General features: G+C 42.6%; 2 protein-coding genes and 1 long non-coding RNA gene across 17 annotated transcripts; 2 read left to right on the top strand and 1 right to left on the bottom strand.

The window, feature by feature from the left end:
- Positions 1-5,467: 5,467 nt before the first annotated feature.
- Positions 5,468-13,320, top strand: LOC132592682 (uncharacterized). The gene is made up of 7 exons (XM_088660394.1): positions 5,468-5,746; positions 6,040-6,066; positions 7,538-7,618; positions 8,732-8,758; positions 9,563-9,592; positions 11,226-11,377; positions 13,092-13,320. The coding sequence occupies exons 1-6, from the start codon at positions 5,663-5,665 to the stop codon at positions 11,367-11,369; spliced, it is 393 nt and encodes a 130-aa protein (XP_088516520.1). The 5' UTR covers positions 5,468-5,662; the 3' UTR covers positions 11,370-11,377; positions 13,092-13,320.
- Positions 13,321-20,803: 7,483 nt separating this feature from the next.
- PDE5A (phosphodiesterase 5A) lies at positions 20,804-99,079 on the bottom strand. 14 transcript variants are annotated; one of them, XM_035111539.3, is made up of 21 exons: positions 98,330-99,079; positions 77,833-78,421; positions 74,976-75,065; positions 56,950-57,021; positions 53,837-53,926; positions 51,869-52,006; positions 50,928-50,995; positions 45,809-45,917; positions 43,885-43,969; positions 40,885-41,060; positions 37,975-38,034; positions 34,016-34,162; positions 32,629-32,754; positions 32,147-32,241; positions 29,497-29,584; positions 27,808-27,908; positions 27,408-27,485; positions 25,985-26,048; positions 24,805-24,879; positions 23,748-23,831; positions 20,804-22,962 (listed from the first exon to the last, which is right to left on the bottom strand). In XM_035111539.3, exons 1-21 carry the CDS (start codon positions 98,446-98,448, stop codon positions 22,825-22,827), a joined length of 2,592 nt encoding a protein of 863 aa, XP_034967430.1. In that variant the 5' UTR covers positions 98,449-99,079; the 3' UTR covers positions 20,804-22,824. The 14 variants fall into 14 exon arrangements, with proteins under 14 accessions (XP_034967430.1, XP_060134550.1, XP_088516516.1 ...); XM_060278567.2 differs by having other exon boundaries at positions 37,984-38,034; XM_088660390.1 differs by lacking the exon at positions 98,330-99,079 and adding an exon at positions 97,967-98,023 and having other exon boundaries at positions 37,984-38,034.
- Positions 98,768-121,993, top strand: LOC148687367 (uncharacterized). 2 transcript variants are annotated; one of them, XR_015947776.1, is made up of 5 exons: positions 98,768-98,904; positions 104,387-104,645; positions 117,971-118,157; positions 119,905-119,987; positions 121,868-121,993. It is a non-coding gene; the product is annotated as an uncharacterized LOC148687367 (long non-coding RNA). The 2 variants fall into 2 exon arrangements; XR_015947777.1 differs by lacking the exons at positions 117,971-118,157; positions 119,905-119,987; positions 121,868-121,993 and adding an exon at positions 106,370-106,623.
- Positions 121,994-126,804: the final 4,811 nt, after the last annotated feature.

Raw genomic sequence — 126,804 nt, 5'->3', positions numbered from 1 at the left:
TCAGATCATGGGTGAGGGAGGTCTTACAATGAGCTGACCTGTCATTCAGCAACAGCAGCCACAGACTTGAGGGTTGGCTGATAGGACAGCCACAATTCCCCAGGCTGGAGGAGGGGCTGGCACATGGCACAGTCACCAACTGCTTGTGCTGTGTGTCCCTTATCTGTTCTAAGCCCCCCCCCAATACCGCCTGCCACCTACCAAGAACCACTATCATTGGCCTCCCTGCCTTCCCCTCCCCTCTCTTCCCAGGCACATCCTATGCCCCTTTAATTAAAAAGAAAAACATCAAAAATTGAAAATCCACAGACTAAAACAGAACATTTTAAATAGTTGGTGCAGTAAAACCCATAACAGAGACCTTAACAGGAGCCTCTAGGCAAGGATAATGAAAATTACTGTACACGTTTTACAGCACTTTTTATTTTTTATTATTTACTCAGAGTTCAGTGGGACATAATCACAAGGAATTAGGCATCGAATTGCACAATTAGGACAACATTTATTATTGGAAGTTCTATCAGTCCATGTATGAAGAATCATTGGGTTACAATTCTTTCTGTAATGCCACTTTATATGTGGAAGAAAACAATCACTTGGTTTTTTAGCGATCTACTTGCCAGCTCCCTCACTGTAGTGAATAATAACGCCTCTCTTTTCCTGGTAGTTATAACTCTAACACCCTCTTCTGGTCCACAGTATAAAATGTATTTGTCCAGAGAGAGTAGTTTACACAGTTCATTTCATCTAGTGCAAAGATTGCATATGGGCAGCATTACTGGAGAGTTAAACCCTGTAGCCTTATGAAGAAAGCTGTGGACATTTACTTATCTATATGTTTTTATTTACAATACTGTTGTGCCACATTTCAGCCATGATGATTCTCAAAGTGTTTCACAGTAACAATGAAGACGCGATTTAAAAACAATAACAATTTAACAATTTTAAACTATAATTATCAATTACAATAAATAAATACACCAGAGGAAAAAGAATAGCATAAACAGAACTGGTGGAACAAAATAAATAGGTCTTTACTCCCCTGCAAATAGAAAAGCAAAATCAGATGACTGATGCTACCGGTATGATAAGCATTCAGGTTAGTCAACTGTAATGTGTTAATCCTGAGATAAGGTTTGATGAATCTGTCATTTTTGGTTCAACATGGACTGAGCGTGCTCAATGGCCATGGAATGGTGACTGAGGGACTTTCCAGATGTCCATTTTATAGGGCATTTGTGAACATTTGTGCTCACGACATAAACCTTTAAATGTTATGGACCGGTAATATTGCTCTGACTGCAATCAGTGCATGTCTCATAGTTTCCTGCTAAAATCCCATAACTTTTTATATCACAGATGTTCAGGTCTGCTTCTTTCTGACGTAGCCATTTCCACATACTTATAGTCGATGCCGGATCCCAGCTTCCTGTGGAGCTTTTGTGGAAATGAGAAATGGTTTGAAACAGCAGTTGCAGCCTGAGCATAAAACTGTAATTAATTTAAAAACAAAAGTATGGTGGCATAGGGCAAGAATTTATGTTTGAAAAAGGGGACTTGGAACGAAGAAGAGGAGCACTCCCAACTGCCACATTTTGTTGGAGAGCTCATTAATATACAGTGGTACCTCGGGTTACAAACACTTCAGGTTACAAACGCTTCCGGTTACAAACTACGCTAACCCAGAAATAGTACCTCAGGTTAAGAACTTTGCTTCAGGATAAGAACAGAAATCGTGCTCTGGCAGCGCAGCGGCAGCAGGAGGCCCCATTAGCTAAAGTGGTGCTTCAGGTTAAGAACAGTTTCAGGTTAAGAACGGACCTTGGGAACAAATTAAGTTCTTAACCAGAGGTACCACTGTAATTTAAATTTCAATATTAGGGGCTGAAAGAGTGCAGTATTCAATTAATTTCAAAAGCTGGCAATATAGAATCCAGAAGAATACTTTATACATGCTGTTTCCCTTTTAAGTTATTATTAAGCTTAAAAGCAAAACACCGATCAAAAGATCTACTGAATCTAAGAAATGTATGGAATTGTTGGCATTCTGATGAGGTTGAAACAGGTATGTTAAAGGAAGAAGACATGGATACAAGAAGATTTCCAAGAAGAGGAAATTGTTGTTGTTGTTTAGTCGTTTAGTCGTGTCCGACTCTTCGTGACCCCATGGACCATAGCACGCCAGGCACTCCTGTCTTGCACTGCCTCCCGCAATTTGGTCAAACTCATGTTCGTAGCTTCGAGAACACTGTCCAACCATCTTGTCCTCTGTCGTCCCCTTCTCCTAGTGCCCTCAATCTTTCCCAACATCAGGGTCTTTTCCAAGGATTCTTCTCTTCTCATGAGGTGGCCAAAGTATTGGAGCCTCAGCTTCACGATCTGTCCTTCCAGGGAGCACTCAGGGCTGATTTCCTTAAGAATGGATAGGTTTGATCTTCTTGCAGTCCATGGGACTCTCAAGAGTCTCCTCCAGCACCATAATTCAAAAGCATCAATTCTTCGGCGATCAGCCTTCTTTATGGTCCAGCTCTCACTTCCATACATCACTACTGGGAAAACCATAGCTTTAACTATACGGACCTTTGTCGGCAAGGTGATGTCTCTGCTTTTTAAGATGTTGTCTAGGTTTGTCATTGCTTTTCTCCCAAGAAGCAGGCGTCTTTTAATTTCGTGACTGCTGTCACCATCTGCAGTGATCAAGGAGCCCAAGAAAGTAAAATCTCTCACTGCCTCCATTTCTTCCCCTTCTATTTGCCAGGAGGTGATGGGACCAGTGGCCATGATCTTGGTTTTTTTGATGTTGAGCTTCAGACCATATTTTGCGCTCTCCTCTTTCACCCTCATTAAAAGGTTCTTTAATTCCTCCTCGCTTTCTGCCATCAAGGTTGTGTCATCTGCATATCTGAGGTTGTTGATATTTCTTCCGGCAATCTTAATTCCGGCTTGGGATTCATCTAGTCCAGCCTTTCGCATGATGAATTCTGCATATAAGTTAAATAAGCAGGGAGACAATATACAACCTTGTCGTACTCCTTTCCCAATTTTGAACCACTCAGTTGTTCCATATCCAGTTCTAACTGTAGCTTCTTGTCCCACATAGAGATTTCTCAGGAGACAGATGAGGTGATCAGGCACTCCCATTTCTTTAAGAACTTGCCATAGTTTGCTGTGGTCGACACAGTCAAAGGCTTTTGCATAGTCAATGAAGCAGAAGTAGACGTTTTTCTGGAACTCTCTAGCTAGAGGAAATTGATATATGTATAAAATCCATCAGATTAAATTGTACTATTTCTAGATAGGATATCTCCTGTTTTCTTCACTCCTTTTGTTCTTTTCTGATGGTTCTTTTGGTTTTATTCTTATATATTATATTTATTCTTATCACATATGAAAGGTGTGCCCAAGTGACTTACAGCATAAAATACATGGGAACCAGACACAATATCTAAAAATGCTAATTTTGGGATAGAATGCTTTCATGTTTATATATTAACCCCCAAAAATACTAAAATGACATTTTTATCCATAAATATTGCAGGACCTAACAACTCATTAAAAAGGTCAAGATTTTTAAAAGAATGCATGGAAAAATAAACCGGATGCAATCTTTAAATCTATACTGGGGGCCAGGGGGGGTGGGTTGGAGGCATCTCCAACTTTGGAATGATTCCTTCCTTCCCAGCAGCCTCTCACACACCACCCCAAAATATTAAAGAGGTGCCCCATAGCCCTCAATGTAGTTGCTTGGGGAGTAAGGGGATGGGAAACTCTCCTTCCACCAACTTCCTTGTTAACTTATCTCAGAATCCAAGCTGATGTCTAACTGGGTAATAAATTTAGGTCTTGAATACACATTTATGACAGCATTCAGAACATTCTTTCTCATGTCATAAACTCCTGTCCTATTCACGAGGCTCTTAAAAAATTACCTTATAAAATCTAGCAAAGCTCTTTTTCCACTGTTTGCTTGTCTTTCTGACCATAGAGAATACCTACTCGGCAAACCGGTGCTGTGTGCATCTACTCAAAAGTAAATCCCATTGATTTCAATTGAACTTTTTCCCAAGTGAGTGTGCCTAGGATGACACCCAAAATACTTCCGTTATTAACTGCCAAGCGTATTTGCCCAAGATCTTATGAATACTAGTGTTGCTGCCATACGTCCAGAATTTCCCATTCTGGTATGTACAATTCAATTTAATATCAACCCTGTCAAGTAAATTCACACAAGTCCTTCTAAAACATCATTATTCTCTTTTTGTTCCCTACCACTCCATATATGTTGGTAAGGATGAAATGAAAAGAAATTAGAGTTTATAAGAAGTTGTTGTGGCCTTACCAATCACCCCGCCAACAGCTGTTAACTAGATAGGGTAACAAAATATTTTACTGTAGTAGACTAAAAGATCTGTTTGTTTTTAAAATTGCTGCTCCAAACAACCTGCCATCTCTCAACCAGCTTTTGCCAACCTGGTATCCTCCAGACTACAACTCCCATCAGCCATGGGAGTTTTAATCCAGAACATCTGGAGGATACCAGGTTGGAGAAGGCTAAACTGTCCTTTTTTAATGGGGGTAATAGATTACATTTCAAAGCTTCCTCAAAAAACAATGGCAAATAAATAAGTCTCATTTAATATTCTAACAACTTATTAGCATTCTTGGTGAATTATTATTGCCATCAGGAAACGCAGATGGTAGAATCTGCATTATGGAGGATTGGGAATCAAATACACACCTCTCAAATGGCTCTGATCAATGAGGACAACTCTTAGCATTGCTGCTTGAGACCTGGGTAATGTACCGTAGTGACTATCCTTGCCCATGTGGCTCCAGGTTTCCCTCCCTTGTGAAATGCTCTCGTTACACTTACTCAGATTTTAAAGAAGCGTTATTAGCTGCAGCATTCTGCATTAGCTGTGTGAAAACTTTGGTTTCAGAAGAATGCCCCGGTTCCTGTAGGAAGGCTGTGACCCACATGTGAGGCGATGAAGCAGCCCTGATGGGGGATATGCCATGGCTCTTTCTGAGGAGAAGACATGTGTTGTATGTGGAACAGTTGGTGGACGGGGTCCATGAAGTCAATATGGCATTCCTGTCATTAACACATGCTTATTTGTATCTATCTTCAATCCATGGTGCCATGGGTAATATGGGACGTGCCTAGGAGTTGCCAGGGGCCTTGTCGAAGTTCATGGAAGAACTTCAGTGCTCATGGAAGATCTTTCATTCAAGTCCCCAACTGCCACTCTTGATCAGCCATTTTAATACACTTGAGGCCCATCTCAGGACTTCTTGCCTCTTATGCAACTGAGCTCAGAGACCTTTGACAGACTTTTAGACAGCCATGTATGCAAGAGTCCTTTTCCTAAATGGTATTGCTTAAGGCATCGTGAATGCCAGGAGAGATAAGGAGAAGAATGAATGACGGAGATCTTTGAAAGCCACGAGGAACTGAGGTGCGCGGGGGGGGGGGGGCAAGACAGTCATATAGGACAGGGAAAGGGGTGGGCTATCATAAGAGAAGAATCCAGTGGGCTGCCTTTCCAGCCTGTGTGGCTCTGTATAGGATATAAAGACCAATAGAAATCAGAAGTGGGTAACCCTGCAGTGCAGTCTCGATAACACAAAACCTGCTGTGAAGAGGCTAGATCTGGACGCAATGAGGCTGCCATTGCTGGCTGGTGTGCTTATCATCTGTTTTCTGGCACCGGGGGTGTCCAAGGCAGTTCCATTAACGAAAAAGGTTAGGCTGATGGGTGACTTACAGGATTATTGGTATGGGTTGTTCCGGAACCTCCAGCCCTGTTTCAAAGGGTTATCTAGGACAGTTCTAGGTGCCTATGAATGATCTAGGTGTGTTCTGGCATAGTTTGTCCACAAATGCGAGACATTTTCCTGAACTGATTTCTGTTAGACACAATAGCCTGTGGTTTTCAATGAACTTTTCATGTTCTTCTTGTACTTAAAATTACACTGTGGAAGCAAAATAATCACTTTTTTCTTTTTCTTTCTTTTCTTTTTTAAAAAAACATCTAGGAAGACCAAGAAAAAAGAACAAAAAGTGTAAGTAGTTACCAGGATACAATTATGCTAGCCTCTTAATCAAAGTATACATTTACATGCATTATAGGGCTGCAGGCGTGTCCATCTTGTTAAGGATGAATAGGCTGAACTGTATTCTGCCATTATGATGAGAAATCTGGGGGGTAGTAAGATCCATTTTCAGTAGCTTACATTTATAGTTATTATTTGTTTCAGTTTTGGTAGTAGTGCATCAAGACATATTTTTAAAACGTAATCATTTCTGCTGTAATATATGGAAGGCCCTGCCTTTATTTTGCTTCAGCCTTTTGAAAAATAAACAGCAGTTATAAAGTGGGGGCTGGCCCCATGAAATTGTTACTATAAAGTTTAAAATATGGCAAGAACAGCAACTTCTGAAATCTTAGATCACAGTCAGCGCACCAGGAAAAATGAACTCTGAATACAGGGATTGTATTCAACTTTTACTCAGAGTAGACCCATTGGAATTAATGAACACAGCCAAGTTAGGCCCATTCATTTCTGAGTTTAATTTAGCTGAGTGCCACCTTAGAAGTTAGAATAAATGACAACTGGTGTTTCCAGGGAGCAAATAGGTGTCAATTCATTTCTGCAATGTGATACTCACCATTGCTGACCACAATTGCCGTGGGATATAAGTAATAATAATGATAATAATAATAATAATAATAATAATCATTTATTATTTATTATTTATACCCCGCCCATCTGGCTGGGTTTCCCCAGCCACTCTGGGTGGCTTCCAACAGAAAAATAAAATAAATTAATCTATTAAACATTAAAAGCCTCCCTAAATAATAATAATAATAATAATAATAATAATTTGTGGGTCGGTCTCTTTCCCCTCACCCCACCCCAAAAGCATTCAGGTTTAATTTTCATCCTGACTCAAATTTATTTCATCCAGGTGACACCAGAGTAATCAGCTCACCCACAGGCCATCTTGGAATTAGGGCAGCCTTGTGGCCTACTTTACAGAGGGCCATTCCCTGTTTGAAGGGCTACCAGAAGACAGTCATCACTTTGTCCAGCTGAAGCCTGGTTTAAAGTTAAAGAACCCTAATAAGGGACAGGAGTGGTCTTTAAGTTGCCATCAACAGCTGGGTCCTGGAAACCTCACATTTCTATTTAAATTGCAGCAAGTATTACTAAATTCGGATTTACACATATAAATGAGGATGTGCAAGTTTTATGAAAATCTGTGTCCCCCTTTGTCCTCTTTTTTGGCTGGTGCATTTGCTGGTGCATTTCCTCTTTTTTAACAATGTGTGGCTGTTCTACTTGGAACAAAGCCATGCCAGCTTGGACAACTGCAAAGAGAATACTCTTGGCATAAAAGAACACCTCCCTCCCTGGGAAGCTGTAGCAAGTTGTGCCATGATGCTAAATTTCTAGTAAATGGGGATAAATGGGAAATCTGAAACATTTGTTACATTATTCTGAATAATTTCAATTACGGTTTTAACTATAGATTGTAGAAGTGAATAAAGAATGTCAAATTCCAGGATTTCAGCCAGTACAAGGGTCCATTTGCTTGAGACTTCTACTTATGGTGAGTTACGTGTTGGGGAATGTGATGTATGTACAGTGGTACCTCGACTTACGAACAACTCAACAACTGAATTTTTCGACTTACGAATGGGGCAAATGGCCGCATGCTTATGAATTTCTCGACATCCGAACGGAAACCATGGCGGTTTTAGATAGGGTTTTTTCAACTTATGAGTTTTTAGAGGGGGTTGCTTCAAATTTTTCAGTTTCCAATGCATTCCTATAGGAAATCGCGTTTCCAATGCCGCTTTTCGACTTACGAATTTTTCGACCTACGAAGGTGCCTTCGGAACGGATTAAATTCGTAAGCCGAGGCAACACTGTATAGATGATGATGATGATGATGATGATGATGCTTACAATTGTTGGTAGCTCCGATTAAAAGGAAATCTAGTAGCAGGCCTGTAAAAGGTTCAATGCTTAAGACCGAGAGAGGGGGAAAATTTCCCAAACTAATAAAAGAACCAAAACACATTTATAAATTTTGCAACAATGTTCTTCAAACAAAAAAAATGCGAACTTTAAGGCAAAGTGTATCAAAAAAGAGTATTCTTTTAAAAAACAACAACCAATGCATTATATTAGGAAAAATTGATTGCAAAAATATTGCACTAAAATATGTCTATTAGAAAAGGTGCACTCAAATGCTGACAGATTTTCATTAGGATTCTTTAAAAAAAAAAATCACATACTGTTACAGAAATGTGATGAAATGATTTGATTAGAAAAACTGATTTGATTAGAAAAAACAAGAAACAGACTTGCTGACTGATTTGGCCATCCCTACCTAAGATCCTAGAAATAAGCTACTATTCGGAATTGGCGGCACTGACACTGAGCTACAGAGCAATGGTAATAAGGCAGCTTAATATGGCTACCCAGCATCAACATACACTTATTATAAACAGTTCCTAGGGATTGTAAACATCATCCTGGGGTGTGTGTGTGTGTGTGTGCAGAGAAGGAGCAGAACAGAGTGAAAGAAATGTAAGAGCTGCTGTTACACAAAGAATCACACATCAAATAATCCAGTTTGGAAGTTCCTTTTTGTGTCATGAAATGTAGGCCAGCCAAAGAAACATATATGCATTGACCCCTGTCCCTCTTCTTCCAGGCAGGTATAAATGTCAATATTGGAGTGGTAAGTCTCATTAGCCCTCCCCCGCTTTCAATTATTTATCCCATGTCATTGTCTTTCAGTACAAAACTGATTTTCTTTAACGAAATATTGGATTTTGCAGGATCCTGGAGGGATCTAAATCAGTGTTTTTCAACCACTGTTCCTGGAGATGTTGCCTGGTGTGCCGTGGGAAAAATTGAAAAAATACTTTATATATAGTCAATAGAGGCACAGAGTTAAATTTTAAAACATTTTCTAATGGTGGTGTGCCTCGTTTATTTTTTTTCATGAAACAAGTGTGCCTTTGCCCAAAAAAGGTTGAAAAACACTGATCTAAATGACAAACCCAGCTCCTTTGAGATCTCTGGCATCCTCCTAGATTTTATTTTAATGTGATTTTCCTCTCCTTATACCACTTCCATAAAATTGGGTGGGTGGGAATGCTGTTTTGGCTCCACCTAGACAGGGCAAGGTATCTTAAAATGGCTCAGAGTTCAGTGCTGTAAAGTATCTTCCTGCTAGGCACTTTGGGTTAGATTCACTCTTGTCAAGGACTCCCACTTGCACAACAAGGCTTTTCTCCTCTGCCCCACACATCCCCTAAAATTGGCTTTGGGGGGTTGGGATATCTCCCAAAACAGTGTGAGGAGCAGACAGAGGAAAGGGGCATTATTCCATTTGGCAAGTTGAAAGAAATGCTTGCAGATACAGAATGATTGGAAGAGCATGGCATTGAATTCCACCCTTGACCTGCTGTGCTGCACTGCTCTCTGTTTTTCTTTGAAATGCTGTTGTTTAGAAGTAACCCTTTCCTTTGCTTTACAGGTAACTGGACAAGATGATAAAGACAAAAATGTGAGTTTCTTTCTAAAGATAGTAAGGTACCCAATCACATCTCATGAGAAACCCGAAGTCTAGATTCAATGTGAGTGGGCATGAGAAAGGGGAGAGTTGGTCATGAATTCCGGTGACCACAGCAAATACATTCTTTCCGCACTCCAAGAGTCATTCTGATCCTTGCCCTTATTCACTTCAGTCATATTGTCCAGGGAGCAACAATACTCTTACATGTCTGGCCATCATTTTCCTACATTTTGCCTTTATATTCTCCCATACAATCATGAGGAGCAAATTAGCTTTCCCAATATTCCTAATAAATAAAAGAAAGCTAACAGGGCAATTCTATTTAGCATAGAATATAGGGTTGCCCAAAAGTAAAAATTCAGACACAAAAGTTGTTGAGCTTTGAGCTTTTATATACCGATATAGAGATAGATAGATGATAGATAGATAGATGATAGATAGATAGATGATAGATAGATAGACAGATGATAGATAGATGATAGATAGATATAGATATAGATGCATCGTTTTACCCAAAGTGGTTGTGCAAAATCTCAAAACTGAGTTTTTGAGCTATTGTTAAGGAAATTTGGCAAAATCTAGACTTCCGACATGGCTTGCCATATGTTTGCATTTCCCCAGACATTTCAGCGATTTCTACTCGGATGCAGTTTCCAACTGCCATTTCCCTGCTATGTCCAGGAAATTCCGACCATATGGCAATCCTATCATAGAACCATAGAGTTAGTTGGAAGGGACCCTGCCATGCAGGAATCTCATCTAAAGCACCCATGACATATGACCACCCAACCTCTGCTTAAAAATCTCAAAGGAAGGAGAGTCCATTGCCTTCCAGCTCTGTCAGAAAGTTATTCCTGATGTTGCATGGAGATCTCTTTTCTTGTAACTTGAATCCATTGGTTTGGGTCTTACTCTGGAGCAGAAGAAAAGAAGCTTGTTCCATTAAGACAGAGTTGTTCTGCCTGGCCTTTGGCCTGGAATCAACTTGATCCCCTTTTTCCTTTTTCTTTTTTCTGATGAGGCTGCATTTTAATTTTAATGTTGTATTTAATCATGATTTTAAGCTGCATTTTAATTAATTGTTTTATATTCAGTGTTAGCTGTCCTGAGCCCAGTCTTGGCTGGGGAGGGCGGGGTATAAATAAAAATTTATTATTATTATTATTAATAAGCTGGCTGGGTGTAGTGGGCATGGAGTCTTCCTTAATATCCAAAGCATTCAGGGTAACCTGTGAGATAGTGCAGGCTTTACCCTCAATGTTTTGGGGGTTAAGGAAGACCCTTCACCCACCTTGTCATGCTCAAAAAGTAAATGCAAGCCCCCTTGCTGGACCCTGCAATATTTATTTTTCTGTTGAGAAAATTCTGCACCCACCGTGTTCTTTGCTGGCGCAAATAGTTCCCTCCAATGCTTTTTTTTTTTAAAAAAAAAGTATGTGACTATTTAGCACAGAGGTTATAAAAGGTCATGGAATCCCTGTGCTTAAACTGTCTTTTGGACGTATACCTCTCAAAGCAATAAACTAGAATAACATGTTGCTGAACTTGAGGGACGGCGTCAGAATGATGTGAAGATCTTGAAAGCGGTGCGTGGGTGTGTATAAATTTAACACTGCATTTTCAGAAAATATTGAACAAAGACCAAAGTCAGCAGAGCAAAGAGCAGAAGAGAGATGAGAAAAAGAAGAAGAAAGGTCAGAAGAAGAAGAAAAAGGAGGAGGAGGAGGAGGAGGAGGAGGAGGAGAATAATGCAGACGATGAAGAATAGAGGAAATGGTGAGCTGGACTGAGATCTATTTCTTTGTAGTCAGATTATTTTCATTTTGGACCCATGGATTGTTGGAAATGGCTGAAGAAAGGTTCTTCACACCTAAACTAGATGAACTGCCCATTGGGGTACTAATTAATTGATTGGAGCCCATTTAATGATCCAGTGCAGGTAGCGTTTACACTTTGCTGAGTGAACCAAGAACCTGACTACAGTTGTACCTTGTTTTGCGACCGGGATCCATTCCAGAGCCCTGACTGCTAGCTGAAAAGGATGCAGGGCAAAGTGCCACATCCAGGTTTGCCGCAGATATTTGCCGGAATGGACACTAGACGAGGCAGACGTTCGCGGAGGTATTACTGTAATTGTAACAGGCAAATCAAGCCTGGCCTCTGTACAATCAGGGCTTTTTTTCAGCCGGAACTTGCTGGAACCTCTCAGGTGGGCACCATTGCTATTATAAGAGAACAAAGGAAACATTCTTGGTGAGTTCCAGCACCTTTGTTTTAAACAGAAAAATCGTGCTGTACAGTGGTACCTTGTGTTACGTACCGTTCCCCTTACGAATCCTTTGGGTTATGGGCTCCGCTAACCCCGAAGTAGATGCTTCCTTGTTGCGACCTTTGCCCCGGGATGTGAGCGGAAATTGCACTACGGTGGCGTGGCAGCAGCGGGAGGTGCCATTAGCGAAAGTGCGCCTCATGTTACGAGCAATTTCCTGTTGCAAACGGACCTCCGGAATGGATTAAGTTCGCAACCAGAGGTACCACTGTATACAATAACATGCTTGATAATGTATACATACAGGTAGGTCCTGCATCAAAATGACATAATATGGAGTGCTCGCATTCATGGATCCAGCCAGCATGCTGTGCATTCTTCCAGGGTATTCTATTCCATTCCTTCTTTTTCAGCCCTGGCGCTTGCTTTTCCAATCCTCCCTCCAACAGCCAGCCAGCATTTCATATTTGGTCCTCACTGAACTGCTCTGCAGGAGCCTCTCCCTCCAAAAGCTTTTGCTATACATTAAGCCCACAGCTCACATGGGGGAATTGCACCTAAAGCCAAAATCATGTACATCGGTTTAAGAACAGTCCGGTTTAAGAACCATTTGGTTTACAAACTCCACAAAACCAGAAATAGTGTCTTGGTTTGCGAACTTTACCTCGGTCTAAGAACGGAATCTGAACAGTGGAAGGGCACCGGGAGCAGCAGGAGGCCTGATTAAGGAAAGTGCGCCTCGGTTTAAGAACGGTTCTGGCTTAAGAACGGACTTCCGGAATGGATTAATTTCATAAACTGAGGGACCACTATATAATCAAAAAGTCAAAACACACTGGGATCAATGGCAGGTGAGATTGCCCAAGTCATTTTTCCCACAACCCTGACTGCTTTCCATTTTAGGTTGTTGTTTTTTTGCCACATTCATAAAGTTGTGTGCTTTAGACATGCTTTAAAGATATAGTGCATTCACAGCCTTAGCAAACTTAGCTCTCTGTTGGTAATCATGATAATACCTCATGATGGTAGCATCTCTCCCCAAGTAGATGCTTTTAAAAGAGCAAATCACATTCACCATGCTATGTTTCTTGAGATTCTTTGGATACAAGCCATAAAAATAGCATAAAACGGGTACAAATTTATAGTCTAGACATGCCTGATATTTACCGCTCACTGAACATTGTTGTCTTCATAAATATATACTTTTTCATAATTATCTAGATTGATTTGCAAGAAGACGGCTTCAGAATAACCACTGATCAATCTTTGGGAGTCTACATTTGATCATTAAAAAGAAAACAACGCATGACACTGTCTTTTGGCACAAGGCATTAAATGCATATTTGGACTGTTCTATGAAGTGATTTAGCTCGTGGAGGATATGCCCTTCTCACTTGAATCAGAACGTGTTGCTAAAGAAGCCTTATAATAAAATCCTTTTTTCTCATCAGCTTTCGTAGGAATTGAATACATTTTTGTTACTGCAGGATGTAGGATATTTTTAAACAAATCTTAAAGCCATCCAGTTATCATGAAATGGAGCTTTTAACCACTGTATAGGCAATTAGGAATCAGAGAAAATGCAAGGTGCTTCAATTTCAAGAGAAAGATGTGCAAGTTTGGTTATGTGCATGGAACTTCATGGAAAACGCAACTTACTGTAAGTTGCTCCGAAAGAAGATATTGAAGCACTCCAAATCATTTGCCCATGTGTATGTCTGTGTGTGCACAGAAAATAGATCTGGCTGAAAGGCAACACAGGGGACATATGCACAATTCAATTATTATTGTATTGTGACTATCACGAAGGGAGCCTGCCCTTTTTCAATTTGCCACTACATTACTGTGTGTTGTAGAGAGGACAACTCACAGCCTGTCCTAGGCAGTGGTGGCTGGTGCCCACAAGACCTGGTAGAGCAGCTAGGAGGTTGTTAGGGTGTGGTCAATGGGGTCACAGGGTCTAACTGTTCTGGTAAGACTCCTGGCCTTCTAAGAAAGTAGGAAATAAGAAAGTAGGAAATGGGGCATCACAATAGGTCAGGGGGGGACCCCCTGTTATTTGGGCACTGCTGTTCATTGCAGTGGGACATGGGTGGTGCTGTGGTCTAAACCACAGAGCCTAGGGCTTGCCGATCAGAAGGTCGGTGGTTCGAATGCTTGCAATGGGGTGAGCTCCCATTGCTCGGTCCCAGCTCCTGCAACCTAGCAGTTCGAAAGCACGTCAAAGTGCAAGTAGATAAATACTAGGTACCACTACAGCAGGAAGGTAAATGGCGTTTCCGTACACTGCTCTGGTTCGCCAGGAGCGGCTTAGTCATGCTGGCCACACGACCCGGAAACTGTCTGCGGACAAATGCCGGCTCCCTTGGCCTATAGAGCGAGATGAGCACGCAACCCCAGAGTCGTCCGCAACTGGACCTAACGGTCAGGTCAGGGGTCCCTTTACCTTTACCTATTCATTGCAGTGGGGACAAAGAAAGGAAAATAGTACAAAAACAAAGGGCAGAAGGGGAAGTGCATTGGGGAAACCTGGGATTGGTCGAGAGTGGTTTTATTCATTTCTTCTGCGGTGTTAAGATTAGATTCGTTTTCAGGGTTGCCAAAGGTGAATGCTCATGGGAGTGCCTCTTTGTAAGTTTGGCAATAGGAAGGTTATCTTGGCTTTAACCAACATCATCTTCTATTTACTGCCACGTTCATGAATTCTGTTCTTTCTTATATCTTAATTTATTTATTACAGTATCTGCAAGTGGGACCTACAATGAAGTGTTACATAATTGGGAGGTGGTAACAAGAAAGGGCACTGGAAGCAAATGGAAACCCTAGGAAAAAGGTTTTGTGGAAGTTCCAGTTAGACATCTGATGGTGCAAAGCAGGGCTGGCAAAGGGGGTGGCCTGAAGAAGAATCTCATGGGTCAGGTAGAGAGATTCCCCATCCTTAGATCAGGGATATTTAGGCCTATCACCCCTATTTTCCATAGGTCAGTGACATAACCATTTTCAGCCAATCAGCTCTGTGCATAGCTGCTTCAAACATGCAAAAACCCTTTCTTTCCCTGAGCTTGATTTGAGTTGTGGGGTGGAGGGACCAGAGCTCTGAGCAAAGCTATACCCTTAGATTCTGCTGCAACTCAACAAATTTTAAAGTGGAGCATTTTTCTCTGCCTCGTTAAGTCACTTACTTTTGTTTTATATATGTGTTCGATTTTTGATTTGTTTTGGTGAGGATGGAATTTGAATTTGCTTGTCTAGATTTCTACTCATAAACTTGTAATGTAAGAGGCAATTGCAAACCTTGCGGATGTCATCTGGGAATGAGCTTTGTACCTGTAGAGATGCAGCTTTAGTGCCCCCTTGTGGACCCCAACTGCTAAGAAACATCCTGCAGGCATTTCTCACTTAACAAGAGACTGTTGTGAAACAAAGTACAGTACTGTACCAAGATTCAGCAATCATCAGTGTAACCTTCAATATGGTCAAATACCTGCCATTTAAAACTTGGTACTCCAGTTTCCAAAAAAATGAAGAAACTCTCTCCTTGCCAGGAACTTGAAATACCCTCTGTACTAGTTGTCTGAACTTCTACTTTACATGCTCAAAGATAAACCAGATGATAAGTAGGACACATTCTATCTAGGTCAACTGTATGCCATTAGATTAGATGAAAGATGTCCAATAAGTGGAAGCTGCTTTCCGAGTGTTTACAATGATCCAAGTGAAACAGTTCTCTTCTTGCATTTATTGTAGAAAGCATGGGAAATGGTACAATAAAAAGCAAAAAGTTACTGGAGTAGCAGTTGGAGAGTAAGTTACTTAAATGTGTATTTTCTCTCCCAGGCCGTATAGTACATTTTTTTAGGGGGTGGGGGAGAGATAGGTCTCTTAACTGGTTTAAATAAAGAGTGTTCGTGACTCTAAGATAACAGAACCAAGGACTCAGGACCCCCTCCAGAGTTAAATATGACTTTAAAAGAAAACACCAAATACATAATCCATGACTTTGCCTAGTACAAAAATACTGTGCTCAGAAACTATATATATTTGTTCAAATGTTTCAAAAAGGCAGAATATTATCAACACACCGAGTGACAACGTGTTAGGAATTTCTACAGAGTTAAAATATAAAAGTAATATATTTCAAAACTATGTACAGTGTTTTCACTACATTCTTAAGAAACACTTACAGGTCTGTGTCCTGTGTATCTACAGAGAAGTTAAAATTCTAACTTTTTTTACAATTCCACTGGAAGAGTGGAAGGGCAGACTGACTTTATCAAAACTGTTGGGTGAATTTTACTGCAGTCAACAATTTGGTCCAGCGTTTGTAATGGGAATCGTAAGACCTTATGTACAAGCAAGAAATGCAACAAACCTTATACCATCAAATAAAATAGCTTATTGTATTCAGTTAATTGGATCCAGCTATTCAGCTGAATTGCTTTCTAACAGTTATTTTCAAGCCATGGCACTCATACAAGTCATCTGCAATAGACCTCTTTTAAGGAAAGTTTTCGCATCAACTTTCTGATGGCCATATTGTGTAGCAAACAGTGTGCATCACGTCCAGTATCAAAATAATTCTGATGACATCTTTCAATGTTTAAAGCCTCAACGTGCAGCTCTAACCTAAAGCATAGACTTTGGAAATGACAACAAAGTCATGACTTTGATTTTAAGGCCCTTTCTACAAATGCATTAGATGACTGCAAGATCAAATAATTACTTGCATGTAGCGATGGGTGAACCTGTCAGTTTTGGTTTCCCTCACTTTTCCAAGCTTAAATTCAGTTCACTTGATTTTTGCAGCAGTTTGCTATTATTCTTTTTTTAAGCCTACAGTATACCTGAAGATTTAGACATTTTTTTCATGCACATTTCTCCTAATATATACCTTTTGTACATATTATTCCAAGCAATTTTATCTGATATAATGCATTATTGCAGATTATTCTCGGCAATATATGCATTTTAAAGCACAGCTTTCCTTAAAAACAGAATTTTAATGCAATTATTTTTTGGTCTTGAGAAGTTTCAGAAAATTTGGAGAAGTGTAAATGTGGTTTGGTAAGTGCAAATTACATCAATCAGAATGCAAACTGGATGAATTTCTCCCCATCCTCATTTGCATCTGTAAAAGAACCATCACAAATCAAACACCACATATTCTTCTTCTTCACAAAAAAATCACTGCAAATTTCAGTTGTACGTTATTAAGTGTTTTCAACTCCTGAGAAATCAAAAAGGTTTATGTGCATAGGGACTATGCACTGAAGCACAATGACTTTCCCTTGAGTGCCCATCATTTTGAGGAGTACTACTCTTTGGCAGTAAACACCCATAATAAAATGGTTACGTCACAATGAAACGCTAGTGCCTGCCTGGAACATACCCAGAACATTGGGTATTGTCTTTGGGATCATCCATACCCACAGTTTCATATACATATCTACACCTCACAAATCTAGATGTGCAATCACTTCCTCCCTGTCAACAAAAACTTATAGAATGCAAATTTTGCCTTTGAGTTCAGTTCTTAAAAAAACCAATGCATTTCTTATGTATGAACATATTACATTTCCAAGTAATTTCTGCTTTCTTTGCAAGTCATTTTAAAAAATAAGCCTACAGTACATAGAGTGACAAGATTCTATAGAATTTTGAGACCAACATCTAATTAAATTACTTTAGTCTTTCTTCACCATTTGTCCTGGGGACAAATTATCCCTGAATCAATGGCAGCTTTTCAGAACCAGAAATAGATTTAAGATCCATTCATAACAACATATACATGTGCTCTAATGCTATGCACAGGAGCAAATACTATGGGCATGCTTCAATGAGTCTCTAAAGTCAATATCTCCATTCTGCTAAAAAAAAAAAAAGTATCTCCATTCTGCATCATCTGTAGTTACACATAAACTGTTTTCCATAACTGTGAGGAACACTCACAGAATAACTTAATTGGGAATTGTTGAGCACAGGATTAGGGACATCAAAGCCCTCATACCACTCTTCAGAACAATATTTAAAACAGTGGTGTAGTACCTAATCCATGTTAGTGATAATTAGCATTACTGAGATTGTTAACTAGATGAAAAGCAATGCTTATATTAGCTCTGTGGGAATTTATGTCCATGAAGAGCTGTTGTAGGTTAGGAAAATATCCACTTACTGTTCTTTAACCACTCTGATTATATAAACTAAGTGCCAACATGTGTCCAGGATTACCCAGTTAAGAATACAACCCAATACACACTTACTTAAATGGCCTTGGCCCTGTATATCTGATGGAATGTCTCCACCCCCATTGTGTAGCCTGGACACAGAGGGCCTTCTGGTGGTTCCCTCACTGTCAGAACTGAGGTTACAGGGAACCAGGGCTTTCTCGGTATTGGCACCCGCCCTAGCCCTCCTATCAGATGTCAAGGAGATAAATAACTATACAATTTTTAGGAGACATCTGAAGGCAGCCCTGTAAAGGGTAGTTTTTAATGTCTGAAGTTTTACTATGTTTTTTATCAGCTAGAAGTCACTCAGAGTGGCTGGGGCCACCCAGACAGATGGGCAGGGTACAAATAATAAAAGTATTGTTATTACCTGAGGATAAGTCCTATTGAATTCAATGAGACTAACTTCTGAGTAGGTATGTATACGATTGCAGTGCAAATTATTTTGATAATAATTTAGTACCGTCGTACCTTGGTTTTTAAACGCCTTGGGAGTCAAACGTTTTGGCTCCCAAATGATCAAAAACCAGAAGTGATTGTTCTGGTTTTTAATGTTCTTTGGAACCTGAACATCTGACGAGACTTCTGTGGCTTCTGATTGGCTGCAGGAGATTCCTGCAGCCAATCGGAAGCTGTGCCTTGGTTTCTGAAAGTTTTGGAAGTCGAACGGACTTCCAGAACAGATTTTGTTCAACTTCCGAGGTATCACTGTATAGGGAATTCTCCATGCAAGTCAATGAGAGAGAGAGAGAGAGAGAGAGAGAGAGAGAGAGAGAGAGAGAGAGAGAGAGAAAGAGAGAGAGAGAGAGAGACCCATTTTAGAGGACTGTATTTGACATGGTAGTTCAGAAGGGACATGTGTAACATATGGAATAAAGAGTAACTAAACTTGAATATAAAAGCATTCACACATGTCTCTTCTGAACTACTATGTCAAATAAAGCCATCAGGCAATATTAAAATGTTCCACTCTGGGGAAATGTGCACTGCCATTCAGCCGTCCTCTCTCTGCACTGATCTGCCAGCAGCATGGGGCGACCTACTTAACTTCAAAGTGCTCCTGGGCACTGATGGCTGATGAGATTATATTGATCATCAATAGTACAAACAGGCTGCTATTAAAAAGGTCAAGCATGTGGTTTCTTATTATTTTTATCGCCTGTGCATGTGTGAGCGTGCATATCATTTTTTCAGTGGTTATCGAGACAAAGCAGAAAACAAGTCTTTTGCTGAACCAACTCATAGCTATAAAATGTTGCATCCACTTAATGCTGCAACACACTCGCCGACTTCAGCCAACTTGCTAATTTGCAGAAAGGCACGTCTTGACCACCCACACTTAAACTAACATTTCAGGTTTGGTGGTTTTTATTGCACATGGCTGCATACACATAGCCCAACTGAAATTAACTCTACCCTGCGCAAAAGTGAATTCGGTTCAGATCCCTGCCAGCAATAAACCTACAATTTGCTGCTAGATATTCAGTCATCCAGCTCTATCAATCTTTCCCCCCCTCCCATGTGAGACATGAGCCTCAGTAAGAAAATATTCAGGTGAACTACTAAAAGTCCACATGCATGGAAATTAGGCCTTGTATGTTGATGGATGCTGTATGCATCATTATGGGATATTGTATTGGTGGGCCTATCGTGATATATTATTGTTTGCCTGGTTACATTCATATGACTGTTGGTTTATATACCAAATTACTACAAATTATTGTATAGTAATGCTTTTAAACACAATATTCCACATAGGTTTCTTTCCGCCAGCTTACCAACGCATATACAATTCTATGATGCTACAGCCATTGGTGAGATCTCTGCCATATATGTTGCTCCTGTTTTTCTTATCATCTTCACACTGAGTTGCCAAGTGTGTTTTGCTTGACCTGAGTAATCAGGCACTTTCGACAGAAGTGGTGGAAGGAGACAGAAATTTCCATCATATCCTGGGCTCATTACAATCAGTGCTGTTTCCATTCCACTTCAGTTTGCCTTCCACTAAGTTATTCATCATGCTCTTTGCCAGGGCCAAAACCTACATGATTAATTATGTAATTAATTTCAACACATTGCAATGGTATATAAATGTCAAAAACAACACAGACAATAATATAATTATTAATGTGACATTTGCAGACTAAGAAAACAAAGACAGGGAATACCACTTATTTGCTTGTGTGATTTCTGCTCCTGGACTTGGGATGACCAGGCAAAGCGAATTTTTCATTGTCTAATCAACAATGCAGCCCATTTTGGAACAATGTATCGTGCTTGCGTCTGTCCTGTACTTATAGTGCTCTGGAAAAGCAGATTGATCTCCATGATGATGTGTAGAGGATCTAGTCACAAGCTATAAAGGTAAAGACTGATCCTCTGGGGTAATGTTGAACAAGGATGTTGAGTCTGCTTTTCTGGGACTTCAGATCCTAAGGTTATACTGTCCTAAATGGCAACTGTTTTGGTGGATTATTTGAACCTGCCTTACGCACAATCCAAATGTACAGAAACAGCATGAGACAAAGCAGAAAATGGAGTGTTTGAGGCTGAATGTTTGAATGCACTCCCATAAAAAAATATTTAAAACCCTGCACACGGAAAATCTAGCATGTCAAGGAGAACATTTTCGGCCTACTCTTCCTCCTGATGTGCCAGTTGTCTATATGCAGGGAACTGGTTTTTTTATATATGGCCGGCCACATAATATATCCCATGGAAAAGTGGCACAATTACAGAAGGACTGGAAAACATGATTCTTCTGAACATGGAGCAGGCCTTTAGATCTTGGATATGGAAAATATATGAAGTCGGCCAGATAATACTTTTAATGAACAAACATTACAGCTTCAGTATGTGGCACATTATTGTACCTGTGTGAGCATATATACATGCTCCATGTCCCACCCAACATTACCATTAATACCACACAACTGAAGAGCATCTCCCAGATTATATATATAAAAAAGAAGTGGCAAAAATCTAACAATGGATAAACCTGTTTCCACTGCCAAATTTCTTGACCTGACTGCATTTGAAAGCTGCAACTGTGAGGCCAACAGTCCCTTTCACGGGACAGATGGAAGTGGTTTTGGGCCTGCGTTTTCAGATTGCAGTCAGGTTAGTGACTCTCCCAGTTATTCCGAAAACAGAGATAAAAGCAGCTCCTAATCATTTGGGATGTTGAGGAATGTTCTGGATCCTTTGGCAGAAAGCCTTGTTCCTACTTTGAGAGCTACAGTGGCAGTTGTACCCTCCCTGACAATCCCAAAAGTGCAACTTTTCAGATAACTGCACAAAAATCAATGCAACATATTTGATAGGTGTGCTTGCTTGCTGCTTGTTTGTCCTAAAAAAGTATTACACATGTGAAAATCATCTTTACAAACATCTGGGCACAACCAAAGTTGTATCCACAAATAAACACTACCAGACAAAAATCTCATTTTTGACATGGTAACATTATTGGTTGCAGGCAGTGAGGTGGTATTTTAAGATTTGTTTTGTCTACATCCTTTCTTGAACTAATACTCGTTGACTTCTTTAAAGTTATCTTTGTAAGCTCCCTGAAGTATTCTCAGCTGTTTCCATTTCTGCTTTCTGCTTCAATACTCTGCGGTTATGCTTGTTCCAAGTCAAATGGTCTTATGAAAAACCAAAAGCATTCTTCTTTCCAAAATTCACTCATAAAAACCTCTTTGCAATTATGAGCAGTTGTTTTAAAGTAGCCTTGGCTATTTCTCAGCTCTGATCTCTTTAATTTGATTCAGTTTTACAATATGCAGAGCAATTCTCAAGTTCTGGACCAGGCCTAGTTTTCTGCACTCACTCACGTCGCTGCCAGCTTCAGGTTGTTCCCCATTCCACGATTTCAGTAGGCAGGATGGCATTGAAGCTTGTTTGCTGTGGGATGATCCCATCTCATTGAAGGTAGCCCCACTGTCTACACAGTCTCTCTTCCGCCTGTCTCCATTCCCCATTTCTCTTGCCTTTGATGTCTTCTTCAGATAACTGCACTTTTGAGCTATGATGCTCTAAGAAATGTCAGGCAGTTCCATCTATAGATCTTTACCAGCAGCCTGGGACTGCTGGGTAATTAACAGCTCAAGTTCATTCAAGGTGAAGCGCTCTCATGGCAGGAAAAAGGCACAGGAGCAATATATTCTCTCAAGATACTGTGCTTCAGCCCTGACCTTCTTTGGAAAAAGGAGATACTGGATTCAGCAGCTCCCATAGTGAACACTGACCACTAAGCTCCTTCATGTTTCTCAGGCTCCCAAAAGCAACACTGGTTATTTACACTTACAGAAACAGACAACACAAAAGGATGAAAAAGGTGCTAAATATGGTAATCGTTTTAAAGTACTGGCCATTGACTGAAACTAAACAACTATGTACAACTGAAAACAGCAGTCCTAGAAACTCTCCTCTTCTGTACCGTCTTATAAAGCTGAGCAGAGCAAACTGGACCTGCTAAGTGCAGACCTCGTTCTCCCTCAAATAAACAAAATATTGGAAATATACAACTATGATACATCATACACAAAAACGTTCATGTTACGCTCCCGAATGCTGTGCAAAAATATATGTCTCCTTGTTCTTTAAAATACAGCAGTGGCAAATTATACACCTATTTCGTACAGTGTCTAGCAAAACATTTAAGTATCTCCAAATCCCTATATATAAATAGCTTCTTTGTAAACCAGCATTCCCAACGAAGTGCTATCTCAGTTCCGTTTGGGCTGATTGCTTTCTCCATTGATCAGGTTTGTTTCTTGCTGTTCGGCTAATGTCTGCCATTTCTGCCGGTTCTTTCTGCAGCCCTCCAGCAAAGGATAGCAGGCTTCTGAGACGTGTGTCATCGCCTGCAAATGGAAAAGCAAATCAGAAACCTAAGAAAGGGGAAGGGGGACTTCTCTTCCTTAGAGTTTAGCAGTTTCACAGAAAATACTGGGAACTGAACACACAGAAAACATCCAAGAAGCAGCTTCCCAGCATGCTCCTGACCGAGGGGTGCAGTCTGCAAATGGCAGTGGATCTGAGGAAAGGCAGATCCCCACCCCTTTCCGCATGCCACAAGGCTGCCTCAAACTGTCTGCAAGAAGCTAGCCAGGCTTATCCCATGGCCTGCATTAGTGTTACATCATTCCTACACAGGAACTGCACCTTTCAAGGATATACCCACAGATTTGGGAACCTGTGTCACTCCTGGGTTGTTGGACTACAGCTCCCATCGGCCAGCATAGCCAATGGTCAGGCATGATGGGAGTTGTACTCCAATTTCACCTGGAGGACCAAATATTCATCATCCCTGAAATAGAAGAACTTAAGGTTCTTCGGTCAAATTCCAGATACCCATCCACTTCAGGCAAAATCATACGAACAGACCCATTAGCAATAAATAGAGAGAAATCCCACTACACTATTTCAGAGATCTTGCTTTTTTATTTTATTGCGTAAGGGTCCTTGCTCGGCAGTATTTCCTTTGTAGGAAAGCCAAAGAAGTCCCATTAAAGGATGTGAAACTTGATTGTGCAACCCCACTTTTTGCATATAATACTTTGAAGAGAAAGAGCAGTTTTGAAGGCAACATTGGCAGATGACACAGATGCAAACACTCTCATTGTACAGGCCGCTCCATATATGGTACCTCATAGAGCTGCAAGCAGATGGCATCAATGAATCCAACTTGCATGCTGGGGATTTTGTTTTTCTTTTCACGGTTCATTAAATCCTGAAAAATCAAACAAAATTCACTTTAAAGCAAGACCACTTGCCAAAATGTGGCTCAGTTCAGTGATGTTTTGTAACTTGTACACTGCATATATATATATATATATATATATATATATATGCATGTGATATAAAAATTCAACAAACAAACACCTCAGGGCAGGCAAATAAGCCATCAATATAGTCAGTGCTGGCCTCAAAGAGGTTGTCCTGGGTTCAAATCCCATCTCAGTCCAAGTTTCCCTAAGTAGCCTTAGGAAAGTTACTTTCTCTCAGCTTCAGTTCTTCTATCTGCATAGCTGCCAAGTTTTCCCTTTTCTCGCGAGGAAGCCTATTCAGCATAAGGGAAAATCCCTTAAAAAAAGGGATAACTTGGCAGCTATGTATCTGTAAAATGGGAATTGCAACAATCTACCTTCTAAGTTTCTTGTGAGGATACAACAGTTCAGAATAACACTGAAAGTGGGACCTCTGAGCTTGAAATGACCACTTCCAGGTCACATGAACAGACCTCTAGACAGAGAGAAAGCTGTTGCAACTGTAAATATGTAGATGGAAATGGCTGAGAAATACTTTGCTTCTCCATTAATGCAACTACCTGTACTATTATCAGAAAATGCCTACTTCTTTGTGAAAAACATTATCTACTCAGCTATAATTGGTAGACAATACAGGGGTTGTATCCCAAAAAGTCATCCTATTAGTGCAAGGAATTTCCCCCTATGGCAACTCCCCATGTGTTCCCCAAAAGATTTACTGAGGGTTCCTCCAATTTGCATGTTGGTGGGTGGGTTGCACAGGCCGAAGTCTTGTACTAATGATATTAGTTCATTGGATACAGGCCTAAGTGAATAGGATTTTCAGGTGCTAGATGAGGTGTGAATTTTGATTCTTCGTGTGTAAAAACAGCATCTAAAATGAATTTTCAATAAACAACAACAACCATATTGTTTAAAGATGGTTCTTCTACTTACTGTTGGTTCTATATTGAGTTCTTTTCTCTCCTTATCACCTTGGTCAAAGAATTCTGTAGCTACAAGTTCAGCTATCTGCAAGTTAATAGACAAAGATCTCAGTCACTTTGCAGTGTGTGTTTCAGCAATATTTTATAATACTAATATATAAGCAGATGCAATAAATATGCAATTATTCTGTCAGAAATGGCCAAGACAGTGTCCAGAAATCAAAAATACATTTATATCCAAAGAAGTTCAAGTAACAATTTATGCAATAACTAAGGGTGCAATCAAAACCCTCACCACTTGCTAACAGTGGAAGGGGAGGCAAGAATAATTTAACCCGATCTCTACAACAGCTCCACACTAGAAGAGTGATTGGCAGCTCACCCCATGTCACCACCTGAAACGAAATGGGAATGTGCTGCCTCCTGTCTACCCCACCACTTCCACCACGGCCGGGACACGCCCTTCTCACTGAAACTCAGAGATTCTGGCTGCGGAGGCAGCAGTGGGGTGGGCAAGGTCTTGCTTCTTGAACTTCCATCACCTGAGGTAACTGCTTTCCCCTGCCTAATGAGTGAGCCAACTCTGATGCCATCACACACTGGCAGTAAGCCTAGCTTGGGATCAAGTCCCCTTTCCAATGTCCCTCACAGGCAAGGGGTATTGCCAGTGGGGTACTGTCAGAGGGCCTCCAGCAAATAAGGGGGATGTTGACACTCTGTTGGTGGCAGCTGGCAAGAGGCAGTTCAGTTCAGTGGGAGGGGGTTCAGATTGCTCTGCCACTCATAAACAAACAAATAAAATCAATGAAATATTTAGAACTTCTCATTTGGTTTATGCAGATTTCAATACCCTCCCCCCAAAAAGGATGCTAGTTTCCCAAGGATTCTTTTGCAATCTCTTTCGCAATGTCTGCTTGTACGTTATCACTCCTTTGCCAGGTTTCCCATAGTAATCCTTCTTTTGAAGCTTTCAATCGCTGGCAATCAATATTTGTGCAAGAAACAAGAGGCTGCCGATCTTTCTTGGTATAACAAATTTCATATTTCAAATTGGCACTTCCATAGTTTTGTTTTAAGTTGATACAAGAGGCAATGCGTTAAAACGGGAGGAAGTTTGGTGGGAACAAATGCTCAAGGAAACTGTGGGCTGCCTTTTTGTAGATTTGGACAGGCCTTTGGCAGTTACTCACCCGTTGCTGAACAGGCCATGGCTTTGTTATTGCTGACAAATCACACGCAGTCATCAGCATCGCCCTGTAGAAACCATGAAGCCAAGATTTTATGCATTATAAAAAGCACTGCATCTTGGCAGCAGAATAAAAATGGGCATGGTATGCAAAATCATGTAAAATAAACCCTAAAACAAAGCCCAATTGGTCTGCATAAATGGCAAAGGAACCATAACATTGTTGCAAGTAATTAGAATCAACCAGTAACAAATAGGACTTTGAATTATTATTATTTTAAAAATGCAGTATGGAGTGTTCCTGTTCAGTGTTCCACCCAGCCAGCCAGCTAGCCTTTTATGAGATACTCAATTTCATTCCTCCTTCTTGCCGACAGACACTTAGCATTCTGTGGCCACTGAACTTGCTGTGAATCACCACTGCCCTATTCTGGTTTGGGGGGGGAGGTTAGATTTTTCTACTTCTCCAAACCTTGAGGTTCCCGCAAACATGCTGGTGTCTCCCTCTTGGGGTTTAAAGATTTTTTATACATACCATTCATAATTCAACACCTGAGGTCACTACTAATATATATGATTACAGTATATAGTTCCCCCTCTGATGTAATTCTAGACTAGGATTGCCAACACAAAATCCAATCTTTGTTATGGCTTTATCACTAGAACAGGATATTCCAAACACTTTCCAGTACAAAAAATAACCCCAGTGCTGCTGACAATGGGCTGTTTTAAATCCCTGTCTCACTGAGAATGCAATGGCCTTAAGGAGTCATGGAGTATCAATGTTTTGAAACTAAATCTATTCATTTCACACAACTTCTGCATGCGGCCAGGTGCAGACTAGGCAATTTTTTATTCAGCATGGCCATAAATGGTGGCTCTGCTCTTCAATTCACTTGAGTATTAACAAGCAGAAAAACAAGTTGAAAAGTTTACAGAACTCACTGTACACTGATGAGGTGAGCTGAGCAAGTGGCAAAGATGTCACATAATTTGGTAACATGCAGAATTGTTTCCTCCTTTTACATGCAGTTCCATCAAGACAGGGTTACATGGCACTGGTGATGACTCCATTATTGCAGGCAGAGCTACTACAACTTTAGCCTGACCTTTCTCATGCAGAATAAATAACCTTAGGAGTACTGACTTTAACAGTTCAGTGCTTCAGGACAATGCCTGTATTGCAAAGGAACAATATGGTATTCTGTCAAGGCTGTTTTACCCTGTTTAGAAATTGCATGGAAGGTTTACATAAGCATTAGAAACCAGTTGCTCACCACCATTCATCAAGAAAGTTCTTTCTGTTCTCTTGCAGCCCAACCCAAGCATTCAATGAAGCTAAAGTTCTGTGATAGCTGGCCTAGGCTAACACAACAAAATCATACAGAAGCTGGATACTATATTTGCACAAAGATGGCCTCACTTACAAAAATAGCTCCTTTTGATAAGGGTCTTCCAGATTAAACTGTTTCTTTCTCAGAAGGTCAAAAAACTCTCCTCTTCTCCTGAAAGCATTATAAGATAATAATTGGTTTATAAACAACCTTAAAAGAAAGGCATTCTACGCTTTTACATTAAAAAGGATAATCTAAAGCAGGCACCCCCAAACTTGGCCCTCCAGATGTTTTGGGACTACAACCCCCATCATCCCTAGCTAACAGGACCAGTGGTCAGGGATGATGGGAGTTGTAGTCCCAAAACATCTGGAGGGCTGAGTTTGGGGATGCCTGATCTAAAGGAAAGAATGAGAGAAAGAAAATGTTCCACAGGTGAATTATGACTTTTCCAAGAACAGCAGCTGTTTGCAATAACGCTAAAGCAACTTACTTAATGTACAGTGCAAGATCTGTGGCCAGAATAGCTTGTTTGATCATTTTCAAGGTAGCCTTGTATTCCTCAACAGAAAGGCCGCTGAGAATCTGGTTGCCCTTCACACACACAAAAAGAAACAACAACAAACCAGTGCTTGTGATTACACATAGAACATTTCACTAATTTGTCAGTCTCCACAATTTTGTTGTCCAGATTTTAAGAACTGGCAAACTTCCTCCCCCCACCCCAGTTGCTCCACTCTGAAACACATAGAGCTGCATTAAAAAGTCTTGCACCAATGAGAACTGGGCCCCGTTCTCTTTTGTTCTGTAGATTTGACAAACTGCTATATTTTCTTGCGAGCAAGGTAGCACATGGAAAGGCAACCCCCCTCCAAAACTCCACCTCACCAGGCTTTTAATTAATTAATTGCTTTTCTGAGATTTATATCCCACTTTCCTTCCCATCATGGAACCCAAAGTAGCATACATGTGGCTTCCAGAAGATGTCCCATACAGGCAGCTGAGCAGAGCCAGACCACCTCAGTTGCAGCATCTAAAGGCCTCATGTGCCTTCAAACCTACCCTGGGAAAGTGACATGGGAAGGAGATCCCCATTAGACTCTAAGAAGGAAACATGGTTTCTTCTTTGAGAAATCTGTCTATTTTCTTGGCCTTGCAAAAAACTTGTTTCTTATCTACAAGAAACAATACACACCTAAAATGAAAAAGAACAGGCAATCTGATCCCTTGGTAGCCTGCAAAGTGTTGCTAGATACTACAGTGGTACCTCAGGTTAAGAACTTAATTCATTCTGGAGGTCCGTTCTGAACCTGAAACTGTTCTTAACCTGAGGTAGCACTTTAGCTAATGGGGCCTCCTGCTGCTGCTGTGCCGCCGCTGCACGATTTCTCATCCTGAAGCAAAGTTCTTAACCCAAGGTACTATTTCTGGGTTAGCGGAGTCTGTAACCTGAAGCGTCTGTAACCTGAGGTACCACTGTAGTTGGCATTCAGTGGCCCATTGGGCAGGGTAGTAGCAGGAGAAGGAATAATAATAATAATAATAATAATAATAATAATAATAATAATATGAAATAAATGAACGGTGTGTAATGCAGACTACGGGATGAGGCAGTAAGCAGTGCTCTTTTGTTTCAGATTTAGGATATAGACACCTAAGAAAATATACATAAAATACCTTGAAGAGGAGGATTTACACTGCCAGTTAAAATATGTTTGCTTAGTTGTTCGGTTGATGCACAGGCTAAGTTTAAACTTTAAGAGTTTTTTGGTTTTGCAATACTTTTTGAAGACCATTGGAGGAAGTAACATCCCATGGGTATGGACCATTGGAGGAAGCAATATCTGATGGGCATCCCTCCTGGAATTACTCTGTGCATCTTCCAACAGAACTTGATGCTAAGTATAACAGCAGTGATTGCTCCGCAGAAATATTAACTAGATTAATAATGCTTTGGTGCCAACGCAATAGGTACTGAAACTGAAATGAGCAACGGCGCTTATATAAGCTTATCAAGAAAAGCTGGGTGGCACTTAGAAGGGCTGCCTTTTCGTTCTTGTCCCAAAAAGGAATAAAAAAAAACTTAAGAATGCATAATGCTAGGAACCCATCCAAAACTAAAAATAAAAGTGAATTGGGCAAGGTTTCCCTCCAGCGCACACATGACAAGAAAATCATTTACCGGGGTATTCAGGATCATCAGGCACTGATCAAAATGGTGATGTTCCATGATTGAGTGGCAATACAGCTGGGCAAGGGGGTGTTCACTTCTGAAAAGGGAGAACAGAGGGCACACATCATATTTAACTGGCACATGCGACAGTGACTGGGCAAAGATAGTATTTTTCTATGAAGGTGGATAGGGTTTTGGAAAGGTCTATGGGAGAGAGATATTTATTCCCCACCCCCCATGACTGGTCTGCAGTGGTCAACCAGGTTTGTAGCTTTTTGAAAGAATACAAAAACCTACTCACTCATCAGGTCCACAAATTTTGTCTGTCCTTGGTAGCCAATCAGAAATTTGAGATTGCCAGGACCCTGTCCCTCTGCCAGGAGTCTTGGGTCCAACAGGCAAATATACAGAATTCATTGCTCCAAAATGTGGTGGCGGCAGCCACTGAAATTTTATTGTTTTAAGTATTCGGACAACCCACAGAGGACCTACTTACCAAAAATGGATTAGCTACGATAACACATGGAGGTTCCCTTGTTATCTAAGAGGCTGTTCCCTTACATGCTATGGCCCAGACATGGCTATGTGTCAACCACACCCTTACTGGGAGCTTCTTAGGGGCACCTGCCTGACCCTTCCTGTAAAAAGAATGTTTGATTCGATGGACCTGATCCAATAAGCACAATTCTTCATATGTTTCCGGGGGAAGGTGGTAAGGGATGCTTAATGGGTGCAATCCAGCAGGGGCTTCCGGGGAGAAGCAGGTAAGGCAGTCTTCACTGATTCTCTCTTCCCACTAACTTTAATCAGGTGTGCATGATTAGAATGAGCATGCTTAGGACTTCCCTTCAGACCATCTTTTTCAATGCAGCAAGGCCTGAACCTAGGAGGCGACCTTATGTGGAGTCAGGCCACTGGTCCATCTAGCTCAGCCTTGGCTGGCAGTGGTTTCAGGCAGTGGTCTTTCCTATGGCTTCCTGGAGATGCCGGGGATTGAACCTGGAACCTGGTCCATGCAGATCAGATACTCTGCCAAAGCCAGTCATCCCCCTCGATTGGAGTTGCTATGCACAGGTATACCAAAGGTGGGTATTGCATTTGTGCTCCTGCTTCCTTCTCGTTTCTAGCCTACATGCATTCAAGTGGGTTTCCACAGCCCTTAAAAATCTTCTCCAGGGGATTGGGGTGGGGGGAACTGTGTGGGAAGTGGCACTGGGGCCTGTAGGGTAAAGGTAGCATTAGCAAAAAATCATTCTCCCCACCCGCCAGCATGAATCTCCACTGCATTAGAGTCTGTGCCTTTGGGAAGGTTTGTAGTTCAGTGGTAAAGCCTCTGCTTTGCATGCAGAGGGTCCCAGCTTCAGTCCCCCTGCATCTCGAGGTAGGGCTGGAAAAACAACACCCTATTTGAAACCCTGGAGAGCTTCCTTCTACAAATCAGTGAGGACAATACTGAGTGAGATGGACCAATGAGTGGGCTTGGTATAAGGCAGTTTCCCATGCTCCTATTTCTGCAAATGGATCTTGTGGGTGGGTGGGGGGAGTGCATTTCATATAGCTTTTGCTTAACATGATTTACAGCTTTCTGGTTATTTTATTATTATAAGAAAAGCACGACTCACTTCCAAGAAAATAATCTCAACTCAAGTGTCCCGAGCCTCCCTGCTTCCAACTACACACAAAGAACAACATTAATCCCCATTTTAATCTATCCTCCACTAGCCTGAGGGATTAAAAAAAAAATCCCTAGAACCATTTTTAGTCTGAAAAGGGAATGTTATGGAAACGTAATGCTCTCTTGTTTTGTGGTGTTCATGGACATCAGGATTCATTGTCAGCAACATTTTCCCAGGACGTTTTTTGGAATGGGGATGATGCATTTCCCACCCCCAAGAAAAAAATCGTTCTTAAACAAATAAAGCAAAAAATAGCCAACTGGCTCAGGCCACTGCAAATCTGCAGGTTGCTGGATGTTTGTGAAAAAAGAAGAGAAGTAGGAAAGAGAGAACAGAACAAAGAGCTGAATTTCACCTACATTCTAGGGACTATTTTGAATGGAATTTTTTTGAAAGGATTCAATGTTTCTCTCTTCTGACTGTTCCATCAGTGCAAGCATGTCTGCTTGCCAGACAGACCAGTCCCCCGTCTCCTATCCTGCACAATGTTTTGAGGGTTCTCCTGACCTACCAGAGTGGACTTGGGGGAGATGTGTGGCGGAAAGAGTGAAGACCCCACCATTGCACTAGCAGGAGCCTTTGCAACTCCGCTAGCGGGCCAGGTTAATTAAATATGGGACATTATTCCTACCACCATATAACACCTTTTGAGAGAAAGCTCCAAATGCAGCAGTCATGTACAAAAACTATGGGGAAACCACTGCGCTGCCTTGTTAACCACATTCCAGCTGGAAAAACACTGGAACCTAGAAGTAGTGACCAATTTTTCATTCTTCCTCCTCCCTCCTCCTTGCTTTTCCTTTAGTGTCATGTCTTTAAGATTGTAAGATTGCATGCGAGGGCAAGGACTGTACTATCAATGTCATTTGTAAGCTGCTCTGGGAGACTTTTTTTCTTTGCTGAAGAACATGATAAAAAAATGCTTCAAATAAACAACCCCTTAAAAACCCAATCTCCTCTCTTTTAAATCCCCCTTTACTCACCTCTGTATGTAAGAGTTGTTCACACCTCTGTGGTCCAGGTCATGGCTCAGTGCTGCGATCAGCAAAGAAAGCACCTCAACGTCTGTAAGCTTGCTCTGAATGCAACATGAAATGCAGGAGAATATATTTCTACGTTTGCTTAAAAAATAAACCGGATTTGACAATGCATTATACGTGTATCTTGATTTCCCACACCTTCTGGAAACTCTCTGGTGATAATAATTAAAAGGAAACAATACAATTATACCCACCCACCCCCCACACAACATTTCCTTTACCCGAGAAGAGCCTTGCTGGAAGCAGAACCTGAAAGTGGAATCTCTGAATGCATATGGGCCCCAAGATTGACACACAAATTTTGGTAGAAAGGAATAGGATTTGTGAGCATAATATATACTTGTTGCAATATAGGTGTGTGTGTGTGTGTGTGTGTGTGTGTGTGTGTGTGTGTGTGTATTCCATGCAAATAAATCCAAGCATACCTGGATTTTCCCTGACTTCAAAGCAGCAAACATGCACTGGGCAGTGTTGAAAGCATGCCTCCAATTATGATACGCAACGTTTTTCCGGTAATTTTTCCTCACGCTCAAAATCCATCTGCAAAGGACCTTAACAAAAACCACACACACACACACACACAATCCAGTTAAAAGTACAATATATTCCACTGTTTTCACTGACAAGAGCACAAAATTTCATTTATCAGCACTCCAGCACATTTCCCATCTGGCTTCCTCACAGGCTTGATAGAACTGAATTGGAAACAGATATATTTTAACCCAAAAGAACAAGAGAAGCGGGAGGTGGGGGTGGGGAGTTATACCATTTTTGTTGTCTTGGGAACATATTTCGTCACTTGAACTCTGGGGCTTTCTGAAGGGAGTTGCAAAGTAAAATCAAAAGTCTTTCAAAACATACATTGTTACCCAAAGATGAAAATGGTGGTGAAGACAGGCAAGACTGGGCTAGCCAGATGCTGAAAGTCTCTGATTCCTTATATGGTTCTAATTACCATGAGAGCCATTCTTAAGCGGCAGCAAACAGCGATCTATTTTCAACCCTTGTGGAAGACATTTTACATGGTTGATAACTTGAAGAATGTATTGAAGACACTCTATTGCAGCTTGCTGAAGGCCTCTCGAGATACATGGTTAGGTTCCATCTGTTTTTAAATTTGTTTTAAGAGTTATATTGTGCTTAGAGGCTTTCAATAGTTTTTATATATGTTTTCATTTTATTTTTAATTGTATTCATCATCACATATATGTTTGCTGCCCTGGGCTCCTTTGGGTGGAAGGACAAGCTATTACAAAACCAAACAAATAATAAACACTTTGTCCAAGACTGAATGCAGTTAAAATTCCTAGAGTTTTGGAACAGGTTGTAAAACCATGTTTCACAGGTATAACATGTACTTCTCAGTCTCTGCATTTATCTGTGTAATCTTCGGAAAGATAAACACATTTTGCATTTGGTCAAAGTGTCATCACCCATCAACAGAAAGGTATCCGTCAACAGAAAGGGATAGGAATTCATCAGCAGAAAGGAATCTGTAGCACACAGGTACAAGCAGTTGTATGCAGCTATTCTGGTGAACTTAAAGTATGATTAAGAGCAAATATTCCTACTCAACTGCTGTCACCAAATGTGGGGATGTTTTACCGTATTACGAAGAAGACCAATCTACTGAAAACTGGACCAATGCCGCCTTAGTCATGATGATATTTGCTTTTCCAACAGATGCTTTAAAACTTATTATTCAATTTATATACCCAATCTTTTGTGTGCATGTTTACGTTGAAGAATGTTATGATGTAGAAAATGTGTGATGCATAAATGGTCATGCTCCATACACCACAAGGTTCTCACCTCGTGTTTCATTTGGAAATTCTGCACAAGGTTAAGATCAGTGAACATCCGAATTGTACACAGGGAGGTTTCCATATCTGACAGCTCAAAGTCACTGAAGTAGAAGTCGGTGAGCTTGAGAGATTGCGCAGATGGTACAACAGCAGCCTTAAATGAAACAGAAGGAAAAAATTGAGAGGACAATAAAGTAACATGGAATTAAAGCTTCTTTCAATATGATAGTAGTAGTAGTAATAAATAAAGCACAATATGAGGCTGTAATCCTCCAATTGCAATAAAATGAAGGTTGTCGTCCATTGCACAAGACACTGATGACACCCCCAACACCAGTTTGCAAAATGTTGCACCACCTTCCAATTATCAGTAGTTCTATTCCGTACATTAATAAGCCATTTCCCTCTGGCGCAACCTTAGTAAGAGAAGAGCAACATGCTCAGAAGTAAAAGTCTCTGGATAAAGCAGGAATGGGAAATTTGTGACCTTCTATCTGCCGCAGCCTGCATGGCCAAAGTGACCATTGGGTGAAAGATCACATAAAATGTAAAAATTAACAGTTAAGGAACATTGGAGAGATAGAATAAAGTGTTGTTGGAACACAGTCTTAGTATATAGCAGGTGCAGGAGGATTCCAGAATACACTTTGGCTTTTTTTACTGGAACTCTGGGATCCATCAGTAGGGGACAGGTACAAAATAATGGCTATGGGATAGGCAACATACTCTGAGAATTAAATAGCAAGCAGGCTGCCTCTGAGCACATGCTCAGCCCAGAAATTTGTTTTTAAGACAAAAACAGCTCAAAGTTGCTGAGCTTTTAAAGTTGCTTTTCAAAGGGGCTGTGGCTAGGTAAAATCCCACTGAATGAGCAGCCTTCCACTTACACAACTGGATATGAGCAAGGCCTGAAAAGCCTTTGATAATGGAGGGGAAATAATTAGGACCGGCAGCATCTGAGGTGAGCAATCTTTATATCCTTTATCGCTTATGATATGCTTATGAACTTATATATAAGTATTCATAAGTTGTACACACTTCTGGGCTGAAAAAAGGTATATAAGAGTAAATTTTACTGTAGCATAATTTGATCCTAACAGAGCAAAATACAAAGTTCCTACATTCAGTGCAACACTCAACACACGTAGAATTCTAACTGCAGGAAAGTATATGTTTCAGAAGGGGAGGGCACGCTATCCTGTTTGCATGCATGGAAGCCTTTGTAAAAAAAGCAAACACACGGCTGTTCTTTTTATAAACTGGATGACTAATGTTTGTTACTAAATCTGAGCTTAAGGTATACATCTGAAACATGCTAGTTGAAAAATCTACGCTCTGAGTCAAAGTCCTGATGTGCCTAAAAAGCAAATATTTGTTACCAAATATAACTAAGCACTAGCATGGGAAAAACCTTGTGCTAGAATCTCTTGTTTTCATCCAAGTAAATGAACTTTGTGAACTTGATAACTACGTGACTTCCAAATACCTCAGCCAGGCATCAGTAGGTAGAAACACAGGCTGATATACACACACATATATATGGGGGGGGGACACCTTTGCAAACACAAATACAGTTTGGTTTAGGAAGATACAATTTAAACTGTCAAAAAAACAAACCTGTTTATAGTTCTGTGGAAGAAATCTTGCATTACTCATGATCAGGGCAGGGCTTCACTGAGGTCTGGGTGCCGTGGGGCTGCTAGACTGGCTCTGTTGATGTGCATGTGAACCTCACAACCACCTTGCCCCAGGTAAGCTGAAGCAAGGTGGGTGTCTGGAGAACATATCTGTGGCTCTGCTCCTCCCAATGTACTGTAAAGCCATTTTGCAGGAAAAGATCCATAATTTTGTGGGTTTCTTTTTCTAATTTAGGCTATGAAATGGTTTGCTGATTTTTTTTTTTAAAAAAAAATCTGGCCTCTGGCTTATGTTTTTCTCATAAAGATCACTGGCGGAGGAAGAGGAGTGCAGGGGGAGTACACCGCCCCCGGTAGTGCGATCCCGGTGGGGTTCCGTCGCCGCTGCACCCCGCCAATGCTGGGTGTCACGCCCCCACAGGCGGCGTGCCCCACCCCCAGAACGCGGGCCATGCCTCTGTGGGTGGCACGCCCTATTCCTGGGATGCGCAACAGCCCCGCCGCCTGCTCACCGCCCCCCGGTGCCCGAGCATGAAGTTCCACCACTGATGAAGATCACAATAAGCTAGCATTGAAACTGTGTCCATATGTGCGGAATTTAAGATTTTTTTAAAAAAAAACCAGACACTGTAATCTCTACACCTAAAAATGCCCATAAAAGCAGCATGACTGGTTTTAATGACTGTGCATGAACTGAAGACATTTGGTTATGTAACACTTTGCATCTCTCCCACATGCAGTTGCTATGCAGTAGACTAAAGCAGAGTTTGAGTCCAAGTTAATGTCAGATGAATAGAATTATTTCTTATGGAATTCAAGGCAGGTCCTTTGCCCAGTCGATGGCTCCACCATGAACAAAGCAGCAGAGTAGGAAATAAACAGACCAGGCCTGTGTTCCTGGCCCTGCCACTGATTTACAGTGCTCCTTTGGAAATATCACATTTCAGTTGGAAAATGTTTATCCTACAGAAGTGAACAACAATTTGATAGACCCATGAGCATGAATTAGATATTCTAACATGAAACTCAAAGGTACTACTATTTTGTGCTCCCAAGAAAATTCTTGCCAAATGTTTCTAAAGCCAGATTTTCATCCACAAACTGGTGCTGATTAATAGAGGGAGTATAGCCTAAGCAGCAATCTTGCTGTTTTTGAGGCTCAGACAGTAGTGCAGAAGACTGGGGTAGGAAGTATTAATTCAATTCAGCTCACATTGAAAGGTGAACCTATCTAATCCACACTTTCTGAAACGAGAACTGAAAACACAGCTACTCTTCAAAAAAATTTCAAATTTGGCAATGCAGTTCTCCAGCCAAGCAAAGTGTATAAAATTTCTGGGGTAACGTATGCAGAAAACAATGAAGATTACTGGAAATAGCATACAAAAATATGCTAGAACTTAAACTGTACTACGACGCTACATGTTTGGTTTGGATCAGGGACTGGATAAAACTGGAAAAGGAAGAAGCATTGGATTTGGAAGGGCATGATAACAGATATGGATGGCTGTGACTTTAAGGAAGAATGGGAACTTTTCACAAATTACTTTAAAAGACAACAAAAGGATCTGGATTCCTTGGCAGGTTTTGAATAAACATTCACAAATTTATTGGTAGAACACATGACAGATAAAGTAATGATATGTACAAATTTATAACATGCAGAAAATAATATGTATTAACAAATCAGAGAGGGGAGCTGAGAGAAGTCTTGAGGGAGAGGGGGAGGAAGAGAGGGGAGTGAATAAAAAAGGGGGAAATGTAATTGATTATATTGATTGACAACTTGTTTTGCTAAATTTGTTTAATAAAATTTATATCAAAGCGGGGGGGAAATGAAATAGCATACAAAAATACATTACATTAGTAGAAATTGCTTGGGAAACGTATATAATTGGCAAAGCTGTGTACGAATGTGTGCGTATTAGGAGAAATTTGCACTAAGGGGAAGATCAATTTGATGGCTTAAAAAAAATGAATAAATCCCAACCAATGTGGAAATATGGAGGACTCATTTTAAGATTTCAACAATGAGAACCCAAGTTAGCCTGTAATTTAAAGATTTAGCCACTCCTAGCTAAACCTAGAAAGGGCAGAAAGATGAGCTGTGTTTTGCCAGGTCCCAAGCAGAACTGCGAGCTTAATCCTAGCTTTCTCTTTTATCATCCCTCTAGAAGATCTGCATATCTCATGCTATAGGCCAAGGTGGTAGAAAATGACACATTTCTGTCTTCTAATAGCCTTCAGGTTCCTGAATCCTGTAGTTCTACCAGCCTTTGCAATCCCCAGATCATCACCACATATATAATAGAAGGGAAAATGACATTACCGCTGTTACCTGAAGTTCCCTTGTTTCTTCTTCAGCAGCTGAAGCATGATAAGAAAGGACCTTTAGGGAAAAGAAATGAAGCACATATAAAATGCTCTCTATATAGGTGCATATGCACACATACACTAATAAAAAGCAAGCAAAAATCTACACTAATACTAATAAATTAGCTATTTAAATTCTCAAAGCACTCTTTCCTCTGGCATCCAGAATTCTCTGCATAACCTCCCAGCAATAGCTAAACTGACAGCGTTAATATAGTGATTTGTGATTTCCATTAGTGATTTACCAATAAAAGCAAAGTAATGGGCTACTGTGTACACATTCCTGAGGGCCTCTGAATTATTCCAGAGGATTACTGCGGTGCAGATATCTGCTGGAACCCAGCAAACCATGATTGAAGGTCTGAGAGCCAGCTTTGGGAATGTACCATCCTTCTGCTCTCCAGCACAAATTCTCCCTCCCTTCCACTGCTTGTCTCATCTATGATTTAGCATGACATCTCTACCAACTAGGTTCCTTCATAAGCAGGATGATTTTAAAGCAAGTTAAAGCAGTCTGAAAATTTAAATAATGTTTCATTATTAGCAGGAATTGGGAAATGGTTGCATTTTCGGCCTCCACTGGTTACACAGCCAAATTTCCTGAATTTATATTGCCAAAACACCCAAACTCTCAACATTGCTGGGCACAGCAAACCTGCCTCCTGGTCGGGAGCAGCAGGATTGAACAGAGCGGCAGAGCTAATTCCACATGTGAAACCCTAACGCTTGCACTGGCCAAGACAGAAGGGCAAGAGGGAGGGAGTTTTTCTCTCCTTTATTTGCTGTAGCAACTGCAGGCTGGTACAGCAGAGGTGCCTGAACTGGGACTCTCAGCGGGCAATATGTGGGCTTAGGATCTACTGAATCCCTTGCCTGTCCTCCTGTTCCCCCAGTTTGGGGGGGCTTATGCCGGCTACGCAGTATGCCAACTACTGCAGTAGCTGTCCAATTGCCAGTGCATGGCAGCAGACCTGCCTGCCACCAGAGACAAACAGAGGCTCTGCTCAACCCTAACCCTCCTCCAGGAGTGTAAACCAGGGAGTGCTCCCCTAGTAACCTTCATACAGATAGCTTAAGATCCAGTGGATCCATTGCCTGTCCTACTCTTCCCCGTCGTTCAGAGGCTTATGCTGGCTATTGTATGCCTGCTACTTGCAATAGCTGCCCAAGTGTCAGTGCTTTTTTGGTAGATGGCTTTCATGGTGGGAGAGATGCTCGCTGGCATGTTTGGGAACACCACCAGTTAAAAAGCAAAGTTCTGGCCTCTGAGCACCAGGCAGCACTAATCCACCTGGATCCAGGATGACCAGCACAGGAGAGGAGCCACTGAATCCACTGCCAGAATCCACTGTCTTATGCTGCCTACCACTAGCTACCACAGTATGCAGCCTAGTGTAGCTGCCCAAGTCCCAGAATTTATGGAGAATGCTTCCGTGCCAGCAGAGTTGCCTACCAGCAGAGCTGGGTTGAGGAACACCTCTGCCCAATCCATATATGTTTCCAGGAGTTTCAGGAGGTTAGGATTCATCCCTTCTGAACTTTAACATTAATAGCTTTTGTACTTTGTTTCCTGCACATCCACGCAGGATGGATCCTGGTATGAGCAGTTTACCAGTTCTGCCCAGCATGGAGGACTCCTGAGGGCAGCAAGGCATGGAAAAAAATATATCACGTTGTTGGCCTTAAGTGAGCAAAGAACTCTTTTCTTTTATAAAAAGGGGGGATTTGAAAAGCTTCCCTGCCCCTATATGAAAGACAAATAGCTTACAACATGGCTATAATTATAAACTCGACAAGGTTGTCATAATAAATCCGCTCCCCCGCCAACGGGTTTGTAACACAGGCATAAAAGAAATTCTGTTTCAGGAAAATCTTGGCAGAAGTTTTGTCAGCCTAGGAGAAAATATTTTTCATTTAATGAACAAATTCAAACTTATTATTCAGGAGTGTGAGGGAAGGAGAGAAGAACCTCAGTGTTTGCTTTGGACTCACATTTAACTCATGTGCAATTAGAATTATAACCTCAGCCTATAGCAATTTGCCCATGAGAATCTTTCTTTCTCCCTTAAAAGGTTATGTTACCTGGGTCTGTAATGCGCGACACACATAGCTGTCCAAACTAATTTGCACAAAGCACTTTAATCAAGAGCGCACTGCTATAAGTTAATGCAAGCAGTGCACCTAAACAAAGATTTGCATGAGAGCTTTCCCTTCAGAACTGAATTGATGGCAGAATCTGCATTTTAGAAATATTGCAGAGGCTCTGTTTACTCTGTGGATGCAAGTGGATCCAAAGTCTACAACATCTGACTTCCTAGGTTACTTTGGAAGGAGATAACTGTGAACCTGGATCTCCTACCGGGCTCTCCTTTCATACCACGGCAATTAAAACTAACAGTAACCAATTCAAAGGCTAGGACTAGATGACGTTCATATTTGATATGGTTTGATGAAGTTAGAGGAAGCCTACAGTAATCTTGCTGTTGCTCCAGCTATTGGTTTGTTTGAAGGGCTCAGCCAAAGTCATCACAGAAAACCTCAGAGAAGAAGAGGACGTCCTAGTGCCCAGAGCCATGTCCTTTTTCTATGCAATATGATAAACCATCAACGTCAGTTACCAGCATGCAATATGTTCAGGGAAGGCTATGTTTGTGTCCACTGCTAAATCCCAGGTTAGCACTTAATATGCAATAATCTGCCACGTGTCATGCAAACACATGGAAATGGAGAAGCAAACCGTAAATAAAAAGGAGAGCGACCCTGCGCTGAGCACTGAGCCAAGTTTGGCTTGCCTTAAACTCAGCAAGGGAGTTTGAGTAAAGAAGCAGCTGTGAGTTACATAAAGGCTGCCTTGATTTAGCCTCACCTCTAATGTCACCATCTGCTTTGCCATGGCTCTTTCCACAGTTTCATACATCTGTGTGTTCTGGATACCCAAGCCGCAGAAGATGACAAAAGCTTCCAGAAACTGTTCGTCATTTCTGTTGAAAGCCTTTATTTTGCCTGAATTTTCTTCCATCTTATTTGCAAGTTGACAGACTCCTAGATCATTTAGAAAAAGGAAATGTTAACATATATATAACATATAACACACACACGCACGCACACACACACAATTTTTTAACCATACCTCAATTGATAGAAAGGAAAACTAACAAGCTTTCTTTATCCATAGAAACAGAGGTCTGACAATTTAAACTTTCTAGTCCAGTGTTTCAACATTATTATTATTAACCCAGAAAATATAGTTGCATTCATATAATCAAGCGACACATGAACTTGATCCACCCACAGCTCTTGTTTCACATCTCCTTTCACATGAGAAGGGAAGCAAATGAGAAATCTGCAGTTAACCTCAGCCTCCCATTGCATGAGAACCAGGAACTATGAGCAGTCAAGCAGTCTAATCAGAAGTCAAGTTTAAAATGTTGTAAAGTTGGCTTCCAAATCTTGGCTTATGGATGCCATTAACCGTGGTTCACGGCTTGTGCAGAAAGGGAAACAGTGATTTACTGTGGCTTCTTCAGTTCTTCCCCCACACAATGGAGTGAAGCAAGACAAAGGGGTTGTGTGAGAGAGTCTGAAGCTAATCAATATCCTGGCTTTATGAAGCCAGATTTGATCATGTGAGCTGAGCCTGTGTGTCCTACCCTTCATCCACTGGTCCTTACATATTCTGAACTCAGATTTTGCATTCCACTAATGCAGATTTAGATCCAGAATATACATGTATTTCTATTCAGTAGGAGTTTTTTTTTGTTTTTTGTTTTTACAGAAGTGCAGCAGAGTCAACAAAGCCCACTGGGGACTGAAGGAATGGATTCTGGTCTCATGGGGAACTGGCACTGGCGGCAGCAAGGTGACGGGGCTTGTTCTTCCCCATCCCTGGAACCCCATATATCCCTTTCTCTCCTTCCCAAGTTTTCATCTCAATTTCCCTCTTAACTTCTATTATTAATAGTCCTTGAGTTTGATGTAATCCCTAAAGACAACTTGTCCTTTACAAACTAATTAGATTTTTGTAAGCATGCCAAGAGAACTGTAATGAATGTCAGGTTACTGGTACACAGACAGAGCTTGCCCTTTCTTACGAGAAAAAGGACCAGATTGTTTATCAAATTAACTACAAAGACAACATAGGGGGTCCATGAGTCCTCAGACCATGTGCTGCATTTGAGTAGGTCTCAAGGCTTCGTTTCTTAATAATGGTTCAGATATAACCCCTTTGCCCAAAGAGCAGCCTAGCTGGGAGGTTCTGCAAGAGAATAATCTGTGCTGATGACTGATGCAGGGAAATGTTGATCACAGCTGGGGAAGCTGTGGCCCTCCAGAACCTGTTGGGTTCCACCAGCCAATATGGTCAATGATAAGAGATTATGGGAGTTGTAGCCAATCAACTTCTGGGTGACTGTAGGTTTTCAATCTCTGCTGTAGATTCAGCCTCACAAGAAATTCAACCATTCAAACAGCTTGCTTGCTTAGACACACACACACACACACACACACACACACACACACACACACACACACACCACCCTTCATCAGAGCACCACGGGGTGGAAAACAGTAGTGCCCCACCCTCGTTTAAAAGGCTCTAGAGGTTGCCAGGACCCCGAGAGCTTGTATGGGGCGAGCACATATCACACCAATTCTGAAGAGTTTGCACTGGCTGCTTATTACATGCTACTTAGCCAAATTCAATTTGTTGCTCTTGACTTATAAAGCCCTCAATGACTGAGGACCCAGATATTTGAAGGAGTGCCTCTTCATATATCAGCCTGCCTGCACTCTGAAATCTGTAGGAGAAGCCCTTCTTCTTATGCAAGCTCATTATGCAGGAACTTTAGAAAGGACCTTTTCTGTGGTGGCACCTTGGTTGGGGAACTCTGCTCATCACCAATATTGTCTATCTTTTGACTGGTTAGAAATAAACCAGTTCCGCGTGGATTTGCAAGAAGTGGAACTGGGTATACCTTGGTGTTGTTTGCTGCTGTATTTTAATAACAGGTGTCTGGTAATTTTAATTAAGCTGTTTTTGTTGGCTACAATTTTATTGAGAATCTTATGTTACCAGCCCTTGGATCATGAACTTGACGAAGGGTAAGATATAAATGCAATAAAATAAATAAATAAAAAGCACGATATACAGTAGTAGTTTGTCTTATGCTGAAGGTAATACAAGCTCTTGAGCAAGTGGAATGATTGCTTCATTTTTCTCATGGAACACTGTAGCATGAAGCATAAAACAGCACTCCCTTAAACACAAGATCCCTTCCCCATATGGCTCCAACCAATGACATTTAAAACGTCTGTGAGTAATGGAGTGTGAGAATTACAGTAGGAATGCTTCACTATATATTTTCAAGAAACATTCTCTAAATAGAATGTTTTCCAAAACTTTTCCATGATGCAGTGGAAGGTCTGTCCAAATATATTAAAGGCCAGATCCCTTTTAGGAAATACTTACTGCAATTTGAAAAAGGAAGAGCTTTGCAAACAAGGCCAGAAGATACAACCCGGTGCTTTTTCGTTTTGCTACCTTACAGAAATCATGGAAACACACGTGTTGTCACTAACACTCTCATGCAAAGCATCTTATCTGGGAGTAAAGTGCATTGAATAATATAATAGAACTTATTTCCAGATCAGGGTGCAAATATTCTACCATGACATGCATTCATTTTATGAAGTACTGTATAAATGAATTTAGGGACAATTTAGGGGCAAAGAAGAATTTAGTATCCATCTTAGAAAGTTAACTATCATTGACTTCCAAGAGGATATTTTATCTCCTGCTGAACCACGAGTCTCACAAAACATCACACAGAGTGGATGAAATGAAACACAGAAAATAAAAACATTGTACCTATTACTTTATTCTTCTTTCCGTTTTTAATTGGCGTGCATAGCAAACTTTCTATATTCTGGTTTTTACTATCTGCATTTTCATTCTGTTAATAAAAGAAACAAACCTTACTGACTTTATCAGTCGACACCAATGCTATAGATTAATCATGTAATATATAAAACTGTACAAGCATGATAATTTATGAACATGCCGGATCATACTTCTCTCAGATTTTGGTAGCACAGTAGTAGCAACATTCTAAATCAACACAAATGTGAAATTTTCATTGAGATTTCCTCCATGATTTAGTACTCGAACACGTTTGCACTTTTGACAGCTGTTGTCAGACTTGCTCTATAGTAATAAACTGTACTTATATAATGGATACCTTCATGCTCAAATATTCACAACATTACAATTTTCAGAAGAACTGTATGGGAATACTTACCAATTTTGCAACTAACTTTAAAAACAGCAGCAGTCCCTAAAATAGTCATCTCCAGAATGGTGTCCCTCAGAGGTTTTGGACTACAACGTGCACCAGGCCCAGCCAGCAGAGTAAGTGGTCAGGGATGAAGGGGTATTTAATCCAAAGCATCTGGAGCTGGTGGAAACCTGGCCTATAATTATCCCCTTCACAAGGTAACAGACTGTTGGTTTTTTTAAACAGCATAATCTACACAAATAGATTCTAAGTAGAAAATTGCTAATGCTTTTTTAAAATCAAAACACAGAGCCCTAGATATTCAAATGGCTAACTGGCAAGGAAGGGTAGGGCCTCTCTCAGTATTGGAAGACCAACAGTAGTAAAGATTTGTGGAGCCCAGTAAAAGTGAAAGGGGAGCATCCAGAAGATAAACCAAAACTAGTCAATAGTTGCCAGTGTCAATTACATCTGTCTATTCCAGGGGTCAGCAACCTTTTTCAGCCATGGGCTGGTCCACCATCTCCCAGACTATGTGGTGTACCGGACTATATTTTTTTGGGGGGGGGGGAATGAACAAATTCCTATGCCCCACAAATAACCCAGAGATGCATTTTAAATAAAAGGACACATTCTACTCATGTAAAAACATGCTGATTCCCGAACCATCCGCGAGCCAGATTGAGAAGGCGATTGGGCCGCATCCGGCCCACGGGCCTTAGGTTGCCTCCCCCGGGTCTATTCCCTACATTTATATACCAACATTCTCATGCTGTTCATGATGATGCATGTGGTTCTTTACACCACTGTTTTATCAATGAGCTGCATTAAGTTGGTCCAAGGTCACCCAGTGACTTACACAGGGCAGTGGGGATTTGAACCTGGGTTTCCCAAGTACTGATCCCACACCCTAACCACATTGGTTATCTCATATTCCATATAACATTCCATATAAAATGTTTGAGGCATTACATGGAAACTGTTAAAATGTAACAGTAATAGAGGGGGGCAGCAAAAACAACAAATCCACAATACAGTAATAATCAGAGCAATGCAATAAACAATTAAAAACACAGAATGCCAATCTATTGAAAAACAACAGTCCATTAAACAATTCAAAGGATAGCTATCAAAAAGTCTAGTCCATGATCCATCACACAGCAAATCAGTGCATAACTGGTCTGCCCTGAACTCATCAGCGAGCAGTAGTCTTTGTAACTGAAATCATATCAGAGCTTTGCCTTCCTGGGCCATGTACAAAATGGTAGGAAATGGGCCAGACAGAGAGCAATTGCCATCAGGATAGACAGGTACAGTCCCATGAAAGATGTAGACATCTGCAGAGTGGGGACTGAAGCAGGTGTTGAGGGCTAGTGTGATTATGCCTCTTGAAACTATTTTAATGCAAGAATGACCCTAGAGGGGCCATCGTACAAAATCTTCTGTAATTGAACTGCATGTACAAAAGCCGTGCATTTTCTATTGGTAAGGTCAAAATCTAGATTTACATTTACTTACTGTCCAAGGAAATCTTTTGTCTTGGCGAATATCTGAAATGTTAAGAGGCTCCATGGTATTCTTCACGTATTGAGCATACATATAATTAATTTGGTTTGTATCATAGTTTCTGTTGGAGCAAGAAGAAACAGAGTAATTTCTCTGCACCAACCTCCTCATTGTTATTATTCAGTTATTGATCAACATCTACATAAAAACAGCAAAAAACCCAAAACCAACTGATACGTTTGAAGCAAAACATAAACAATACAAAATAGATACTCCTGGCAAAGACCCATTTATCCAGCTGGGGAAATGTGTTGGGACAAAAATGTCTTCATTTGTTTCCGGAAAGTGGGTGCCTCTCATTATTTCAACAAGGGTGTTATTCCACAGAACAGAAACCCTGCTTCAAGTTACTGCAGAATGAGCTTTCACAGACTGCAGGGATCTACTGGGTATATAAGGAATAAGGCACTTTCTCAAGTAATCTGGTTCTGAGCTGTATATGGCCTTATATGTTAGTACCAACAAATTGGAGCTGGCCTGGTAACAGATGGCAGCCAGTGCAAGCAAGCAAGATGTTCCATTCTGGCAGTAGTTTGCCCCCACAAGCAACCTAGCTGTCACATTCTGCGCTAGGGCAGCTTCCAGACAAACCCCAAGGGGAGCCCTACATAGAGTGCATTGCAGTAATTCAACTGTGAGGTACCAACACATGGACAATTGTGGTCAAGCTATCCCAGTCCAGGAGTGGCCACAGCTGTCTTACCAAGTGAAGTTAGTAAAAGGCACTCCTCGTCACCAAGGACACCTGAGTCTCCAGTGACAGAGCTGGATCCAGGAGCAGCCCCTAACTGCACTCATGCTTCTTCAAGGAGAGTGTGAATGCATCCAGGGCAGGCAGCTTACCCACTTCCCAGACTTAGGAACCAGTCACCCACAGACCCTCCGCATTGGTAGAATTCAGGCTTAGTTTTTTTAGGCCGTATCTAGCCTACCACTGCATCCAGACACTAGGTCAAACAGATGTCACAGAGAACCAGAGTTGGGTATCACCAGAATACTGATGACACCTTGCTCAAAAACTCTAAATTGTTTTATTCATTTTCATATAATTTATGTACCACTTGTTTGTAAATTCAGGTCTGAACCAGATTGGAATGGGTTTGAATAACCAGTTTCCTCCAGGAACACCAGTAGCTGCTTGACCATGGCCCTCTCATGTACTATGCCCCCCAAGAGGGTACAATGGTACCTCCGGTTGCGGACGGGATCCGTTCCGGAGGTCCAGCCGGATCCCAAGGTTTTCGCAACCAGAGAGACTGCTTCTGCGCATGCGTGTGTGGCAAAAACCCAGAAATATACTTCCGGGTTTGCCGCTTACGTATCCTGAAGTTTACGTAACCAGAGGGATACGTAAGCGGAGGAACGACTGCATTTGCAACAGGGTGGTGGTTGTTAAATACCATTGGGTCCAGTATGGTTTTTTCCCCCAGAAGTGGCCATACTATTGCCTCCTTCAGGTGGCCAGCAAGCCCTCCCCCACAGAGATGTGTTCAGCATAACCTGAACCCACCCAATCATTCTCCCCACAACAGCTTTAATCAGCCACGAAGGGGAGGATCTGAAGGGCACATTGTTGGGAACATACTCGCAAGCACCCCATCAATGTCATCAACCTGCAGAAACTGAAACTCAATCGATGGGGCATTGAAAACCTCACTTGGGACTTTGTCAATTATGGCATCTAATGATCAACATTAATGTTCAACAAAGCAAGTTTAATGCATGTTTTTGTACGCTAGAGATGAAGTTAAGTTCCCAAGGCAGCTTTGGACATTCAAATACCACACTTGAAATCTGAGGTTTTTTTGTAGGCATAACGCTTTCTCCAGCACACACTCAACGTGCCATTTCCCGGTAATTTGCTTAAGTAACATGCTCAATTGTCAATAAAAAGGCATCCAACCAGAACTGGATTTATCTGGTTTGTCTGTCTGTCTGTCTGTCTGTCTGTCTGTCTGTCTGTCTGTCTGTCTGTCTGATTGTCTTTCAGTCCCTCTGTTAATCCATCTCTGAACACTGTCCTTCAAATAAATCTCCCTGCCAAAGGATTCAGGTATTGTTATTCCATTGACCCTAAAGACTGTGGCTCTTGGGCTTTAGCTCAAGAAAAGCCTATTGTTAACCTGAACTGAACCATGTAAACAAAGTTCACATGAGCAGAGTGTGAGGGAGCAGCTGCTTTCAGATGTGGTGCTTAAACCTCCTCTGCTTTTTTCATTTTTTCATATTTACAACTGAAAGAAAAGCCAGTATTGGCTAGCATGTACATTTTATTTTAAAATGGCTTATTTTCATTATATTTAATTTATTAAATACATAGTGGAATTACACCTCCACTAAAAAGCTCAAAACTGATACACAATAAATGGCATTAGCAAAGCAATGCATACATGCCTTAGATAAACTGCTTTTCCCCCAGGGCAGAATTTTTCTTATTATTGTACCTCGGAATCACACATCCAGATAATAGCAACTGGAGCTCTCCATATATCTGCTTCTCTAAACTATTCTGGGGCTATCATTACATCCATTCACCTGTTACAACCATTCACCATTCAATTCTCTAATACTTCTCTAGACTTCCACAAGATGTCTGCCCTCAAGGTGTTGCTGAACTACAGCTTCCATCATCTTTGACTACTGGCCATGCTAGTTGGAGCTGCTGGAAGCTGGAGTGAAAAACTACTTTAGGGAAGGCTGCTCTATGCTAACAGTAATATCAAAAAGAGATTATTCATGCAGTCTATGTTTCAAAAGAAAAAGAAGTGCTACAGCATGGACAGTGGATGGCAGGTCTTGAGCAATCAATGAAGGATGTTCAAAGGAATACAATGGGAAGATAATGAGTGGTAAGGTGCTACAGTGAATGCTTACTGGAAGGACAGATGCTGAAGCTGAGGCTCCAATACGTTGGCCACCTAATGAGAAGAGAAGACTCCCTGGAAAAGACCCTGATGTTGGGAAAGATTGAGGGCACTAGGAGAAGGGGACGACAGAGGACAAGGTGGTTGGACAGTGTTCTTGAAGCTACCAACATGAGTCTGACGGAACTGCGGGAGGCAGTGGAAGACAGGAGTGCCTGGCGTGCTCTGGTCCATGGAGTAACGAAGAGTCGGACACAACTAAATGACTAAACAACAAGAAGGTGCTACAGGTTTTTTTAAAATAGAAAAACATCAAACATAATGTGTATCAAAGGTAAAAAAAGGAACTAATGTTGAAGAATGAAAAGCATGCAAGAAGGGAGAGGTGTTTCTAAAATCAGATTTAATAATTTGCACTTGGAATTTTGGCATGTTTGTAAAACAAAAACAAATTTGCTTCACAAATAACACAGAGCAGATGGAACCCTTATGAATGTTCTCAACACTTTTGAAAGTTCATGTTAAAATATGCTTTTCAGAGCTGAATGCACATGTCTTGCATTGTATTTGCTGTACTGTGATATAACATTTCCTTCTTCCAATCAGATATAGAATAAATCTTTCCCAAGTAGTAATTACATTATATTCCCTCCCCTCCCACTGTTGCCACTCTATTTGCTGAAGACTCAGTCTTTGCCTATACATACTCAGAAGATTTTTGCATTGACCAGATCATCATGCATAATGCTGTACTGGAAAGTGAAGCTTTTGGGGGTCTTTTATGGTTAAGGAGATAAATGTGTTTACCAACAATTTCAAAACATCTCCGAACAAACTTGCCAGAGACTATGCCTTGTTAGCATTAGGGGCTGTTTTCCACTTGGACCACCTTCTTTAGTGCAACATCTGCAAAGACTCTGTGCCAAGATTCCTCGTTAAGAACTCTGCATGTATTTTATTAGGCAAATGTAATGACTTGGATATTGTGCCCTTCTAGAAAGCTGTGGCCTATAACCCTCTCTGTAAGATGAATTTCTATGTCACATACTACTCAATCTAGCTGGCACGCATCTTTGTTCTAATCTACAGAATTAATTGGCAGGCCCATTGATTTTGAAGGAAATTGCCAAGGGAAGGGTGCTTGGAATAGCAGCCCAAGTCCCATGAACATCAGCAGAATTAAGCCAATTTCAATAGTGAAAATAGGTCAACGTTTTCACCACATGGGTTGGATAAAAGCTTTTAATAAAGGTTGAGTTGAATTAAGCTTTCAAAATGTTCATTGTGTCTTTCCATATGTCTGTTGTTTCTTGTATCGAGTTGCTTCCAGGCCAACATTATGAGGACACTCTAGGTGTAGATTTGACCCACCTGACCCTCAGAAGTGGCACACAGACAATCCCCATTAGTCTGAGCACAGTTTGAGCACCAGCAGCATCAGCATGAGCTTTCATCAGGGCTGGCTGACTAACTTAAAGTCCTCTAAATGTTGTTGAACTCCAATTCCTGTTTGCCCCAGCCAGCATGGTCAGTAGTCAGGGATGATACGCGTTGTAGTCCAACAACTTCTAGAGGGCCACAGGTTAGCCAACCCTGGTCTAAATAACTGTTTTTGGAGTGACTGTTGCAGGAAATCCCTTCTACCTGTTGCTTGCAATTCACCATCTCTGCATCTAGTTTAGAACTATATCAAGCAAACAATGGTGGGGGACTCGCCTGGCAAATACACTGCAGCACTAAGAGGAGAAGATAAGCCAACAAAATGATGAACCATCTTCATCTTGATATGATCCCTTCTCCTCTTGCTCATACATGAAGGCAAGCATCCTCTTTCATATCTCCTCTATCCCACTCTCCTCATCGCGGACTTTGTTTATGCACCCACCAGAAGTAGAATGGAGCCACTAATTTTCAATCCCTTTTTGTAAAGCAATGAAGGAGCTTTTAAAAAGAAAAGTGTACAGAACACGTACAGCCATTCTGTCTGGTAGTGCTGAATTTCTGAGCAAAGAGGAGTGCAACCTTCAGGGGTTATCTTCTGCACAAGCTCCTCTGAAATTAGCGGAATGCACAAGAGGTGTATTCTTGTGCATTATTTCATATCTGCAGCTTTGTGTAAAGTTTCTGGTGATATGAAAGCAGAAAGCACTGCATTTTCTGTCTTGCCCATGTGTCTGGGGCAATCGTAATTTGAGGTCCATTTTTACCTTTTGTGCGTCTCACTTGAATTTTCTAATTCCTCAGATTCCATGTGAAAGACGCTGGAAAATGGATCCTAAAAATGAGAACAGAGTTTCAGCTTAGTTAGTATATATAAATGGAATTATCTGTATTTCATAGCACTCAATTAATTAATTTATTCAAGGACAGCAGCAAGTTGCTTCTGTCTCATGGTTACCATGTTGTAAGGCATAAGAACATAAAAGCCCAGTTGGATCAGACCAAAGGCTCATCTAGTCCAGCATTCTGTGGCCAACCAGATGTCCATGGGAAGGCAACAGGCAGATACTTCCAGCAACTGATATTCAGAGGCATACTGCCTCAAATACTGAAGATATTTTCATTTTCATATGTGACTGCCTTAAATTTCTTCATGGGTTGTAATCAGGGACCATATGCTCCTCTCTAAACCCAAAGGGCATCTTCGAGTCCCTTCTCCAGGTGTCCTCACCAGGTGAGATGTGCTAGGTGGCACCCCAAACATGGAATGCTCTCCTCAGGTGCCTGCACCCTTGATGCCATTTCAGCATTAACCAAACACCCTTTTTATGTTTGCAGGCCTTTTAATCTGTTCCTTCTTAAATGCGTTGTGCTGATTTTGTGTTTTATCGATTTATTGTATGTATACTATTGTTGTTGTTTTTGTTCTCAGTCACTATGAGAACATGGGAGACAGATTAAAAAATTTAAAATTGCAGGGTGCACAAAATGTGCAGGGTGCACAACAACCACTGCACTCTGCTCTTTCAGTGGCTGCAATCCAGGGATCTAGTCCATTGTTGTTCCTTGTAGGCATATGGTCATTGAACGCAATTGCAAAAGATGGGCTTCCAGTGCTGATTATGGGAAGCAGAGTTCTGGCTCTAAAGCATCTAAGGGTTGCCTAAGAACCTTCTTTCCTTGAAAAGCAGTCAGGTTCTGTACTTACTGAGCTGTCTTCATCCACTATGAAAATGGTGCATTTCTGCACCTGCATAAAGGTGATTATGGTGGCAGCTATCTTCTTCAAAATTACTTCTAAAGATTGCTGCTCTTCAAATATTAAGCTGGCAAGATCGAGGAGAACCTACAAGGAAAAAGAAAAGAAAGATATATTAATGTTGGAAATTTTTTGATGGAAAGCAAGGCAGATACAAATTTAATTATTATGCAGTGAGATTCCCCCCCCCTTTTTTTAATGGAGATGAAAGTCTCAGGACCAAACAACACATGATGCCAATCATCTATTTTTATATATATTTTTAATCGAAGAATCATAAGCATTTTTCATTCACACAAAACCCCTTATCAGGAACCTTGCTGGAAGACAATCATAGCAGAACCCAAGACATAACAGAACCAAATAATAATAATAATAATAATAATAATGGAGCATAACTGAAGAAATGTTTCACCCCACAAGTTTTTTTTTAACCTACTTCTTTTACAGTTTCCCCTGCCTTTTCTTTTGGTGATATCCTTTGGTTAAACCGATAAATATTTAACATAAAAAAGTTTTCAAATTAGCTACTTGGCTACCCATGCTTTCTACTTCCTGTCTACTCAAGACAGAGACATCATTCATTCATCTTCTGCAATAGAAATTTTGGGTCAGGTACATTCTTAACCCAGTGGGGACTCGCGTCTTTGGATGTTTTGGCTCATCGTGTCAACACAACCTTGATTTCTCCCACAATGCCCCACTGTAAGCTTTGCAGTGGGTGGGTGGGTGTGTATGTGGGGTGGAATTCTCAATTTGGCAAACTAGGACCCTGCTTGAAAAAACAACAGCCATGCAGTGCCACATTGTGGAGCTGGGCTGAGACGTTTACACCCCTTTTGCAAGCAATTTTGAAATCCCATCCCACTGTCAAGCTTAGGAGCACGGCCCTCCTATTTTATTCATACTGATTTTCCCCACACACACACTGCCAGAGGTGGGCCTAGATACTTCCCTCCGTAAACAGTGGCGGAATATAAATAACCCTCCAACAAAGCACATGGCTAGAGGACACACCCTTAGAAACATACTGAGAGAGACCAACTCTGATTCACCAGATACAGTAAACACCCTATTAATACATGTGGAGGAGCCTCAGAGTCTGAGTGAGTTTACAGAAGACGCAGGATCAGGGCTTGTTCAAGCTCCAACTCACCCCAACGTCAGGAAAATTAGAGTGGCGGGGGGAGGGGGAAGATGCTCTGAATTTACCTTCCTTTCTTTTCTACTTCCCCCCACCCCCAAGCATTTGAAACCTCTCAACTCTTTATTTCTTTAGTTACATCTCACCACTGCCCATCGAGGCATTTTTATGTTGGCTACAATCTACATGTTCATATAAGGCCTTTGGCTCAGTGGGGAGAGCACATGCTCTGCATGCACAAAGTCCCCGGTTCAACCCTAATGTCTCTAGCTATTTGAAGTAGCAGAGAGCCAGTTTGGTATAGTGGTCAGTGTCAGACAAGGACCTGGGAGAGCAGGGTTCAAATCCCCATGCAGCCATGAAGTTCACCTTGGGCCAGTCACTGCCTTTCAGCCCATAGCAGTCAAGTTCTCCCTTTTTTTAAAAAAGGGAAATTCCCTTATGCTGAATAGGGAAAACTTGACAGCTATGTTTCAGCCCAACCTACCATACAGGGTTGTTATGGGAGTTGAATGGGGAGTTGGAGACCCATGTATGCCACCTTGTGCTCTTTGGAAGAAAAGGTGGGATATAAAGCAAATAGAGGAAAGCCCAAGACTATACGAGCCAAATCAAGGCCACATGGACAGGCTCCCACACTGATTCTGCCCACAACTCCAAGCCATACATTATGCAAGAGATGCTAGAGATGATAGATAGATAGATAGATAGATAGATAGATAGATAGATAGATAGATAGATAGATAGATGGGATAATGACTTTTTAGGCTCACCTGGTTGCGTCTGTTTTCCAGTAGGGACGTCTCATACAGCTGAGCATTGTGAAGAACAATTCCACAAAAAGCCAGGTATGCAGCAAAATCCTAAAAAACAGATAATACTAAGTTAATTGAATTGGTGGGCTGAATATTGAGATGGCTGGGAGATAGTCAACTAATCTCTGTAACAGCACAATATAGATAAGGACCAGAAAGTATTGGGCTAAATTCTACTAACACAAAAGCTGGGAGGGCAGGTTTCAAATTGGACAGAAAATTGTCTTGCTTGCTCTAGGTGCTTTCCTCTCTATTGGTTTATATTGACTCTTAACATTTCCATAAAACACGCTGGCAATCCTAACCATTGTGAGATTACTTCTCTGCTCGTTGCCATTTATCTTCAGTATCTGCCAACAATCCCAAAGAAGGGACAACATGTACAGACTTATATATCAGATTCCCCAAATAGTTATTTACATTTTGAAATGCTCTTGTGTTTTCTTGTTTCTAACAGCACTCCAAATGCTTGGATATGGCTTGAAGAGTTGTTATTTTCTGTTCCCAAGAACCCTGCTTTAGTAGCAATGAGTGTTGTTTATATACTGTCCGAAAATACCCAATTCTACCTGTGACCATATCCCCAGTGGTAAAGATTTGTGGTCAATTCTTGCAAACACAAAACCAGAGTTGGACAATGGAATGTCTTATGTGCAATATTAAGTGTACAACGTCTTACAGAGACCCTCATCAACTTGGTCCAAAGCAAATAAAATAAGGAGCCTCCTTCCCTGAGTAATAATAAAAACAATCTACAGATGCTATCAAAGAGTGTCTGAGATTATTTTTTGACAATTATACATAAAATTGTTCTGCTAGTCAGCAGTTGCCAGGAGTCCTGCATTTGTTTTGGAAACATGTGTCTCGCTTCTAACCACAGCTTACTTAAGAAGTATCACTGACATCAAGGTATTTATTCATGAATAAGTGCATTCTTGAGCACAACCCATGCAATATTTATCTCTATTTTGTCATGAAAAAAGTATTCCTTAATAAGTAGTTCTGGGGAACCCACACACACCAAAAGTTACGTCAGCCTTAAATACTGAACACATGGTATAGCCACCTATCATACAATAAATCATGTGTTTTAAAAGTAGGAATCAAATTTTGCTTACATAGCAAACTTGTGAGCCATTTTTGTTTAGGAAACATATTACTTCTGATGTCCTGCAGATGTTCGTCACACATTCCATTTAGACAGGATGAATGAATTCTTATCCTGCTATTGCCAATGTTTGTCAGCTAGTAGCATAGCAGCCTTTCCCAAACTGGTCCCCTCTCAATATTATGGACTACAACTTCCAACAACTCCAGCCAGCACTTGGGACGATGGAAGTTGTAGTCCAACTGCATCTGGGGGAGTTGGACTGGGGAAGTATTGGAAGATTTAACAGTGAATAGATATAAAGATGGTACAATCATAGTTCATCATAAAAACTGCTCTGAGATTTACAAATGAAGGGCGGTATACAAATTTAATAAATAAGAAGAATAAGAAGCTCATAAATGAGTGATTTCTGTACATAAGTACATCAAAAGTGCCAAGATGGATTAGAGCAGGGGTTGTCAATCTGGTCCCTACCGCCCACTAGTGGGCATTTCAGCATTCTAGGTGGGCAATAGGGGGTTCTACGGCACATGCTGAATCCTCCTTCCATCAAGCACTGGTGGGCAGTAAAGAAATTTTACCATCAAGAAGGATGCATTAGTAGGCGGTAGGTATAAAAAGGTTGACTACCCCGGATTAGAGGAAGGCCTATCTAGCCTAGCATCTTGTTTCCTCACACTGACCAACCAACCAGATGCTTCTGGGAAGCCCACAAGCAGGACATGAGAGCAATAGCATAACAGGAAGCAGCCATTTTGTGGGGGAGTTCTGTCCCTTGCCCCCGTGCACATTAGTGGAGTGGACATAATCTGCTCTGTTACGCCCACATTCAGCTCTCTTCCGGGTCCAAAAGGACCTGTGTGGCGGCGGCCGTGCATCAATTGGACATGTGCAAAATGGTCACCGCCTGTACTCCTGCTGTTGTTTCCAAGCAACGGGTTTTCAGAGGCATGTTTCCTCTGATCCAGGAGGCATAATAAAGCTACTGACAGCCTTTATCCTTCATGGATTTGTCTTATCCCCCTTTAACACTATCTAAGCTGACATCACTACATTTTGGGGAAGCCTATTCCAGAGTTTTAACTATGCAACATGTGAAGAAACACTGACTTTTGTCTTCATTGGATGAATACCAATACTTTGAGGCTCTAGTGCTATGTTCAAGCAGACTAAACAATCCAGAATAAACTCATGTAAACAGAGAGGAAATTAAATTATCTGTGTATACCAGCAACTTCTATGAGTCTATAGTTGAAAGAAATTGTTGAATTTCTAAGCTCTGTTACATAGAATGCTTATTTATTTTGTTTTAATTAATGTATAGACCACTCACATTAGAATATATATGAGTGGTGTACTTCTTTTGAACACAATTTCTGAATGTCTGAATGCTTCCAAACTGCATTAATTTACTCCCACACTGTTGTCAGTAGAAAAGTGGTTTACTTTTGTGCTGTTCACATGGTCACTGAAAGAAATATTAATTAGTTCCTGTAACTCTTATTTATTTACTGTTTCATTGAGTGATTCTCCACTTTCTAACAAGTTTCCAAGTAGCTTACAGAATATTAATATTACAAGAAAACTTTCTTTAAAGAAAAACATTTATGCCCTGCTTTTCATCCTTAATAGCAAAGAAGTGTGCAAAAATAAAGAGACAAGCAAATTACAAAATTCAGAATATACAAGGAGCCACTTAGTCCAACAGCAGGTAAGTCAAAAGAATCCAGTTGGTACTAATGTCCAGCAGAATTTTCCAAAACCAACTGTTTTCAGCATGGTGCTTAAATGACATCAAAGCAGGCAGCAGGTGAGCCTCCCTGGGGGAAGAACTCCACAGCCAGGGTGCTACCACCTAGTTGGCCCTTTCCCTAGAAGCTACCTGCCCCACCTCAGATGGTGAAGGCACTTGAAGTAGCTTTGCTGTAATGGAAAGTGAGGAGAAGCTAATCATTTATACCTTCTCATCTTGCTCAGTGAATATTCCTCCACCACCAGACTTCTTGTTGATTGCTTGTGCCACACCAACCACCTGATGAAAATAAAATATAGAAATATTAGTTAATTCCATAGGGTTTTGACTGCAAGTCATGTAGAAGTGAACATTAGATATCAAGTAGCTGCTATGTACTAACTTCTTCTTCTTCTTCTTCTTCTTCTTCTTCTTCTTCTTCTTCTTCTTCTTCTTCTTCTTCTTTTAAATAAATGTATGTTTTAAATGAAAATGTGTATTTAACATCTCAACTTGATTGGTACTATGATTTCTCCATGTCAGAAACTTTGACAGAACAGAGGGCAAGAAGACCCCAAAATGTATTTTAATTCTCCAAATCCAACGCTCGATATTTCCATAAATTGCTACTGTTGGGACAAACTGTTGCTTTTGATGTTACAACAACCATGTGTTCGAGAAAGTTTTCTATGTACCACATGTTGTCAATGGCAATGAGATGAGAGTGGTAGAGAAGGAAACAAGGAATGCAGGAGTCTTGGACTGCACTGTTTTCTGCTCCTGCCCCTACCAAGTGACCTCCCCCTTTTTGACAGCCCCAGATCACTCCAGGTGGGTCACACCCCAGTGAACCAGGGGGTGCCTGATAGCAAGGACTGGCTGGATGAGGAGGAGTGGTGAAAGACGCCAGCCTGGGAACCCCCCCCCCCCGGGGAAGCCTGAGAGCCAGAGGAGTGGTGGTGAGACATTGGACAGATCAGAGGGGGAGGGGAGGGGATGAATGGTTGGATGCTGAAGAAGCAACAGGCTTTAGTGAGCAAGAGGGGCCAGATGTGGAAAGCAGCTCAGACTCAGCTGATGAAGCAGAGAAGGAGGGAATAGATGCTCCATTATAGAGGCTGGCTCTGCCTGAGACCTCTCTGCTTGTATATGCTGTTTTCCTTTAAGAATGTACTTTTCTGCTCATTTCTGCGTCTTCAGTGACACCCTGCATCTGAACCTGCCCTGCATCTGAACTTGTTCTGGTTAAATGTTGAATCGGCCACATTCTGTTCAGGATGCACAACCCTACTACGGTATGTAGATGGAAGTTAATATTGCTTGTAGGCAATATTTGGGGGTGGGGCTGCGCAACAGACATTGGCAGGTTATTAAGCTTTGTGGCTCCTCCAAGCCTCAGATTCCCCAGAACCTGGTTTTAAATGTTATTATTTACAAATAATGCAAGGCACTTTACATAAAACAAAATTATGCAAGGCACTTTACATAAAATTAATACAAGTTTCTAATCGAATATAGAAGAAGAAGAAGAAGAAGAAGAAGAAGAAGAAGAAGAAGAAGAAGAAGAAGAAGAAGAAGAAGAAGAAGAAGAAGAAGAAGAAGAAGAAAACTATTATAACACAATATGATATGACACAGACAAAGTGGCAGAATTTACAATAAAAGCAATGCTATTCTTTTTGCATACCACATCCTCACAAGTTAAGGGCTTGTCTACAGCTTGCCGGTGACATAACAATTCCATGAGCATTAATGGAAAGTTTCAAAGGGAGTGCTCCATTAATACACTTATATCTGATGTTCTTGGGACCTCCTGCAGAGAGGTAATTGAGTCAGATGAGCAACTTTTGATGTATCACTAGTCGTCCAGAGCAAATGAAAATAGCAAGATGCCTTTTTTGAAAGGTTTATCTGCATGCAGAATCTGAAGTGCTTTCTTCCAAAGGGAAATAGCTCTGCAACCCCACCTCACTTATTTTCCTGCCTCTTTCAACCTTCTTTCAAAGTTTGGCACAGAAAAAAAAACAATTTCTGAAGAGGAAGGCTGGTGGGGAGGAAGAGATATCTGTTGGCATCCATCTGTCCTGAAAGACAATGGAGTGCGCCTCTGGGGGTGAAGTCAAACCGCTGTAGAATCACAGCGCCTGTTGTGGATGCAGAGACCGGTATCTCGTAACTGCTGACCTCATGTTGTTTTTGCTGCATTAGCAGCACCAAAGTGACCTCTCTGGGGTGCAATCCTGGACAGTGTGGATGGAGGTCCTGGGCTGCCAGGACAACTAGACACACACCTCCCCCCCCCCCCGGCTTCACTGATGTGGTCCAAAGGAAAGCAGATCAATACAATTGGCACCAGCTTGGCTGCAGTAGTTGCCGAAAATAAATGTACAAGGCACCACCCAACCACCTTAGGGACTCCATTCCAGATTTGTGTAGGGTTAACTCCTTAGCCTTCTCTTCTCCCAAAGAAAGGCAATGGGTACTGATTTTTCCACAGGGTTTACTCCCAAGCCTTTCTTACAAATGAGTATAGCAACAAGCCAGTGGAGGTTTAGATCACTGGTGCGATGGGGGTGCAGTACTGGGCGCAACAGATTGAAAGCCAGGTAAGAAATGGATGCCAACCCTACTCTGCCAGCCACTAAAAACATAGCAATCATGAATTCTGCATGACTGTCTTGAAAGAGGTAAAATATAGCACCATTTCCAGATACAGTAGTTATCTGCAGATATATAGCACCTAGGCTTTCTCATCCTGGTGAAACGGATTCTGGAGTTGTGAAAAACATTCAGCAAAGTGAGAAAAATCTAAACATGCATCATTTAGGCTGACGGAGCATCATCATACATAAGTAAGATTTTTATTCTCTCCTAAAACTGACCAAATAATACCGCCACGAGTAAGAACAAGACCAGACTGTGGGAAATGAACCTAGCAACACATTCCTTAATTAAGCAGATGAATCGAACCGGCATTTAAGCCTAACCAAAATCCTTCAGACAAACCTTCCATACATACCCCAAGAGTGCACTACAAACTGGAACAGTTAAACTCATCATTTCAAACAACATTACTGGACAAGTAATAAACATTTACTCTTCAACTTATGCTCTTACTTCCCCACCCCACCCCTTAGAGGTTGTCTGTACTACTTCACTTGCAAGCTGCAAAACAAACTTTTCTCTCCCCTCCATTAATATTCATAGTATGTTAGAACAATATTGTTTTTTCAAAACTCTAAGCATGTGCAGTTTTGCAGTTTTAATTAATATTTTGAATTAATTTTAGTGTAGATATACCATACTAACATGAAGATAGAGATTGAGAAAATATATGGGAAATCTGTATTAGGAAGAGGGGGGGGGGGAAATAACAGATAGAAACAATACACCATGATATGTTATATGGAAACACATTGTCTGCTACCATTCTGGAATGAGCAAGGAGCAGGTTTAAAGTAACTTATGTCATGGCGCCATCTTCCCAATGAGAACAATATGGAGTTTGCTTCTACTTCTCTGATGGAAAATGCATTTACCTTAGGAATAAGCACCCTTTTGTTATAGAAAAGGGGTAATATATCTATTTAAAAGTAAAAATAATAATAAATGAACACCCGTAACCATATATGTGCCTGGCCAGCTGTGTCCAAACTAATAAATGTTGACATTTGAGGTGCTGGAGGAGAGGATGCTGGTAGAGTGTAGGATGGAGGGGAGCCAGATTGACAGGCCAGGCAAGGTCCAAAGTGGCCCAAGGGAGACCACAGATGGGAAGGGCTGGTATCTTGGGGGGTGGATTCCTTTGAGTAGATGTTGGGGGTGGGGGGACAGTAATTTGGGGTGGTATTTTGCGGAGATGTCTGCTCTGCTGAGGACAGCAAGATGATCAGCAGCTGGAATAAATTATCGCTCTTGATATTGAATACGTATGTAGCTTTACCTACTACATTTCACATTGTATTTTTGCTCCTTTATGTTGTAAGCCACTTTTGAGTGTTGTTTTAATAGAAAAACGGGCTGTACATAGTAAAACTAACCAACCTAACCTTAAAATGCGGGGAGAGGGGAGGGTGGAAGCTGATATGACCTGCATTAACCCCAGGGGGGCTTTGGCATGCTGATCCCAGCCCCGGTGCTGGTTCCAGAACTGTTTGTCACTGGTACTATCATATGGCACCCTCTGGGAGGCCCTTTGCAGCCCTGGAGTTCAGCACAAACAGTCCAGCTACACCACTGCACAAAAGAGAGGGGAAGGGTGGGGCTTCTTGGTTTTAAAGTGTTTTTTTTATATAAAGAAAAAAAGGCCTGAGAGTAACCCAGAACGTTGAGCAAGCTTTCGCTTCCCACTGAGGCCTGTCTGGAGGCTCTCAATACCTGGAATTCCCAACTCCAGCAACTCAGATCTTCTAACCACATCCCAGTAGGAGAGAGGAAAGTTTTATTTGTTTATTTGTTGCCTCTCGTGAGCTTTTTGCACCCCCAGGAAACCAAAGATGTACAAGATAAAGACGGCTGTAATTCAGTTTAGCAGCTTTAGCACATTAGAAGCAAGGGGCTGCTGCCTGGAGTCCACCAGAAATAGAATTATTTGTGACCACCGCTGTTTGGAAGGGATACAAAACAGGAAATGATGCCTTTGGCTATTAATGCAGACCTCAACAGAAGATCTTTTGCAAAGCACACATATGGAAAAGTGTGCTCACCCACTAAGCACCAAAGCTCTAATAGCCAAGTTGCAAAACTGGGTGGAAAAACTCTTTCAATATCTCAGTGGGTTAGATGGTGATTTATAGGCTTCTTCACTCACTCTCACACCAAGCTCTCCAAGCTACCGGCAATACAAGTGGGGTCATTGTGCTGCAAAATTAGCCATTAGCAAGCATAGTCTCAAAATGCTCATTTTTAAATAAAGGTTGTATTGTCAGGCGCACTGCATAAAATCCAAATTTGCTCTTTTAAAGTTAATGATAAACTACTCTTGGCATCATCATACAAGTCCCACACTCTAAAGAAGCCTTCAAAAACAAAACAAGAAAAGTCTGGACAACAATAATGCAAACCCCTCATCTGCCCCACACTATAGCCAAACACAAACACACACACACACACACACACACACACACACACACACACACACACACCAATATACAAAGGCTGCCCATCATTTTAGACATCTTATACCATCACACAGCTGCTCTCCAATTCCCAAGACATCTTTTAATTTAACGGAAGTGTCCTTATTTTAGAATATCATACCTCAAAGAACACACAGTCCAGATTACCCTGCGTCAAGTTCTTTTTATCTGCATACAACAGATACCACAAGGAACAGATAACATGGCAGTTTCACCGAAGAGAACACCCCACAGCCACCCACAAAACTCCTGTTACTATAAATTCCTAACTAAATGCCTCACAGCTCCCCCGTACACTTGCAGAGTTTCATCCATCCATTTTCTCTGGATCATCCCCCAGGCAAGCAAATCTCCGGTTCTCACCAACATCTACTGCAACCATGGCTTTCATAAATAGGCCTGCTTTTAGGCAGCTCGGCAATCCCCCAGGAGGATGAAGTTGCATAATAAATTCTCTCTTAGTGGCCGTCTGCACGCTAATGGAATCAATTCTTCTCAACAAGTTCAAAGTGTAAATGGCTGCCTCAACGACTCCACCCAAAATCTGCTTGCCTTTTGCCCCTGGTTCTGTGTCCCTAAGCAGTTTTGCAAGAAGCTGAAATCCAACTAGTGGTTGCACCTGCTGCATTTCTGCCTGAGTTGGCGCAGAAGATAAATCAAGAGGGATAGTGGGACAGTCTTAGTCATGGCCCTTGGTTCATTCTTCTCCTGCCCTTATCTACACCACCTCAGAGCAGTGCTTTACGATGAAATCCTATACCCACTTTCAGGGGAATAAGCCCTATTGAACTCTATGGGAATACATGTATAGGATTGTGCTATAAGTGCCTCACAGGAATTCTATGAGGTAAGTTATGCTGAGAGACAGTTATGCGGAGAGATTTGCATCTGGTTTTTTCCCAGGTCCAAACCTAATAGCCCAGGCTCTTTGCCACATCGATCCTCCCTGCCAGCGCCACAAATGCTACACCATGCTTTCAGGAGAGTAATTTATTGTACTCTTCAATGCATGCTCTTTTGCCTATTATTGTTCAGCCACCACCGGCCCTTGTGTAAGGATTCCAGAGTGAAGAGATTTCAGTATTAAGCACACGGCAGCTCACTTTGAGAATGTGAGTAAACTCTCTAAGCTTCCCAATGTGCTCTGACACCAGTCCGCAGGTGCACAGCTGACACGCAGGTGTTGGCTCGCAACACTGGCCTTTTTATTTTTATTAGCTTTGAACCACAGAAAGCTGAATCCATTTCAATGGTATCACAGGCGCTGAAGAATCCAAAAGGAGAACACTTTCGCCCTGTGTAAACAGCTTCCTGCCATGAAAGGGAAGCTTGTGGTTCTTAAAGAGCTGCGAGGAAACAGTAAAAAAAAAAAAAAAAGGACTGTGTTAATATAGCCTAAAAAGACCATTCAGCTGCTCCCTAATAGCCCTGCAGGGTTCTCTTTTATTATGGAAAGCATGTGAACCATATGCGGGCTCCTTTATTCTTTGGATCCAGCTGAAGGTCCCTAGACTTGTTATATGTGGGATTGTGAAAAATGGTAAGAAACAGGCACATGCTGAGGACTCTCTTGGGTGATAAGCCTCGGCATTATTTTAGTTTAAAGGAATGTTAACATCCTTGATTGGCTGGACCATGAAAGGAAATTAGTTTCTATAGCCAGCTAGAACAGATTCTGAACTTATTTGAACTGGTGCAACTCTCAAGTAAATGCCAAGTATTGGTCTTGCACTAATAAGCCTGGTCCGTGCTAAAGGCTGTGCACACACATTTACAGCACATCCTGTCCATGGCTCCAAAGAAGCTTGGGAACTGTAGTTTACCAGCAACAGCTGCAATTCCCAACACCCTTTGCATACTACAGTTCCCAGAATTCTTGGGTAGGGGGGAAACTTGCTTTAAATGTCTGATATCTATGCAGCCTCTAGCTTCCTAAAGATAGGCAATTAATAAATGACACATGCAACTCGAGAGAATTTCTTCAAGCCTACAGGGGTGAGCGGGGCAGGCCGAGGTTTACACAATTAACCAAACAGTGTGTGTGACACCAAGGTCCTGGGCGCTCCATGTTAGAATAGGAGTTTAGAAATAGCTGAAATATACATAGAAGTTTGAAACTGTAAACAGATGTAAACTTCTTTGCACACAGAAATAGACATGAGTTCTGCAGACCAGATCCAGACTCTGATGTCTTCGCCTCCCTCCCAGCAGCTTCGTACTTACTTCCACCAGTCATTCTTGGAGAAATGTGGGAATAGGGAAACCTATTCATGCAAATTCAGCTCAATCTACGCAATGACTAGCGGATATACAGGACGAAAGCCAATGCAGCAACCCATTTTGAATGCTGAGCAAGTGATACAGTCTGTGCCATTCTCAGAGATTCCTACGGGGAAATGAGGTTCTGTTGAGTATCCACCGGACTCACATCTGAAGCTTTGGAATAATATTTTCCCATAGAATTCTGTGACTTGGGAGAGGAGGAAAATGTTTGTTAAATGGAGTTATGTTCTCATGTTCCCTTTCGGGGGGGTGAAACACCCAATCATTTTTTTTTAAGGAAAATAATAATGGCAAGCCCATCACAATATGGGTTGGCATAACTTTACACACAAGTCAAAGCTGTAAAGCCTGTGATTTTGCAGCCTCATTTCCCTCAATTCCCCCCCTGTTGCTGCTCTCTCTATGCATGTCTTTTCATCACCAATACAACTGCAGTTACCTTCTGCTAACACTTTGCCGCTGTCTGTTGTGTGAACAGTGTTAAGTTATACCGTTCAGCCACTAGGTGGCACTGGACTTGGTTGAACCTGGGTGCAGCCAGGAGTTTCCTGTTTTGCTCTTGTTGGAATGAGACAGTAAACGTATTGCCGTAGTTTCCTGACTGGTGCATCCTCTACACCAGTGGTTCCCAACAGGTGGTCCGCGGACCCCCAGGGGTCCGCGAGCTATGCCAGAGGGGTCCGCAAGATGCTATTAGAATAAAAAATATATTAAATATATTTCGTATGATAACAGATTTTTTGTTTTGGCCGCTTCCTGCATGAGCAGAGTCTAGCGCAAAACTAGAATTAGATAGAGGCAGTAGTTCTGCTGTATGCCGTTAGGTGGCGCTTTACAAACACTACTGTTTTGCAAAGAGGCAGCGCGCGCATTCTAAACGCTCACCTCCCCAAGATGCTTTGCGCGCGTTGGCTTCATTTGTGCGCTACTGCACAGGTACCCTGTCTTCTCCATTCCCCTCCCTCCTCCCTGGCGCGCGCTGCCTCTTTGCAAAACAGTAGTGTTTGTAAACAAAGCGTTGTTTTTCGCAGAAGCTACAGTTCGCGTAGTTAAAAATGGACCGTTGGTTAAAAAGTGGTTCGTTAAAACGACAAAGGCCTACAGATGAAGATAATGCATTTGATGTTCAAGCAAGTAAGTCAGTGACTCTCGAACTGATCTTGTCAGTGTCCATTGAACCTAAATCGTCGGCGTCCCTTGAACCTAACCCTTCCAAGATCAGTGTTAAGCTTACTGGAAAAATTAGATTAGGAATTATGAATTAGATTTAGGATTAGGAATTAATGGGGGTCCTTGTCACAATAGCGGCTCGATGAGGGGTCCTCGAAAAAATTTTGTTGGGAACCCCTGCTCTACACCAGGAGGGGCCAACATAGTGCTTTCCAGAGGTTGCTGGACTCCAGTCTGCCTCCAACAGCATGGCCAATGGTCAGGCATGGTGGCAGCTGTTGGCCAACCATGTGGAGGGCACCACATTGACTACCCTTGCTAGAAGCCTTCCATGACAGCTAGTTGTCTTTCTAATCTTCCGGAGCACAATGTTAATCACTGCTCTATTCCGGATGTTTCATTTGTGTGAAAAGGAAAAGCTTCTATGATCATATCAACTGCCATGGAGTTTAACGCTCACTATTGTTTTTTTATTCTTTTGGCCTAAAATAGACATGCTGACTTTTAGCCTTAAAAACGACTTTGCCCTTCCTGGTTCCCTGCAGGCTTTTCTCCCTAGGCCACAGGCATTTCTGTAGCATCGCTAGCTGCATCCAGTGTTTTATTTTATCTGGATGCTTCTCATTGCATTCTTGTACATTCAGATCTTAGATTTAATTCTGTGAAAGCTACTTCAAACCCCAAAGGGAGAATGTGCCGTTGTTTTTTTCATTGTTATTCCTAAGCTAAACACTTTTTTAAAGCTTCCTGTGACAATTATAAGATTCAGTAAAGACAACACTAAAGAAAAATTATCCACTAAACCAAAGAATGCACAAAGGGGCCGGAAATATATATTTATCTCTTTTAGAGCAAAGGGGCCCTGTTCACATTCAGCTGTGGATTGCATTATAATTATTTTAGATGTGGACTGCATGATATATTTATTTATTTAGGCATACTCTGGCTGTTTTTACCGCTATGGATATGAATTTCCTTTTCGGCCATAAAACTAAACAATTGATAACAGTTAGCCGTTCTACCTATGCTGGCCTTTAAAACTGGTGGCTCCCTTTATCATTAGACCACTCCAGTAAACCACTACCGGTACATTTTCAAGCCGTTCATGGGATTCTTTTCCCATTTGTCCTACAGAATGTGGCAAACACATAATTTTATGTTATATTCAGTAAGCTGCTCCTGCTCCTTGCCCAAATCAAGGATATTCAGTCACACCCAACCGTTCCCTCATCCCATTTCTTTCTCCTCTTCCAATGAATTGCTAAAACATCTTTCCCACTTCTCCCCCTCAAACCATCCAACCCCACTTGGGCATCCCTTGTCCGGCTGCTCCTTTCCGCCTACCTATTTGCCTGCATTTTCAGTCACAGTCACAGCCACGCCACACATTTAAAGCGTTCTTATGCCGCTTTAACAGTCATGGCTGTCCCCCAAAGAATCCTGGGAACTGCACTTTCTTAAGGATGCTGAGAGTTGTTGGGAGACTGCTCACAGAGCTACAATACCCAACACCCTTAACAAACTCCAGTTCCCAGGATTCTTTGGGAGAAAGTCCTGACTGTCAAAGTGGTATGTTGTTTCTTTAGTTGTTTAGTCGTGTCTGACTCTTCGTGACCCCATGGACCAGAGTACGCCAGGCACTCCTGTCTTCCACTGCCTCCCGCAGTTTGGTCAGACTCATGTTGGTGGCTTCGAGAACACTGTCCAATCATCTCGTTCTCTGTCGTCCCCTTCTCCTTGTGCCCTCCATCTTCTCTTCTTCTCTTCTGTCTTCTCTTCTCATGAGGTGGCCAAAGTACTGGAGCCTCAGCTTCAGGACCTGTCCTTCCAATGAGCACTCAGGGCTGATTTCCTTCAGAATGGATAGGTTTGATCTTCTTGCAGTCCATGGGACTTTCAAGTGGTATAAGAACGCTTTAAAAGTAAGGCATAGATGTGACCTCGCAGTCACAGCCTAGGCTCTTCTCTGATGTTCTTACCCTCTAAGTCATCTGTCTGCCTCCCTCAACACCTTCCCTCAACACCTTCTCACTAGACTTCTACAGCCTCAATTTCTTCTACACACATTCCTGACCCCTTGCATCATGAACACATGGCCCTCCAGATGTTGTGGGACTCCCAGAACCATCACCCCCGACAAGTGCCCAGACTGGCTAAGGCTGATTGTTGTTGAAGTCCATCAACCTCTGGAAGCCACAAGCTCACCATCCCTACATGATGAATCTATTCAGAGGGGCAGGGACCTTGTTATTACATCTGTTCCAACAGAATTGCCACTTTTTTCCCTTCTTGCCTGCTGTGAACTTTAGAAATATTGAAACAACCTGGCGTTATGTTTGTCAGGAAGTTTTCTGGATAAATTAAGAATCCCGCATAAATACTATTGGTTCAGAAGACACTGTCAAATTCAAGAAGGGTCATAGTGTTCCTGCTGAAGGATGGGGATCCCCTCCCCATTTCTCCCAATCATTTTCCTTTAACAAAAACATTTCCCCCCACAGATCTGAACTTTTTAGTCTAAAATCCCCCCTGAGGAGCTCTTTTTCTTCTGTGATTTAAAGTAGACAAATGCTCTAAAACTGCTTTCTTCTGCTCTAAAGCTGCAGGTATTCTTTCCATTCAAAGTCTGCGAGATATCGACTTCCCAGAAATGTGCTTTGAATAGAAGGACTGAGTGCATGCACACCAAACATTTAAAGCACATGTGAGCACATGACTCCCTGCAAAGAATCCTGAAACTATAGTTTGTTAAGGGTGCTAAGGGGTTAAGGGAATTGTAGTTGTGAGGGGGAAAGTATAGTTCCAAGGTGCTTTGTTTGAGGGCAGCCGTGTGCTTCAAATGTGTGTTGTGTACTCAGCCCAAATCATCTTCTTGAGTTCACTGGCCCCAACATCTAATGGGCATCTCTGAGGTTTCCTGCAGCTTCTTGTCTTAGCTTTCCTACTGCAAGAACAAATATATACCAAAAAACCACAAAAGAATGTCACTTCTCATGCCTTCCCTTTTCGTGGAAAGAAGGATGTGCGTCTATTTCAAAGTACATAGTTTCTGGTGATTCTCAAACTAAAATACAGTCGTTCCTCGTTTTGTGGCCGGGATTTAGCGCTTCTGCGCATGTGCAAGCGGCAAACCCGGAAGTAACGCGCTCCAGTACTTCCTGGTTTGCCGCAGACCTTCGCCGGAATGGACGCTAGACAAGGCCGATGTCCGCGGAGGTATTACTGTATAAATACAGTATAAATATAGATGCACTACCATCACATTTTCCACATGCCTACTCTCTTGCATTATAAATGCACGTTACTTTTCTATTAGTTGCATGCAGGCTACTGCTGTTCATTGAGGCTGTGCTTTTACTTTGGGGGCTATCATAGATTTTTAGCATTCAGAGAGTAATCTTTGATTACTGCAGTGCAGTCTACAAGGGGCTGCCCTTGAAGATGGCCCGGAAACTCCAGTTAGTCCGCAGTGGGGCTTCAAAACTGCTGACAAGGACCAGGAGGTGGGATCACATCACAATTGTTTTGAAACAGCTTCATTGCATCTCTGTTTCATTCTGAGCTCAGTTCAAAGCTCTTGAGCTTAACTTTAAAGCCCCACATGGTATTTCTTGAACCATCTTCTCCTGTATCAAGACTCCTCCTGTGTGCTGAGATCTATATTTGGGGTTCTTCTTTGGGTGACCCTCCATCAGAAGCAGGGTGATTAGCAACCCAGGAGAACCTTTCTGGTACTGTTGACCAACCTATGGACTGTCCTCTCCAGGGAGGTTCGCCATCATTTCAGTACTAGACAAAAACTTTCATTATTTTATCAGGCTTTTAAAGTTTTTAAACCTTGATTGGAATACTTATCCTGTGCTGTTTTTGTAATTCTTTTGTAAGTTGCTCTGTAAATGCTGGTTGGCCTCAGAAGGACAGTGATGGAGATAATAAGAACAATACAAACTAGCAAAACAGGGTGCTAATGACTAGCAAAATGGAGTCCATTTGGTGCATTCATTGTTACTGCGACTAGTTGTGTTTGTAGGACTATCACAAGAACACCTCAAAAATTCTTGTCACCAAATAAAGTGAGGCACAGCAAAAACAACAACTCCACCTTTCCCAATGTGCCTTTCAGTGTATATTGCGGACATGTTCCTCCACCCCATGCTCTGCTCGTGGCAATGAAGAGGAGAGTACACCATGAGACAAGGCCGCATTCACACCATACATTTAAAATACTATGATGCCACTTTAAACAGCCATAGCTTCCCCCAAATTAATTATGGGAGCTGTAATTTGTTAAGGTTGCTGACAGTAGCTAGGAGATCCCTTTCCCACTTTGAGAACACAAAGTGACTTAACAGTCAATCCCTCTTCACAGAGAACTCTAAGAAGTGTAGCTTTGTGAGGGGAACAGCGGTGTCCTAACAGCCCTCAGAACCCTTAAACTACAGCTCCCATGATTCTTTGGGGGAAGCCGTGGATTCACAGTACATAGCATCACAGTGTTTTGAATCTGTGATGTGAATGTGGCCAAAGTCACACCCTTGCTTTCAGTTTGGTTTGCTGCTCCTGCCTTTCTGCCTGCCCAAAGTGTTCATAGACATCCACACACAGGGCACGGGGCAGATCCTGCCCAGAACATGCACAGATGGCTGAGCCAATGAAATGTCACTTGTGGGAGTGATGTGCCACGGCTGACATGTGCCCGAGGCATGGCTTCAGTAGCTTTGCAGAAAGCAAAGCCGGCTTGTTATTGGTAAACAAACATTCAGAGCCGAAGCAGCTTCTTTTATCTGTTAGATAGATCTTCATGATAATGGCTGTGTCTGTTTTCTGGGCGTTTTCTTTGGAACGAGGAGCCAGCGTGTTTTTATGTTGTTAATGGCTCTCAAAAAGTAGGGAAAGCAGCTAAAAGCAGATGGCAATTTAGGGTCTGATTCAGTGGATCAAGCTTCATTCCAGAAATGTGTCAGTAACGCATTATGGTGAGAGTGATGAAAACCTTCTGCTAAGAGAGTTTAAAAGGAAAGATAGGGTTGTGCTGGGGTGGGAAGAGAAACCAGCTTTCCCTAAGAAACATTCCAAAACTCTGTCCCTCCAGTTCAAAATGACTAGAAGTGAGTGTAGCACTTCGCCCCCTCCCTTTCAACCTTCGCCAATTTGTTCATCTATCACTTTGTTTTACATTTGCAAGTAATGGGAAGGGGATGCTTTGCTTCAGCTGGGGCCGTGCTTTCATTTACGAGGGTAAACCTATCCAAAGTCATTGTATTTCATTTCGGGAGCTACCAACAGCAAGCTGAATAATTATTTAAACAAGTATGTTAGCCCTGCAGTGTCTTGATCTAAGAATACGGCATTTCGTTTCTTCATTGATCAAAGATGGCTGACTAGATGGTAGCAACGTACCCAAGGCCCCTTGGAGCTTATGATTAATGGAGGCTTGTGAGCCAAAGCCCTGACACATTCTTGTTTTGTTTTGGCCGGCTTGTCTAAAGAAAGCATGTCATGAGCAAACCGTGTACTTGTGCACCAGACCTCCGACGCCAGACACCCCCACATGCAGTGGTCGGCTTGGTTGTCGGTTGACTTAGGGTCAGGCTTCAGAGTCTGCCAAGTCGAAACAAGCACTTGCGATGGCAGCGAAAAATACATACGCTGACAGTAAGATCAACAAGCAGTGGTAGCCTATACACTTCAGAAAATGGTGTGATGGGCAGACAGGAAAGAAGGAAGTCCTTTATTTACTGCTAGGTGAATGAGTTTCAAGTAAACCTACTTCTTTACTTTCAAGTAAAACTACAGTCCTGAAGATCTCCTCCAGTATGCACCCCTGCATATTGGAGAAGCATCCCTGCAATGTTAGTGTAGTTTAAGTTGAAATGCTAAACGCACTTATTAAGGAGTAAATTCCACTGGACACAGGGAGATTTAAGCCCAGTGGAACCTCGGTTTAGGAACACCTCGGTTTACGAATTTTCGGTTTACGAACGCCGCGGACCCATCTGGAATGGATTAATTCATTTTCCATCACTTTCAATGGGAAAGTTTGCTTCAGTTTATGAACGCTTCAGTTTAAGTACTCCGTGGACCGTCTGGAACAGATTAATCCACTTTCCATTACTTTCAATGGGGAAGCTCGCTTCAGTTTATGAACACTTCAGTTTATGAACAGACTTCCGGAACCAATTGTGTTCATAAACCGAGGTACCACTGTATTTATGTCTCCATGAGCCGAAGATACTCTCTACTGGAAACATTTGCCTCCCAAATATGTGGGAGGATTTAAACTGTGTAGATGTGTAGATGACATCCCTGAGGGGGCAGGGCCTGACATTATCTCCCAGCTTCTCCTCATGTGTTTGCTTACACATAAGGAGGCTGACTCCTGAATAGGAAATTATTTTCACAAAAGCATGTATAGGATTGTGTTATTAACATACTTTGTGACTTTCTAGTGGTGTACCTATTAACTATTTCGCTGAATGCTCACTTACCTTCCAAGTTCCGGACTGCAGAATCCGGGACCGGCAGCCATTTGACACCGGAAATTGCGTCAATGTAACTTCCGGTGTCGCTTTGCCCGTCTATGGGCACCCAAAATGGCCGTCGCCGGCTTCGAAAATTGCTTGTGCGCATGTCAGGAAGTGCTCCGACGCAACTTCTGGTGTCGCTCCGCCCATCTATGGGCACCAAAATGGCCGCCGCCAACACCGGAAGTGACATCTATGCACTTCCAGACATGCGTACATGCGGCTTTTGAAGCTGGCGGTGGCCATTTTTGGTGCCCATAGATGGGCAAATTGGAAAGAAAAAATGGCCGCCGGCAGGAGAAAATAACGGAGAAAAACGGGAGACGAAGTGATACGGGGAACCACCGGGAAAAGGTAAGTAAAAAGGGGGTTTTCCCGGGGAAAACGGGAGACTTGGCAGCTATGTGCTCATGATATAAAGGAACTGAAGTAGAGATGTGGGGAACATTTGATTTTATTTCTATTTTAATGAGAAACTATCTAATTCAAACTTCTCAGTCCAATATGTGAACCAAAACACAGCTACCTTTCAGAATGTGTACAGAAATGCATAAAAATACATATGCTAGTGAAAATAACATATAAAATGCATTATATTCTGGGGGATTGACAGATTTGCCCACCCATAAACTGAAGTCAGGGTTAGGCCATGAGGCAGCCAGGTTTGCATATGACAATAAATAACTGAGGATGATGAAACCCCAAGCAGAATCTTCCGCAAACTCAAATTTTGTCTGAAAGAAAAGATATGCATATTCAGATGAAAAACCAACAACCCTTTCATCCCAGCGGATGGCCGAAATGATCAAGGAGATGAAGCTAATGTTTAAATTAGCCACAGCTCAAAGAATAACAAGTTTAAAGTAACACGACGTTTGGGATTAACATGAGTTAATATAACACTAGAAACTGTAAGTATATTTTGGAAAAAGCTGAAATGCTGATGGGAAACAAGAACTGAAAAAGCTCAGATCCAAAAATTAGCCTTTGAACCAAAAGTTATGTGACAAGAGAAACTCCATACAGTCAAAATAAGCCCAGGGACACTCTAACAAAAGACCAGCTTGAGGCCAGTTTACTGTCATATGTATTCTCTAAACATAAAGCAAGCTGGTCATTGAGTGAAGGGCAGAGGAAGCAAAGGCTCCACAAAAATCTGTAGCAGCAAGCAGCGCTGCAGCAAAACATTGCAGCGAAGAGTTCTCCCGTTCAGTGTTCCAGCTGTGACTCCTTCAAGGATGGGCCTGTTTCCTTCTAGGGTGGTCCTGGATCTTATTTTACAGATGGCAACCCTCGTTTTGAAAGACCTTGGGGCCCAAGTCTATTTTAAAGGGAAATAACCAAAATGAAGGGGAGAGCAAGGGCCTTAAATTTGCCCGCTGAGCAGGAAGACCAGTCACCTGGCCACCATCTTCCTGCTTATGGTGAGATGCATTGCATTTCTACTTCAATTATAGTAATGAATTCCAAATTTTCACCTACCCATTCAAATTATCAGATGCACATATTAGGCAAATATATCTCGTCTTTTGCACATCCTATCCTGCTTGGTTTTCTGTTTCTTTTGCCCCCGTCCCCACCCCACACAACAGTACGCTACTTTCACAATATTTTTATACCACCTTTCAATGAACATTTCCCATGTCATGCTTAGAGCTTGTCTATACTTCCACTTGTCCCACTGCTCCCCCCCAGGAAAACCTGCTCTTCTATATATACAAAAATGTAAAAAGGACGTGTGGGTGTGTTTCCACTTTTCACCAAAACCGTTTGACCAATTGAGGTGAAATTTTGACGCAACATCACATGCGAATGTCCAAAGGATATATGAAAGTTTGCTAAGACAGATGTCACACCTCTACCAGGTAAAACCACACCTCCACCAGGTAAAACCCCCAAAAAACCGTTCCAGAACGCACCACTCAGTCAGAAGTGCATGCTGGGAAGAGAACCAGCGCCCTCTAGCAGCGGCTACACTGGTACTGCACCTATAAAACCTTTCCTCTCAACAGCACCTCGGCTCCCATTTACATACTAGGCCGAAGCCTTTACAGACCAGGCCGAATGGAGGTACTGACTCACCTGGGTGGGGGTTGGGGGGAGGAAGGGACAGGATAGGTCAGGACACGGTGGGACCAGTCACAGGGATGAGCTGGGGGTGGGGGGGGTAGAAGGGGGCGTGATACGTCATGGTTCGGGACAGAGAGGGGAGAATCACAGGGATAAGCCGGGATGGGGGGGTGGAGGGGGGAATCACAGGGATAAGGTGGGGGGGAGGGATACGTCATGGATCGGCACAGGGAGGGGGAAATCACAGGGATGAGCCACAGCAATGCGTGGCAGGGCCAGCTAGTTATTGCTAAAACAGAGCAAACACCAACCAGATATTCTGTGGATTGATGTTTGTTCCAATTCAATGGTGCTCTATGGTTTTCCTGGAAAAAGTGAATGCATTTTCCTTAGGAAACATGAGACAAGCATAACATCTCTTGGAGCTGTGCCTTCTAGGCCTGGAGTGTAGATGAGCCCTTAGATTTGACATCATAATAAATGGGAATTTAAAAAATAATATAGCCCTGATGGCAAACACTGAAAGCAATACATCCTTTTTTTAATTCTGCAGTTTCTCCTTTTCACAAATTTTCTTTTAAAAATAATAATAATAATTCTGTCCCATTTTTCCTTCCTTTGTTTTCCATGCTTTAGACTGTAAGCCTGATTTTATGTAGTAAGCTCATTGTATTTTAGACCATTTTCTACACACACAATACTTCCTCATAATTCAGATTCAGTTGAACAAGGGTGGGGAAAAAAAGTTACAAGAAAATAGGAGTTTTATATTTACAAGAAGAAAATGCAAATTCGCTGTCTTTGTCAAAATTGGCTAATGTTACTTGTTAAATGACAACATGGGGGAGGGAAGGAAACTGGCTGTCTATCAATTCTGCATAGTTAACAAAGCAGGTCCAAACTGAACTCTATGGAATCACATGTAGACATACTTTAAATTATAAAAAGGCAAAAATCAAGAACAAACAATGTTGTACTTTGGGACGGAGCCTGAAAGCTGAAAATGGTTAAATGAATTAGTGGTGCTGGAAATGTTACAGCCAAGGAAGAGCCAGATGCATGACCTTACCTCTTCTCTATGGTTCTTTATTGGCATACAGAGGATGCTCTGCGTCCTATAGCCTGTGATTTGGTCCACTTCTGCATTAAATCGGGGATCCTGTCAAAAGAAGAAAATAGATAACTATGTACACATGTTTTTTCCAGAAACCATACTTATTTCCTAAGTTTATATGCCAATAGGATACTTGGGGATTCTAAGAAACCAAAATATAATAATAATGCAAGTTTGAAAGTGGTGGTTAAATTTCAGTGCAGTTTTTTTGAAAGGTCCTGTCTACCATCTTGATTCAAAATGGCGTCCAATTGTATCAAAACACAGGTGAAAACCTGCTCCTTGATCCCAGAAACCATCATTCAAAGTTTGGTTAAGATATCCAAATGCATAGTGAACAGAGAGACAACATTGCAAAATATGTAACAGGTTCTGTTTCACTGTTCCTCTTGGCAGCAGTGTTCAATTATTTACTTATTAACAAATTTCTAAGGCACATGAACATTGCAGGGCAAAACGTTCCCAAGGCAGCACACAACCACTTTAAAACAATGGCCTGGTTTGCACATAACACTAAGCCAAACCATAGCTAAGTGTGAACATGCAAGTGTGCAGGCACTTATAAATAAAATCACAGCTACTTTGCTCTTCTGTGGTCCTGATGCTGCCGTACTACCTGGAGCTAAGTCATGCTTTGGCTGTGTATTATGTCTAAACCCGGGCTCATGGTTTGTTCCACTCCAAACAAACTGCAAGCTGTAGTCATGGTTTGGTTTTTGTCTTACTGCTCACTTTTTGTCTGGGGAACAATATAAAATAAACAATAATATAATACAGTATTTAAAAAGAAAAACTCTGTTAACTTAAAATAGGGGGGAATAAGATAATATAAATTTTTTAATCAGTATGAATCCCATTTTTCTCATAACAGAGAAGTCCCGATGAAATAAAAAGATATTCAGGGATCATTTAGAAACAGTGAATAAAGGAATCTTAGGGGATGGAATTCCACAAGTTTGGAGTCACCACCAAAAAAGACCCTGTCCCCCACTCATCCCCAAGTTATTTTTCCTGACATTTCCATTCCATAAAATAATGACTGAAGCACTATGTGGATCATCACCATTTGCAGATAAAGAACCCCAAAGAGTTTTAGCAAGCTTACAAAAATTTGTAGTATCTCCTCCACTCCCACCCTCAGATTGAATATATTCTATAACATGCTGTTTACCCAAAGCACACCCATTTTTTGATTTCCCCCCCCTCTCTCTCCCTGGAGAAAGTGAGAAAACTGAGGGAAGTGCAATTATGGCTAAATTAGCCATAGTGATGAAAAAGACTAAGCTCTTCCATTTCAGGAAAGAATGTTCAATGTTTAGTTTTGCCATTCTTACTCAGACTATACTCAGTTCCATACATACCTCAGAGCACAGACATGTGTGCAAAGTTCACGTTATCAGATGTTACTAGAACTGCTCAAGTTTAAAGCCACAAAAATTGTATAGCAAATTACATTATTTCCATTTCTAGGGCACTCTAAAAGTTTATGTCAGATATCAATGTTAAAACATATCCAGAATCAAAATATCATGCCTGGCAGCTATAGGATTGTAATACCGTGTTTCTCCAAAAATAAGACACTGTCTTATATTTATTTTTCCTCAAAAAACCACACGGTGGCTTATTTTCAGGGGATGTCTTTTTTTTTTTTATTAAGTATGGTACAGTTTAACCTACAAGGTTAAACTGCCTATCACTATGGCTTATTTTCGGGGTATGGCTTATTTTTGGAGAAACACGGTATCCACAGGTCCGCTCCCTACAGCCCAGCCCCCCCCCAAAAAACCCAGTTACAAATGCAAACCAGAGTTGACTAATCATGATAACACAAATAAAATATACCAAGAACTAGCAGAAGTGTCAGGCCTAACTTAATTCCAGTGACTAGTTGCCTATCCATTCTGGCAAATCCTCAGCTCCACAATTGTGGGGACAGACACTAAGAACCCCTGAATCCATGATGCATGGAAAAGAGCAACAGCTCAGAGCATCCACAATGCATGCAGAAAGTCCCAGATTCAGTCTCCAGTGGCATTTCCAGGTAAGACTTGGGGTGAACCCTGTCCACAACCCTGCAGAGCCGCTACCACTCAATGTAGACCAGCGTTTCCCAAGCTTGGGTCTCCAGTTGTTTTTCAGACTACAGTTCCCAACATCCCTGGCCACTGGTCTTGCCAGCTAGGGATGATGGGAGTTGTAGTCCAAAAACAGCTGGAGACCAAAGTTTGGGAAACACTGGTGTAGACAATATTGAGTTTGATGGGCCATTGTATAGGGCAGCTTCCTATGTTCTTACAGAGAGCAAATTGTAGACAATGGTCTAAATCAACCTTAAGAGATTGCAGTGAGGCATTTTAGGAAAGGCAACCGCTTGGCATATTAGGCCCAAGCCACCTAGCATCATAAACTGTGCTATAGCACTATTAACAGTTCAGTAAAATGCTGGTGTCGTGTGCTTTCCATTACCTTCTCTAACCAGAAGGCCAACCGTTGCATTCCTCACCATGTACATTCACACAGAATTTTCTAAATCCATGAGAGCCAGTAGTGTGTAGTGGTTAGAGTGTTGGGCTAGGACCTTGGAGACCTAATTCCTGCTCAGCCTTGAAGGTCACTGGGTGACCTTAGCCAGTCACCATCTGCAAACCTAACCCACCTCACAGCTTTGTGGTGATGGTAAAATGGAGGGTGAGGGGAGAACTGTGTACACCATGGCTGAGCTCTCTGGAGGAAAGATCTTTGGTGTGGAAAATAGCTAGATAAGTGGTCTCTCTGGATAAAACGCACCCACCGCACATTTATTTTTGTTTACCTCATAGGCATCTTTGATGTTCAAAGGCTGCCCCAAAGCTGCCACGTGTCCCACTATCCCTTTGTTCCACTCCAGACGGATACCATTGTTTGAAGCTTCTTCCAAGGTCGAACCTTCGGCGACGTCGAAGAGCCTGCTGATGAGAAACTTCTCATTGGAACTGTCTTCACACACCAGAAAGAGGGAGTAGCGATCGGCGGCAATGAGTTCGTGGATGTGCAAGAAAATTTTGTGGCAAAGGGCTGTGACATCCAAGTGACTAGAAATGTCCTTCACCAATTCTAAGAGCCTTGAGCACTGATCCCCTGCATCGCTCCCAAGCGTCCGGGGATGGAGAGGCATCTGCTCCTTCTTTTCGGAGTCCGACAAGAAACTCACGGTTCCAACACAATCCTTGACAACAATAGGCCTAAGGGGCCTGTCAAACTCAGAAGCAGATATCTTCCTGGTTGGGGGTGTGGGGTTAGTGCTCTCTGCCCGTGCGGCCTGGTGGCTGGGACAAGAACAAGCGTCACCGTGCTGCTTGGCCCCCTCTTTGCACACTGGTATGGGATGAACTCTCTCAGAAAACCATGCATTGACCATCTCTCTGCAAAAGAAGAGAAGTGCAATAAATAATGACTTCCATAAAAAAGAAATAAATGTTTAAGGAAGGCTGATCCTCAAAGCGTAGTCTACTACCCATGCCTTCTACACATGGCAGATTTTTTTTTAAAAAAGATGTACACGTTGTACAGCCACATGCTTGTCCTTTGCTAAATGTTCTCCGTTTCAAGCCAACACAGAGGCTGACTTGAGCACTTAGCATCCTGCGTCTCATAAAAAAGATGTATTCCCTCATCAAAAGCTAGCATCAGAAGTTCCGCAATACTTACCCTTCCTATTCCTAGTGGCTCGGAACTCTGAAGGATTGCAGATTTAGAAAGAAAATAATGGCCGACATGCAAGACAGACAAATGCAAATTTGTCATGTTTAAAAAGCAAACACAAAAAATCTTAAAATGCTAAAGCAACACCAGTTCTACGTCAATTCTCCAATCTATGTAAATTACTCACATTAAGTGTGTGCTGATTTCTTTTACATACATTTGCTTTGCTTCTGCTAGTTGTGGGGATGACCTCTGAAATCCTGCCCGTTAACTACAGCAAATTATGTTCAGTGCCTTCTTCACACTCAGCTTCTGAGCTGTCAGCAGGCCGCACTATGCTCATACACTGACTGTTGCCTTCAGTTTTAAGAAACCATACAGCTTTTGTGATGCTCAGTGGTAAGCTAGAATGATGTTTGTTCCTGGATTCCATTCTCAGCATCTCAAGTTAAGGCTGCAAATCTTGCCTGAAGGTCTGGAGACCCAATGCCAGTGAGTGTAGAATCAGAAGTCAATTAAACAGGGAGGGAAAAAAATGCTGTAGATATAAAAACTGTGATTTTATGTGTGGGTTATGTACACCAGGTATTGTCCTTAAAGCTAATTCTTTCACTTGCCATAATCCTAAAACAAAGTGCAGCTAATTGTTGCCGTATAATTCAGTTTCTCTGCTTCTGAACAATTGCTCATGGCAACTCAGGAACGTTACAAGGCCCAAATTTTTACAGAACTTTTATCCTTTACAGATGGCAGAGCAATGACTGCCAACTTTCCAGATTATAGTTAGAATTAAGCTTCCATGGAAACTAAAAGACTTAATGTGGAGGGAATAGTGTTGCATGATACTGAGGCTTTCAGGGACCAAGCATTTGTTCACTTGCGCCAGTTTTTTTGCGAGCAAATATGAGGGGCATGATGTTCACTAGAGCTGCTTTGTTTCCCTGCCCATGAAGCAATAATACAGCCACTGTCTGCCTGTCCCTATGTAGACCTACTAGATCACTGTGGTCATCCAGAAAGTTCCAGTTAGCGGTACCACACATTCCATTCCATTCCATTCCATTGTATAGTGGTAACCTGTAAAGGGGTATTTTCCACTGTTGCCCTTGTTGTTTGGAATGTTCTTCACCCTAACCATAGAGGAAGCCTCATGGGTTACTACTTTCCCAAACTTCCCCTGACCGCTAAAGCAGGATTTACCGTAGTATTTTTTTTTTGTATTTAGGATGCTGTATTGTTGCGATTCTTGATCGTTTTGTTTCTGGTGGTTTATGGCGATGGTTTTTAGTATACATTTTAAGTTTTTGCTGTAGACCACTTAGAGATGTTTTAATATTAAGTGGTTTACAAAGTGATATTATTTTAATATTAAGTGGCTTAGAAGTGATATTGCTTCCTATTTAGGCATATAAAATAAAATTGTACATCAACGTTCTCAGGATAATGTACTCTGCTGTGTACAGGAATCCCCCACGCACAGCCTTTGATTTTTGGGGGAAAAAATTAAACTCTCTTCTAACTTGAAATAAATAAATAAATAAATTCATATCCTGCCCATCTGGCTGGGTTTCCTCAGCCACTCAGGGTGGCTTCCAGCACATATAAAAACGTATTAAAATATCAAACATTAAAAATAAATATCTCTTGAAATAACTAAGACAGAAGAATGAATGTTGCCTGGTACCGGAACCTCAGGTGCTCACCTGCTGGGAGTTTTTATATTAATGCCATTAGCTAGCTCTGCCTTTTAAATTAGCATATGTTAAGAGGTAAAGGAGATCCTTTTATCTCAGTGTGGTTTTCCTTTCTTGCAGCAGCTCAGCCCGGCTTTCTCATAGCAATGCTTACAGCTATTTGATGCCTGTTAAGAATTATGAATATGGCAGCTTGGCTAAGCGGAATGCAGGGATAAAATTGAACTTATTGTGCCTCATCAGTAGCCAAAGGTCACAGTCATACAAAAAGCTAAAGCATACCTTGCTGCTAAGTGCATGAACGGGAAGGAGCCTTGGACTTCAAAAGGAGGACCCTGGAAGAGTTTAGTTTCAGCAATAAAATAACCTGATTTGTAGTTATGGAGGTATCAGTCAGCTTGGCTGAACAAAAACTCTGGAGGAAGAGCAGGGGGGAGTGGGAGCATGTGAACCCAGGACTTGTGGCGGCTCCTGCTTGCTCAAGTCTGCAATACTAAACCATGGTTTAGCGTTGCATGCAAACATGGCCACAGTGTTTGCTTTTGTTTTGTTCTGAATCCTCAAACAAGTTGTACCAGAGCCTTGCAGGATCAGGAGGCAATGCTATGATCATTACAGCAACACAATGCAACACAGCACACCACTGGGCCAGTCATGTTTCAGAGACACACATTACATCCACACTGTACATTTAAAGCATATTTAATGCGCACACACACACACACACACACACACTATCCTGGGAACTGTAATTCGCTGGGAATTGTTGATTAAGGAGGGCTCTCGGGGTTCTTTGGAGGAAGCCATGTTATTTAGAAGTAAGGTGTGGAAGCGTCAACCGCGCTACTGTTGCAACCAGTGATCTTTCAGGCTCTGGGCTTTACATATTTTGCTCACAATCTAAGGAGCTAAATGTATAACTCTAGTAATCTGGTCTTTATTCACTGCCTTCTTCCAGAGAGCCTCTATACCCCAAGAAACAAGAGAATATCAAGACTGACTTGCTACACTGCAGAAGCTTGCATTATGCGGTAGATTGTGTCTGATAATGTCTGCAGAGGCACTCCAAAGAGGAAGTAAATAAATTAATTTAAAACATCACTGAGAACATAGAGGCAGGCAGGGAGACTGATTTAATCAGATCGAAGTCAGAGGCAGTGTTCGCGAAAAAATGCCTCCTTTTACAGGATTGTCAAACAATGTGATTCTCGCCCGTCGCTGGCGTTATTTTAAAATAAGGCAAACAGTGTGATCTGTTTGTTAGAGTGAGAGTACGAAAAAAGTACCCTCGTGCGAAACTGTTATTACTGGCAACCTAACAACTCAACTTAGCTTCCAACTATCTAGAATGCAAGAGTTGCGGCTTCGCCCTATAAGGGATTTCTCATTGTTAATATGGAGAGCTCAGTAAAACCACAGATACTGAAGGTCAAGGCTGCAAACAAAACATACAGATGTTTTTACGCAGCTATTTTTGTTGCCTTCTGATCCCATGCTCAAAATACCAAAAGGAGCAAAACAAAACTTAAAGGTTGTCCGACTGGAATATTTCAGAAAGGCCCTCTCCATTGGCTGTGCTCCAGCACCACATTCACCAGGCTCCTCCCTCTTGCAGGAGTAGGCAACAAAATCTGGGGGGCATCGCACCAACAACCCTGTACCCTCTAGAGTGAGAGATGGGACTGCATGGTGTCTCCATCGACTCAGCTGAAAGACTAGCAGCTTTTGGCTCCTTCTCTCTTTGAAGTCTTTCCATTCTATTACAGTACTGTAACTCCTTGGCAACCATGGCTCCATCTAAGGATGGGAGCTATAGTTTGTTACAGTTCCTGGGAACTGTAGCTCTGTGAGGGGGTGCTAACAACTCTCAGCACCCTTAACAAACTACAGTTCCCAGGATTCTTTTGGGGAACCCATGACTGTTAAAGGATGCTTTAAACAAGGATGTATGGTGGATGCGACCTAAGAACCGGTGCCTGAATCCGCTTTCTTCTTTCTCCCTCCCGATCACATTTCCTTTTTAGCTCAGGGAACATTTTTAGCCCAACAGGCCAGGTCCTTATCTCCTGTTGATCATCTGATGCCATAGTGTCATCAGGTAAATGACACCTGTCAAAATCCATTGTGCAGTAATTCCCAAACACCTAACAACCAATAGGTTGTAAGCCTAAGGGCTGGGATTATCATATTACCATACTTTTCCGTGTATAAGACTATGTTTTTTTATTCCAAAATGTTCAAAATTAGGGGTCGTCTTATACATGGGTAGGGCATTGTGGGGGAGTGGGATTGGTTGCTGCCACAAGCTGGAGATTGTTATTGGTGGCTGTTGCAAGGGCTGTTGATGATTGGCTGCTGCTGCCGCAATTGGCCAGTCGATTTGCTGCTTTCTTCGGCGATGGGACAGAGGATAGGTTGGTCTGGCGACGCGAGCGGTGAGTGAGCAGATTTTTTCGCATTTTCACCTTTCAAAAGCTCAACAATTCTTCCCCCCCCCCCAAAAAAAAACCTCAACAACTTTGGGGAATCTCTCTCCCCCATATTCTTAATTTTGAGTCCCCAAAAATAGGGGGCATGTTATACACCGGGGTATGTTATAGATGGAAAAGCACAATACTTATATATTATTTGTTAAATGTATATCCTACCCTTCCTCTCAAGGGAATCCACTGTAGCAAACACATGAACAATAAAACAATTTAAACATTTTGAGAACAATTCCAGTAATCTAATATAGTCTGCAACTGTATCTGTAAACTGCTCTTGCAGCCTTTTTCAGCTGAATAGTGATGCAAAAAATACCTTTTTTAAAAAAAGAATGATGGGGAAAAATATTTTGCATTTCTGTTCACTGGAAGTACATTGATCATCATTCTAGTCTATTAACACGACATTGCATGTGGAACGAGTGTGTGGAAGGAAGCCCCAATGTATAAATGGAATCTATGTCCATACAAGCTATGTGAGCTGTGTTCAGTTGTTCAGGTTAATGCATGGCAGTTGAAGGCGGGGCCACTGCGTGCAATCCTGCTGCCCCTCCAACATCCATTCACTCTTCATGGATTAACATATGAAGAACTCTTAATTTGTCTCTAATGGGGGAAATGGCTTACAGTGCACTACTACGTAACCACATCTGCTCAGAAACATCTCGTTGAACTCAATGGGGCTTACTCCCAGCCCATTATGTGGGGCTAGGATTGCAGGGTCTTTGACTGGAAAGCCAATGTTAAAAAAGTGATTGGCTCCACCATATCTGCAAACCAGGAGCCCACAGATGGAAATGATTACATTTGCCACCTACGTATTTGCCCCTCCCGTCTCCTTTCCATAGCGATCAGAAAGCCCCACTGAATACATGAACCACCTCTGCTGAATTGCAGCGCTGAGGTTGATATGCACTAAGTTACTATCTAAGATACAGACAAAATATACGAAAATCCTGCTCAGAAGGGGCAATTAACTCTTATGGGCAGATTCTTTCAAGCACCGTTAAATGCCCTTCCCCTTTTCTTTCTTCTCTAAGTGTAACTATCACTACTCAAAAGGTACAATTTGATCACCTATACCTGATGTCCTCCAGATATATTTGGACCACAGCCATACTCACTGGGGCTGATGGGAATTGTAGTCAAAAACATCTGGAAGGCGCCAGGTTTGGAAGGCTGAACTAATTCCTAGCACGAGTTAATCTCAAATGGCACACACTCATACAAGCCGAATAACAACCGTATATGGTTTTCATGCGCTAGAGTTTAGTCCACGGCCCTTACTTTGTAGGAATAAAATATGCTGTTGGTTACGACTTATCAGAAATCACAGGGCATTTTGCCAACAGTCAAAGCAAGAACAGGAACTTGCTCTGAAACCTATCAACGAAATTGCATATGTGCCCATTGCATAATCATCCGTCTCACATAGCACAAGAAAGAAAGTGATAGTTGGTCAATGCAGGATTCCCCTTCTTCTATCTTCCAAGGATTTTTTTTTATTTAATGCACACCATTCATCATGTGCATTTTATCTCAGATCCAAGGTTTACAGCAGGCAGAGGCATGTTATTATATTACAGAGCAAATCTACTGTAATTATGGGTCACTGCCTGCTAGAGCACTTGGTACAGAGATTGATTAGAGCTCTGGAGATGGCAGAATGGAGCCAAAAACTAAAATGTTATTACAGTACATAGTCTGCAAGAAAATGACCACCTCTATGAGATTGGGTTTAGCTTCTTGCTTGTTTTATAAACTGTGGGTGCACATGGTTGGATATAAGATGCAGTGGATGGAACATTGGTCTTGAAATTTGTTTTTAAAAGGAATTCAAATGCCCCTTCAGCTCTACCTCATCTTGGGCAAGTCACTGTCTCTCTGCCTAGCCTACCTCAAAGGGGTGTTGTGACCTCTCGGCTCCTTAGTGGAGGGGAGGAACACTATATATATTTTCAAACCATTATCAGGGAATCTTAGAGCTACCTGACACAAAATTAAATTTCTGTTTAGGGCATTTTGTGATTCCTTGACCTGCTTGTCACATGTGACATAAGCTCATGAACATACAAAGGGAAACCACTGTCAATTATGACATACATTCGTCATGTGAGATGACTACACGTGGGGTTTCCAGAAGACACTTCTGGGCAGGATTTGTTTTCTTGAAACTGCTTATACTGAGATCTTAAAATGGCATTTTCAAGTGTGAACAAAAATTAGTAAAATCAGACCTTCCTAGAAGCAACATCTTAGGGAATCCTACTATGATCCTCAAATTTTCATAGTCCTCATTGTTTCTGAGAACTTGTAAACATGGCAGTGTGACAAAGGGCGCAAAGCTAAAAACAATTTAAAATGCCACCAATCTACTGGCCTCTTGCTTGCACCATCACCATAGCTCTCTGTAACCATTGGAACACTCCCCAAACATTGGATTGCACTGTACATATAAGTATTTTGCAAATTTCAAATCTCATTTTTCAAAAAATGCTAATCTAACATTTCAGAAAAAATAAACTTGTGATTCTGCATAGCTGGGAGTTATTAATAACAGGACTAGCATAATAGAAACCAGCTATAATCTGCAGTACTGAGAGAAAGAATACCACACTTTCTGGCACAAAGGGGATTGAATTCTGACAGGGACACATCTTCGTGGCAGTGATTCAGTGGAGGGGTGTGTTTGTGTAAGAGAGAGAGAGAGATACAGACAGACAGACAGACAGACAGACAGACAAACTATATAAAAGCTGCTGGAATTTAAAACTCAAGTTATGATAAGCTCCTGTACTTCAAATTCAGCACTACACCACTGCTTCTTGCTAAAATCTATATTTCTCATTCATAAATCTGATCAAAAGAAACAAAAGTGATAATTCATTAGCATGTCTATTCTCCCCCGCCCTTAATAAACTTTTTCAATTAATGGAAAAAGTAATTTCCATAGAACGTAAACTGAGTTGTAAGGTAACTGATGGTCAACAACCAAAAGCTGAACCAATTTTGTGTTTGAATATGGGTGATATGCCAAATATATGTGATATTCCAGATACAGAGTGTTGATCCTATTAAGACATAAAGGTAATAGGTAAAGGGACCCCTGACCATTAGGTCCAGTCGTGAACGACTCTGGGGTTGCGGCACTCATCTCGCGTTATTGGCCGAGGGAGCCGGCGTACAGCTTCCGGGTCATGTGGCCAGCATGACGAACCAGAGCAGCACACGGAAACGCCGTTTACCTTCCCGCTGTAGTGGTACCTATTTATCTACTTGCACTTTGACGTGCTTTCGAACTGCTAGGTTGGCTGGAGCTGGGACCAAGCAACGGGAGCTCACCCTGTCGCGGGGATTCGAACCGCCGACCTTCTGACCAGCAAGCCCTAGGCTCTGTGGTTTAACCCACAGCGCCACCCATGTCCCCTATTAAGACATATTTTGTGCCAATTAACTAAATATAAAATGTGATTTGCAGTCTTCCTTCCCCTAGCGTGAATTCAGTTTGGATTTGCCCTCAAAGAATGTGTAAACTGTATCCCTATTTCCAGTGCTTTTTTTCTGGGGGACACATACCCCTAAATATTTTGTGAATCTTTGTACTTTTTTCCATTTACTGTATTTATTTTCCCTGACTTGAATTATAAAATGGTGATTTTCTTGAGTCATAATGAGAGTACCCCTAAACATTTTATTTTATTTTAAGAAAAAAAGCACTGCCTATTTCTACAGATATTTTCTCCTTCCTGCAGGGATGGGCAGAAATATCCACATATATCCAGGCAATTGTTCACATAGCTCTTCAAATCCAAATCAGATCCAAGTGAATAGAGCACATTCATTCATAATGAGACTAAGGCTGCATTCAGACATGGGGCCGTGTTACTTTGAAGAAATGGAGGCAGTGAGAGATTTTACTTTCTTGGGCTCCATGATCACTGCAGATGGTGACAGCAGTCACGAAATTAAAAGACGCCTGCTTCTTGGGAGAAAAGCGATAAACCTAGACTGCATCTTAAAAAGCAGAGACATCACCCTGCCAACAAAGGTCCGTATGGTTAAAGCTATGGTTTTCCCAGTAGTGATGTATGGAGGTGAGACCATAAAGAAGGCTGATCACCAAAGAATTGATGCTTTTGGATTATGGTGTTGGAGGAGACTCTTGAGAGGCCCATGGACTGCAATAAGATCAAACCTACTCATTCTGAAGGAAATCAGCCCTGAGTGCTCACTGGAAGGACAGATCGTGAAGCTGAGGCTGAAGAGAAGACTCCCTGGAAAATTCCCTGATGTTGGGAAAGCACAAGGAGAAGGGACGACAGAGGACGAGATGGCTGGACAGTGTTCTTGAAGCTACTAACATAAGTTTGACCAAATTGCAGGAGGCAGTGGAAGACAGGAGTGCCTGGCGTGCTCTGTTCCATGGGGTCATGAAGAGTCGGACACAAATAAACGACTAAACAACAACAACAATACGAGCACTTCTAACCCCATTTCGAACACTTCTTTAACACCGCAGTACATGTTACAATTGCCTACAAAGGTCCGTATAGTTAAAGCTATGGTTTTCCCAGTAGTGATGTATGGAAGTGAGAGCTGGACCATTAAGAAGGCTGATCGCCAAAGAATGGATGCTTTTGAATTATGGTGCTGGAGGAGACTCTTGAGAGTCCCATGGACTGCAAGAAGATCAAACCTATCCATTCTTAAGGAAATCAGCCCTGAGTGCTCACTGGAAGGACAGATCGTGAAGCTGAGGCTCCAATACTTTGGCCACCTCATGAGAAGAGAAGAATCCTTGGAAAAGACCTTGATGTTGGGAAAGATGGAGGGCACTAGGAGAAGGGGACGACAGAGGACAAGATGGTTGGACAGTGTTCTCGAAGCTACGAACATGAGTTTGACAAAACTGCGGGAGGCAGTGCAAGACAGGAGTGCCTGGCATGCTATGGTCCATGGGGTCACGAAGAGTCAGACACGACTAAACGACTAAACAACAACAACATGTTACAATATGGAACTGTGAGGTTGTTTTTTACATATACATTCACATGTTCCGCTAAATTTCTTTTACACCAGGTGTGACACAACAAACATCACTGGACATGTTGCTACTCCCCCAACATTTATGCACTTCTGTCGCCCGCCCCCCATGATTCACCCATGAAAACTGCAGAAAAACTGTATGATGCTATACTGCCTAAATTTTGTCAGTTTTACTCCTGCATTTTTCTGGTTTATCACAGCTGCAAACAGATTGTTTTGTGGAAACAATTAACATAGAAATGAGTGCCAAAATCCACTATATTCTGCTAGATTTCCAGAGGTGCTGTTTTGTTGTGTGAAAGATCAAATAAAATGCAGAAATTATCAAGTACAACGGTGGACTTTGGGCTCTCAAATATCAGGGGCACCCTATGCAACACTAAAATTATGGTTCATTCTACAGCATTGTTGTGGTACCCCCTGCAGCATTATGCCCAGTGCAGCCACACCTGTTGAGACACCCTAAAACCACCTGAATCATGTAAAGAAACATCAGGAAAATGGAATCAACTGCTGTCTGAGATGCAAGCGGAAATAAAATGATTGGCAGCCAGAGAAGAATGGCAGACCCAGAGACAAGGGGATGTTTGTACCCTCCTAGATAAGGGCTTTCCAAATTTCACTCCCTTCTCAGTCCCAAGCAAATCCAGACCCTTGATGAAAACAGCAATATATTTTCAGCTCCAGCAGCATATTAGGGACGCTTATCTGTTGGAAGGGACACACTGTTTTCACTGCAAAAATGAACATGCACAGTTATTCGTGGCCTCCTTACACTTCCACACAGTGCTGAACATCTATTTTAGGAGCTAAGGTGAGGAATACTGAATGACTAATGAAACTCTTATTAAAGTGAGATGGTCTTCATTCATCATCTCATTGAGCAATCTTTAAGGGATGTCTTTAAGAAAGATCCTAGTATTCCAACTTACAGGTAAGAAGGGTAAGCCAATAATTTTGCTGGCCATTTTTTGCTGGCTGAAAAAGCTAAAAACCCAGGCCCAGAACATACTGCTAGATCAGCCTTTGCCAACCTGGTACCCATCATCCGTTTTGAACTATAACTCACATCAGCTCCGGCCAACACAGCCATGCTGGCTGGGGCTGGGAACTATAGTTCAAAACATCTGGAAGGCAGCAGATAGGCAAAGCCTACGCTGTATCAAAATGGTTGATCACAACTCTCTAAGAACTTTTTCTGAGCAAGATCTATGGACTCTGGGGTTCCAGAGCTGCACTACTGTGCATCCTGCATATTTCCGTGGGCTTTCTGTAAAAGAACTGCCTTGTCATCATGCCAAAGAACAGTCCCCGCCTTATAACTCGTACTGAGGAATGCTAAACATTCAGGAACACAGATCCAGTTTCCAAAGCAAGCCCTGTTCCTGGTGTGATCTCATGGATTCTTATGAAGTCCTGTTAATTCAAGTATGTCGTGTGGCCTTTTAAAAAGGGGGAAATAAAATGGGTTTCCAAGATAATTGCTTTAAGGAGTATCTTTATACAAAGTAACTCCTCCAAAAGCTCACTGAATACTTTTTAAAGTATCGGCCTTGATTCCTTCCCATGTTCTCTGTGCGTGGAACTGCTTATGTACACTGCACTTTAAGCCCAAGTCCAAACAACTGTCTGTTCACTGAAGAAGGAGGGGCTGTGATCCCAAACCTCTGCTGATCCCCCCAGCCAAGCAAGATTTTTAAAATTACTATGAACACACAACACACTCTGCACATGTATAGCCTGGAAAGAATCATACCCAAATTGTTTATATAGCCTAAACTTCAGTAGGCCCTGTTATAAATACAATGCCGGAGCTCTCTCTTAGTTCTCTTAGGGCGAAATAAGTTAAATGTATTACAAGATAAACATGAACTGCAAGTGACAACCATGAGCAGAAACATAGAAAGTTAAAACAAAACATAAAGGCGGTGTCCCTCTGATGCTGAAGATGCCATTTGAAGAGTACACTGTGGGGATTCTGCTATTATACGGTAAATCCAAGGCTGCGCTCCTATCTACATACTTGGGAGAAAAGCCCCAATGAAAATAATTAAACCTACCTGTGATTAATATGGAAGGGATCGGAATACATGAACGCTCGACAAAACTGTTTCAAAATTGATTGCAGGAGCTTTTCTACACAAATGAGGCTGGCACATGCCAAGAACACAGAGGTTGTACCCATTACCTGGAAGTAAGCCCTATGAACACAGTGGAACATACTGTTGAGTAAACCCGGATTGGATTGGGCTTCATGCATTTTTATTTACCCATAAACAAATCATCATTACTATGTTAGTAGTTTGGAACATCGATCCCTGAGTCCATCTTCACAATCATTCATGCGGCTGTAACCAAGCCTAAATGTACACCACTGGAATCACGCAAGCAAATAGCAGCAGTATTCGCCGCTGTAGATATTTTAGTCTGCAACTGTTACCTAAATAATTGCATGGTTTACTGCATTATTCTTGGACGTTTCCCCTCCATTGAAATTAATTGTGTAATATGCCGTTTCAGCCACAGCAGATAGCAGGACAAGTAACATAGATTTTAACAGAAGTGCAGATTGTGACAAACTGCAAACAGGACAGAAATAATAAAAAAATGTGTCCCAGGAAAGAGAACATTGGAAGGATTCTGCTGGATTAAGCTAGTGGCCCATTTCGTTCAGTGTTCTGTTCACACAGATGCCCCATAGAAAGTCCGCAAGCAGGACCTGAGCGGAACAGCACTCTCCCCACCTGTGAGACCCAGAAACAGCAATTTGGAGGCATAATGTTCCCAAGAGCAGAAGTAGAACATAGCCATTGTGGTTGGTAGCCATGGACCATTTATCCTCTGTGAATTTGTCTAACCTATTTTAATGCTGTCCCCCTTGATCGCTATCCATAGTCCTAGCTACGTGCTGTGCGAAGCAGCATTTTCTTTCATCTGTCCTGAATCTTTCAACTTTCAGCTTTGCTGGATGCCTCTGAACTCTGGTGTTACGAGAGAGGGAGGAAGAAATTCTCCCTATCCACTTTCCCCATACCATGCATCAGAGAATCGTAGTATCATAGAACTGCAGAGTTGGAAGGGACCCTGAGGATCATCTAGTCCAAACCCCTGCAATGCAGCTGTACCATGCATCTCTTTCATGTACCCCCAACTCCCCTTACTTGTTTTTCTTTCTTTAAACTGAAAAGCCCCAATACTGCAGCCTTTCCTCAAAGGGCAGCTGTCCCAAGTCTGAGTTCCAATGTCCCACCTGCCTGATGGGAATCTTGGAAACCATCGCTTCTGAATGTTCATTTTCCCTACGCCAGCTGCCGATTTGACTACTCATACTTGCAAATCCATAGTTGTGTAAGCAATGTAAGGAACTCTTTTTGTTAGTACCTGTAGGGCAACTGACAAAATGAAACTCTTTGGTAAAATTGGTTCAATCAGTTCTCTGAATAAGGGTGAAAAAACAATAGCATTCACACACAAGAAAGGTATCTGAATTCTCAGGTGAGCCCCAAATCTTGCAGAAGTACACAATCCTTTGGCAGTGGTGGGGGAACAAAGGTGGGAGGAAACCCCTAAAACAGTCCAACAAAAACTGAGCATGCTTAGTGGACACAGAAAGTTGATGGTAGGGGTTAAAAATGCCTGAAAACTAGGAGGGTTGAGGAATGGAATGGAGTACTGTACTGTATATTGAACAGGAGCATTCCAAGTCACAACACTTTTTTTACAGGTCCCACTTGTTGTTAAAAAAATTACATTCCCAACTTCTCATAACTCCACTCACCAAGCTGTTGTCATTTATAAGAAAGCATGTTGTTATCAGAATAATAGGACAAGCTCTGCCTCTCATAAGCCATCAATCAGTCCAGCTAATGAAGATGGAATTCAGAATTGCTGCAAAAATCTAGCATGTTTATACAAGCTGCTGAGCATTCGCTGGACATATCTGAATACCTTGCCAGGAGGGTTTGACCTTGGACTAAATCGGATGCATTGACCACAACTTTCAAACTGCCTCCCCCATGGTATTATCATGACTTCAGGATGAAATACTATAAAATGCACAAACTGGCATCTTTTCAGAAGATTATTTAAGATGGAAACACACCCTTTAATTTTCAAACAGTTAACTCCCAAACAGATATACAAAAGATGAACCACCTTCCACATTTCACAGTTGTAAGTTTATAAAATAAGTTTTGAAGACTGATTTCCGCCAAATTTAACATACACAATTTTTGTGTATGTTACAGGGTGTTTCCAAACAAGCCCTAAAGTTAAAAACAGGAGACTGTGATCTTGTTAGGAATATGGTATAGCATTTTACTTAAGCTTTACCAATAATGTATCTTTATGACCAACACAAAACAATTCCCAGCATTTAAAAATGGACATACATCCATCTTCATGGGCTAAAAACAACAAGGAGCCAATACAATTTTATATCAATTTGGAACAAATTTCAGTTTCTAAGGCTACAAATCTAGACTCACACTTACTAAGGGGTATGCCATGCTAAAAGCGGTAGGGCTTGCTTCTGGTACAAATTTATAGGATTGCACAGATTAAGCCAAGATCAAATCTGAAGGATTTACTTCAAAGGTAACATTGATATAATCAGCCTATAAAGGAAGTATCTTAGCTTGAAAAACTGGTATTTCTCAAGGGTAGCTTAAAAGGTCCCTGTTTGACATTAAGAAAAGGTATCCTATAATATGCTGGCATTATACATATCTAGACAGAGATCCCACTGGGCTGCAGAACATGTAACACTGTAATATGTAATATGAACAATTAAACTATACATAATTGGGATCACATATGCATAAAATATGTCTATGCCTATTAATAGATAATGCAGCTAATATACATAGCCGTATATAAAACACACCAAAGTATAGTTAATGCTGTTTTAGTTGATTGTCTGCCTTTCAGTCAATTAATCAACTAACAGAATTAAAGTAAATTGGCACATTACTGAAAGGTCAGGTATCAATGTCATTTTGAGAAATTGGGGGATAATTTAAAACTTAACCATTTCTTTCCCCCCAACAGTTAAGAAGGAAAAGCCATTCTTTTTCCATTTCCTGTGATAGGTACACACCACAACCGAAACAGTCTAAAATATGTGTATATGTGCATTTGCCTCTCAACTTCACTATCCAAAATCAGCTCCCGAATATTAATCAACAAAACCTTAACAAATTGAAACGCAAATCAGAGCATGCTGCTCCAATGATTATGCACACAGTAATTATACTACTGTATATCCTGTACCATAAAGAGCAGAATTTATGAACATCCAAATGTGGTAAGTGCCACACAGTACAGATTCACAATATATCTGGGCGCATTCTACCTTTAACTGAAGGCAAAGGCAAAATAATTACTCAATTATTTTAACAACTGTAGCCAACATCATTAGTGGCATGATGTACTAAAGTGAATGAAAGACAGAAGGGGATCACTTGACCCCATGACCTGGAACGCATTAGATGCATTATGCCTGTAACTACATAAAAATGCACGTAAGGATTCTGAAAGCCTATGCCAAATATTACACAGCTGCTATGTTTGGGGGTTTAATCTATTAGAGCTTTTCTGCGTAAAGTTCTTACCACAAAGCATCAGCGTTATTCCACTGCAGTTTCACCCCATTTCCACACATCCACTTTGCAGGAGATAAACCCCCCAATACATTACACGGAAGTAACTTCCGCTGAAGTATCAGCGGCGTGAATAAGAGGCTGCATTCCTCCCCCTCCCCAAAATGCTGCGGGCTTCAAGAAAATCCCAGCCGCGCGCAGGAGGAGTGCAGTAACTTACTTCCAAACAGATCAGGCGCAATGACACCTCTGCAAGCATCTCAGCCTCGCCCCCCCCCCGCCCCCAGGTTAAAGTCCTAGTGTGATTTATTTACTTATTTAGGCTCGAAATCTCTGATGGGGAGGCATAGAGAAGAGCCTGCCAGTTGAGGAAACCTTAAGAAAAAGAAAAGGCAAACAGCAGGAAGAGGAGCTTGCCAGACACAGATGGGAGGCAGTGACCCGAGCAACCTGCGAGTCAATAATTGATGGGAGCCTCTTGCCTTACCGCACCATCCCAGGCGGAGAGGCACCGTCGCGGCCAAGTCAGGCAAAGCCCATCCCTCACCGCTTAAGGGATCCGGGAAGCCAGCAGAGCAGCAGCAGATGGTGAAGCCCTGGAGAGAGCGGCGCGGAGGGCGAGCTCGATGCAAGGCGATCCCGGAGGCGCCCCAAAGGACAGCTCAGGGAGGCCGGGAGACTTTGCTTGCTTGCCTGCCTCTCCGCCAAGCTCCACCGGGGAGCTCTGGAAACGTCTCTCTCTCTCTCTGTGCATCGTCCCGTCCGCTCTTTTGTTTATAACCCTTCAAAATGGAAACCTGACTCCGCTTCTAAAAATAGCCGCGATCCCGCGGGCCGAGGAGCGGGTCCTCGGCGCTCCAGGGGAAGGGGGGAAATATACCTCGTTTTGTCTCCGAAAGGCAGCATGTCAAACAAGAAAAGGAGCCAGGAGGGAATCCAGGCGCGTGGCTTTGATCTATCTCCGAAGTAAATCTTGGCGGAACAACATCCCACCCGTCCTTCCCCCATACACCAAAAAGGGGAAGAAAAGAAAAAAAGGCAAAATAAAACCCACCCTCGCGGAAAATAAATTCCCAGGGAAAACTTCTTGTCCTGGCTGGGCTGTCACTAGAGCGGCGTGTAGCGCAGCGCTGCCCCCTGGCGGGGAGCTGGGGGCCTCGCCTCATTCGCCGACAGGGGCTTCTCTGCGCAAACTTACCGCAGAGTTGCGCTACGGACTTCTTGCCAAGGATCGCCTCATCCCAGCCATCGCTTGGCAGCAAAGCGAGGAGGCACTGCTTCCCCAGCTCCCAAGCCTCCGCCAAACACCACGGTTTGAGCCCTCAGCACTCCTCCACCCACCTCCCCACATCTAAGTCCATTTTAGCCCAGCAGAAAGCCCTTGGCTTCCGTGGCCAAGCCGCCAATGAAAGTCTGCCCTTGGGTGTGGTCTGCAGGCACTTGGGAATACTACTCTGCTGAAGCTACTCCAGCTTCCCTGGGTTACAGGTACTTGGATGGGTGGCAGCCAGGAAACAACATCTAGGCCAGGGGTGTCAAACTCAAATTCATCGGGGGCCGCATCCGCAGTTTAGTCACCCTCAAAGGGCCGGTTGTATCTGTAGGACTATGTGTCCACTCTTTATTATCATAAATTATTGTCACTGCATTCAATTATTACTGTTTTTTGTAATAATGTAAGTAATAACTAGCTCTGAAAGCAGAAACATAGTCAGAATAACGGCAAGTAGATATTCAAATGTACAATTATTGTACAATTTATTGAAAAATGATTTTTGGTAACTGCACTGGGTGGTGGAGGCTCGCTAGGGTTTCATGCAGGACCTTTGCAGAGCTACTAGTACCTGGAGATGCTGGGGTCCTTCTGCATGCAGGACAGATGTTCTGCCAGTGAGCCACCACCCTTCACCAAAGGGACTGGCTGAGGTTGACTCACTGGAGCTGCTCTCCTGGTTCCAGGGTTCTTTCCAAGAAGAAAAGAAAAAGAAAGAGGGAGAGAAGACGGAAAGGGAGAAAGAAGGAAGGAAGTAGAGGGAAAGAAAGAATAAGAATGAGGGAGAGGAAGAAAGATTGGAAGGACGGAAGGAAGAAAGGAAGGAAGTAAGGAAGAAAGAAAGAAAGGAAGAAAGAAAGAAAGAAAGAAAGAAAAGAGGGAGAAGGAGGGAGAGAGGAAGGAAAGAGGTGAGAGAAAGAAGAGTAGGAAAGAAAGAATAAAGAAGGAAAGAAAAAGAAAGAGGGAGAGAAGACAGAGGTAAAGAAGGAAGGAAGGAGAGGGAAAGAAAGAATAAGAATGAGAGAGAGGAAGAAAGAAAGGGAAGCGGGGGGTCGCCGCCTTGATTCAGCGCCAGAAAAGAGCACGAAGGGACCCAGGGGCAAAAAGCATTTCCTGTGCAGCGTGAGGCAGCGGGTGTCCGTTTTAGGAGAAGTGCGTAAAGCCTCAGAGTTGCAGTTCGTGAGGCTGAGCCGCTGCTGAGCTCATGTTCATGAGGCTGAGCCGCGGCAGGAGGAAGAGGAGGTGAGGCAAGAGGAGGCGGCGTGCGCCGTGCGGAGAGTCCCGAGCCTCTGGGACCCAGCAGTGCTCTGTAGCACTTTGAATCCTCTTCCTCTTCCACACGGCGCTGCTGGGTGCTTTGTCTGTGTTTCAGCAGCAGCAGCAGCAGCAGCCGTTTCCAGGCGCCGAGCCGTGGCAGGAGGAGGAGGATTCAAAGTGCTACAGAGCACTGCTGCGTCGCAGAGGCTCAGGACTCTCCGTGCGGCGCTGCCGGGCGCTGACCCGGCAAGCTGCCTCCTCCTTCTCCTGCTGTGGCTCGGGGTGCTCCACGCAGCGCTGCTCTGGCCGCCTTTCTACCCACCCCCCACCCCCAGCTGTTTGCCGGCGCTTTGTCGGCGCGGCGCTTCAGCAGCAAGGTCCCGCTGCTGGGTCCCGCTGGCTGGGGCGCTCGGCGGGCCACATGACGAGGTCTGGCGGGCCGGATTTGGCCCCCGGGCCTTGTGTTTGACACCTGTGATCTAGGCCATCTTGTGCTGAAAGGTGGGGTATTAAATATAAGGAAGTAAGGGGATTTCATTCTCAAAACATGAAAGCTGCAGATAGCCTTTGATTTGCAACATTGGCCTTAATTTTCCTTAGGCTGGGACTGGAGAACCTGTGGCTTTCCAGATGTTCTTGGACTCCAACTCCCATCAGCCCCAGCCAGCACAGCCAATGGTCATGGATAATGGGAAGTGTAGTCTATCAACATCTGGTTCCCCCATCCCAGACCTTAGGTCCTGCCTACATGGCAATTCACAGGCTCTACTCACACTCCCTTACAAAATAAAAAAATTCCTTCCAGTACTACCCATAGCTGCCAAGTTTTCCCTTTTCTCGCGAGGAAGCCTATTCAGCATAATGGAAAATCCCTTAAAAAAAGGGATAACTTGGCAGCTATGGAGTACCTTAGAGACCAACTAAGTTTGTTATTGGTATGAGCTTTCGTGTGCATGCACACTTCTTCAGATGCACACAAAAGCTCATACCAATAATAAACTTAATTGGTCTCTAAGGTGCTACTGGAAGGATTTTTTAAATTTTGTTTCCACTATGGCAGACCAACACGGCTACCTACCTGTGTCTTGTGGACAGTGAAACTGAAGCACAATCCTCTCATCCAACACCTCTTCAGTATACTCAAATAAATGTCTTCCTATCCATGAATTCTAAAGCTTTTCGCCAGCCCATGGATGGCTGGAGTTTGCAAACAAGAAAATAATAATAATCCCATTTGCTTTTACAGTTGTCAAATTGTCAAAAGGGGGGGGGGGCAAGGGAAGATTGCAACCCACTGGAATCTTACTAGGATCCCACTAACTGGGATGTCCTAAAATAAAGAAAGCCCTTTGCATTATATGGGGATGTGATTAAGGAACCCTGTTTAAAAAAACAAACAAACGGGTAGGTCTTAAAGTAAATACTGTAGCTGGTAACCCTCACTGGAACTGGAAGCCAATGTGCGACACACCGTCTTAAGGGATCTGCACATCCTGTTGGCTGCAAAAGTGGACTGACAGGCGTGTCCTGTGCTTCTTTATTGAAAGCTGAATGAGGCTTACTCCAGACTTCCCAAGAAAGAGCTCACGAGAACTGCATCCTAGCTCCTCAGGGTGTGTTTACTCCGAAAGAGTGGCATCCTAAACATTTTTCACTGGAGCTCTGATGCCATGGAACTGCGTTCAAGTCGAGCAGGCCGCTCCTATGCACTTTGACTCGGAAATTAGCCCCACAGCAGCAAGTCCAACGCGCAGCCCTCGTGCTCTGCGTGCTGGAGAGCTCGGCCTTATGCGCAGGGATCTAGTCTCGCGTGCACCTAGCAAAAGTTGTCTCCAACTCTTTCAGGGCTTTGCTGGCGCCGGGAGGGGGGATTCTTCGGTAGCGCTCTCAACAGACGCCTCCATGTTACCTGCAGCGTGCATTATTTCAGTCTCCGGACAGAATGTAGCTCTAACAAGGCGCTGAAGGGAATGGTCACGGCTCCATCTGTCGAGCCAAAAAGCGGGATGGGGGAGAGATCTTAACTGGAGCTGGGCAACAGCCTGCCAAGCGACGGCACAGATTGCACCGCAGAGAAACCCAGGAGAATTATTTGCACGGGGAAGGCTTCGGGCAGCAACACAGAGCGCCTGTTTGTTTGTTGCTTCCAGCTTTGAAGCGAGGCTTTGCTCCTGCTTTTTCCCAGGCGAGCGGCGAAAGGGGAGGGGAGATCTCTACGCACCTACCCCGCGCTGCTGGCGCGACGGCGTCCCCCTCGCGGCATGGCTCTTACCTTGTCCCTTTCCTAACAAAGTAAGAGCGGGTGAAGTCCCCGTGGTCATCCAGCCAGGCTTCCACAGCTTCCTCCTTGCTCTGCTGTTGCAGCAGCTGCGGGTGGCAGCTGCCCTCCATGGTGGAATCGTCCGCTGACGGCAGCGAGGATATCGCAATGCCTGTCCGGGCTCCTGCGGCTGCTCCTCTCCTTATTGCTTGCTGCGGATTTCACCTCTTGACCCCGCAGCCCGCTCCCTCCGCGCCCTCCTCTAGTCCTGGAAAGGCGCGATCCCCCGAGGCGCGCTTGGATCCAGGCGCCGGAGCCGCGAGGTCTCCACCCTGCCCCGCCCCCGGGAGTCCTGCCTATCTCCTGGTCCCAGGGCTCCCAGGTGCCTTCCCGCGGTACCCGGACCGGAGCCAGCGCCACGCCTCCTCCCCGGCGGGGAGCCTTCCCCCCCCCCGCGGGGATCCAGCCCCCAACGTGCTAGGCGGCCGGTTCCACCTCTCTCGCCGCGCCTGCCGCAGCTCCCCAAGGAGGGATTCCTCCTCCTCCGGCTGTCGCCGCCCGCAAAAGCCCACACTGAATGCTGCAAGGCGAGTCTCTCTCTCTCTCTCTCTCTCTCTCCTCTCTCTCTCTCTCTCCCCTTCATTTTCGCCTCCCGCGATCGCGTGTCACTCTTCCAGGGAGATTGGAAAGGAAGGTCCAAATGTTTCTTCCCACAGCCCCTGATGGCACGTGCAGGCAGGCACGGAGCGCCTTTACCTTTCCGTATAGGCCGCTCGCCAAGAGCGCTTGTTGACTTGCGGTGTGCACGTGTGAATGCATCAGGCAGCAAGCGGAAGGGGTAGGCGTGGAAGGTCTGAACACAGTCAGTGCCCCCTTCAAATTTTGTTGTTGTTGTTGTTTAGTCGTTTAGTCGTGTCCGACTCTTCGTGACCCCATGGACCATAGCACGCCAGGCACTCCTGTCTTCCACTGCCTCCAGTAGTTTGGTCAGACTCATGTTGGTAGCTTCGAGAACACTGTCCAACCATCTCGTCCTCTGTTGCCCCCTTCTCCTTGTGCCCTCCATCTTTCCCAACATCAGGGTCTTTTCCAGGGAGTCTTCTCTTCTCATGAGGTGGCCAAATTACAAAAGGATAAAATAGGGGACACACCGGCTTCTTACTATTGAGCGTCTTGTATGAAAGTGCCCCCTGTAACATGGTTTGTGGTCAAGTTTGAAGTCTCTTTATAAGTGTGAGAGAAAAATAATGAAAAACACATTCTTTGCTTGGCTCTCAGTCATTGGCACAACTATTGTACATTGGGCATACATTGGGCATACATTGTGTATGAAAATGTCCCCAAAGTAGAGTGCTAGATTCCACACTTCAGGGAGATGTGGGCATTAAAAAAGAAAACATCATTCATATTTTGCCAGAACTCACGTCCTCTGTTGGCAGTAATGTAAGTTTAATCATTAATTGAAATTAAACGTCTGTTCCATCATGCCCCGATAGTTTATCCCAACCCATTTTCACTTTGCTGTCCAGCTACTTTATGTTCCTGTTTACAATGCCAGCCTTGACACAATTGTTTTGCTGCATACTCTGAGTCAGCCCAGCCGTGCGGTGAATACAGAGGGCAGCTGGCCAAATAGTGACTTAGTGTTGGCACAATTAAGCCAGTGATCTTGCTGTGTGGTGAGAAAAAACTTATCACATTACTGTAGCTTGTAAGAAGCCCAGGAAATAAAAGGGGTCTAGTTGGAGTCTCTTTGCCACATGGCAATAAGATGTAGACAACCAGTTTAAAAATGGTTACACATCAATGTTGATAAGCTACCCCTTGGTAAACAGGAATCTGTACTTATTTACCTGCAATCAGCCCACATTTCACTGCGTCCATTTGGCTGAATCTGCCATGCTGAAGCACATCTCTTAATGTTAGCATAAATGTGTTTACCTGAATGTGCTTTAAATATGAAGGATGAAAGCACTTAACAGTGAATGCATGTAGAAGGAAAGTGGGAGCATAGCCAGCTCTACCTCTGACCTTTGCAGGTTCATTTGGCTTGAGATGCAGCTCAAGCCTGAGGCTGTATGCACACGACTTCCCCCAAAGAATCTTGGGAACTGTAGTTTGTAAAGGGTGCTGGGAGTTGTAGCTCTGTGAGAGATAAAACTACAGTTCCCAGGATTCTTTAGGAAGAGCAGTGTTGTTTAAGTATGATGTGTATGCGGTCTATGAAAAAGCATCCTTCATGCAGTTTCTACAAGTTATTCAGATGGTTGACTTGAGTGTACATCCCTTCCCCCCTTTTGAACTTTGCACATTAGTCCAGGCAAAATCCTGGTGGTATCCTACTTAATCTTACACAATTCTTGTTTATGTAAAAGAAGACCGATGGCAAAATGAGCTCTGTGTGTGAGGCAGAGACTGTGTGTTCTGCGTCTTGGGAAGGAAAGCACTGTGGATATGAAGAGCCCTGCTAGATCAAACCGAAAGGTCCATCCAACATCCTGTTTCCCACAGGGATCAAGCAGATGCTTTTGGGAAGCCCAGAATCAGGACAGGAAGGCTCTACTCCATCTCTCTGGTTTCCCCCACAACTACTACCGTCCTCTGAATTGGAGGGATGCCCTAATTACTCCTGTGTGCCTTGGCGGGTCTTTTGTTTCCCCAAAGTTTAAACAGACTAATTTGAATGAATGGGAAATCTCTTCAAATACACCTGGAAGGTTTCTGAAAATGTAATCCGCGTAACTCTGCAAACCATCACACAAGGAGGAAGAAAAGCCAAGTCTAAGGCTACGTAACATCCCGTACATTTGCAGCACACACACCCCTGACAATTCTGGGAACTGTAATTGGTTAAGAGTGCTGGGAATTGTAGCCCTGTGGGATGTGTACTGCAGTTCCCAGGATCCTGTGTGGTTTAAATGTACGGGGCCAAGAAGGGAATGTGCAAAGGGAAGAAAAAACATGCACCTTGGCTCCATGTCACAAAAGCAAACGAATGTTCAGATTATCTAAACAGAACATTGTACTGACAGGATTAAAGGAAAGACTAACGAAACCATTTTGAAATCAAAGAGCCCATATTTTGAACAAATGCAGGCAGCATGTTGTGATTATGAATGATCTGTTGTTTGTAGCATGGAGTGGCTGGTGGTTGCACAGATGTTTAAGACATGGGTGGAAAGAAGTGGGCCACCAATATGAGGGTGAACATTTGGATTTAGCTGCAAGCTTTGCTCTGTGTCAGAATGACCTAGCAGTTTGGGGCAATCCTTTCATATTCCTTTCAGGTACCATCACACCATACTACTAAAGACCTGGCTTTGTTGACTTAGCCTAGGAAGTCTGAAAGGCTGTATTCAGCAGCCACAGAGTGATGAGTGGTTTCCTCCACACTGGCTCTACGTTCTGCTTCCTTTGCTCCTAGCTGGGCAGAGAAGCTAGAGAGAGAGAGAGGGGGGGGGAGAGAGAGAGGGAGAGAGAGTAGGAAGTGGCCCGTTCATGAAGTCGAAATCAGTCTCTACCATATGTGTTGCAATTGTGCAGAGAGCAGTTATCTCAAACATGAAGGATAGGCTGAATGTGTGAAAGATGTCAGAGGAAGGATGCTTCTGATTACAGTTCCTGGAAACCACTGGAAAATAGAGAGCTTTTGCTCTCAAGTCCTATTTGCAGGCTTCCCAAGGGCACCTGGTTGGCCACTGTGAGAACAGGATACTGGACTTGTCTGTGCTCGTGCTCTTAGGTGAACCATAACCTAGGGATTAATAGAGACCAAAAGCCAAACACCTGAATTTCTTGCATTGGCTTGGGTTAGACTAGGAGACCTCTGAGGTCCCACACAACTCTGTGATTCCACTAAGTTTGGGGCAATGTATTCTTCGTCCAAAGTACACTATAATTTTAATCACTAGGAACAATGTACCTGGAGCATCGGCAGAGGCCTCATCAAGTTTCTGTCCCGCATCATTTTTTTTAAAAAAATGAGTTATTCTGTAGGACCCTGCAATCCTGTGTGCATAATGCAGCTTATCGGTCACAGCTGGGCCCAGCAGCTGGACTGGCTCTGGCGAATGGTTTGGATTATTTAAATTCTTGAACACAGAGAGGAAGTAGTATGCTCCGGTTGTGTAGTTTATTAAGAGTGTTGAGAGTTGTTAGGAAAGCCTTGTTCCCCCCCACAAAGGTACAGCTGCTAGAGTTTCCTGTCAAGAGAGATTTGATTGTTGCTGCTCTGCAAGGGAAATAGGTGTCTCCTAATAAGTCTCAGCACTCTTAATAAACTACAACTCCCATAATTCTTTGGAGGAAGGGCTACGACTGTTTCATGGTGCTTTAAATGTTATGGTGTGGTTGTGGTCTACCCCAACGAGAAGCCTGTTCTTTTGAGAAACAGGAGGAATGCTGGAAATTTGGGCTCCAACCACTGTTTCTTGTATAAGTCGTAAGGAAAGAAACACAGAGCAGTGCTAGTGCTGGTGCACAGCTTCCATTTATCCCAGAATGGCTCGTGCTGTAAAGGTTTTCAGTGCAAGTGCCCTTTGTTCCTTAAGCCAAGTTAGCTCCAAGACGACATTATGTATGAAACATTGCCCTAATGGTGCCAACCAGAAATGTAAGAGGAACACCAAAGGGACTTGTGAATAACCTTTTCTGGATGATCAGGGCTGAATATTAGTTAGATTAATTGCTTACTGAATTATTTAAAACAGGAAGCCACCAATAATAGCATTATTTATATGGCAAGTGGAACACATGCCCATAAACCAAAGCTCAAAAGGGGCAGAGTCCACAGAAGAACAAAGCAAGAGGGAAGTTGTTTAGCAGCTGTGTTTGTAGTTCAAAGATATCGACCATCACAGGCTTACGAAGCCTTTGGGCAGTGAACTGGGGACTGCAACATGCCGTTTGCTGCAGGCTTCCTGAAAACACTTGATCCTCTTTGATTTATATTGAATGAAAAGGATTTAAGAACTGGCAGCGCCAAAATGGATTTTGTCTTCTATATGCATCACCAATTATGCTGAGCACAGAAAGGAGGTAGTTGGGGTAAAAGATTTTCCTCTGCCAATATGGACCTCGTAACCAGTTTAGCGGGAAGAATATTGGACTAGGGCTTGGGAGACCAGGGTTCAAATCCCTACCCAGCCATGAAGCTCACTGTGTGACCTTGGACCAATCACTGCCTCTCAGCCTAACCAATATTACATGGTTCAAGTGCAGACCTGGTAAAACGCTGTCCTGTGCAAGGCCAAAATTTGACATACACACCTACCCCAGTCCTCATGCTGCCTTCCCAAAGCTGGCATGGCAAGGCGCTGGGCTTTGAGAAGGAGCTGCAAGGCTCTGACAGGGTCCTAGAGCTCTCCCATCTCATGCCCAAAGCCAGGTAAACACTTGCCCATCTTTCGGAAGGAGGAGGACTCTAGGACCCTGTCAGAGTCCTCATGCCTCAGGCAAGTGGTTACTGGACTTTGAGAAGGCACCGTGATTGGTTGCACACTTAGTGCCCCCACACTGCTGCAGTGCCCTAAATCTGACTCTGCAGGGCTGTTGTGAAGATTAAATAAGAAAAAGAAGAACTATGTACACCCACCTTGGACAAAAAGGTGGGATATAAATGTAACAAATAAATAAAACCAGGTTTTCTGACCATTTTGTTCCTAATGCGGACTGAGCTCCTTATTTAGTTATTCCACTTTCTTTAGCCAAACTTTAGTCCTATGGATGTTGCAGGACTCCAACTCAGCCAGCATGAGAGATGATGGGAGCTGTAGTCCGCCCAAATCTAGAGGGCCACAAGTTCGCATCTCATACCCTTCAACACAATGCAGCCCATTCTTCAGGACAGGACTGCTTACACTATCAGACAACTTGTTACAGGTATCTGAAGAAGTGTGCATGCACACGAAAGCTCATACCAAAATATAAACTTAGTTGGTCTTTAAGGTGCTACTGAAGGAATTTTTTTATTTTGCAGACAACTTGTTGATATTCATCCTGATTTGCTTGCACAAAACTTATGTGGATCAGCTTCACATAATAATTTAAATGGCAAAATGTGTCTTACAGGAGGAAAACTGCAACCAATCACTTACTTTAGAAACTGAGTTGGCAGCAGTGCAAGCATCGAAAACACTTCTGAAGAGAAATGTAGAAAAATGCTTCCTCTGTAAGGGCTGTAATGCTTGTGATGCCTCTAAATCACTGCAAAACCTAAATGGAAAACAAAAAGAAAGTTTTAAAAGAAAGCTTCTAGAGAGATATGAGGACAGCAAAGAAGCACCCATCGCAAGGAAGAACACAAAGCAGGAAATGAGGAAATATAAAGGTAGGACACAGTATGGGAAGAGCACTACAGTCTATAAGGGACTTGATGACTGTCTGGAAACTTCTATTGGGTTAGAGTGGAGCAACCAAGCTTGTTTCTGGGGTTAGCAGGACTGACCAAATTAAGCCAATTTCATGTCGTATTCATTGTATTTCAGTTTGTTTCCAAACTCAATGCAAGGAGTTAGCATGGACCTTCCAGGCACCCAACTGGACCAATATATCTCAGGATTCTCCTTTGTTAACCTGCCTGAGATCTTGAGTTCTGAAGCAATCCTTGTCCCTTTGCCAAGAGAAGTACAGTTTATGCCAGTTGTGGCACCTAAATTATGGGATAGTTTTCAAAGAGGGATTTGTTTGGTCCTTTCCTCTGTAGTTTTAAAACAGGCTCTTAATAATGGCTCATCCCAGCATGAAATATTTAGTAGATCCTTTGATATGAGCCCATATGGTGCCCTGGGAGAAAGCATTGTCTGTGACAGTCCCCAAAGTGAGCCCAAATGGGAATTCCCTCACCACAAAAGTGGGTCTAGCATCTTCATTGTATAGCAAGGATTATATCTGGGAATGGGAATGGGAATCATCGTTGGAGGCTAATTAATTAAAAAGAGAAAGAAGAGCGGAAATGTTAGCATGTTTGAAATCTGATTCTAATCATAATTCCTTCTTATGTTTTGTTCTTTCCCACATCACTTTAAGTCCTATAGACTTCATAGATGGGGCACTGTGGAATGAGACAGAACCTTGTTCAGATGCCAATGAAAATCAGAGCTGGAGTAGTGCTGCTTGCTATGCTTTGCTAAGTTCCTATAGCTGTGGACAGAAAGCAGCTTGTGATCACTGGTCCTGCTAACTAGGAATGGTGGGAGTTGTAGTCCAACAAAATCTGGGGACCCAAGGTTGAAAAAGCCTGAGCAGATGTTTTGGACTATGTAACCTTCAGAGTTTTAGATCAGAAAAAATATGTGCTTCCTGTGACACTACTCTTATCAGATTGATTTTATGGTTTTTATTTTGTAAATGGCCAATAGGCTGATAAATCAATCAATCAATCAACCAATCAATCAATAGCTATGATGCATGGTGATTGGAGCTCGGGCTCTTTGGTCACAACTACTAGAATCAGGGGGATATAGGGTTGGATATGAAAGCTGAGGCTGGCCAGACTGACAATCCTGAGTACCCACGGCTGTAGGCAGTTAGCTAAAATCAGGCCAACACTACAGCTGGCATTTGACAAGCAGCATGCTAACCATTAGTAAGCCAGTGGGTCACTTCAGCTTTTGTAGTAAGCATTGCAAGAGTGGTTGCAATTATACATGGTCATCCTTTCCAGCTAGAGCTGGGCTGGTGAGTGCAGTCAGAAAGACAAAAGTCGTGGCAGGTGACCTGATCTATGCAATGACTAGATGCAGATAGCTTTTTGAATACCGTATATTGCCAACAAGATTAGCATTAAATCCTCCACTATATGTCAGCCACAAATCTTTTTTTGATTCCATGATCCCAGTTAACATACTACCTTTCTGGATCATATATTGTATCATGGTTCTCCAGTTTCATCTGTGATCTCAGTGAAATTGTGCACCTTTTTTGTCATCCCTCCTTTTCTCTCATCAAGAACTTGCTTTCAGAGATTTCATTTGCACCCTTTTGCAAAGCTCTTACTGCAACTGTCCTTTGAGTGCTGCAGATTTAAAGGACTGCACAAATTGTTTTGATTAGCTTCCTGTAAATACTGCATGTCGGGACTGCGGACAAGAGATTCACCAGAGACAACAAGTTGAAAAAGCATTTACTACACTGGAAATGACAAACTGAAGGAGCAACACTGGCTGTTTCCCTTCTGGCTATCAAACAAATCTGAAGTGGTAGGAAATTACATTCGTGACTCTGTGGAGTGGCATCTTGTCACCTGCCAGCAAGTATTAGAAATGTAGAAGGAAGTGTTTGTCAATAATAAACAAAATGGCATTGAACTCTCCAGTGGTGGTTGCCACTTGGTAGAGTTTCAGGTGGTTTTAGTAGATTATCTGGGGGAAGCAAGGCCTACTGGTTTGGGAAGAAGGGGCGAAAGGAAGTTATTTGCAAGTAAAAAGGAAATGCAAAGTATGAAAGCTCTGGAGTAGAGCTCATGTTTTGCATGAATATTGTCCTAGGTGCAGACTCCGGCATCTCCAGATAAAAGGATCAGGTAGCAGGGACTTTTGTCAGAAACCCTGCAGGACAGGCTTCTTCCAGACATACATTAGTAGTACCACATCATTGCTGCTATGCTTTAACCTGAAAGCACACCATGCTTTCAGACTTCTAACCCTCAGTATCTACATGGGCAGTCTCCCTTTCCTCAGCTTCAAACATAGCTGTCAAGTTTTCCCTTTTCTTGCGAGGAAGCCTATTCAGCATAAGGGAATTTCCCTTAAAAAGGGGGAGAATTTGACAGCTATGGCTTCAAATATCTGGGGGGAGGGCAGTATTCACTGGGGCTGTTGCATGCAGGGGAAAGGGCTAAATACTCTATCTCTGACTGTACTCCCAAACATGATCTCCCCCTGCTGCATTGGCTGCCAGGGCGGCCGGCAGATATAAAAGCACACTATTTGGAAAGGAAAGGGCTAAAGTAACAAGGCTGATACCTAGAGTGGAGAGACAGACCACAGAGAAGGAAAAGGCTAGAGCAGTCTAAGAAACAGCAATCTGTACGGGACATAAGCAGCCAGAATAGCAGTGGAATTCCACCGAATTTCTAAAAGTCAGATTTTCTGAGCTTTGAAAAAAAGCTGGTAGGTGGCTAGGGAAAACACGAAAAAGGAATGCTTTGTTCATGACACCATGCAGTTGGTTCGTAAAAAGTGGGCAAACCAAAGCAGGGGTTGCTATTCCACAGTAAATGGCTGGGTGGAAGTAGCCTCAGAGAAGATGGTACTGAGCTAGATGGGCGAATGAACCTGCTATGGCAGCTTCCTAGGCGAGAACAATGCACACCTGATCCAGAGCTTTCTTTGTGTGCCCTGGTGCACATACAGGATGTGCCCAGGCCAAGGGAGCGTGCCTAATTGAGCTGAATGGGGAATCATCTTTGAGCACACCCAGAGCAGCCTCCTCTGTTTCAGTGAATATGAATCCCTTGCTGCTGAATGGACCCTCTGTGCTCACTCAAGCTCTCACAACAAAAAAAGGATTCACTAGATCATAGAATCATGACCCACTGATTGCGAAGAAGAAGTGCTGGGGAAATTTAAGTTGACCGTGTGCCAATTTCTCCAATGCAAGGAAGCCTCCAAGGGACTACTGGGCAGCCATATGGAATGAATACGGTTTACATAGAAATCAGACAGAGAGGCTGCTGGTGTGTGCCTGGGAATAAAGGCTATAGCTTGGAACTGGCTGTGCTGAGTGCTGGAAGGAAGTAGCTTGCTCTGTTCAGAGTCCCATGCTTGGCAGAAGCAGCCTGCAATGTTCTAAGTTCATTGGACTCTTGGGCCTTGATTTTTGCCTGGGGACTAGCAATGCCTTTGCTGTTCCCCCCCTACTGTTCATTCTCAACATGGGTTTTTGTTGTTGTTGTTGTTGTTGTTGTTGTTTTTTATAAGCAAATTTTTAACTAGGTTGCCTGGACCACTATTACTTTTCCCAACTTTCAGAGGTTTATCCTGATCAGGTAAGCAGTAGCAAAAACAAACTTGGTAAAGAAGCAGACATAATAGCTGTACCACCAAAGGACAAAAATGAAAGCAGAGAAGTTGCTGTTCCATAATAGAGAAACCTCATGACAAGGGGAACTAAATGTGCATGTGCAATAAATACATGTATATTCAAGAGGAGGAGTGGGCGACCTTATAATAGCCTTTGCCATCCCAAACCATTCAAATAGTTTGGACTACAGCTTCCATCAGCTCCAGTCAGCATGGTTAGAGGGGACTAGGTTGGTTGGCAAAGTCCCATCTGCACTATACATTTGAAGCAGAATCATGCCAGTATAAAACATGCTAGGATTCTTCTCCCAGAGAATCCTGGGACTTGTAGTTTGCTAAGGGCACTACTGAGAGGTGTTAGGAAACATTCCCATCCCAGAGCTACAGTTCCCAGAGTCCCCTGGTAAGAGGTATTGGTTGCTAAATCACTCTGGGAATTGTGGCTTTGTGAGAGGAATAGGGTTCTCCTAACACCCTCTTAGCAAACTGCAGTTCCCAGGATTATTTGGAGGAAGCCTTGACTGTTTAAAGTGTCAATTTGTTGAGTTTTTGTACAGTATAGCCAAAAATCAGCTGAATTGCTTCCAAAATGGTCTTCCAATATTTTATACAGCTCCACCATAAATGAAGAAAACCAGCTCTAAAAGCCTGACAATTCCAACAAAGGAAAATACTGGTATGATAAACCCCACAGAGGTTTTTTACAGAGGTAAAATATCTGCTTACAATATTTTACATATCAGGCTCATTGCGACATTAAACTAAGTGGCAGTCAGTGATACACAATATATATCAGGGGAAGCCATTGTGGAGGCTTTCAGATGTTGTGAACTTCATCTCACATTGACTCCAACTAGCATGGCCAGATGGTAGTTCTACTCTAACAACATCTGGAGGGTATAACATTGGTCATCCCTGATATAGACAGAGGCCTACCAGTATGTTTGGTCAGGATTATCAAATCATACATGAAGCCATCAGAATGTCATTGATTTGTTAAAAGCAAACCTTTAATTCCTGACCACATCACCATTAAATTTTTACAAGACTACTCTTTATCTGTGAAGAAAAAATTCCATCCTTCATTAAGTCAGTTTGGGACAAAAGCATTAATGCCCCCCCCCAAAAAAAACCCAAGGTTCAACTGACTGTGTATTAGTGGAAGCCAACAGGGTGCCCCCACATCTTCTATTCAGCACACCCCCTGTAGCTCACCCAAACCCACTATGGAGGGTCAGTTTAGTGCATTTCCAGTGAGAATCCCAATAGGGATTATTTCCAAAATCATCATCAGCCATAAACATCAGGACAAGTATAGGTTCTCAGCAGCTAATAAAAATTCCCATATACTGAGACATCAACACTCCAGTAGCCGCACACTAATCCTCCAGAGCAACAGTTTTTCCATACAATCTACTGCAGATATTTGTGAGAGAAGAGGTCACATACATCCCACGATCCATCACTGTTTATGCTCCATGCCCTGGTTTTATTATGCAAAATCTTGACCTTCATTGAAGAGGTGAAACATAGGAAGCTGACTGTCCTAATACGAATTCAGAGCATGGCCCATCTAGCACAGTACAATGTTTCACAGTGAGTCCCCAGGGCTGCGGACAAAGGTTTTTCCCAGCCCTACCTGGATATGCCAAAGACTGAACATGAATCTTTTTGCATGAAAATAATTTGCACTACAACTGAGCTGTAGCCCTTCCCCGGGTAAGACCTATGGCACACTTGGGTCTTCATGCCATACCTCTTCTGGACTACATTGATCTTGTTTTGGGGTGGCAAGATTGTTCAAGCACTGAGGTCTACAGTGGAACCATGAGCAAGGCAGATGCTACTAGGATTATCATGTGCAAAGGAAAACAAGACAAGCCAGCTTTTAAAAAGGAACTAATTTCTGTACATCCGATTTTTATCACTCTTGCATGGTGATCTATACTTGACAGACAAAAAACAGTGTTCCGTGCACGTATTGAAGCCAAAAGGATCCCTTCCTGAGCTAAAGTAAGATGTTAACAGCATGGAAAACTGCCCTTTATGAGACCCCCTAAGAAAGCATGTCCTTGAGTTCATTCATCCTATTGTGGAATGGTTGTAGACTCTGAGATCAGTTTGTACTGTACCTACAAAAAAAGCACAAATTCTTTTGCTTTATAGCTAAAGGCAAAAGGCTCCTCAGTTCTGACATTTCCTATTAAAACTAGAACATGTTTCTATAAAAAATGTAAACCCTGGCCCCAAAGACTTATAAATTAAACTATAAAAAAGAAATATTTTGATTTATTTATTACTGTGTCCTCTTTTTAACTGTGCAAAGCAATTCATTCTAGTACCCCACCCTCAGAAAAGAAATCTGCCTTCTTTTACTTTGCTTTTACACATCACATTAAACCACAGTCAATGGCTTACTATGAACACATACATGTCTCTCAATTTGCTTCTTCCCACTAGTAGACAGAAACAACAAATCATGTTTCTTGGCATGGCATTCTGCCCAAATCTGGAATTATGGTTTGTTTCACTCAAACATGATTTGTAAGTCAAGAACAAGCATTGACTTGCTGAACATGGTTTGTTTGTAGTACAACAAACCATGGATGAAGCTTGAATGGAACTTTTTGTAATTTTTACAGATTCTTCTGCTTCCTGAGCAAATTTTATTGCCTTTTCCTTTTCAATTTCCATATTTTTTTCAAAAAAGAAGACCATCTTATCTTCTTTACCCGAAAGTTTAACATTTCATTCCTGTTCTAATGCCATTGCAACAAAACCCAAGGATCACTGCTGATTCCGTTCACCAGCAGGGAGGAATACTCTGCATTTTCCTGATCAACCACTAGGCATGGCTTACTGTGACATGTGAATGCAGTCTTTGAGGTAAATCATTCAGCAGCCAATGACAGGGCTCCACTAGTGGAAACCATTAGTGGAAACCACCTATCACTGCTGCAGAATGATTGAGAAAACCCTACCCTTACTGGTACCACATGGGGGTGACAATGGAGGCAGTGGGCTCTTTGGTTAGTACCATGCAAGTCGGCAGTTCCTGGCTGCCTGCTTTTGTTGATGTTAGTAGCCGATATCAGTGCCAGGGAAAGCTAGCCAAACAGTCCTTTCAGCAGTGCCACTTGATCAACTGCTGCTAGATCATTCTAGTGTGTTATTATAGCTGAGTTCATCCTACTGTGTGTGATATAGAATACCACCTTGCTTACGAAGTTTTTTATTGCTCAGGGCAAGTGCCTCTGATTAATTGGAGCAATTCAACTTAATTAAACAGCTGACTTCTTGCATCCGTTTGCTCTCCAACCCTGTCTGGCTAGCTAACCTCACAGCTTGTTAAGCTTGTTAAACTACATTTCATGAAATGAAATGTAGCAGCTGCAGGGTTGGACCTCAACCATGAGACTTACTTTACAACTGGCTGGCTGTGATTCTGGCAACTGGCAAAGGTCCTTCCAATACAGCTTGTTAGACTCAAGTGCCCCATCATGATTATGCACTGAGCGTAGGCCGCTCTTTGCTGAGTTGTCTGGAGATCATGACCACAAACTAGTGGCATAAATTCTTCTTAGGGCTCTGTGATAAGAACAAGGGAAGAATGTCACACCCAGCCCCAGTTGGCTTGAGGGCTAAACCTAACATTGGAAGATGGCCTCCATGCTGTTCACTCTATATTTCAATGCTCTATGACCCAGGGCAACCATTCTTAACACTGAACATACCACCACAGACTAAAGTGTTTGTTTGTGTAATGAAATACAAAGATGTCAGCAGGGGTTTAAGGATCCTCCTTGTTTCTTGGAAAATGATGGGTTTTTAAAAAGTGAAGGCATTTCCCTTATATTTTTAATTTTTAAAAAAACACTGGATTAAAATAAAATAAAAAGCACATTGTATTATTTAATGTAAACAGTGAGAAAACCAGATACCTTGTCTAAAAATAATAATAATATGTACAGTGTGCTTGGTTTATTTTAAAGTAACAAAAATAAGTTGAAAATGCACAGTGGTTTATACAAGCTAAATTATGACATAAAACAGATTATAATTTGTTCCAAAAGAAGAACATGCAGACCATTCTGTAATTAAAAGCAGAGGGCTGAGCCTGTTACGAGCTATGTGGACTGTAGAAAGTCATGAAATAGAAGAATGCTTGCTATGTTTTTTATGTCAAAGTCGGGGCATTATGATTACACACAATCATATTGCATTAAAAAGATATGGTTTGAGTTACATTATGAAGGAGAATTTGTGCTCTGAAATGTCAGTACAAATAAAAGGAAACATTGTTCAGGTGGGCATTGCTCTTGAACATCACTTAATGCCTGCTGGTGATTGATCAGAAGCAGCAGTCATGTATCTTCCATACTTAAGACCAGGGGTCAGCAACCTTTTTCAGCCATGGGCCGGTCCACTGTCCCTCAGACCATGTGGTGGGCCACACTATATATTTTTTGGGGGGGGGATGAATGAATTCCTTTGCCCCACAAATAACCCAGAGATGCATTTTAAAGAAAAACACACATTCTACTCATGTAAAAACACGCTGATTCCTGGACCGTCCGTGGGCCTAATTGAGAAGGCGATTGGGCCGCATCCAGCCCATGGGCCTTAGATTGCCTACCCCTGCTTAAGACTGTTTACTGTATATGTTTAATAATCAATGGGTGGGGGCTAAATTCTGCTTGCACACAGCTGAAGCTTAGTGTAGGTCTATTTGAAAGCCCTTTTATAAACATCCCTGTGCTGCTCTCTAAACCATGGGTTTTCAGAGGATTCAAAGAGCAGTATGGGCCTCAAAAGTGGAGGTTAAAAGACCAGTGTTGGGGTGTTTGCAAAAGGGCTTTCAAACAGCCCCACACTGCACTTTGAAGTCCTGACAATTGGTGCTTCAAAGCCAATTGGGAGATGTGGGCAGATAAGGATCTGTGCCAATTATTACATTTGTTAATTCCAATGTATATAAGGGGGTTTGTGATGAAATCAGTTAATTTCCTTAGCCACTTCTGATCAAATTTTTAGCATAATATCTGAGTAAAATAAATTTGAACTAGTAGGGGGGAGAAATAGTTTTAAAAAGAGCTGGGGAGGAAACAATAGATACATACAAGAATTTTGCATCAGTCAGTATAGATCCTGTGATGGTTTAGGAATTTCTCTCAATACCTTATTCTAATGTGAAGACTCAATTGCACAGTCCGATTCTGAGTTCCATGTCCCATTACATCTTAAAGAATCTAAATGTGGTGCTTCATTATAATAATCTTGAGGAATTGTAGTCTTCGATAAGGTGCAGTCAGATATACTCCATGACATGTGCAGAAGTTCCAAAGGAGCAGGAGTTTATGATGTATAAAATGGAATCACACCCCTAAAAGCTGTTGACAAAGAAGTCAGAGGGCGCAGCAGGAAACATTTGAGGGCCAGGCTCAAAGTCAGAGTTTTGCCACTTTAAAGTCTTGGGCAGAGCTAGGGGAACCAGCAGGAGTTGCATCACTATTCAACTGAGCTCAGACAAATCAGGAAGCAACTTTCATTGCTTCCTGGAATTTGCACTGGGAGCTGTCCCTGGTACTGCCCTGCATGACCTAGTATGGAACCTGGTACCCACAGGAGATCTGATGAAAGGTCTTCCCCTTTGACTTCAATGAAAAATGTTACTGTGACATGATTGGAGCTTGAGCATGTTTTCTCATGTGTGTGTTGGGCTACCTGTGTAACTACATAGATCTGGAAGACATCTATCATCTATCTATCTATCTATCTATCTATCTATCTATCTATCTATCTATCTATCATCTTCTATCTCTATCTATCATCTATCTATCTATCTATCTATCTATCTATCTATCTACATATACAGTACTTTATTTATTTCACTACTTTAATTATCTACTTTAACAAAGTCTTCAGTTCATGCAGTAAATGGAACTGTGTTCTCCTCAACTACTATGTACAACAATACTGGACAAATAAAACACTAAAGAGAGGGGGGACTATTAGTCCATAAAGGCATCTTTCTTTTACGTTATATCCTTCAAATAACTTAGATCATGATGGCTAGTTCTGTGAGATTCGTGACAGTGGTCTATCCATGGGACATATGAAATTGCTACAGTTCTGTGAAGTAGAGTAGGAGGACTAGCAGATGGGACTAAACACTGACGAAGTGTGTCATCATCATTTTCTTCCAGTGCTGGAGTCTGAAATTTGTCACGAAGTGGTTTGATGTAAGGCACATTTTCTACAACTTTAAGAACCTCTCTCTATGCTGTGATCATTATGTGATTTACTTTTGAAATTTGAAAGATAATATGAGCCAAAGTTGCATAGCTGTAGGTAGGTAGGTAGGAAGATAGATGTTGTTTAATATGAGTTCAGTCTCCTGCAGTAATTTATTGTACTTCCTTTAATACACCCAGAAACCTCTTAACCCCACCACTTGGTTGTGGCCAATGAATTCTGGGGTGTGCCCCCCCAACTGAGCAAATTGCTAAGCAATCTTTGAAAGTTGTCCCTCCCGCTAATTGAAGAGCAGTACGTTCCAAAAGAAGACCAAACCTATCCATTCTGAAGGAAATCAGCCCTGAGTGCTCACTGGAAGGACAAATCCTGAAGCTGAGGCTCCAATACTTTGGCCACCTTATGAGAAGAGAAGACTCCCTGGAAAAGACCCTGATGTTGGGAAAGATGGAGGGCACAAGGAGAAGGGGACGACAGACAGGGCCGTCTTAAGCTCATCGGGCGCCCTGGTGCAGGGATCCCTTGGGTGCCCCCCACCCCCACTCTTAAAAATAAATAAATCTCAACCTCCAGCTCTTCCCCTCCATTAAAAAAAAGGAAAGCTCTTGCCTTCCCTGGAGGCGCTGGGAGGCTTCCCTGTAGGCGCTCGCTGTCTCCCCCGCACCAGAAGGCCTTGGGGCTCCGCCTCGGCTGAGCCGAGAGCCACAGGGCCGGGAAGGGGAGAGCGCAGCCTGCGGAGAGGCCCGGCGTCCCAGCCACTCCATAGTTTTAAGAGAGGGAAAAGGACAGCCCTTTCCCCTCATGGCTCTTCCCCGCCCCCCCACGAAGCCAGCAGGGAGATTCCTGCTCCTGCAGTCCGGTCGGAGCTCTCCCGCCGGCAGTGGAGGCCATGGGCGCCATGGAGCCAGCGGAGAGAGCCCCAGACTGTGGGAAGGCATCCGAGCCTTCCCACCAACAGGGATGACCCTGGCGCTGTGTTTCATTGGTAGTGCTGCTGCCATGTGGCGTCGCCTCTACCAATGAAACACAACGGCGGGGTGAGGGATGACCCTGGTGCTGCAGAGCAGAACAGAGTCCTAGAGTCCCTGCTCTGCTCGCTTACCTCCCTGCTCTCCCCTGAGTGGCACGGCTGGCGGAGGGAAAAGGGAGGCCGCCACGCAGTTCCCCTACTTGCTGGGGTGCCCCTGAGCGCCCAGGCACTCTGGCGACCCGTGCCACTAGAGTCAATGGGTGAGACAGCCCCGACGACAGAGAACAGTGTTCTCGACTCTCAACATGAGTCTGACCAAACTGCGGGAGACAGTAGAAGACAGGAGTACCTGGTATACTCTGGTCCATGGGGTCACGAAGAGTCGGACACGACTAAACAACTAAACAACACCGTTCCCAAAGCTGGGGGAGGGGCGCGGCACAAGTGAATTTCCAGTTACAAGCTCCCATTCTTCAGGGAACATCAACTCATCATTGGCAAGCAATCGATTTAGCAAAATGTGATAATCCAGCCCCTATTATCAACATGTTCCTGGAAAAATTCTGTGGGGAAAAGGAGTGATAATAAAAGTACAAAGCTGCCTACTCTTATGTTTTAAATACAATGCGGGTAAAATCATATTCCTTCCATGTTTCTTTCCCCTTGCATCCCATGTTTTTCCCCCTTTGGATCTCAAGTGCTGCTTCTTGGATGTTTTACACAGTAGTTTGCATTTAAAATATTTACCCAGCCAACCTGCCCTAGAAGATCCCCTAGAGCAACTGTGGCTGCAATCCTATATACATTTTTGTGGAATGTAGGTAATCCTACTGAACTAAAGGAGTCTTACTTCTGAGTAGGCATGTTGCACTACACACACCTATTTGGGAGGGCAAAACTAATTCTGGGGTTATCAAACTGGTATGATGCTCTTTGGTTCCCTTTCTGAACATAAATTCACATTCCTGTTGAATTATCAACTTTGTGTGTTTTGTTTGGAACTATATAAATAGATGATTTGAAAGAGAGAGAGAGAGAGAGAGAGAGAGAGAGAGAGAGAGAGAGAGAGAGAGAGAGAGAGAATCCAACTTATCTGCCAGCATCAGGAACATGGCCATCTGGTAAATACAGGAAAACTACACTGCCCACTTTTTTTTACTCAATCTGTCATAACTTAAGTTATTAACTGATTGTTTTTTTTCATACATTTTACTAACTGAAACCCCAGAACACTTCTATGTTAAGAAGTGTATAAATACTTTTTAAGTTAGAAGTTGATAATAGATTCATTTTCTTACTTCAAAATGCTTCCTTTCTATAGTCTTAGGATCATAAAAAGCTGCCTTATTCAGAGTCGCACCATTTGCCTCAGCAATGTCTGCACTGACAGGCAGATACATTCCAGAGTTTCAGGCAGAAGTATTTCCCTACCTGCCGATACCTGAGACCTTCTGCATGCAAGGTAGACATTCTACCACAGAGCTACAGTCTTTCACTAGTCTCAAAGATGAATTTAATATGTTGAAATTGCAGACAAATTCAACAGGTATAGGGCAGGTGTTTTTTTTAAAAAAAATTTTTACCGTAAGTGGTTTGTTTTGCAATCTCCTCACCCCCCCCAAAAAAAATCATTTCACATGCCCCACAGGTAGAAATTCCTGCAACAACAGTGTGGCACATTATATAGACATGTGATCATAAAGACAGAAGTATTTTTAAAAGAAAATATTCCCGCTCCCCCTTGTAGTAAGGCTGTAGTTCTTCTTTCAGCTAGACACCCAACCCAAGCTACACTGAATTCAGTGATCAGACCTAGGCAAGATTGCAGTCTAGGGATATCGATCAGCCATATCAGCTAATATTTCCTTCATCACAATGCACAGCAGTGGATTTAAGAAAAGTTAATGGTGCTTTTGTTCAGCACTATGAGCTTTCACTGTTGCCCTGCACAAATACTAATGGATTGCAAAGAAATGTGAAATAGATGTTGCCAGTGCTTTTCTTCCAGAAAAAATGGTGCCGGTACTGCATACCCTTGAGTACCCCCATAAAAAGGCACTGGACATGGCACACAGAATTACCACCTATTTCATCAAGAACCTGCTTCACTACACAGATCTGCCTCAGGGCATCAGAGCTGAGGTGGGTTGGTGGCAACCCAAAACAATGCTTTCTTGGTTGTGGCCCCAAACTTTGGAATACACTCTCTGGCACCAACTTCAGTGGGGGGGTTGGGGGGGCAGGCAAATACATTTTCCAATGTTGCTCAGGCCTTTTATATTTTTGGTTAAATAAATCATTTTAACATGACCATTTTTGTCCTGCTGGCAGTAGTTTGTGCTGTGTTTTATGTTGTTCTTATATAGACTGTGGGTATTTTACGATTTTTATTTTTTTAATGAAAAGTACTTGTCAGCAGTTCCGAGAGACAGTCACTGGAAGTGGCAGGATACAAACCCTCTCTACATATCAATAATGTTCCATCCCAGCTATTCTTTGTGATTTACATAACACGGCTTCAAAGGTGCCTTCTGTTTCAACTTTTATACGGCTGCTGAAAACTCTTTGAACCCTTCAGGATTATACTGTACAGGTAATTAAGAACACAGCTTTCCATAATAGCTGGTTTCAGTTTTGTATATGGCTTTTCTTGTATGCCTCTATGTATAAATGTTTTTAAACAGAGAGAGAGGGGGGTACTTTGGTGAAATGTGAAATTTCTGTATTTTAATGTTTTGTTGGAAGCCGCCCAGAGTGGCTGGGGGAACCCAGCCAGATGGGCGGGGTATAAATAATATATTATTATTATTATTATTATTATTATTATTATTATTAGTTCTCAAATAGCTTAGTTGTCAAACAAATTGGCTCCCAAATGCCGAAAACCTAAGTAAAACCTTTAAAACATTTGACAAAATACAACACTGTTGGCTAATTAAAGCAATCAAAATGTGCAACTCATAAGGTATTAAAAAAAAACCTTTAAGTTTTTTAAGGTCTTTAAGGTGCTACTGAAGGAATTTTTTTTATTTTACTTCGATCCAGACCAACACGGCTACCTACCTGTAACCAAAAAAAAAACCCACCTCTTTTTTAAAACAACCCGAAAACCTGAAACTTCAGGGTATCCATCATTATCACCTCTACTTGCTTGATGAAATGAGAACACCATTCTGAAAAGACAGTTCTTTTGAATGGTAGCAGCAGACCAGATAGGAGCAACTCCAGAAAGTAATCAGTCGAGGAAGCAATGCGGTGGAGTCTAGAACTGTTTAGAATGTAGTAGAATCTCTTAAACTCTTTGGTGGTGGTGAGGGATGTTTAGCAGCACCCAAACTGAAGTGCCAGGTGCACAAGATGGTAGACTGATAAAATTTAAAATTTGCCTAGGCTACAAAAAAAACACACCTTGAGCCAGGTGAAAACTGAGATTCCGCTCTATATCCCCAAAGCTGCACTTATTTTCCTTGCCCAGGACAGCACAACAGATACCTCTTTCCCACATCTTTTGAGCCTGGTTCCCTCTTGTTCTTAGAATGAATTAGCCCATTGTTTCAGGGCGTCTATGAGTCTACATGGTATGCTCATTATTACATCAATACACTTGCCCTCAGACAATATAAAGCCTTTATCGTTAATCCAAATACACCATTTATCTTCGTTTACTTTGGTTAATTCTATAAACAGAACAGAATAATTTTGGAATCCCTGCCATCATAGACTGGTTAGTCTCTTAAAGGGCCTCAGCATAAGAGCCACACTATTTATGTAGGAGATCCTTAAAGGCCTGTTTCTACATGTGTTTGTTCTTGTGCTAAGATCTTCATCTGTGGCCCTCCTCCGGGATCCACTGACACCAGAGCTTTGGCATGTGGTTGCAGGGAAGCGGATTTCTCAGTTTTGGCATTTTTTGGTATGCTTTTTCCTTATTTTGTTGTGTTTTGAAATTTTGTAAGCTGCTCTGGGAATTCCATTCCCCTGCCCCCAGTGATAGGGTATAAACAACCCCTAAAATAAATACAACTAATCTTACATCTTCTGAAATATATTTCTCCTCTCAAAAGGATATTCCCCCCCCCCCGTGCAAATTATTCATTGTTGTGACTGTTTCCTTCCTGAAACTATTAATCATGGAGAAGAATGCAGATAGACACAATATGAGGGCCTGTATCAAGGGTTAGGAATCTCTTTCAGCCTGAGGGCAACATTAACTTCTGGACAGTCTTGAAGAGGTCACATGTCAGTGGCAACAGTGGGCAGGGCAATGACTGTGAAATTTACCTTTGCACAGTAGACTACCTTTACATGTACTCACACTCCCTTGTCTATCCTCTATCTAGGCATGTAGGAAGCATTATCAGTGTGCAAATACACATTTCAGTCAGGCAAAAGAAATTTCCAAGGAGGGCATGAAACAGAGCTGGTGAGTGCTGTGGCCTCGGAAGAGGGGATGAGGCTGGGGAAGGGAGAGTGTCCTGGGCAAAGAGGGCTAGAGGAGGCTGTGGAAGGCAGATTTGCAGCAAGGAATGGGAGTCAGTGGCACAGTTCGGCAATGAGTGGTTTGAAGAGAAGGATAATTGTAATCTACTTAACTCACTGTACCTGTCCTATCATTGTCTCCTGGGATGCAGAAGTTAAAGTCACCAATGGCAAAAGTTTGGTGTCATTAACCAGAGTGGAAGATACACAAAGTTGACCCAGGACACAATGAAGTGAAGTTTACATGCAGAACCCCATTAAAATGAATGGGTGCTGCACAGGAATGCTTGGAAAAGCCCAGTTGTCGTTCCAAAACCAAATTCAATCAAGATTTAAAAGTCCCACAGATACAGTTTGACAAGGATTAATTCTTCCAATGAAATTGTTCATTACCTGAACTGACCAACTTGCTATCGAATGACCACACAGGAGTTAATCATTGCTAATATATCCTATTGTTCATGAGCTATAGCAATGCCAGCTACAACAAATTATTATAAATAAAAGACAGAAGTTGAAGTCCGTGATTAATAGTTCAGTGAATAGTAAGTATATCCACAAGGTATTATTTCATCACTACATTCTTACAGTCTGGGATACTGAAATAATGGCACACATATAAAAGCTAAATACCAGCCTTTACTGATATCCCACATCTCAGCCATTGCTTAATTAAATTATGCAGATGTATGGCAAAAAAGCCAAAAACTTCCATCACTGCCTTATATACCCTTCACAATGACTGTGGGTGCCAAGATCTTGGTCCTGAAGTTCATCTTCCTACCATCTGCAAAATAAATGCTCCTTGGAATCACTGAGATGTGCTTTAATGCTTTACAGCTGTTATAAATCTAATAGCTCCAATCTAAATGGAGCTGTTTTGCTCGTTTATAACCTATCAACAAAATATGCTCTCGTGTAGTTTCAAAGAAACAATGACATTAAACAAGGAGAACTAACAACCTTGCATTTTTATAGCCTACTAAGTGAATGTTTTCTTAGCAGGAGAAGATTTGTTATGTTTATCAGGCTGAGTCGGAGCCCTTTTAATCATAAAAGGGTGTAGCCAACAAAGAAATTTACTTCCTCCTTGTGCAGTGTACATTAATAGCAACATGCAGTTGGACAGAACTCACTACTATTTCCCATTATGGATTCTGCACATATACATAAATGTCACATGATAAATCTTAGCCAACACCTAAAAATGTATTGTGGGATGATGGCAAACATGTTTGCAGGTATTTACAGAAAGCAATGTTATCACCATCATGTGAAGGGGAGAGTTAACTTGTCCCTTCTCCCTTCTGAATGTCCCCATTGTCATTCCTGCAGCAGCAGCAGCAGCACCAATGTTGGGGGCTGAATATCTAAAGCGGGAAGCCTGCTGGACCTGAGTAGGCTCCTGTGCAATTATGGACCCTGAACTTCCAGGGCAGAACAAGTCACCAGGTGAACTTGGTGCACTCACACTTCTGTGTGTGCAGTGCCTAGAAAGCATGGCTCAGAGCATTTTTCCCCTTGCCCCACTCCTTTTCAAGGGAAAATCCACTATTTTGTGATAGATCAGAACAAATGGCAATCTGGGGGAAACCTGAATTGTTGTTGGCTCCAACAGAGCAGTTTCCCCCGAGGGGAAAGCAGCGGGACAAGAGGAAGTGTGGATAAGCTCTTAAGACATATTAAAGACAAATGAAAAGTCACTAAGTGAAGAGAATAAGTGCCTAGAAATGTCGTAGAATCTTCATATTTGGAAGTGTTAAAAATATCACAGATCAAATCTGTAATGTGGAGGAAATCCAGTCCGCATTTTATGTGTTCCAGTTCACCGGAGTCTGGAGGACTTCCAGTCCAGGCCTTGAGGCAGCTGAACATAAGATTTCTGTCAAGCTTTTCTCATGCCTAATGTGTGTTTGAATTTGTTCTAAATAAAGTGTCTTGGTTACTATCCATCATGTGAAGAGTATATCTTACAATGTCTATTGAGGATCCTTCAAATATATGATCACTTGCTTTAGGGGAGAGGAATTTCTCTAAGTTAGACCTGCACTATGTGCACACAGTGGCGGACGAAGACTTTCCGCGGCCTGGGGCAGCCCGGGGGGCAAGCACCCTGGGGCGGGGCGTTGCCCCATGCAGCACGCATGTGTGGCGTTGCTGCGCACGACGCATGTGCAGAAAGCATGCGATGTGCATGGCGGCTCTGCGCATGTGTGCTTTGCTGTGGAGCCGCCAGCGGACCTCGGCACCATGCAGGGATGCTGCCGCCCAGGATCCTCCGCTTGCAGCTGCAGTGGCTTCATCCCTGCGCGGTGCTGGGGATGTTTGCTGGTGGCTCCGCTGCGTAGCGGGGCCTCTCTGCGATGGCAGTCGCACTGCAGCAGTGGTGTCCGTCGTCGGTGGAGGTGGGGAGAGGGTGCTGCCCCTCCAGAGCGGAGCCCGGGGCGCCCCGCCCCTATCGCCCCCCTCTTGCTACGCCCCTGTGTGCACACCCCACAAGCTTCACATAATACATCAGGTTATGCGCAGTAGACTATCAGACCGTGCTTGATATAAAATAATGTCATTCATCTGGGTCTCTAGGAATAATCTATATATAAAAAAATGTTCCCACTGTGTGCGCGGATGCAACACCCTTCCTCTGTAACCGCTGAACTGAATTCCAACAAATTTGGCCACAACGTTCCATGCCCATCAGGGAGGGATCTGGCATAATTTTTTTTTCCAAAAAAGCACACCTTTCACACCTAAAATAACGATTAAACACAAAAAAGTGGCGCCCAAATTATACATCACCAGCAGAAGGTCTGAAGACTCCAACAGCATCCAATAGAAAGACAGATCACACGCTGCTGCCTCCAAAGCCGCACCACCAGATGACATTACAAAATTCCACAGCAAACCAACTGAAAACAGGCCTTTTGCAGCAACAAGGCCCAACATTGCCCAGCAGACTGAATAGGCCGCAGCAGACTAGGCCGCTTTCCAGACTATGCCAAGTGGAGGTAGGTGCCTGCCTGGGTGGGGGATGGGGGGAGCTGAATAGGTCATAGGTTGGGACAAGGTGGGCCCAATCACAGGGATGAACTGGGGGATGGGGGGAGGGACAGAACAGGGTGGGGGGAGACACAGGGAAGTGCCTATGTAAACATAACATGAAAAACAGGGGGACTCTGAAGGTGAGGGGAGTCTGAAGTGGAACTCTGAGGCTCCATTTAACAAACTGAGCCACCGCAACGCATGGCAGGGCCAACTAGTGCTGGATAAAATTTAAACGAATAGATGACAAATAAATACATATATAAGAGACTTTATTTCAGGGGTCCCCAAACTACGGCCCCCGGGCCGGATGCGGCCCAATCGGCCTCCCAATCCGGCCCGCGACGACCCCCGCCGCCCGCTGCCGCCGCCGCCCGCTCTTACGGCGCGCGGCGACGATCTTAAAAATAGGCAAAAAATCGCTGAAAATCCTTTGTGCGCATGCGTATGGGCCTCTCCCGACCCAGAAGAGGTCATTTCTGATGCACTTCTGGGTCGGGGGAGGCCCATACGCATGCGCACAAGCGATTTTCGGCGATTTCCCCCCGACCGTGTGCGTGTGCGCATGCGCACGGGCGCGCACTCCCCTGCCCTCCGGCCCGCCGCGTGGTCGGCGCGGCGGGCACCGGCCCACTGCGCGGTAAGTCTGGGGACCCCTGCTTTATTTCAACCGAGAGTTAAGCTAGCAGTGGATTTAGCCCCATTTAATTGACATTTACTCACTATGTTCTTTAGAAAATAGGAATGGCTCGAAGGCCCTGTATACCTGAAGGAGCATCTCTCCCCCCATTGCTCAGTCTAGATCTAGCTCCCAGGGTCTTCTGGTAGTTCCCTCATTGTGACAATAAAAATGACAGGGAACCAGGCAGTGGACCTTCTTGGTAGTCACACCCACCCTATGGAACACCCTCCCATCAGATATCAAAGAGAATTATACAACCTTCTGTAGTCATCTGAAGGAGCAACCCAGTCAGATGGGCGGGGTACAAAAAATAAATAATAATACTTATTTAATTATTAATTATTAAGGCTCCAGCTAGTCATCCAACATTTTTTTTTATCAGCGCGGGAAATGATGTAGTCCTCTCTTTTTCTTTTGTCCCTAGCATTTTGTAATGAGACACATAGTGCCACTAAAAATGAGGGTTCTCATTTAGAAATAAATGTTGACAACTGCCGAAGTTCCTATTAATTTAGTCTCTGGTGTTGCACATTCAGTGTATCATTGCATCCTTCACTCCTCTTCCACAATCACATGGCTGGAGGAGGAATAATTAAAAGTGCCTTCACATTGATTGTATTGTGACCTGAGCATAAGAGCATGTCATAACAGAGGAACTGAAGAGAACAGCTGTGCTCCCTGCTTTCTGTACTCTTTCACTGCCTGCGTATGATGAGCAACATCTGAAAGAGCATTTGCATTAAGACTGTAAGAGAAAATTGCATTAGCTGTTATTACTTTCATCTTTTTGTTTTTTTCTACCAGGTACATTAGAAATAAGAAAGGGCTTCCTGTTCCTTTTATGCTTGCATAATCCTATTTCAGTGATATGGAGCTGAATAAAATATGATAGCTTCATAAAACCAGATAAAGGCCAAATGCACAAGGCCAAGGGCCATCTTGACTGAATCTCACTGAATTTAAAAGACTATAACCTCCCTTGAAATCATTTGCATGTGGAGGTCCCCCAAACCACCCCTCAAATAACTCACACCATAGACAGAATTTTTGTTTAATGGTTTTTGGCATGAATTTGGCCACAACTTTTATTGAATACAAATCAAACCAGTGAGTGGTTGCGTAGGCATTGGTTCTCCAACTGTCACCTAAGGACAGAAATAAATTTGCCTTGTCAACAAGGGGAAACCCTACAGGGAGAGACAGGGAGTCAGGTCCAATAGGCTCTCCCCTCTCCCCTCAGGCTCCCAGGGGCTCATGCGTGTTGCTGGTACCCTACCAGGGATATGGACACTGCATAGAGCCCCTGTATTCCTGACCGGAATTTCCCCTAACTCAGGCATTAACACAAGGGGCCAACAAAGTCAACAGACCCCATATACAACCAATAACCAATGCCTAACCGCCAACCTTACAAGTTGTGACTTATTTGCTATGCAGTAGGCAAAAACCAGATGGCACCAGCCAATCAGCCAAATGGAAAAATTCCTACCAGGCCCCTGAATACAGGCGACCCCTTGAGAGGCACAGCAAGGTCAACACAGAGGGCTAAAAAACAGCGGAGGGAGGGTGGGGATCCGAAACGCAGCCAAAGAGAAAGAGAAACCTCTTTCCTTTGCTTTTGAACCCAGGGGGCTGACCCACAAAATCGCAACATCAGAATTTGCCCAGCAACAGAGGAGTGACCACTCATGCCCCCACCTTTGGACTCAGGAGTGGTCTGTTAAGCCCCCACCGCAAATCGTGCTCACCATGATGGTGAACCCGCACTCCCCTGCCTCTCTATCCAAAGACAGGAAATGCTCACGCCAATGCCAAAAGCTATTTTATTATGCCAAAACGGCAAATTCCCCGTCTGGAACAAACACATTAAGTTAATTATTTTTATCCAAAGCAAGGCATCTCATTATTTTTAGTGGGACCAAAAGCATATTTTGAAAGAATAACATTGTTTCCCCAAGACACCTCTAAATGCTTAGTACAGTTTTCCCTGAGCCACTCACTTGTTTTCTAAGAACTGGTGTGGAGCCAGTTGAAATTGTCCCCATTTGAAATCTTGGCTCATGAATGTTCCTGCCAGATGGCCACAACTCAAAACAACCCACTGTCCCTCTGTCTCCCATCCGTAGAAGAGCAACGCAGTAACGCAGGCCTAGCATAACAGGTCCATTGCACAGATCTCTAAGGCAATGTATGCATTGTGATTCAGTGAGCTCTTATTACTTGTACAAGGCATCGTGAATGTTTAAATGTTTTCCACATTTGAGCATCATTTAGCTGCTAATCCGCTTCCACCTTGCCCCCAAAGTAGACTGGAGCAGTGCATGTACTGTATTTGACTCTGCATAGGTGGAACAACTTTGGTATTTCCTGTTCATATCAGTAGACATTACTTTTGTGTCTGTCCCTGCTAGCTTTGGATAGATATGAATCAGAAAGAAAAGCCATCTTTAATTTTATTTTTCCCCATTCTGCATGACACACAGCAGAAGAAGCAAGGGTGTCTGCATGGTTGTGTACCCTCCAATCTTGGTACCACCAATAAAGTGGAGAGGGTTTTCAGTCTGTTGTGATTAAAGATTTGTTGATCCATGAACCAATTAAGTTGATTAAAGGTCCAATCCAAAGGTCACTTCCCGATGAGCCAACCCATTGAATACAATGGGACTAGCTTCTGAGTAAGCATGCACAGGATCACATGTGTAGTTTGCAGTCTTTTTTAAAAAAATGGATGACACACTGTAAATATTTTAGCTAAGCAGCTGCATTTTATCACAGCTTTTCTACACAGACTCTTGTCTGAAAAATTAAATCTGTAAGGTTTTTCCCACTCAGTGAAAATCTGTGGATAGCCATCCATTATCCAGAAGTTTGCTTTTTATAGTGCAAAAGGGGGGAGCAGGGAGATGCAGATGGACAACTGTTTACATCTTCTCATCATTTGCAGAGGTTATTTAGCAGTCACTGCAAATGTCTTTCATACAGCTGCATTTATTTGTGCTTTGATTTTAACTTCAAATATAGAGAAAGCACAAAGAAAGTG

The sequence above is a fragment of the Zootoca vivipara genome, chromosome Z1, assembly GCF_965207765.1.
Source record: "Zootoca vivipara chromosome Z1, rZooViv2.hap1.1, whole genome shotgun sequence".
Taxonomy (NCBI): Eukaryota; Metazoa; Chordata; class Lepidosauria; order Squamata; family Lacertidae; genus Zootoca; species Zootoca vivipara.
The sequence above is the reverse complement of the archived record's forward strand: the minus strand, read 5'-3'. Positions and strand labels throughout refer to the sequence as shown.

Bases quoted from the DNA above. Each gene is read 5' to 3' on its own strand.
- LOC132592682 (XM_088660394.1), top strand. From the start codon at position 5,663: ATGAGGCTGCCATTGCTGGCTGGTGTGCTTATCATCTGTTTTCTGGCA. The intron at 5,747-6,039 runs GTTAGGCTGATG...AAAAACATCTAG, and splicing joins CAGTTCCATTAACGAAAAAG to GAAGACCAAGAAAAAAGAAC. The intron at 7,619-8,731 runs GTGAGTTACGTG...CTCTTCTTCCAG, and splicing joins GCTTGAGACTTCTACTTATG to GCAGGTATAAATGTCAATAT.
- PDE5A (XM_035111538.3), bottom strand. From the start codon at position 94,535: ATGGGGGAAGGACGGGTGGGATGTTGTTCCGCCAAGATTTACTTCGGA. The intron at 38,035-40,884 runs GTGAGGCTAAAT...TTTTCCCTAAAG, and splicing joins AGCAGATGGTGACATTAGAG to GTCCTTTCTTATCATGCTTC. The intron at 34,163-37,974 runs GTAATGTCATTT...GTTTCATTTAAG, and splicing joins GGGAACTTCAGGTAACAGCG to GCTGCTGTTGTACCATCTGC.